The 112551-nt window shown below is 37.9% G+C and overlaps 1 protein-coding gene and 1 pseudogene across 2 annotated transcripts; both read left to right on the top strand.

The window, feature by feature from the left end:
- The first annotated feature begins 21463 nt into the window (after positions 1–21463).
- On the top strand, positions 21464–111292 carry LOC148163649 (ankyrin repeat domain-containing protein 26-like). Of its 2 annotated transcripts, XM_088025469.1 has the most exons (27): positions 21464–21711; positions 24406–24520; positions 24678–24851; positions 27072–27178; positions 28669–28806; positions 30922–30989; positions 40035–40071; positions 45100–45172; positions 50219–50312; positions 54827–54909; positions 56036–57103; positions 60083–60237; positions 67644–67814; positions 70112–70145; positions 70498–70636; positions 75201–75393; positions 77034–77217; positions 77961–78098; positions 79550–80485; positions 81877–82029; positions 86007–86077; positions 86414–86504; positions 90108–90383; positions 91242–91456; positions 92876–93113; positions 106655–106700; positions 107810–111292. In XM_088025469.1, exons 1-27 carry the CDS (start codon positions 21464–21466, stop codon positions 107947–107949), a joined length of 5385 nt encoding a protein of 1794 aa, XP_087881595.1. In that variant the 3' UTR covers positions 107950–111292. The 2 variants fall into 2 exon arrangements, with proteins under 2 accessions (XP_087881595.1, XP_087881594.1); XM_088025468.1 differs by lacking the exons at positions 86414–86504; positions 90108–90383; positions 91242–91456; ... (1 more) ...; positions 106655–106700; positions 107810–111292 and having other exon boundaries at positions 67647–67814; positions 86007–86239.
- Positions 93239–93344, top strand: LOC148163650 (small nucleolar RNA U3; annotated as a pseudogene).
- Positions 111293–112551: the final 1259 nt, after the last annotated feature.

The following is a 112551-nucleotide window of genomic DNA, read 5'->3' as shown; positions in this document are numbered from 1 at the left end:
CCTTCCCTTTCTATTTTTTTGAAATATTTGAGAGGAATAGGTATTAACTCTTTTTTACATGTTCGGTAGAATTTGCCTGTGAAGCTGTCTGGTCCTGGACTTTTATTTTTTGGGAGTTTTTTGATTATTGATTCAATTTCACTGCTGGTAATTGGTCTGTTCAAATTAACTATTTCTTCTTGTTTTACTTTTCATAATTTATATGTTTCTAGGAATTTATCTATTTCTTCTAGATTGTTGAATTTGTTGGCATATAGGTTTTCATAATACTCTGTTGAAAATATTTGTATTTCTGTGGTGTTGGTTGTAATTTCTCCTCTTTCATTAGTGATTTTGTTTATTTGGGTTCTGTCTCTTTCTTCTTTTCTTTCTTTCTTTCTTTTTTTTTTTTGATGAGTCTGGCTAGAGGTTTTTCAATTTTGTTGATCTTTTCAAAGAATCAGCTGCTGGTTTCATTGACCTGTTCTTTTGTTTTTTAGTTTCTATATCATTTATTTCTATTCTAATTTTTATTATTTCCTTCCTTTTGCTGTGTTTGAATGTTGTTTGGTCTTATTTTTCTAGCTCCTTTAGGTAAAAGTTAGATTGTTTATTTGAGATTTTTTTTCTTGTTCCTTGGGGCAGGCCTGTATTGCTATAACCTTGCCTCTTAGAACCACTTTTGCTGCATCCCAAAGATTTTGGACCATTGTGTTTTGATTTTCACTCGTTTCTATGAAATTTTTTATTTCTTCTTTCATTTCTTTGGTTGACCCATTCATTGTTTAGTAGCGTGTAATTTGACCTCCATGTATCTGTGCTCTTTCCAGACTTTTTCTTGTGGTTAGTTTCTAGTTTCATAATATTGTGGTCAGAAAAGATGCATGGTCTGACTTCGATTTTTTTGAATTTGTTGAGACGTGTTTTGTGGCCTAATATGTGATCTCTTCTGGAGAATGTTCCCTGTGCACTTGAAAAGAAGGTGGTATTCTTGCTGTTTTAGGATGGAATGTTCTGAATGTCTGTTAAATCCATGTGCTTCAGTGTGTCGTTCAGAGCCACTGTTTCCTTGTTGATGTTGTCCTTGGATTATCCGTCCATCGATGTATGTGGGGTGTTAAAGTCCCCTACTATTATTGTATTACTATCAGTTATTTCCTTTATGTTTTTTATTAACTGATTTATGGATCTGAGTGCAAAAATATTTACAATTGTTATATCCTCTTGTTGGACTGTCCCCTTTATTATACAGTGTCTTTCTTTGTCTCTTGTTACAATCTTTGTTTTAAAGTCTGTTTTGTCTGATTTAAGTATTACTACCCAGCTTTCTTTTGACTTCCATTTTCATGATAAATATTTCTCCATCCCCTCACTTTGAATCTGCAGTGTTTTTTGGTCTGAATTGAGTCTCTTGTAGGTAGCATACAGATGGGTCTCTGTCACCCTATGTGATTTCATTGGGGCCTTTCGTCCATTTACATTCAAAGTAAATATTGATAGATCTCCGTATCGATTGCCATTTTGTTACTTGTTTTGTGGTTGTTTCAATAGATTTTCTTTGATCTTTTCCTCTCTTGCTTGTTGGCTTGCTTTCGTGATATTCTTGGATTCCTTTCTCTTTATTCTTTGCGTATCTATTAGTGGTTTTTGATTTGTGGTTCTCGTTAGGTTTGTATATAACATCTCCTGTATATAGCAGTCTATATTAAGTTGATGGTCGCTTAAGTTAAAACCCATTCTTTTCTCCTCTCCTTCCACATTTTAGGTATGTGGTGTCATATTTTCCATCCTTTCATTTTATGAATCCCTTGACTGATTTGTACAGAAATATTTATTTTTACTGCTTTTGTGTTTTTTTGCTTTTCATATTCTCCCTTATGGTCTTTCCCTTCTACTCAAAAAGTCCCCTTTAATATTTCTTGCAGGGCTGGTTTAGTGGCCATGAACTCCTTTAGTTTTTATTTGTCTGGGAAACTCCGTTTGTTTGTTTGTTTGTTTTAAAGTAGGCTCCACACCCAGCATGGACTCCAATAAGGGGCTTGAACTCACACCCCTGAGATCAAGACCTGAGCTGAGATCAAGAGTTGGAGGCTTAACTGACCAAGGCAGCCAGGCACAACTGTCTGGGAAACTCTTTATCTGAATGATAGTCTTGCTGGACAGAGTATTCTTAACTGCATATTTTTCCCTCTGGGCTCTTTGAATATATCATGTCACTACCTCTGGCCTGCAAAGTTTCTGTTGAAAAGTCTGCTGATGGCCTTATGAGTTTTCCCTAGTAAGTGACTGTCTTCTTTTCTCTTGCTGCTTTTAAAATATTTTCTTTATCTCAACCTCTTGGGTTGAGTTTTGGGGGCACTCTCTGTGCCTCCTGGATCTGGATATCTGTTTCCCTCCCCAAATTAGGGACGTTTTCAGCTATTATTTCTTCAAATAGAATTTCTGCCATCTTTTCTGTTATTCTTCTGAGACCCCTACAATACAAATGTTACTATGCTTGATGGCGTCACTGAGTTCCTTAGGACTATTCTCAGTTTGCATAATTTTCTTTCTCTCTTTTGCTCACGTTGGTTACTTTCCACTCCTCTGTCTTCCAGGTCATTAATTCATTCCTCTGCTTCATCTAGCCTGCTATTTATTCCACCAAGTATATTTTTAATTTCATTCATTGTCTTGTTGATCTCTGGTTGGTTCTTTTTTATCTATGTGTTAAGGGGTCTCACTGATCTCCTCCACTCTTTTCTCAAGTCTGGTGAATATCTTTATGGTCGTTAAATCCTCTATCAGAATTATATCCAGTTCACTTAAGTCTCTTACTGTGGTTTTGCGCTGTCCTTTCATTTGGGAGATATTTCTCTGTCTCCTCATTTTGTCTATCCGTGTCTGTCTCTGTGTGTTAGGAGAATCAGCTGCTTCTCTTGCTCTTAACAATAGTAGCCTTATGAAGAAGAGGTCCTGTAGTGCCTTTCAGTGAAGTGTCCCCTGTTCCCTGGGGCTTCAAGGAGTGTCTCCTCTGTGTTGTGTGTGGTCTGCTGTTGAGGCTTGGCCTCTTTTTCCTTCCGTCCAGTTGTCTGCAGAGGGTGTCCTTGCCTATTGCGGGCAGTGTTTTGTCCCCAACAGTGGTGGGGGTGCATTTTAACAAGGTGTGCAGTGGTCTCCTTGAAAATGAGACCTCCCCCTGCTGCTGCCGGAACTGAGGTCCCGCAAAATGTGCTGGTCTGGAGATGAGGTGGACAGGTGGCCTGGTCTTCTCGGGGAGGGGCCCTCCAGCACTGGGAAGGGCGGATCTGCCCAGGCAAGGTTTGGGGTCTTGGTGCAAACAAGTTAGGTAGCAAGTATTGACACAGCGCTTGGTCCCACAGATGGCTATTGTTTTTTCTGGGGGGGAGGGGGAGGGAAATGGCACCTGCTGATTCCTTTGTCCGTGGAGGGGTCTTCCCATGATCCTTCTCTCTCTGGGCCACATTCTGATATGAGGAAATCACTCTCCCTCCTGTGTGCCCCATCTGTTTTTCAAACTCTTGGTTTCCCTCTCTTGCCGTGTCTGTCTCTGTCAAATGAATGAAATCTTAAAAAAAAAAGATTTATTTATTTTTATTTTAGAGAGAGAAAGAGAATGGGATGGGGAGAGGGAGAGGGAGAGGGAGAGAGAAAATCCTTAAGCAGGCTCCCTGCTGAACGTGGAGCCCGATCCCAGGACCCTGAGATCATGACCTGAGCCAAAATCAAGTGTTAGACGCTTAACCAACTGAGCCACCCAGGACCCCATAGTGTGGTTATTTTTCTCGCACTCAATACTTCCATTTAGTTTACCTCTGTTTTTCAAATGAATTTGCTCACCATTGAATTTCCTCCTTCATTCTTTGAATCAGTTTTATGGCTGATGCATACATATTCTTCAGCAGTTTCTTCACAAATGTCAGTGAGGAGTAAACTCTCATTTTTTCATACTTGAAAATATATTGAATTGTCTTCCTTCTTGAATAATTTATTCTATATAGAATTCTAGGTTCTGAGTTCTTTAGTATGTAAAAGATATTTTCCTGCTACCTTTTGGCATTTATTTTTGCTGATTAGAGCTCTGCTACCATCCTGATTGTTGTTTGGGGGGTTTTTTGGTAAGTAATCTGTCATTAAAAAAAAAAGAACAGGGCGCCTAGTTGGCTCAGTCGGGGGAGCATGGGACTCTTGATCTCGGGGTTGTGAATTCAAGCCCCACGTTGGGTGTAGAGATTACTTAAAAATAAAATCTTAGGGGTGCCTGGGTGGCTCAGTCAGTTAAGCATCTGACTCCTTATTCTGGCTTAGGTCATGATCTTGGGGTTGTGAGATCAAGCCCCATGTTGGGCTCCGTGCTGGACGTGCAGCCTGTTAAGATTCTATCTCTCTGGGACGCTTGGGTGGCTCAGTCAGTTAAGCATTGCCTTTGGCTCAGGTCATGATCCCAGGGTCCTGGGATCGAGTCCCGCATCGGGCTCCCTGCTCAGTGGGGAGCCTGCTTCTCCCTCTCCCTCTGCCTGCCCCTCCCCCTGCTTGTGCTCTCTCTCTCTCTCTCCCTTTCTCTCTCTGACAAATAAATAAAATCTTAAAAAAAATTCTCTCTCTCCCTCTTCCTTTCCCTCTCCCCAACCCTGCTCATGCATGCTATGCTCTCTTTTTCTAAAAACAGTCAAATGAGTGAAAATGAAAATAAAAATAAAAAATAAAATAAAATCTTAAAAAAAAGAATAGAATTTACTTTTTAGAGTCATTTTAGGTTCACGGAAAAATTAAACTGAAGGTACAATGCTTTCTCATCTTCCTCCTGTCCCTGGACGTGTGTGTCTCCCTCCTTATCAACATCCCCCACCAGAACTATAAGGAATAAGAAATGAATCTCCTCTTTGCCCTACACCACTCCCCCTTTTCAGTTTTTACTGTTTCATTGTTACCATTTGGTGTGCATCCTTCCTCAACTCTTTCTCCATACAAACATAGACACACACAGTCCCTTAGTGCATCTGTATCACAATACAAATGTGTATATACATTCATATACATGTGGTTGTGATGGTCAGTTTTATGTGTCAACTTGGCTAGACTATATAGTTCCCAGTTATCACATCAAACGCTAATCTAGGTGTTGCTTTGAAGGTGTTTTGTAGATGTGATTAAAGTGCATAACCAGTTGACTTATTAGGAAGGGAGATTGTCCTAGATAATCTGGGTGGAACTGATTGAGGTATCTGAAAGCTCTTAAGAGCAGTGCTTAGTCTTCCCTGAAGAGGAAATTCTGTCTGGGCCAGCAGTTTCAGTTTGTGCCTGACAGTTGTAGATAACTCCCTTCCTGAAGGCCCGCCTTGTGATTTTCCAACTTGCCTAGCCAGCCCTGATAATTGCATAAGCCAAGTCTTTGCAATAAATCTCCTATTATATATTTCTTACTGATTCTGTTTCCCCTGGTTGAACCATGACTGACATTTATATTTCTGTAACTTGCTTTTTCACTAACAATATGTCTTAGAGATGGCATTATATTTAACTGCCGAATCATAGCACGTCATATGAATATACTCTATCTTATCTAATCATCCTGTTACTGGTGGATATTTTAGTTGTTTAGATTCAAAGTTAAATTAGATTCAAATTATTTTCATTTGCTGCTTTCGAAATTTGCTTTATTGACTTCTTGTATCCAGCATTGCTGTAATAAAATTTAACGCCAGTTGGATTCTTGCTTCTTTGCAGATAATTATTTTTCTTCTTTGAAGGCTTTTAAGATTATTCTTCTCCTTTAATATTTCATAAGAAGAGATTATTGGGGTGGAAAAATATTTCCTTCTACTTTTCAAGCTTATTTGGATGTTTGGGAATTAGGTGTTTGCCCTGCCATACCGACCTGTCATTCAGGTAAAACAAATTATCTCTGGTAATAGTTCTTTCTGGGCCAGGCCCCTATCTAAATTTTTTCAGGTCATTAAGGGAGTAGTAAAAGTGTTTCCTGAGTTTGCTGGGTCTTGACTGTTTTCATTTTAAAATAGTCCACATGCCAAAGTGACACATTTTGGGGAGATTTGTTTTGAACCCCTTTAATATCTATGGTTGTTTCTCTTCCTGCTTCATTTTTATTAGTCCCTTTAAATCTGGAGACTCACTTCTTTTGATGGTCTCCTGTCATTGCTTTTATTATTATTTTTTGAGTCCTCTTTCTCTCTCTTTTTCCTTGGAACTCCTATTTGGTGGATTCAAGGTTTTCTGGGACTTTCTCTCAAGCCTCAACTTTTTTTTTTTTAAAGATTTATTTATATGAGAGAGAGAGAGAGGGAGCAGTGGGGAGGGCCAGAGGGAGAGGGAGAAAAGGAATCTTAAGCAGACTCTGCGTTGAACATGGAGCCTGATGCAGGGCTCGATCTCACGACCATGACCTGAGAGGAAACCAAGAGTCAGATGCTTAACCAACCTAGCCACCCAGGCGCCCCTCTCAACACTCAACCTTTATGTCACACTTCCCACCCAGTCATTCTGTTGTGCTGCATTTAGGGCTGGGTATTCAGCTTATTAACTTGCTCTTCCCTTGTGTCCATTCTATCATTCAGCCGATATATTGAATTTTATTGCAATAATAAAAACATTTTTTATTTTTAAGATCTAAAGTTGCATTTTTATAATACCTGTTCTTTTTTCATAGTTATGATGTTCTTCTGAAGATATTAATTTCACTTCTATTAAAGCCTCCTTTTGTTTGCTCTATTAAGCATTTTTCCCCTCCAGTATTAGTTGTGTGAATGAAGTTTGGTACCTCTCTTTTATGGGCACTGATTTTCCTCATATATTTGGCAGTTTTGGGTGTGGGTACAGTATTTGTCGAGGTCTGTCTCCCACGATGGGGAGAAGGTACAGGATGGGTTGGCGGATGTAGAACGCTAGGCATCCATACCCTCAGCGAGGACCACTTTGCTTGGCTGGCGTGACACCATTTGCAAGGGGCAGCTTAACTCTCCATAGTCACTTCTCCAGCCTGGAGTAGATGCCTCGGCGACTTGCTCCTTGACCACGGGGAAGAGGGTCTTTGCAGTAGGAGGAAGGCGGTCCATGCATCTAGCATCCATCTCGCATGCATCGCCTCTGAGTCTGGACACTTGCAGAGCATCCAGTTCGCAGCAGTTCTTTCCTCAGCCAGTCCTATCTCCTTTCTGTCTGTTAGAAATGGCTCAGGAGTTTTTCTTTTCCCTTGCTTTCCGGCACTGTTACAGATTTTAATTTTTCTATCCCTGTCATTTGTAGGGATTTGGGGTAAGAGGGAAGGTGGAAGAGTGTTTGTCTCTTCCGGCGCAGAGATAAAATAAAGCGATTTTATCTCTGCACCATATTGCCATGAAATATTTGGGAGGGTTTAAGTTAATTTGCCAATAACTTTGAAAAAAAACCTACCTTTGTCTTAAATAATAATAGTAATACTAATTTTAGAATTAAATGATTTGATTAATAATCTAGAAATTAAAAAAGAAACCAAAAATATAAATTTTACAATACCCTATTCCCCTGGGGCGCCTGGGTGGCTCAGTTGGTTAAGTGTCTGTCTTTGGCTCAGGTCATGATACCAGGGTCCTGGGATCGAGCCCCGTGTTGGGCTCCTTGTTCAGCAGGGAGCCTGCTTCTCCCTCTCCCTCTCCCTCCGCCCCTCCCCGTGCTTGTGCTCTCTCTCTCTCTCTCTCTCTGACAGATAAATAAATAAACTCTTAAAAAAAATACCCTATTCCCTTTCTGTCAACCAAGTTCACACATCGTGCCATTAAATTTGCTGAAAGTTACAAAGGAAAGAATATCAGGTGTCAAACAAAGAATCATACAAACAAGGCATTTTTACATTTGTCTCCTAGCAGTAGGGGAAGAGATGTCTTTGCATTGTGAAAACCTCAAGGCTGCCTATCTCCATTGGCTGTTGAAAAGTAAACAAACAAACAAAAAACCTAAATGATTCTCATATAAAACCTTGAATCAAGGCAAAGTTCAGCTGGTCAAGAACTGGAACCACGATAGCCTTCTGCATGAATCTCTTACAGATAGCTTGTCCAAAAACACCTCACCTCCTTTAAAGATGAATTATCAAAAGGATTTCAGCTAAACACTACTGCTACCACTCAAGAATCAAAAAGGAAGAAAGTAGCAGCAAAACAAAGGACAGATGAATGCTCAACAGAAAAATTACTTCTGTAAAGTAGATGAAAATCATGCCCAGCTGTTTCCCTATGAATTTAAAACCCTTTTTGGAAATATTTACCACTGAGAGCACAAAGCAGTGATAAAAGAGGTCAGGAAGAGATAGTGTGACTGCATGAGAAAATGCAACGTAAGCCAATTGAGCAGAAAGGAAAATGAGGTTAAGAAAATAAAACCATCACTGAAAGAAGGGCGAAATTAGAAGGATCACAAGGGACAGTAGAGAGTGTGGAAAACAAAATAAAGGACAATAGAAGCTAGAAAAGAAAAAAGTGGGTAGAATTTACCAAAATGAATAAAAATGTTTAAAACACATTAGAAAAAATGATGTGGAGGGGCGCCTGGGTGGCTCAGTCGTTCAGCATCTGCCTTTGGCTCAGGTCATGATCCCAGGGTCCTGGGATCGAGCCCCGCATCGGGATCCCTGCTCCGCGGGAAGCCTGCTTCTCCCTCTCCCGCTCTCCCTGCTCGTGTTCCCTCTCTCGCTGTCTCTCTCTGTCAAATAAATAAATAAAATCTTTAAAAAAAAGGTGGAAATCAGAAAAGGAGATTCAGCATATGTATATTTGAATCTCAGAATGAGACAACAAATATTTAATATTTCTGACATCAAAATAAATACACACACAAAATTTTAAGAATATTTTGACCGGGTTTTTTGTTTGTTTCCTGCGAGGGGGTGTTTGGAAAAACAAAAGGCGTCAGGTTTCTTTTTCTGCTCATGGCAAGGCCTTATGATGGTACTTAATCAGCTGCATAGATAGAACTGATTGAAATTTAAGCATGGAGATTAGATCCTTGTAGAAATTAGTTACACTGATTTTATATAATCTGATTAAACAGGCAAAATTTGCTTCATGTTAAAGTGTTTATTTTTTTAAAGTTTTTTATTTTTTAATTTACTTTGTTTTAGGTGACCTTTGAGAGTAAAGAGTGCTTTGAGTAAAAGTTTTTCAAATAAAAAATTAGAAAATTTATTTGTTTAAATTAAAATTGAAAACGATTTCTCTGCTTTTTTGTTTAAGATGTTATTTATTTATTCCAGAGAGAGAGAGAGCACGCATGTGCGAGTGGGGGGAGGAGCAGAGGGAGAGGGAGAGAATCTCAGGCAGGCTCCATGCTGAGTGCAGAGCCTGACACAGGGCTTTATCTCTCAACCCTGATACAATGACCTGAGTTGAAATCAAGAGTTGGACACTTCACCCACTGAGCCACTCTGGTATCCTGAGGAATCTATTTATTTAATTGTTTGAGAAATTGCTTCATTTTTTTCCTTCTCTCCTTCCTACTTTTCTTTTAGTGTATGTTGTTAGTTTTTTAAGAGTAGTATTAAGTTCCCTTCTTTTTAGTCCTTACTCCTTAATAAAGATGTCCTCTAAGAACAAGTTCGTTGTGCCCCATAGGTTTTGGTAGGGTGTGTTTCTTTTCCATTGCTCTCTGGATAGTTTGATTTTTCAGTTTTGCTGTCTTTGAACATTTGAAATTTTTGATTTAGGAATGTGTTTTTTAATTTCCAAGCTGTTTTGTTGTCATTTAATTTCTTATTTATTGATTAATGATACTGGTTTGGAATGAGACCATCCAACCCTCTGCCAGCCCCATGTCCATCAGCAGAAGCCAAGTTGGGAGTCTTGGAATTCAGCCCGCTTCTGACAAGACCTTTCTCCACAGCCCTCTTTCCTCTCCAAACATTTTTTATCTTGCTGTTACTTTCTGCCATAAAACCATCATACTGTTTGTCTCCTTTTAAGTAGTCATCACAACAAGCCCTGGCTTCCCAGGTTATTCTTCATCTCTGAGACTTTCATCTTCATAAGGTTTTGTACATCTTTTCTCACCCCCAGCTTCCCCTCCTTCTCATCTCTTAAGACATATTTACTCTATCCTCTGAGGTAGCAGAGGTAACATTTTATTGTTGATACTTTTAAAGTTTGCACACTCAGATTTGGGGATCTAGGTCCTCAGTTATTTCTCTATTGGATCCTTCAGGCTTTTAGAGTATCCCTCTTGATGTCCCCTTACCCCGATGTTCTCCACCCTCCCTCCCCCCAAAATAACGAGCGGGTAAAGCAGGAATTCTTATATTCCTTGATGAGAAGGGGGAGACTGACGTAAAGAGGTGAAGCTCCTGCCTAGCTAGACCTCAGTAAGAGAGCTGAGACTAAACCCAGCCTCCTAACTTCTAACTTGGTATTCTTTTAATCACAACATAGTAATACAGATATAAAAAGATTAAATCAAACACAGATTTGAACAGAATGTCAAAAATGTTAAACATAAGAAGGAAGTAACAATTAAAATATATCCGTTAATTAAATGTGAATAGGTCCAATTCTACTAACTCATACTGTCAGATGGATTTGAGGAGTACTTAAAAACACATAATGAAAGGTTGAAAATAAAGGGATGGGCCAGGCAAATGCAAACAGTATAAAAGCGGAGGTGGTAATTAATGTAATTTAAAGTAGAATTTAAGGTTAATGCACTGGATATAATGAAATAAGATAGTATGTAATAATGAAAGGCCCAATTAATTAACAAAGTAGCTGTAACAGTCATAACAAGTAGGCACCAAACATAGATGGTATATTTCAGAGCAAAACCTGTTCAAAACACAAGAGAATTTGATGAAGATACAGTTATATTAGGAGATTTGTTATATCTCTTTCATAATTAAATAGATCCAAAAATCACAAATGAGACCATAGGGAAATAGAATAACACAATCAACAAATTGTTTTTTTTTTTTTTTTTAATTTTAAATAATCCCTACACCCACGTTGGGGCTTGAACTTGCCATCCCAAGATCAGGAGTTGCACGTTCTACTGACAGAGCCAGCCAGGTGCCCCTCAATGAACAAGATTGATTTATTTCATTGAGAGAGATCCCGGGGGGTAGGGCGGGGTAGGGGGGTGGGAAGGGCAGAGGGAGAGGGAGAGAGAGTCTTAAGGGGACTCTGTGCTGAGTGCGGAGTCTAACGCAAGGCTCGAATCCCATGACTCTGAGATCATGACCTGAGCCGAAACCAAGAGTTGGTCGCTTAACCGACTGGGCCATTCGAGGCACCCAATCAATAAATCTTTTGAGGGAAGAACTCATTACTTCAAAAGCCCATGGAACAGTTTTACAAAATCGGTCTTGGACTTAGTAGCAAAGTAAATCGTAAATCAGAAAGAAGCAGAAATTTTATACTACATGTTCTCTGGTAATTTATTCTTTTAGAAAATATTTTTGATCTGTTATATTCCTAGCATATGAGTAGGTAGTGTGTTTTTTTTTTTAATAACTCTATAAATTGCCCTCATTTTGGTATACAGTTTTTTTAATTTTAACAGGTATTATACAAATGTATACAGTCATTTAATCATTACCACAGTAAGGATATTAAGCAGTTCCATCCTTCTAAAAAACTAGTGTCTTTTTAGTCATACTTTTCCCCTGCCTCTCGCCTCTGGCAGCCACTGGTCAGTCTTCATCACTATAATTTTATCTTTTTGAGAATGTCCTATAAATGGAATATATCCTGTAAAGTTTTCAGACTTTTTTTCACTTAGCATAATGCCTTTGAGCTGTATCCAAGCTCTTGCATGCCAGTAGTTTGTTTCTTGTTACTGCTGGGTTGTATTCCATTGTGTGTGGATGTTTCAGAGTTGATTTATCCATCCACTTATTACAGGACATTGGATTGTTTCCAGTTCTTGGTGGTTATGAATAGACCTGTATAAACAATTTAGGTACAGGATTTTATATGAATATTAATTTTTATTTCTTTAGAGTAAATACCCAGTAATAGGGTTGCTGGATCATATGGTAAATGCATGTTTAAGTTTGGAAACTATTCCATCCATGTTTTAATAAAGTGATCGTATCATTTTACATTTCCACTAGCAGTATATAAAAGTTCCTGTTTCCACATCCTCACCTGTTATACTTAGCACAATCAGACTTTAAAACATTAACCGTTCCAATAGGTATGTATGTGTTGGTAGTCTCATTGTGGTTTAATTTGCATTGTCTAATGACCAGTGATGTTGAGTGTCTTATTTGCTGTCCGTTGAGCTGTATTTTGAGTGTGTGTGAGTGAAGTGTATAAATCTTCTGTTTATTTTCTGTTTTTTCTTCTTGAATTTTGAGAGTTCTTTATATATTCTGCATATGAACCCCTTATTACGTGATATATGCTTTGCTGATATTTTCTTAGACTGTGGCTCCTCTTGTCATTCTCTTAACAGTTTATTTCTAAAAGCAGAAGTTTTTTATTTTGATGAAATCCGGTATATCAATTTTTTCGTATTAATGATGGTTTCAGTGTTATATCTTTTGCTTAACAGAGGGTTGCAGTGATTTTTCTTAATGTGTTCCTCTAGAAGTTGTATGGTTTCATGTGTTACATTAGGTCTGTGATTCATTTTGAATTAATTTTTGGATACAGTATGAAGCATATTTATCGAAGTTCTGTTCTTTTCCTTTCTTTTTTTTTCTCTTATATATTCTAAAAGTATTTGTTGAAAAGACTGTCCTTTCTGTAGTGCATAGCTTTTGCACCTTTGTAAAAACTTAGTTGTTTATATATGGTAAGTCTCTTTCGGGATTCTCTTCTAGCCCATTAATATATTGGTCTCTTATGTCAGGATGCTTCACTGTCTTGATTTCTATAGCTTTTTTTTTTAAGATTGTATTTATTTGAGAGAGAGAGAGAATGAGAGAGAGAGAGCACGTGAAACGGGGAGGGTCAGAGGGAGAAGCGGACTCCCTGCTGAGCAGGGAGCCTGATGCGGGATTCGATCCAACGACTCCAGGATCATGACCTGAGCTGAAGGCAGTCGCTTAACCAACTGAGCCACCCAGGCACCCTTGATTTCTATAGCTTTATAGTAGGCCTGGAAGTCATATACTGTTAGTCTACCAATTTTGTTACTTTTTTCAAAATTATTTTGGCTCTAATGTTTTTGTGTTTCCCAATGAATTTTAGAATCCGTTTGTTGATTTAAAAATAAAAGCCTGCTAGGATTTTTATAGGGGTTGCATTGACTCTATATAGATCAATTTGGGGAGAATTGACCTTTTAACAATATTGAGTCTTAACGATCACAGAACAAATTATGTGTCTCCATTCATTTAGGCCTTTCAAAATTTCTTTCAGAGTGGTTACATGTCTTTTACATCTTTTGTCAGATTTAGCCCTAAATAGTCAATAGATTTTTATTAAAAAATGTTATTTCAAGAGAAGAATCCTTTGTTTATTGCTGATATTTAGAAATACAATAGATCTTTTAAACGTTTAGTTTGTATCCGCCTACCTTGCTAAACTTGCTAAGTAGTTCTGCGAGGTTTTTTTTTTAAAATCTTGTAGATTCCATTGAATTTCTACATTTTTTCTTTCCAATCTGGGTTCTTTTTATTTCTTGTCTTATTGCCCTGGCTTAAAAAAAAAAAAGAAATCTTAAAAAAGGTGAAGAGCCTGATATCCATCTTTTGTTCCTGGCATGAAGAGGAAAAATACTCAGTTTTTTACCATTAAGTGTGTTGTTAGCTGTATGTTTTTCACAGATGCCCTTTATCAGGTTGAGGAATTTCCCTTCTCTTTCTGATTTGCCGAGAGGTTTTGTCAGGAATGCATGTTGGATTTTGTTAAGTGCACTTCCTGCATTTGTTGATGATTATATAATAAAGTCCCCATTGATTTTTTTTTGCTCTAAATTTTTTATTGTTATGTTAATCATCATTAGTCTCCCCATTGATTTTTTTCATTGTTTAGGATAACCCCACTTGGTTGTGATGTGTTGTTGTCTTATACATATTTTTATTAGTTACGCTAAAATTTTGTTTAGGATTTGCATATGTCATCATGAAGGATATTAGTCTGTAGCTTTTAATTATAATGTCTTTGGTTTTGGTATCAGGGTAATGTATAACACAGAGTGACTAAGAAAGTATTCACTCTTCTTCACGTTCCTGGAGGAGTTTGTTTAGAATGGATTATTATTTAAATGTTCAGTAGAATTGACTCTGGGCCTGGAATTCTTTTCATGGAAAGGTTTTTAACCGTAGATTCAATTTCTTTAATAGATGCAGGACTCTCCAGTTATCTATTTATTTTTAAATCATGGTAAAGTAAACATAAAATTGACCATGTTAACCATTTTTAAGTTTACAGCTCAGGGGCAATAAGTACGTTTGCATTGTTTTGCAGCCATCACCACTATCTGTTTTCAGAACTTTTTCATCACCTCAAAGAGGAACTCTGTACCAATTAAACAATAGCTTTCACTCCACTTTCCCCTCAGCCTGTGGTAACCTTTCTTCTGTCTTCTGTTTTTATGAATTTGCCTGTTTTAGATACCTCCTAGGTGGAATCATACAGTATTTGCCCTTTTGTGAGTAGCTTATTTCACTTAGCTTAATGTGATCAAGGTTCATACACGTTGTAGTATATCTCAGAATTTCATTCCATTTTATGACTGAATAATGTTCCATGATATGTATAAACCACATTTTGTTTATCTGTTCATCGAGCACTTGAGTTGCTTCAGCCTTCTGTTGTTATACTGCTATCAACATTGTTGTGCAAATATCTGTTTGAGTTTCTGCTGTCACTGCTTTTGGGTATATACTAAGAGTGGAATTGCTGCCTAATACGGTAATTGTATTTTCAGCTTTTTGAGGAAACATCAGATTTTCTTCTGTTCCTAGTTTGTTGAGCGTTTTTTATCATAAAAGGATGCTGAGATTTGTCAAATACTTTTTCTGCATGAATTGAGATGATCATGTGTTTTTCCCCCCATTCATTCTTTAATGGGATATATTATTTTGAGTGATTGCTCATATTCCACCAATCTCGTATTATGGAGGTAAAACTCACTTTATCATGGTGTATAATCCTTTTAAGAGGCTGCTGAATTACGTTTGCTAGTATTTTGCTGGGGATTTTTTGCATCAGTATTCCTCTGGGATATTGGTCTATAGTTTTCTTTATTTGTAGCATCTTTGTCTGGCTCTGGGATCAGAATAGTGCTAGCCTCCTAGAATGAGCTTGGAAGTGTTCCTTTCTCTTCCGTTTTTTGAAAAGTGAGGAGGGTTGGTGTTAACTCTTTAAATGTTTGGTGGAATTTACCAATGAAGCTATGTGGTCCTGGGCTTTTCTTTCTTGGGATGATTTTGATTACTTACGGTCTCTTCAGTTTTTTTTTAATTTTATTTATTTGAGAGAGAGGCAGAGTGAGAGAGAGTGAGCACAAGCAGGGTGAGGGGTCGAGAGAGAAGCAGACACCCTGCTGAGCGGGGAGCCCGATGTGGGGCTCGATCCCGGAACTCTGGGATCATGACCTGAGCCGAAGGCAGACGCTTAACCGACTGAGGCACCCAGGGGCCCCAGATTTTCTTTTTCTTGATAAGTCAATTTTGTCAGTTGTGTGTTTTCAGGAATTCGTTCATTTCATCTAGGTTATCCAGCTTTTTGGTGTATATAATCATTTTTTTGTCTGTAAAATTAGTGGTAATGTACCCACTTTCATATCTGTGTTTTGTAATTGGAATCTTCTCTTTTTCCTTAGTCTAGTTAAAAGCTTGTCAGTTTTGTCGATCTTTAAAAAGAAAGAAAGAAAGAGAGAAACCAGGCCTTGGGCATGGATTTTTCTCTATTGTGTATCAATTCGCTTTGTCCTTTATTTTGGTTCTGATCATCATTATTTCCTTCCTTTTATAGCCCTTAGTTTGCTCTTCTTTTCTAGTCCCCTAAGGTATAAAATTAGGTTATTGAGTTGAGATATTTCTTCTCTTATAATGTGTTTATAGCTGTAAATTTCCCTCAGCACTGCTTTTGCTACATCTCAAATTTCGGCGTCTTGTGTTTTCAATTGTCTCAAAGTATTCTCTAATTTTCTTGTGATTTCTTCTTTGGCCCATTAGTTGTTTAAAAGGGTGTGATTTAATTTGCACATGTTTGTGAATTCTCCAGTTTTCTTTCTGTCACCGATTTCTAGTTTCATTAGGTTATGACAAAAAATACTTCAGATGAGTTTAGTCTTTTAAAACTTATTCATACTTGTTTTGTAGACACCATAGAGTCTGTCCTGGAGAATGTTTCATAGGCGCTTGAGAGAACTGTGTTCTGAAGTCGTTGGGTAGCATGTTCTCCGGGGCCTCACTGGTCTGTGCTGTTGTTCCGCTGTCCTATTTCTCTGTTCTCTCTCTGGTTGTTTGATCCATTATTGAAAGTGGTGCATTAAGATCTCCAACTAATACTGTATTTGTCCCTTCGGTTATGTGAATGGTTGCTTCATAGATACTGGGATCTGTCCTTTGGTGTATGAGTCTCTTAAGAGACAGCATGTACACTTGGATCTTTTTTATAGATTTATTTATATACTTGGGTACTATTTTTATGTATAGTCCGCCAACACCGCCTTTCATATAATTACTGGTAAGGGAGGATTTACTACTGACATTTTGCTGTTTGTTTTCTGTCTTTCTGTGTGTCTCAGAGAGTTTTTGTCGCTTATTTCCTCCATTACTGCTGCCTTTGGGATTAGTTGATTTCTTACACTGACATGGTTTGATTTCCTTTTGTTTAAATTCTTTAGGTATTTTGTTTGTGGTCTGTTTCTTTTTGAGTCAATTCTGATAGTTTTTAGTCTTGGAAGGAAATTGACATTTCATCTGAATTGTCAAGTTTTTTGGCATGAACTTGTTTATAACATTTCCTCAGTAACTCTTTAACCTCTCTGTGTACAATCTGTAGTGATGTGATCTTTCTCATTGTTTATAATGGTAATTTTGTCTTTGTTTCTCTTGATCACTTTGGCTAGAATTTATCAGTTTCTTGATTTTTCCTTATAGAACCAATTTTTTTGTTTCATTGATTTTACTTATTTATTTTTATTTATTTACTGGCAGATCATCCTCAACACGCTTGAGCCCTCATATTCTTTTTTTTTTTTAAATCATGCTTTAATTACAATATAGTTTCAGTTTTCCTCAGTAGATCCAGTGAAATGCAAATGAAGACAGGTCCCAAAAAAAATGAATGAACCAGTTATGGAAAAGTGTTTGATGAATTTCTTGGTAACTCTTAAAAGGAGAAAACATTTGTGATAGCCCTGAAGTGGAATTGGAAAACCTGAGCTAAGGGATTTGTTAAAGCATTCATCTCTCAGCTGTTTTTCATCATTAAACAAATATTACTCTAACACATTATTAATTCCATTAGCATAACTGAAATGAGCATGTGGCAAAACTGAACCGGGGCATATTTGAGCTTTAGATGGGGATGGGAGTTCTAGTCAAGAACTTTCCAGAGATTGTTTGTTCTAGATCTGAAATTAGTTTCCGCAGAAGTCTGGGAATCAGAAACCTTAGGTTTCAGTTGATTGTGAGAAACTCTTTGGGGGATCCACATAGCATCTTACCAAGGAACATAGAAGCTCAGAATTGACCTATCATATACTCTTTGAGTATCTTTGATCTATAGAAAAACACTAGAGTCAACCCAATTCTACAGCTTACCTGGAGTCCTGGTGTGGGGTTCCTATCTCCTTATAGCCTGCTAATGTCTTTGACTCTCATTCCAGGTTGCATTAGGAAATGTCAGAGTCTTATGTTCAAATGTCACTACAGAGAGCCTTTACTGGTCTCATAAGTCACCCTGGGGAATTCTGAGGAGACAAGTAAGAGACAAAGATAATTTTCTAGCAGGAACCTGTAGGAGACAATTGCTTGTTGATCATAGTTGAAACCATTCACACACACCAAAACAATTTTGTCTAGCTAAGCTGGATAGGCCTGAGAAATTTTTTGTTGTTTTTGTTTCTTTGTTTTTGTTCATTGCTCTTTCACCAATGAAGACACCCATCCTGGAACTAGTCACCTCCTCAGCAGGGATCTTAGTCCTCTCCAGAGCTCTGTAGGTCATTCCAGCAGCAATTTGGCTGAAGATGCAGACCCTTGGTTTCTGAGTTGCTAGTTCCAAGCAACTTATTGTCAAATCTTTCAACCTACAGGCATAAAATGGCATTAAAGGGCTTCTGAAGAATAAGTACCTAAATTTATATCTATGTATTTCCCTTGTCGTATACATAGACACCAAACTTTTAGATTATGTGGTGCATCTTATGCAACAGTGGTTTCTGTCAGTTTTTGTTTTGGTTAATTTTTTTTTTTTTTAAGTAAGTTCCATGCCTAACGTGAGGCTTAAACTCATAACCCCAAGATCAAGAGTTGCATGCTCTACCAACTGAGCCAGCCAAGGGCTCTTACTTTGGTTAATTCTTAAAATCATTAACAAATGTAATAGGAATCTGGTGAGTTTTGGGTTAGCTGGTTTTGTCTTAGCTGTTGTCATGGGTCTGCTCCTGTTCCTTTCTGTCTGCTTCACCCACAATATCAGGTATAATCCAGTTGTAATTACTGCATCAAGTAACACGTTAAAAGGATTTTCTGTAGACACTCAGTATACAGCCTATATGTATATATAAGCCACACAGCCCACCTTGTTTGCATTTTACTTGGTTTTTTTCCAACCGCATCATACCATTCTTCAGTATTTTGATCTTTCTGGTGAAATCTTTACCATCCACTTTGTGCCTTCCCTAAGTACCGGCCAGAAACTGCCAACTTCTTTTTTTTTAATTTAATTTTATTATGTTATGTTAATCACCATACATTACATCATTAGTTTTTGATGTAGTGTTCCATGATTCATTGTTTGCGTATAACACCCAGTGCTCCATGCAGATCATGTCCTTAATACCCATCACCAGGCTAACCCATCCTCCCACCCCCCCTCCACCCTCCAGAACCCTCAGTTTGTTTCTCAGAGTCCATAGTCTGTCATGGTTTATCTCCCCCTCCTATTTCCCCCCGTTCATTTTTCCCTTCCTAATATCTTCTTCTTTTTTTCTTAACATATAATGTATTATTTGTTCCAGAGATACAGGTCTGTGATTCATCAGTCTTACACAATTCACAGCGCTCACCATAGCACATACCCTCCCCAGTGTCTTATCACCCAACCACCCCATCCCTCCCACCCCCCACTACTCCAGTAGTGGAGTAGTTTCAAACAAATCTCAGTTTGTTTCCTGAGATTAAGAATTCCTCATATCAGGGAGATCATATGATACATGTCTTTCTCTGCTTGACTTATTTCGCTTAGCGTAATACCGTCTAGTTCCATCCATGTCATTGCAAATGGCAAGATTTCGCTCCTTTTGAGGGCTGCATAATATTCCATTGTGTGTATATATTGACTCTTTCCATAGTTTGGCTATTGTGGACATTGCTGCTATAAATATTGGGGTGCACATACGACTTTGGATCCCTACATTTGTATCCTTGGGGTAAATACCCAGTAGTGCAATTGCTAGGTTGTACGGTAGCTCTATTTTCAACTTTTTGAGGAACCTCCATACCGTTTTCCAGAGTAGAAACTGCCAACTTCTGTTAACAAGACTGAAGCTTAAAAAGTTCTTCACTCTGTTGCCAAATAAATACACAGATATCAAAACAATAACCATTTACAAATTATAATGGAACAATATACCATAACAGTAGAAAAATGAAAAAGCCCAGATATAAATATATCAAGAAGTATGCAAGAAAAAGAAGTATGCAGGATTTATGTAAGGAAAAAGACTACCAGAAGCTTATGAAAGACATAACATGTATCTAGATACACTGAAATTGAAAGACATAACATGTATCTAGACACAACTATTTATGTTTGATTCTGTTAAAATTCTTTTACTGTAATTACAGACATTCTCACTGTGAATTCTTTTTAATTTAGCATAGTGATTAAAACTTCATCTCAAATAATGTAGAGGTAAATATTTCCAAGAGAATAGTGAAAGAGGAGATTAAGAAGGGGAACTACGGAGCTGTAATGGATTAAAACCTAGTTTATAAAGAAGTTAAACTAGTAGAGTACGGATACAAGAAGACTACTAGTCATTTGTAGAGAATGTAAAACCCAGAAACAGAAAAAAAAACATAACAGAATTTAACGATGAAGTGGCATTGGTGAGAAAAGATGGATTAGTTATGACAAGCAAATAACTATTTTTTAAAAAGTTCTTAGATGTTGGGGCACCTGTGTGGCTCAGTGGATTAAGCGTCCAATCTTAATTTCAGGTCCGGTTATTATGTCAGGGTCCTGAGATCAATCGCCACCCCTCCGCGCTCGGGGTGGAGCCTGCTTCAGAGTCTCCTCTCTCCCTCTCCCGCTGTCCCTCCCCCCATTATTGCCCCCCATTCTCTCTCAAAACCAAACCAAACCAAACCTTAAATGTTGCACCATGCTCCAAAATAAATCTTGGCTTGCTTAAAGATTTAACTGGGAAATAAGAGCAAAAAGAAGAAAAAAAAAGAAAAGAAAAGAAAATGTAAATGTAAGGCTGGGACAAATGGGAGGATCAAGAGGCATGCAGAAATACGTTTTCATTTCATCCGGAGAACGTGCATAGTTTTCCTCTCATAAGTTTGCACTTGATGATACACATTGCTGAAGTCTCTGACCACGAAAACATCTCTTTCTTTTCTTTCTTTCTTTCTTTTTTTACGATTTTATTTACTAGACAGAGAGAACAAGCAGGAGGAGCATCAGGCAGAAGCAGAGGGAGAAGTAGGCTTCCTGCTGAGCCTGGAACCCAAACTGGGGCTCGATTCCAGGACCCCGGGATCATGCCCCGGGGAAGGCAGATGCCCAACCACCTGAGTCACCCAGGAGCACCTGAAAACAGCTTTCTATTGCAGCATCTGCTCAATTGGCATGGAGACCGGCTGGGGCCCAGAGGGATATGGAAGAGGAATAAACTGAGGGAGAGCTTTTTTTAGGGAAGTTTTCTGGGGGACGAGGCATTCAGCATCCTGAAGTTTCATGCACTCTAGCCCCAGTAGGATACGAAGAGTGGTTTTCCACAGCGGCGAGTCTAACTTCTGCAGATGTTCGGGAAAGCTCAGCCAACTCCCGCCAACGTTTGAAGGGGAACCCACCCCGGCTCACAAGCAAACGCTGAGATTCGAGAGACTGGGACCTCGCACATGCGCTTTGGGCACCCTTGGCCGCCGGCCCTTTGTGCGCAGGCGCAGCGACGCGGCTCTGTGAGGTGCCCGAGCGCACTTGTGTTTGGCTTCGTTGCTTGGTTACGGTTGGCAAACCGCGGAGTTTCGCTAGTGTGATGTAGTGGCGAGGCGGGTTTGGCTTATCTCTGGCGCTAGTGTTGGGCTCTAGAGGTGGTGAAAAGCCGAGGGGAAGGTGAAGTGTTTGTGAAGCCTCCAGGCTTTGCGATGGAGAAGTTTTTTAGCTTCCAGGATAAGGGCGGGTCGTCCCTTCCAGTCACCAGCTCGCTGAGGGACGGCTCGGGCATCCCGTGTGGGAAGAGAATTGGAACCAGCAGCTCCGGGTGGGGGTACAACATCCGAGACAAAGATCTCAAAAAGATCCACAAAGTTGCCATCATGGGCAACGTAAGGAAACTGCAGAAGGTTCTCATTTTCGGGAAACACGGCGTGAACGAAAGAGACAAGATGAACAGGTAATAGGGACTTGGAGGCCGGCTGCCCGAGACGGCGGGGAGGAGGTGGGGCGGACCGGGAGAAGCGCGCACCTTCCCGGGCTCCGCCTGTGGAACCGAGCCCTCCTGTCACCTAGGGCGCTTTGCGGTCTTCCCTCCTGAGGCCCCGCAGCAGGGGTCCAGCGCCCAGGTCGGCTGAGCATCAAAACGAAATCTTCAGCTGCCTTTGGACCCACTCATAATTCCCCGTATAGACCACTGGAGACAGGTGGTTTTTTTTTTTTTTTTTTTTTTTAAGATTTTATGTATTTATTTGACAGAGAGAGACAGCTAGAGAGACAGGGGTAGAGGTAGAGGCAGGCTCCCGGCTGAGCAGGGAGCCCGATGCGGGGCTCGATCCCAGGACCCTAGGAACGTGACCTGAGCTGAAGGCAAGCACTTAAGTGAGCCACCCAGGTGCCCCTCTTACTTTCTATTTTAAAAAGAATTTGGGAGTGCAGGTGGGGATTGGTATCTTCTGACAACATTTAGCCTCTTCAGAAGTAAAGGGGTTATTTTTATGTGTACTTGTAGATTTTATTTATACATTAAATATATACCTGTTTTTTGTTGTGTGTAGCTTTATTACGTATAAATGATTATAGATTAATCATTTTATTTTAGTTACATCCTTATGAAAATAAATAATAAAAATGATAATATAAGGTTTATAAAATTTTAGTTGTGTCCTTATGAAAAAAATAAAAAATAGGAAATATAAATGATTGTTGCAATTTCAAATGTATTGCTTTACTTTATAAAAGTTTTCTTTAAAAATACTGAACTCTCTGGGATGCCTGGGTGGCATAATCGGTTGAGCATCAGAGTCTTGATTTCGGCGTGGATCGTGATCTCGGGGTTGTGGGGTTGAGCCCCATGTCCGGCTCCATGCTTGGTGGGGAGACTGCTTGAGATTCTCTCCCTCTCCCTCTGCCCTTCCCCCCGCTTGTGCATACTCTTTCTCTAAAATAAATAAATCTTTAAAAATAACTGAACTCTCCAACTGTATCTACTCTTTCAATCCATTTATTTATCAAATAGAATCTGAACACATGTTATGTAGGAGACATACTCTACCCAGAATCTCTTCATTCTTAAAGACTTCATGTTGTCCAGTATTAGTAAGATGAGAAATTCTATTTATTTTATTTTATTTTGTTTATTTAAAAGATTTTACTTTTAAGTAATCTGTATGCCCAACATGGGGCTCGAATTTATATCATTGAGACTAAGGTTGCATGTTCTACTGATTGAGCCAGCCAGATACTACTAAGATGAGAAATTTTATTTTATTTTTTTAATTTTAAGAAAAGATTGATTTATTTGAGAGAGAGAGGGAGAGAGAGGATCTCAAGCTGACTCCACGCTGAGCACGGAGCCCATGGGGCTCGATCTCAGGATCTTGAGATCATGACCTGAGCCAAAACCAAGAGTTGGACACTCAACCAACTAGCCACTGAGGTGCCCCTAAGATGAGCAATTTTAAGTTGAAGTATTAGAACTTAATCTCACTTAAAGCTTTTCCTCCTTCCTTTCAAACGAAAACATTTCTTGAAGATAGGAAATTGTAAATGTTAACCTTTACCTGCCCTTTTGAAATTTTAATAGTATTAAGTACTGATATTGATAATTGGTAGTACTTGATTTTCATGTGACTTATAAATCTAAATATTTAATAAAATGAGCTGTCCCTGTTTATTTAAATCCTGAGTTTCCTTTGGCTTAAAGTTTCTTGAAAATCAGGGTAAGAATTACTTAAAAAACATTCTCCGTTATTTTAGTCCTCTTTTCCCATAATGCTTTCAAGAACTAAAATTTATTTAAATGCCAGGTATATGACTGGAACTGCAATAGACCTGTTGTGTATATCATTATTTCATTTAATGTAAGGCACCATAGATTGTCTGATGCCCCAGTAGTTTCTGTACCGATAAGAAATTTTAAAAAATTCTGCCAATTATAGTTGTAAGACATTTTGAATTATAAATTGCATTCCAGTGTCAGAGATATTAAAAGGTGACAAAATGAGCATCTTAGAATCACTGAAATGTAGTATTTTTGAAAATCCTTAAAACATATCTACAAAGTAGGCATAATCGTATCACTTTACCTAATTGGATGTTGTCTTTGTAAAATAGTAATAGTAATAGTTATAATAATGTTATGTAACAAACTTTGCATAGATCCTCATTTAAGCATCAGGCCGAGGTCTTGTGAGATAACTACTCTTTATTTTATTTATTAGTATTATTTTTTAGTCGTCTCTGTACCCAACACGGGGCTCGAATTCATGACCCTCAAGATCAAGAGTCACATGATCTTCAAACTGAGCTGGGCAGGGGACCCGAGATAACTATTTCTATCCCCATTTTGTTGATGAGGAAATTGAGGATAAGGCTGAGTAAGTGATAACTGTTAAGTGACAGAGTTGAAGTAGGATTCAAACCCAAGTTAAGCTGAATCCTGAGGTCATGCTCTACCTAATCAGATAGGCTGCTCTTTATTAGTGTGGTGAATAATCACTAATAAATATTGTACTTTCTTCAAAAGAAAACTAAATCTTTGTTTTGGAGTCATAGGAATAAGGTGCTATTTAACGTTTACAATTACATGAATTCATTGCATGTTTTGAAATAGTGCACTATAATTTCCTAAAAAGTTCTTTCACTTTCATAGGACTGCTCTCCATTTGGCCTGTGCCAGTGGCCATCCAGATGTCGTTGCTCTCCTAGTGGAGAGGAAATGCCAGCTTAACTTCTTTGATGGAGATTACAGGACTGCTCTGATGAAGGTATGTGGTAGCAGCTGTGTCTGCCTGAGATGGATTTGATTTAATTACTTAGAATGAAAATTTATTGCATTTAAGCATAACTAATTGGTGAAACCTGTGGCACGTTTACTTTAAATTTCCAGAATTTACACTCTGTTTCTTGGTGTAATACTGACAGGCTGTACAATGCCAGAACGAGAGATGTGTGACTATTCTTCTAGAACATGGTGCTGATCCAAATCTTGTGGACATTGCTGGCAATACTGCTCTCCACTATGCCACCGTTGGTTCAAATACATCAATAGCAGAGAAGCTGCTTTTACACCATGCAAATATTGAAGCGAGAAACAAGGTACAGATCAGCTGTCTTTATGAAGTATTTGAAATAATATATAGGTATATATAAGTTTTTTTAGCCACAAAACATTTTATTTACATATTTACTTATATGTGTAATAAATACATATACTGAAGTCTATACATCAGGTCCTGTCGTCATGGAAACAACTCCAAAGCCAGGGCAGGGAGGGCTAGAGAAAGATGATGCCCATGGAGAGGGCAAAGTTCCGTCCCCCAGCCACCCTTCCGCCCCGGAAAGAGAATCTTCCCATTAGCGCTTGGGAGTGAATGGTGGGCTCAGAGCCCACAAAGGATTGAAGGCCTAGAGGGGAGTGGAGGTGATGGACGCTGGGTGCTGTGCAGGGGCTTAGGAAATGGGTGCTGCTGGGAATGGGTGGGAGACTCTGACCCAGTGGGGTAACTTGGGTGAGTGTAAGTGGGAGGAGAAAGCAGCAGGTTGCAGGCCCTGGGCACTCCAGGCCCCAAGGTTCTGAAAATGAGAGCAAGGGGATCAGGTCATGACATCCTACAGGGGTATCTACTTGTGCTTGTAGCCACTCTTCCCGCCATGTACCACATTGAGGTCTCCCATTTCAGAGAGTAGTTCCTGCTCAGCCTTGTGTAGTTCCTCAGTGGGGTGGTAGCTGTACGTGGGGAATAGCTGATGACCATGCTCACCAGTCCACCTTCTGTTTCTTTGACACGCATTACTTCTACCACTGCCCTTACAGAAACACTGTTGGTTGACATAGGTAGGGTCAGTTTTTCATATTTGGAAGCTCATGCATTCCCTGAATGAAAATATTTTGAAGTAACTGAATTGTCTAAGATTTCACTTTAATGATACTTTTTATTTTAAAGATTTTATTTATTTGAGAGAGACAGAGAACAAACATGAGTATGGAGGAAGGGCAGAGGGAGAGGGAGAAGCAGGGGAGCCTGATGCAGGGCTGGATTCCAGGACCCCGGGGGTCATGACCTGAGCCAAAGACAGACGCTTAACTGACTGAGCCACCCAGTTGCCCCAGAGCCACTCTTTTAATTCCGAGTCCCTCTCCTCAGTGACCCATTTGGATCAAGAGTGCCTTATGTTGACATCTGGGATCCTGATACCGTTGATAGAAGAGAGTCAAGCATGTTTGTGTAACCCGGAGAAAACCTTCATCTTTTTTTTTTTTTTTAAAGATTTTATTTATTTGTTTGACAGAGAGAGAGCAAGAGAGGGAACACTAGCAGGGGGAGCGGGAGAGGGAGAAGCAGGCTTCCCGCCAAGCAGGATGTGGGGCTCGATCCCAGGACCCTGGGATCATGACCTGAGCCGAAGGCAGACGCTTAACGACTGAGCCACCCAGGCACCCCGAAAACCTTCATCTTTATTGGAAAGCTCTCAAAACTATACCCCTGAAACTCTAATTTCTCAAATGTTAATGTTTGCCACATAAAAGTATTGTCAAATGGGGATAAGCAAATTTAAACGGATTTCTTTTGTGCTAGATATATAGTGCAGTTTTGTCATATTTCTCAATCATAGATGATCATTGAATCTTTCTATTGGCGCACAGTACTTATGTTCCAGCAAAGTATATGTTCTTTGGCATGTAATTTAAAAAACACTACTCCAGAGATAATCATTTAGGTTGTTAATAAAAATACTTAAAGCATTTACTGCTATGTTTTAGAGTTTGGAGATATAGAGAAAAAAAATAATCCCTTCCCTCAAGAAGCTCTTGGCTGAGATGGGTGCAATAAAATAACTAGAGCATACCATAATAAATACTGTGAAAGAAGCCAAGATTCTTGGAACCAGTCAATGAAGTGAGTTTTGGAGAATGACTGCAGTTTATCTGTTGAAGAGGTGGGAGAGGGCTATTTAATTTAGTTTTATTTATTTTTTTAAAAAGATTTTATTTATTTGAGAGAGAGAGAGTGGGCGAGAGAGCTCGAGCATAGGGGCGGGGCAGAGGGAGAGGGAGAGGCCAACTCCCCTCTGAGCAGGGAGCCTGGGATCACGACCTGAGCTGACCTGAGCCCAAGGCAGATGCTTAAGGGACTGAGCCACCCAGGCCCCCTGAGGAGGGCTATTGTAAAGAGAAGGAGCAGCTGGTGAAAGCACAGAAGGGCGAGAGTACTTTCTATATTATATATTTGAGTTTAGAGGATCCTTTATAAGTTTTAAAATTCAGTATGGAAATATGTAATTTTGTAAATTATAAATTGTTTTTGCACTTTACAGGATGAATTCACACCATTTTTACTCGCTGTAAGTAAGAACAAACAGCAAATGGTGGAATTTTTAATACAAAAAGAAGCAAATGTACATGCAGTTGATAAGTCGCAAAGGTACAGTAGTTTTGGTTGTTTTTTTTTAACCTTACATTGTTCTGGAGTGGTACAGTTACTCACGTCAGAAAGATTAACTTAATAAGAAGAGGATTAATTTATAATTATATAGTGAAAAATGTCAACATGTCATCAGTTAGGCAGAAAGCAATTATTCTGACAGGGCAACGTGGAAGAACAGTGTAGGGTAGAATTTATATTCCTTCATATTATTGACTGATGTCATTTGCAGTCTTTTTTTTTTTTGCCATATGATTTTATATTAGCTAAAGGGGTTTCATATTAGTTTTATTAGTTTTATAAAGTGTGGACTCCTAACTTTTATTTTACTTTATGATGCAATATTGGACTTCTTAACCCTTTTATAGTATTTTTGAAACTTCTACTTCATATATATTTTCTTTAAAAGATGAATATTAAACATAAATAGGAGTTGTTTTGTCTTTTGGATGACTCTTTGCTTTAAATTGCTTTTTGTTTTTGAAGAATACTGATGTTAGATGATCCCTAAGTGATTATTAATTACTATTACCAGATAATATGGGCTCATCATCCTTTTTCATGTTCAGTATTTTTTTTTTTCCATTGGTAAGGTAGAAGGATGAAAGATAACTTTAATTGAATAGACTTTTCCTTTAATGAGGACATATCATAGGTGGGTGATAAAGAGAAAAGAGATGGGCTTTAGATTGACACAAGACTAGGTTTAATTCCTAGCTTTCGTGCTTGCTGGGCGTGTGACTTTGGAAACATTACTAATTATAACCAGATACATCTCCTGATATGAAAAGGAGGATAATAATATATCCTTCAAGGGTGGTTGTGTGTAATGTTTTGTATATATATAGCATTTAATTGAGTGCCTACCACGTGCTTATCTTAGCATCATTACTGCAACTATGACTGTTTTATCACCGTTAGTATGAATACTGTTATTTTAAGCCTGCAAGTAAGCTTTTTTATTTTTTTATTTTTAAAGATTTTATTTATTTGAGAGAGGGAGCATGAGCAGGGGGAGGGTCTAGAGCAGGGAGCCAGACGTGGAGCTTGATCCCAGGACCCCGAGATCATGACTGAGCTGAAGGCAGACGCTTAACCGACTGAGCCACTCAGGCGCCCCTGCAAATAGCTTTTTATACGGACCTGTCCTCTAGATGGCTTGGAAGCACACTGTATCAGATTAAGGAAGAAATGGGGAAGTCTTTTTTAAAAATCTTTACCCATTCAGATGAGTGACCTCAGCATAGTTTCTTGTTCATCAAAGGACTTTAAAGCAGCAGCTTCTACTGTCATACCCCAGTAGGACAAGAGGCTTCTTGTTTGTCCTTTCCTTTTAGGCATGGAGGTAATTTACAAAGATGAGCGCGGGAACATGTTAATGGTCAGTTCTGTACTGACAGGCAAGATATTACCCTGATAAAGTATATCAAATGAGCTGTTTAAATAACTCTTAAGTTCCTAAGGGTGAAGTTATCTCTCTGTTATTTTAGAACAGCCCTCATGCTTGCTGTACATCATGATTCTGCAGATCTAGTCAGGGTTCTTCTTCAGCAAGGTATTGATATCTCTTCTGAAGATGCGAATGGATGGACTGCAGAAGAATATTCTATTTTTAGTGGTCTTAAAGTGTAAGTGTTTACATTAAAGTGTTAATTATTACTAAACTGAGGTATATAATAATTTAACTGTTTTTTTTTTTAAAGATTTTACTTATTTATTTGACAGAGAGAGACACAGCGAGAGAGGGAACACAAGCAGGAGGAGTGGGAGAGGGAGAAGCAGGCTTCCCGCGGAGCAGAGAGCCTGACGTGGGGCTCGATCTCAGGACCATGGGATCATGACCTGAGCCGAAGGCAGAACCTTAAGGACTGAGCCACCCAGGCGCCCCTAACTGTTAGTTCTTATGTAACAGATGAGAGTTCATTGTTTGATTCAGGCAGTTTTGGGATGGCAGTGAGTTAGCCCACATCATTTGCCAGAAATCAAGAAAAAGGCTAGACGACTAGTAAAAAGTAGTAATGCGTGCAGGATTCTTTATCTCAGGACTATTGAGACCTTTATCCTTAGGGATCCTAACTGTATCTGTTTCATTCCAAGTATAACTCTTATTATGCATGGGGTAGAAATAATGTTACATCTGTGTTTTTTCTTTTTCTTTCTTTTTTTTTTTTTTTGTAGATTTTAGTTACTTGAAGAGAGGTAGAGAGCACAGGCGGGGGAGGGATAGAGGGAGAAGTAGATTCCCTGCTGAGCAGGGAGCCTGACGTGGGGCTCCATCCCAGGACCCCAAGATCGTGACCTGAGCCGAAGGCAGATGCTTAACCGACTGAGCCACCGAGGCGCCCCAACATCTTTGTTTTTTCTAACTAGTTACTTGGGTCTTGAGATGTTCAGGTTAGTAGAAAACCCTATACTTTCCCTTGAGGGCTATCTCCTATACTTTCCCCCTTGAAGTTTCCAAGAACCTGAGGAGTTCCCTAAGACCAAAGAGACCATGTTTTTTCACAAGTCATTTCGAAGGAAAAGACATTCTTCTCATTCCCTTGTTTCCTCTGATTCTACTACTACAGCATTGCCATTGAAACTGGTTCTGCAGGGCGCCTGGGTGGCTCAGTTGGTTAAGCGACTGCCTTTGGCTCAGGTCATGATCCTGGAGTCCCAGGATTGAGTCCCGCATCAGGCTCCCTGCTCAGCGGGGAGTCTGCTTCTCCCTCTGACCCTCCCCCCTCTCACGTTCTCGCTCTCAAATAAATAAATAAATAAATAAATCTTAAAAAAAAAAAAGTAAGAAAGAAACTGGTTCTGTGGTGTGGTCATGATTGATCTTTGCTCCTAGGATGCCCTTGCTGATCCACATTCCTCAGTCTTCAGGGTGATCCAGAGTTAGACTTCGAAGTTACAACTTTTTTTTAGTTTACTACATATGCTTATATGCTCAGCTATTCCAAAGCACCAGCACCCTGTTCTGTCAGCTGGGCCTCCTGGCTTTCGCCACACACACCCTTGCGTTCACACTCAAAAGCCTTACGTGAAGCCCATATGTTAGCCCAGACCTTCATGATGAATTACCCTTTGAGGGTTTTGCTTGTCTTTTCTGCTAGCAGATAGTAGTTGGGACCATTCTAAGCTGTTAAAGAGGTTCAAATACTGCTGCAGGAAGAGACTGGACTTCTCTTTCTCCTTTGTTACTAGACCTATATCCCAAGCCTGCTTTAAATCCTGTGGAGCGGCTTTTCTTATTAGGTGATGAAAGGTCTCATATTGCCCTTCCCAGAGTAGTGGGCATCACCTTTCCTGAGAGGCCATGTTTTGGGTTTAATATTTCATTAAATCCTCTTAACAACCTTGTAAAATAAGGCAGTAAGATGCCTGTTTTATAGAGGAAGACTTTGAGCCCAAGAGAAGTGGCTTGTCCAAGAGCAAATAGCTGTGAGACTTAGGACTTCTGAGTTCTAGACACTTTCCATTATGGCAAGCTAACTCTAATTTACTAACTAATTACTAAATTACTAATTCATGACTGGTTCACCTTACTTTTTTTCTCCTTTCATTACATACTTAATAATTAAGTAATATTAATAAAAAGTGTATAAAACTTATAAATTTGAAGTATATGGGGTACTTTAAGTTTTGATATTAGTTCTGATATTTGAAATACTCTTTTAAGAATTTGGTATTTGGTAAGTGTTTTTCATATCAGTATTAAAAGAGTAACATTGTTTATCACCCTTTTTTATATGTAGCAGTCGCCAACTAATTGCTGAACATAGAGAAGAAAAACTTAACAATTATTTGCAAAATAAGAATCCAGGTAAGACTTTCCAGCATGAATTACTTTTGGTGGTCCTCACATAGATGGAGTCAGAGTAAGGAAGTTTTGATAATGAAAGAGCAATGAAAAAAAAAAAAACAATGTGTAAATTGCATATGTATTTTTTTCTCTCTTTTCTTTTCTTTCTTTCTTTTTTTTTTAAGATTTTATCTATTTATTTGACAGAGAGAGAGAGTGAGAGAGCACAAGCAGGGGGAGTGGCAGGCAGAGGGAGAGGGAGAAGCAGGTTTCCCGCCGAGCAGGGAGCCCGATGTGGGGCTTGATCCCGGGGTCTGGGGATCATGAACTAAGCTGAAGGCAGACGCTTAACCAACTGAGTCACCCAGATGCCCCTATTTTTTTTTTCTTTCTTAATTTCTTTCTTAATAGTCTAGTATTCAGGATTATTTAAGAAGTTAATTGTAGGTACTGCTGTCGTGAACAATGGGGAAGAAATCAGAGGGAGACAAACCGTGAGAGAGACTGGACTCCGGGAAACAAACTGAGGGTTACAGAAGGGAGGGGGGTGGGGGGATGGGGTAACCGGGTGATGAGTATTGAGGAGGACACGTGTTATGATGAGCAGTAGGTGTTACGTGCAATTAATGAATTGTTGAACACTACATCAAAAACTCACGGTGTACTGTATGCTGGCTAACAACATAATAAAGAAATTAAAGTACCTCAGTATGAACAACAACAAAAGAAGTTAATTGTAGGTAATTTAAAATATGAGGCGGTATTGTCTGAAAAGAAATTCATTATTTTAGTCATGACCCCTAAAATCCCATATGATATTTTTGTGTAAATAAGAAAAAGAGATTTTAAAGTTAGTATGTTTTGTTTTCTCTATAAGCATATTATAATAAATTGAACTTGTTATGAAAATGGATCTTTTAATTTTTACAAGTGGATTACATTTAGTAAATATTATTCTATGGTGACTTGTCTCATTAAAAAAGGAACTATCCTTAAAACTGGGGACTTTACAATACCTTCCTGGTATCGTAAACAAATGGCAAACAATAAGAACTGCAAAACTTAGCTAGTATGCAGCAATACCAATGAGACTTTTTTTTTTAAGGTAACTGTCTATTGTTTTTGCAATTTACTCATTTTCATTTGTTCACGTAACAAATAACTATCAAGTGTCTTTTAGCTCCTGAGTGTTATTCTGATGTTGTAGAATGCAAACATTCAAAAAACACAATCCCTGCCCTCCAGGAATTTGTTATTATCCTTGTCATTTTTATTATTTACTCTACTTTATTTAGTGCTTACTATGTGCCAGAGTCCCCTAGTGCTTATAATTACCATTGTTATTTTTTTATTGACATTTAATATGTTCCAGATACTGTAAGTCCATAGTGAGGAATTAGACTTTTAATATGTTCCAGATACTGTAAGTCCATAGTGAGGAATTAGACTTTGAGGAATTAGACTTTTAGTAGAATTTAGGGTAAGTATGCAGACTGAATAGTAAGTTTGCCAGGTAAAGTGGCAGAAGGACGATGTTTGGCAGGAGAAACATCCATCAAGATTACATGTTTTGTGGGGCACCTGGGTGGCTCAGTCGTTAAGTGTCTGCCTTCGGCTCAGGTCGTGATCCTAGGGTCCTGGGATCGAGCCCGATGTCGGGCTCCCTGCTCCGCGGGAAGCCTGCTTCTCCCTCTCCTGCTCCCCCTGCTTGTGTTCCCTCTCTCGCTGTGTCTCTCTCTGTCAAATAAATAAATAAAACCTTTAAAAATAAAAAAAAGATTACATGTTTTGCAGACGGAACAGCAGTGCAAAGGCTAAAATGTACGAGTGAACTTTGGAGGATTTATGAGCAGTTCAGTTTTGCCAGTACAAAAAGTGCGCTATGGGAATGGTTGGAATGAGGTGAATACTTAGCTAAGGCAAGCTTATGAAAGTTTTTCAGTCCTATGGAAAGGAGTAGATCTTACCCTGTAGACCTTGGGAACTTTATCAGGTAAAATGCTTTTAGCTGCAAATAATAGGTGACTTATAATAGTGACTAAAACAGGGGCACCTGGGTGGCTTAGTCAGTTAAGTGTTGACTCTTGGTTTTACACAGTCTCGGGTCATGAGATCAAGCCCCACATCACGTTGGGCTCCGTGCTCATCATGGAGTCAGCTTGAAGATTCTCTTCCTCTGCCCTTCCCCCCGTTCGTGCACTCTCTTGCACGCTTCCTCTCTCTCTCTCTCTCAAATAAAGAAATCTAAAAACCAAACCAAACCAAAACAAAACAGTGACTAAAACAATAGGAACTAGAATTGTTTTGATGGTTCAGTGATCTCATCAGAATCCCAGTTGTCTCTTTTTCAGCTTTGAGGTTGGCATTATTTTATGTCTCCCTTCCTGGTTGGCTAATTAGCAACAGCTCCAGGCATAGTCTCACATGACAATATCCAATGACTGGAAGGACTGTTTTTCTTTATATGTTTCTTTCATTAATTAACTAATTAATTAATTTAAGATTTTACCCATTTATTTGACAGAAGGAGAGAGAGACAGCAAGAGAGGGAACACAAGCAGGGGGAGTGGGAGAGGGAGAAGCAGGCTTCCTGCGGAGCAGGGAGCCCGATGTGGGGCTCAATCCCAGGACCTGGGATCATGACCTGAGCTGAAGGCAGACGCTTAACGACTGAGCCACCCAGGTGCCCCCTATATGTTTCTTTTAAATAAGAAGAAAACTCAGAGGCTAGCAGTAAATTTCCTCTAACATTTTATAGGCTAGGTTATATCGCATGCTTGTTCCTAAACCAGTCACTGGTAAATCAGGTACTGTGATTAGCTTAGCATAATCATTTCTCCTTTTGAAGCTTTTTCTTTAAAGGGTCAGATAGTGACTATTTTAGGCCATGTGGTTTCTCAACTACAATTACCAATGTAGTGTGAAGGCAGCCGTATCAATATATAGGTGAATAGATGTGACTGTGCTCCAATAAAACTTTATTTACAGAACCAGATGGCAGCTCGGACTTGGCCTGTGGCCGTAGTTTGCTGGCCCCGCATGTGGAGGATATATTGAAGGAAACCGTGTAGAGAGACTGGAAGACAAAGGAAGCTTATATTTCCTTAGCCTAGTATCAGTCCATTATGAAATTTTCACCCTTCTGTACTGAAAAAGTCAGGAGGCACAATTTATTCAATTTTTTTGAATATTTAAAATTTTTAAAAAAATTTTATTTATTTGAGAGACAGAGATAGCACAAGTGGGGCAGAGGGGCAGGGGCAGAGGGACAGGGGCAGAGGGAGAGGGAGAAGCAGATTCCCTGCTGAACAGGGAGCCCGATGCGGGGCTTGATCCCGGGGCCCTGAAACCATGACCTGAGCTGAAGGCAGATGCTTAACTGACTGAGCCACCCAGGTGCCCCCTTTCTTTCATTTTGCTCAAAATTTCTTTATTCATTTAAGAAATAACAATAATAGTTGGTGGCTTTTTTTTCCCCCTCTGGAAGTCATCAGTTAAGGGCTCATGTTTGAGTAGGGCAGTGGCGGGGGAAATAGAAAGAAGAGACAGAAAAGAAGTATAGTTAATATGATTTCATGATTATTGAATGTAAAAAGTTAGGGGAGAGAGGAAATCTAAGAAGATTCATGTTTCCAGGTTGTACACTAGCATTTAAATGGGACAGGAAGAATGAGTAGGACTTTATTGGATGAAGAGAGGAGAGCGGTGGGAATAGGGAAGACCAGGTTTTTTTCTGTATATGTTGAATTTGATGGAATGTCCACGTAGTATATTTTCAGTAATTGGGTAATTGAACACGAGGAGTTTCTAGCTGGAGATAGAGCTAGGTTGGAGGTGCAGATCTGAAATAATCTGAGTATAATTATTAAGCGAAGTCATAGCTTGGACAAAGATTGAGCTTGTCCATGGTGGAGAAACATATAGAATGAGAAGAAGGCCAGTGAACAAACCCTGGGAATACCAATATATAAGGGGTGGATGGAGGGGTAGGAGTTAGTAGAGAAGACTGAGGGGTGACTGGGGAAATGTAGGAGAGGAAGTAGAGGAAGTGATGTTGAAAAAATTTAAAAAAATATTTCAAGGAGGAGTAGTATGTGTATAAAATGAAATTACTGGAAAGAAAGTTGGATTTAACTTTTAAAAGCTCTTTGGTGGTAACCTTTTCAAAAGAATTTTTGAGTTGTAAGATCTATTATTTACATGTTTGGGACTTTCTGTGTCCAAATATGGAAAAATAACACATCAAGTAAGGTCCCACGTGACTTTTTTGTAACTGCTGTATCTACCCGGACAGGGTCAAGGGAAAATGGTCTAGCCTGGTGAGTAGACTTGCCAACATTTTTCCATAATTGTCAAAACCTAGGAGTCAAGTGCGAGGAAAAGTGTTGTCTTTCTTACCTGTCTCTTGTGGAGATACTTGAGTTTCTCCTCAAGTCCTTGATACACTCTCCTGGATGAATACGAAAACAAAACAGCAACAGGCAGGAAGCCACTGTCGGGCCCTATCTCTGATATGGAATCATGATGCAGCTGTATTTTGAGAGTTTTAAATTTTGATCAGAAATAGTTGACGGACCAGCAGTTTGGAGCCTTTTGACCTCTTTTAAATATTTTATTGCAGAAAACTAGTGTAATGCCAAGGAGAAAATATAAGGTGACACTGAATATACTAGTCTCACTAGTTTAGGAATTCGGTGTCAGTAAAAACAGTCAATACCTGACTATTTTTGTTAGTGCTGTCTCCCTTGATCCTCTTTTCATTTGCCTTCTTCTAATGTCTCCACTTTTACTGCTCCTTTCTGAATTTCATCTCTAAAGAAAGCGCTAAGGAAAATTGTCTTGGAATCCAACAGTATGAGAACACACTTCGACCATATGTATGTTTGACATATATGTATATTTCCTTCTAAGGTCATGGGCTACCTAATCTCAAGTGTATCTCATATTTTATTAGTTTCTTGTGCTAAATTTCTTTGTATCTGTATCACAGTGACAGAGTTACTGATGATGGTCTGCCAAGACTGAAAGCATTTTCTGGATTGTCAGAAATTTTTCTCTGATATAGTTATAATGTGACATGCTTTTATACAGTTTTAATGTGACATGCTTTTATATTTTTTTCAGAAATCGGTAAACTGTGACTTAACAAGAATATATGGCCAATTAGATTACCAAGTTTTTAACCATCTATGTATATAAGATAACTCACTCTATTTTCCCCCAAATGAGCCCTATTGATCTTTAATGATCAAATCCACTATTTTCAGGGTGGAGTGGATAATTCATCTTATATTTTGGATGGAGTATTTTTGGCTTTTTTTTTTTTTAAGATTTTATTTATCTACTTGACACACAGAGAGAGAGCAAGAGCAGGAACACAAGCAGGGGGAGTGGGAGAGGGAGAAGCAGGCTTCCCGCTGAGCAGGGAGCCCGATGTGGGGCTCGATCCCAGGACCCTGGGATCATGATCTGAGCCGAAGGCAGACGCTTAACGACTGAGCCACCCAGGTGCCCTGTTTTTGGCTTTTTGACTAATTTGTCAACAACTGCCTTTAATAGGTGAACTATGTTTTTAATTCTATAAGAAATTAAGGAAAACCCTGGAAACAAAACTCTATAATCCATAGTGTGTTGTTAAACTGTGTATGATAGTTACATATTTTTCTATAATTATCCCAGTTACCTTATTGATTCCTAACTACCATAAGAATGGTATTAATCCCTATTTATTCATGTATTTATTTTTTTTAAAGTTTTTTTTTTTTTAATTTATCTGACAGAGAAAGGCACAGCAAGAGAAAGAACACAACTAGGGGGAATGGGAGAGGGAGAAGCAGGCTTCCCGCTGAGCAGGGAGCCCGATATGGGGCTCTATCCCAGGACCCTAGGACCGTGACCTGAACTGAAGGCAAACGCTTAACAACTGAGCCACCCAGGTGCCCCAAATTAAGCCCTATTTAGTTGGAGAAAATTTGTGTGATCTTTTCATTTTTTATAGGAAATTTTATCGTGTAGAACATATTGATAATCAGGATTCTCTGTTTTTTCCTGATTAAAATAAGATTGTTGCTTGTTTGACATTATTTTCTGATCATTATGTCATCTATTCTTTTTATGCCTTTATTCAGATGGGTGTAGAAATACAGGAATCTCCAAGGCAAATATTAAGAAAAACAGATTCAAGGAAAGGTGTTCTGTGAAATAACCTTCTGACTGTAATCATGTAGAAAACATCAACCCAAATCATAAAAATTTCACATAATGCAGTTGTATTAGAGGCTCCCAGAACGACACCCAGGTTTGGTTATTCACTAGAAGAACTCACAGGTCTTAGCATGTTTGTACTCATGCCTTTGGTTTATTACGGTGAAAGGATACAAAGCAAAATCAGCAGAGAGGAAAGGTGCATGGAGTGAAGTCTAGAGGAAACCCAAGTGCAGGCTTCTAAGAATCCTCTGCCTGTGGATGTGCTTAATTCCTCCAGCATCAAGTGATGTGTTTAATTCCTCCGGCATCAAATTATGACAACACGTACGAAATGTTGTCTGCCAGTACAAGAATCTTATAGAGACTCGGTGCCTGAAGTTTTCTTGAAATGATAATCACGTAGGCATCTTCTCCCTAGCGTATACCAAAATTCCAGGTTCCCAGAAGGAAATCAAGTATACAGGATAAGTCACCTGGTTTGTACCAACACTTAGGCACAGCCACTCTTAGCAGCTATGGAATGGTGGGAACCCTCCCAAAATCCAAGTTCCCAGATACCAACCAAGGGCCAGCCATTCAAGTGGGATCTAATGGTGGCAGTCTTTGGCCTGCTGTATGGAATCTTTTTTGCACAGGAATTAGAGCCCTGACTTAATTTTTGTTGTTGTTTTAAGATTTTATTTTGACAGCAAGTAATGTGATGGTATAACATGGTACTGGTTTCAGCACATGATCTGTATTAAATTGAAGTGCTGGTTACTTTTTTGACTTTTGGTGAATATTTAACCCGTATTTGTACATAAATTACTGGGGCAATATTAGGTAATTATAATCTTTTTTTTATCTTACTAAACTTTCATTATGATTCTTAAACAATGATTTCTGATTTAAAATTAGAATAAAAACTCTTAATTATATAGATAATGCAGTTTTGTTTCATATGGTGGTGAATCCCTGTTTATAATTATAAAATAAGATTCGATTATATCATTGTCAATTATTTTCCTGCCTAAGTATGCAATTAAAATTATTTGCGGGCGCCTGGGTGGCTCAGTCGTTAGGCGTCTGCCTTCGGCTCAGGTCATGATCCCAGGGTCCTGGGATCCAGTCCCACATTGGGCTCCCTGCTCAGAGGGGAGCCTGCTTCTCCCTCTCCCACTCCCCCTGCTCGTGTTCCTGCTCTTGCTATCTCTCTCTCTGTCAAATAAATAAAATCTTTAAAAAAATAAAATTATTTGCTTTATGTATTTCCATATACTTCAATTTGGTGGATAACACGTGTATTCCGTTACTTCGGTCTTTATCTTAATTTTCATGGTGGCTGTATCTTTAATACGTGGTGATAGCAGGCTCAATGGATACCTTTTTTTTCTTCATGATAAATAGGCCTTACTTTTTTAGAACATTTTCAAGTTAACAGCAAAATATAGCAGAAAGTACAGAGAGTTTCCGTTTACCCCATGTTGCCATACATGCATAGCCTCCCCTGTTGTCAACATCCTGTACCACAGTGATAGACTGTTTTATTTACATTAACTCATCTTTACCATCCAAAGTCCATAATTGACGTTACGGTTCAGTCTTGGTGTTGTACATTCTGTTGGTTTTAACAAATGTATAATGACACGGAATAGTTTCACTGCCTTGAAAGTCCTCTGTGCTGTTTCTATTCATCCCTCCTTTTGCCACAACCCTTAACTCCTAACTTGAAAGGTTTTGCTTTTCCCAGAATGTCCTATAGTTGCACTCATATGGTGGATATGTTCTTGGATGTTTTTTTTTTATTTATTTTAATTTAATTTTATTTTTTTAAAGATTTTATTAGAGAGAGAGAACTCGACGAGGGGGAGGGGCAGAGGGAGAGGGAGTTGCAGACACCTGCGCTGAGGAGGGAGCCCGATGTGGGGCTCCATCCCAGGACCCTGAGGTCATGACCTGAGCTGAAGGCAGATGCTTAACCGATTAACCGACTGAACCACCCAGACGCCTCTCTTCTTGAATGTTTAAAAAATTAAAATTCCAAGGTAATGGAATGTAGTGATTCAAGATATTCTCTGTCCTTTGTTTTGTTTTGTTTGTGTTCATCAGTGTAGGATCTGATGACATATGCCTTACAGACTGAAAAAGTGTGATTTCTGTAGGCATTTGTCACATAGTGGGGAGGGTTGAGAACAATGACATCATGTACTGCTACCTAGCACTAACCATTGGTACCATCCTGGTCTAAGAGGTGGGTCCAGATAGACTCTCTAGCAATGAAAGTAGATAGTCTCAAGAGGTTATACTTTATAAAACCAGAATCACTAAAGTCACTAAAATCTTTCATACTTACGTGCAATTGGAAAGAAGGCCAGAGAGAGTCTGTTTGCTATGTTTTGCCATGCTGCAAAGTACACTGGCTATAGACCAAACTTTGTGATGAGATGTTTCATCCTAAACTTAACAGTCTGCTGAAGAGCTAGAGAAGTTCTATTGTGTTACAGCAAAATAAATACAGTCTCTTTTAACTACACCTAGTAGTGGAAGTCCAGAAGAATCATGTTATTTAAGTTTGACATTGTCAGTCTATGATAATGATTCTGCTAATGATACCAGTTTCGGTCAGTCTCATAGGGTTTGGTTACAAGGTATCAAATTCTGATAAATACCATTCTCTTCTTGCATTTGGTAAATGTAGAGGAGAAAGTAAGATTTCTTAATGCATTAACTGCCTACCAATAATATAATTAATAGTCTTTCCAGTGTGGTTTCCAGGTGTGGTCTTGAAGGAATACTTTTTAACAAATCATCAGTCTTATACTTTTAATATTCTGTATTTTTCTATTGTTGATTTAAAATGTATTTTGCTTTTTTCATTAGTGGCGGATAAGATTTCTGAAGAGGAGTCTTTAAGCAGGTAGGATTTTTATGGAGTCTTTAAAATTACGTGTTAACTAAGGGAATGCAGAGAAAAGCATTTGTTGAGTTCTACTCTGGGCTAGACACTATATTATGTGCTTGACCTTTATTACTCATATAGTCATTACAACAGCTTCACAAAGTAGCTCTGCTATTGTAGCCTATTTTTTATTAGTCAGCTGTGGTGCAGGGAGGTTGATTAATGGACCTGTGATTGCATAGTTAATGAGTAGCAGACCCATGATTTGACTGTCAGCCTGTGTGACTCCCACATCCATTCTTTTGTCCCTCAGCAGCACTGGGATTAAGATACAGATCCTAGTCAGATCAACGCATTCAAATTTAGTTATGTGTTACCCCTGCTTTAGAGTTTTCTTAAGAAACCAGGTTCGTTCAAGCATTTGTCCTAATATATTTGACAACTAGTGATAACTAGAGGTCATTATTGCAGTGGTAACTAGTCTCTTGTTTTTACTGTCAAAGATTTTAGGGTAGATCTCAGTTACCTATGGCCACAGTACATAGCTTTTACACAAGCAAGACCTAATCAGGCAAATTCTTAGATATAGTGATGTCTGCTCTCCTTGAGAGGAATGATGTTTCCAGAAGTGAAGGATATGTAATCTAGGTGTAGACCATGTTACGTTAATTAAGTTTATCATCTATTTAGAGGCTATTTCTAAAATGATTCTCTATTTACTGACTTCCCAGTCTAGTTTTCCCTTTAGGCTAGTACCCTTGACTAGTTCTTTGAAGCTTCTTTTTTTGTAGACCTTTTTCCTTTTCTCCATGACTTTTCTATAATCTTTTCTTGATTGTTTTTTTTTTACTTTGTTCTCTGCTTTTCTTGTTGTTTTAGTCCATTAATTTTTTCCATTTCTGCCAGCTAATTAGTCTCTGTTTTTCTCTAGACAAAATCAAAAGCACATAGAATTTCAGGATTTTAAGGAATCTCAGAGATGAATTAATCAAAATACCCTCTGGTACTGCAACCTATGTTTAACATCCTCACCAAGTGGTTGTTTAAATGGAGAATTTGAAACTCAAAAGAGATTAAAAGTGACTTACTTGGATATAAGTGACAGAAATGAGATTTAAATTCAGGTTTTTTCCTTTTTTTCATCTTGTAGGTGAATGTTTTAATAATTGAAAGATGGGGAGGGGGTCTTGTGAACACAGTGAAGGTGGATAAGGAAGGAATTAGCAGGAGAGGCCAAGTTTCAAGAAGAATAACACTGGGTTGGATAGTTTTAGAAAAGATGTCAGAATAGTGGGGTTTATAATAAGTTAGATAAAGATGAATTATAGGAATGAAGGATACACACACACACACACACACACACACACACAAGGAATGAAGTCACAGGATATTGGTAGGTTTTGGAAAGGCATATTAAAATAGAGGGTTGAAGAGAATCTTGAGCAGCTTTTTTGTTTTGTTGGTTTAATTGAACGAACTAGCATGCTTCAGGTTTTCTGTTGAGAGATATTAAAATCATTTGAGCCACTGGGAAGAATCTTTTTACAGCATATAAGAATGTGATATCATCTACTTGCACCCCAACTTACAGAGAGTGGCTTAGAGCCTCTTGAGTAATAGGCGGAATGGAGATTCTACACAACATAGATGTATGGCCCAAGGTAGCGGTCTCCTCACTCCACCTCTTTTCTTAATTCTCTGATGCCCTGCCCATGTGCATGTAGGGTTTGGTGGGGTGGGACTGGCTGTCAAATCAGTAAGAGAGTTTTATTTGGGTAGTTGGTAACATGTCTATGTTGAGATGACTACATGGAGGACTGAAACTCCATTTAGCTTGTTCTCCAGGAGCAGGAAATGGCTCCTACTCTTGGTCATTTGAGCCTATCCTTGTTTTGGGAGTCTGTGCTTTCATAGGCTAAAGACTTAAAGGTTGGAGAGTACCACTGAACCCTGCAGAAGAGTGATAATAGGAGTGGGAACTCACAGAAAGAAAATACTAGGCAGTGTATAGGGAAATGGAGGCACAGCTACCCGGACTCTATTTTTATCGCAGTCTCTCTTCTTGGGTATCTGAGTGCCTGTGAAGGTTTTTAAGGTCTTGCTAGTTTATGTAGACCTAAATAAGGCAGGACCTGTGAAGGAAAAACTTCGGATCTTATAATTTTTAATCTTTTAATCTGGGAATAGTATTCCCACTAATAGCATTAATTTGTTCTTTAACATTTATATATTTATTTATTTCTTTTAATTGAAGCATAGTTGACCCAAGATGGTAAGTTAGTTTCAGGTGTACAAGGTAGTGCTTGAACAACTCTATATGTTACACCATGCTCACCACAAGTGTAGCTACTATCTGTTACTGCATAATGCTATTACAGTACCATTGACTATATTCCCTATGCTGTACTTGTATCCCTGTGACTTACTATAACTGGAATCCTGAACCTCCCATTCCCCTTCACCCATTGTGTCCGTCCCCCACCCCCTTCCCTTCTGGCAATACAGAATTCTCCCTATTTCTGGGTCTGTTTCTGCTTTTTGTTTGTTCATTTGTTCTGCTTTCTAGATTCTACAGATAAGTGAAATCATACACTATTTGTCTTTCTCTGACTTATTTCACTTAGCATAATACCCTCTAGGTACATCTACATTGTTTCAAATGGCAAGATCATATTCTTTTTTATGGCTGAGTAACATTCCTGTGTGTGTGTGTGTGTGTGTGTGTGTGTGTGTGTATATGTGTGTGTAAGAGATACATCTGTTGATGGACACTTGGGTTGTTTCCATATATTGGCTGTTGTAAATAATGCAATAAACATGGGGGCGCATATATCTTTTCAAATTAGTGTTTTCATTTTCTTTGGGAAAGTAAATAACCAGTAGTGGAATTACTGCATCATATGGTATTTCTATTTTTAATATTTCAGGGAACCTCCATACTGTTTTTCACACCATTTTCTATCCCCATCACCAGTGCACAAGGGTTCCTTTTTCTCTACATCCTCACCAACACTTGTTTTTTTTGTTTTTGATTCTAGCCATTCTGACAGGTATAAGGTGATAATTCATTGTGGTTAACTTTTAAACAATTAACTTTCAAACATTTCAGAATTCCTTGCCTGTCACTCTTAGGTATGGTAACTGAGACTGGGTCTTTAGTAGGTATTTCACATCTTCGGAGAGGTGGAGGCAAAATAGATAATGAAAACCTTTTTAAAAACAGAGACCAAATTTTGAAAGACCTATACTCTAACAACTATAAAACATTGATGACAAATTGTGTCAAGACAGAAGAAGTGGAAAGACGTTGCATGCTCATGGATGGGAAAAACACATATTGTTAAAATGTCTATATTACCCAAGGCAATCTACAGATTTAATGCAATGCCTATTAAAATACCAACATTTTTCACACAACTGGAACAAACAATCCTAAACTTTGTATGGAACCACTGAAGACCTCGAATAGCCAAAGCAATATTGAAAAACAAATTGGAAGTATCACAATTCCAGATTTCCAGTTCTATTACAAAGCTGTAGTAATCAAAACAGTATGGTACTGGCAAAATACAAATATAGATCAGTGGAATAGAGAAAACCCCAGAAATAAACCCAAAACTATATGGTCAATTAATCTTTGACAAAGCAGGAAAGAATATCCAATGGAGAAAAAGCAGTCTCTTCAACAAATGGTGTTGGGAAAACTGGACCACTTTCTTTAAAAATAAACTCAAAAACGGGTTTAAGACCTAAATGTGACACCTGAAATCATAAAAATACATGAAGAGAGCACAAGCAGTAATCTCTCTGATATTGGCTATAGCAGTGTTTGTTTTTTTTTTTTTCTCTAATTATTTCTCCTGAGGCAAGAGAAACAAAAGCAAAAATAAACTGTTGGGACTACATCAAAATCAAAAGCTTTTGCACAGCGAAGGAATCAGTCCACAAAATGAAAAGGCAACCTATGAATAGGAGAAGATATTTGCAAATGACATATCTGATAAAGGGTTAGTATACAAATATAAAGAACTGATAGAACTCAACACCCAAAACACAACCCAGTTTAAAAATGATCAGAAGGCATGAACAGACATTTTTCCAAAGAAAACATACAGATGGTCAACAGGCACAGAAGAAGAGGCTCAACATCACTCATCATCGGGGATGATGCAAATCAAAACTACAATGAGACACCACTGCACACCTGTCAGAATGACTAGAATCAAAAACACAAGACACAAGTGTTGACGAGGATGCGGAGAAAAAGGAACCCTCTTGGATTGTTGGTGGGTATGCAAACTGGTGCAGCCACTGTGGGAAACAGTATGGAGTTTCCTCAAAAAGTTAAAAATAGAACCACCCTATAATCCAGTAATTGCACTACTGGGTATTTACCCAAAAAATACAGAAACACCAATTCAAGGGGCTACATGCACCCCTATGTTTACTACTGCATTATTTACCAGAGTCAGCCCAAGTGTCCATTGATAGATGAATGGATAAAGAAGTGATATATATACACAATGGAATATTATTCAGGCATAGAAAAGAATGAAATCTTGCCATTTGCAATGAAATGGACGGAACTAGAGAGTATTATGCTAAGTGAAGTCAGTCAGAGAAAGACAAATACCATATGATTTTACTCATGTGTAGAATTTCAGAAACAATAAAAATGAGCAAAGGGAAAAAAAAAAAAAAGACAAACCAAGAAACAGAGTGTTAATGATAGAGAACAAACTGATGGTTACCAGAGGGGAGATGGGTGGGGGAATGGGTGAAATAGGAGGTAGGGATTAAGAAATGCACTTGTCATGATGAGCACTGGGTGATGTTTGGAATTGCCGAATCATTATATTGTATACATGAAACTAATATAGTACTTGTATGTTAGTGATACAGGAATTAAAATACAAACTTAGTAACAAAAACAGAGGCCAAATTTTAATTATATCAAGAAACTTCATTCAGTAAATAGATAGCTGACCTTTCATTCGATTTTTCTTTCTAATAAACTTGCTTTTGTTGTATGTTTTTGCTCTTAAGTATTTCCATTAAACCTGGTACTGATGATTCATGGCTTACATCAGATGCTGAAGACTTAAATTTTGGTATCCAGGTAAAGTACTCTCTTGTGCAATTTGTTTTCCTGCTTTGAATTTAGTTTGTATGTTATTTACTCTTAAAATTTAGCAGTGGCCTACCTATTATCATTTTATGTTTGTGATGGAAAGTTGGTCATAACAAACCATTTTGTAGAAATATGATGAGTTGAAAATTGTTTTTTTTTTTTACTCTGGTAAATACTGAAGGTAGAGACTGAAAAAAGTGGGCTGGAAAATACATAATGACAGAAAATTATATTGGGAAAAACTTTTCCATAATGGAGGAAATAAGATACTTGGTCAAGGGTAACGATTCTTACTGTGAGTTTTAAATTATGTTAACATGACTTTTCTTTCTTTCTTTCTTTCTTTCTTTCTTTCTTTCTTTCTTTCTTTCTTTCTTTCTGTCTTTCTGTCTTTCTTTCTTTCTTTCTTTCTTTCTTAATATGACGTGTATACTCATGCCTAAATGAAATCTATAGTGGATTCAATTATTGCGGAGATTTTTTATCTTGGACATTTTTTACCTTGGTAACATATTGTTTCAAAAAAGACTTTTTTCTCTATTTTTATCCTTTGTTCTACATTTAGACTAAAATTATATTAGAAATTGTGGAAATTCAGAAATTTAAATTGTTTCTCAAAATTTATATTGCAAAGGTATTCCACTGTGTTTTCAAAATAATTCCATTAAGAGTATACTTAAAACTTTATCTAAGTGAAGAATACATGTTTTGCCTAAAATAATAATCAGCTCTAGAGGCAGAGGCTCTTCATAGCCATATGATAAAATGTCCAATTTGAGAAATCTTTTATAGTATAGTTTTTAAAAATATCTACTCAATCTTTGTATCAGATTCTAAAATTTAAAATTTCATTCTTATTTAAATATTCATTTTAAAGCCCCTGCATCATTATAAGCTACTGGATGTTAGGAAACGTAATTGTGCATCTCCTAGAACGCCTAGAATAAAGTCTTGCTTGGAAGAAGCCATTTCATATTTTCTGAATGTGAATAAATGAGCAGACAGATGGAATTCTATATAATGGAATGTTATAAGTAATGTGCATAATGTGTCATAAATATATGAATTTTTAACAATATGGCTCAGATTTATATTCCTTTTTTAGTTTCTATAAACATTTTATGTATTATTTATTTGAGAGAGAGAGGGAGAGAGAGAGAGAAACAACAGAGGGGAGAGGGCCAGAGGGAGAAGCAGGCTCCCCGCCGAGCCGGGAGCCGGCGGACTCAGTCCCAGGAACCCGGCATCATGACCTGAGCCGAAGGCAGTCGCTTAACCAACTGAGCCACCCTCGCGTCCCAATTCTGCTGTTTTTATTCAAACAGAAATGAAGCAGAATTTATAAAAATTGCAATTATTTATAATGATAAAGTTAAACACGAAATATTTTTAGCGATTAAAATTACGACAAACTAAGAGTCAAATGTTATAATTAATGAAAAAAAGTTCTGGGATGACTGGGTGGCTCAGTCGTTAAGCATCTGCCTTAGGCTCAGGTCGTGATCCCAGGGTCCTGGGATCGAGCCGCGCATTGGGCTCCCCGCTCGGCCGGAGGCCTGCTTCTCCCTCTCCCACTCCCCCTGCCTGTGTTCCTGCTGTCGCTGTCTCTCTCTCTGTCAAATACATAAATAAAATCTTAAAACAATATATATATATATAGCATTGAATGATGTTAAAGCATAAATGGGGATGCTTAGACTTTTCTCTGTCATCTCTGCATTTACGCATAAAAACTATTTCCTTATACTTTTTACGTGTAATTGATAAAATAATTATGTGCTAAATATAATAATACAGCATAATACAGTTCTGCTAATTTGCAAGCTTAACTTAATGAAAGCTGCGTAGTATTATTGCAGAAAACTGAGGCTTAGGAGTCATAAGGAAGTAGTTTGGGTTTTGAAATTAAGTTATTTAAAAAACTAAAGAATTACTCCAGGCCAAGCTATGGCCAGATGTGATTCTGTGGTGTATATGGATGTGCAAAATTCCTAATCAGATCTAGAAAGTTTGGGTTACAGTTTTTTACAACTTGGAACCTGAAAAGCTAATGCCTGGGACTCGAAAGCATTTTCTATGTGTTTGTGTATGTGTGTGTGTGTGTGTGTGTGTGTGTGTGTGTGTGTGTATATATATATATATATATTAAGATTTTATTTATTTGAGAGAGAGAGAGTGAGTGAGCAGGAGGGAGAGGGAGAATCTGCAGCAGACTCCACTCTGGGCGCAGAGCACTACTGATACCAAGAGTTGGACGCTCAACTGACTGAGCCATCCAGGGGCCCTGAAAGTATTATATTTGGATTGTCAAGTGGATTTACAAGGAGCTTTGGGATTATAATAACAATTTGGTTTAGCGGTGTTTTATTTATTTATTTTTAAAAAGATTTTCTTTATTTATTTGAGAGAGAGAGAGAGAAAGACAGCGTGAGCTGGGGGAGGCGCGGAGGGAGAGGGAGAAGCAGGCTCCCCACTGAGCACATGGGGCTAGATCCCAGAACCAACTGAGCCACCCAGGCATCCCTGGTTTAGTGGTGTTTTAATAGGTAAAAGCCTTTTTGGATAGTTAAAATAGTATGCATTAAGTATCTTTGTGGCAGCCATACTTGTAGTAACATAAGTATAAAGTGATGATGACCTATTCTAAGGTGACAGACCATGGAAGGAGGTAAAAAGGGCCTGACCTCTTAGCACAGGCAGGTGCTACACAATGGTGCAAGCACCATAGTCGAAGTCAAAAGATATGCTAGCATCCTGGTTCTGTCACTTGGTAGCTGTGGGATCCCAGAAAAACTTGTTTAACCTGTTTGAATGTCAGTGACCTCATTCATAAAAATGGTACTAATACCTACCTCTCAGGTATGTGTAATGAACAAATGTGGGAACAAATGTGAAAACACTTTGTATACTGTAAAGGCTGCTATAGAAATACAGGACAAAAATGATCACAGCAGTATTTAGTGATTTATTAAATATTGAGGACACTTTTTTTAAATGTGAAGATTTCTGAAGGACAATAAAATAAATGGCAGTAGTGTCAAGAAAAGAATGGCAAAGTTAGAACGGGCAGGTGGATTTCTAATTTGGGATATGTTAAGTTTCAGTGACATTGTATAGGTATACAGCTGACCCTTGAACGGGATGAGTTTGAATTGTGTGTCCACTTACACACAGACTTTTTTGATACAGTACAGTACTGTTAATCTGTTTTCCTTATGATTTTCTTAATAGCCTTTTCTTTATATTGTAAGAATCCAGTATATAATACCTATAACATGAAAATGGGTTAATTGACGTTACATTAATGGTAAGGTCAGCATTAGGTTATAATTTACTCTGACCTTCCATGCTCACTTTACAGAGTCCAGGGCCAAATGAGGATTAAGACGTAGATTAGATCTAGAGAGCAGATACTAGGTCTTCTCTTTGAATGTTTTGGTTTTTAATTTACATTTTTCCTATTTTAAGTCTAATTGCGTTTAAAGTAGGAAGTTCAATAGGAGATTAGTAGTTAAGTTTTTGGGGAATCAAAAGTTAGATGTGGATTTTTGACTGCACGGCTGTGAACGCCCTTAACCCTTGCATTGTGTAAGGGTCGACAGTATAGTGACTTGGTACTTGAGACCTTCTCAGTGAGATGATTTTATTTCTTTTTTAGAGAGAGAGAGAGAGAGAGAGCGCGTGTGAGAGGGGTGGGGAGGGGCAGAAGAAGAGGGAGAGAGAGAATCCCAAGTAGGCTTCATGCTCAGCACGGAGCCGGACATGGGGCTTGATCTCATGACCCTGAGATCGTGAACTGAGCTGAAATCAAGAGTTGGACACTTAACTGACTCTGCCACACAGGCACCCCCCTCAGTGAGATTTTATATGTTTTGACCTTAAATACATTTCTGTTATTGAATATCAGTTATGTACCAGGCTGTATAAGTTGAGGGGTTAGGCTGTAGTGGTAGGAGCAGAAAAAATAAGGAAACAGCAATCCATTGTAAGTTACTATAAGTGCTTTGTATAAAGAAAATGGAAATGTTAGGTTAGGGAATTTTGGGGGAGTTTGTCATTAGGATGGGGATGAGAATGGGAGTGGAATTTTGTTAGTCAGGAAAGATCTCTCTGAATGTGGCAAGAGCTGCCAAGTGGCGGATGAGAAGGACCAGTCGTGCCAGGGTCTTGGAGAAGGACGTTCTAGACAGAGAGAACCATGGATCACATCTATGCATCATTTCACTCTTATGTCTTGGAATGACCAGGAAGCGGGAAGATCCGCCCCATTGTCATAATCATTGTTGTTACTGTTGGGTGTAGAAAAGAAAATGTGCATACTAAAATAAGTGCCTGGTACATTTTAGGTAATTAATAAATAAATGTTCTTATTCTTCCCTTAGGAAAGCTTAGACTTTTTGAAGAGTTTCATACCTGTATCTAAACTGCTTTGCTATTATTTAAATATAATTTCAAGAAAAGTTTTTTTCTTTCTTTGCCATTTCATTCAACCATTTATCCTATCAATAAAAATTCCAAGCCTTTGTTTATCTAAATGAAGCAGCAGCTACCACAGTGTTCTATTTATACTCAAGATGATATACTCCAAGGTTTCTCATCATGTCCAGTATCTTCTTCTTTGAGCACTGAAAACGTTTCTGCCGTCAGGAAGAGTTTAAATTTGTAGCAAATATACTTATTAAAGAATTTGTTTAAATACATCTTTTTAATGTCCTTTTATTTTGGTGGGGAATGCAAAGGAGAGTTAGGTGTTTTGTTAGTTCCTGTTGAAAGGTACATACAAATCAGTCTTCTGTCTATGAAAGTATTTACTCTGGCCTTCCATGTTCGGTTTACAGAGTCAGTGGGCAAATGTAGATTAAAAGGTACCCTTAATCTAGAAAGCATATATGAGGTTTTGAGATGTTTTGGTTTTCAATACATGCTTTTCTTATTTGTAAGTCTGATTGCTGTTAACATCGGAAATTCAGATATTTTCTTAGAAAAGGATTCGGAAGTCTTTATGCAGCTCATTTTTGATGTTAATTTTAACAGAGTATTTCTGAGAGTCTTCCAAAGAAAGACGTTAAACGTTTATCTGGAGCTGCGGATCAGAAGGGACCACGTATATTAAATGAAGAAGTAGAAGGTAAGAATTGTATTTTATTAAAAAGTCACTTGATAGAATGTTAATTTAAAATGGGAATAGTGATTGATATGTTCTAATATCCAAAGAAAATCACCTATTAAACGCATAGAAAGGAGAAAGATGTGAAAAGGAGATAAATTGATATCAGGTGTCAGCAACAGATTAAATTGAGAGTGCCACTGCAGGAACTAAATTACTGGTTCCATTTCAAGATACTCTAAGACCTAAGGAACATCAGGAAATAAGAGGAAAAGAGCAAAAGAGGGAATGATGAGAAAGGCGGAGAGTACCGGGAGTAAATGAAGGGCAAAGGCAGCTCTTTATAGTGGAAGGTGGTAACATAAAATAATTCTTTAGAAGGAAGAGCAGAGTATTTGAAATGCAGGAAAAATATCAAGTGAGCTTCCAGTACCAAAGTTTGTCAGAGTAGTATGCCAAAATTTTTCCACTCTTCCTGATTTCCTCACTGTTGGGAAGACATTAAGGACCGGCGTAGCTGATTATGCAGAGCTATGTCCTAGTCGGCTATAAATGTATATATCTTAATGTCATACAAAATGGTGGCACTTCATAAGATAGTACCATTTAGTGCAAAATAAGAGAATTGAAAGGAAGAAGAGAGCAGGGTCAGTTAGGGGGAGATCAAGGAAGCTTTCGCCCTGATAAAAAGTCCATTAGAAAGTTTATGACTTTTTTTTTTAATTTTATTTATTTATTTGACACAGAGAGAGAGACAGCGAGAGAGGGAACACAGGCGGGGGGGTGGGAGAGGGAGAAGCAGGCTTCCCGCCAAGCAGGGAGCCCAATGTGGGGCTCAATCTCAGGACCCCGAGACGATGACCTGAGTTGAAGGCAGACGCTTAACAACTGAGCCACCCAGGCACCCTGAAAGTTTATGACTTTTAATACATTTTCAGTTTTGGAGAATCGATAGGAACTTGAGGCTTTTTCTAGAAGGTTAAGTTAAGGTAAAGGAATGTGGCAGCAGACTCCGTATGGACCAGAATTTCTCAAATTGTAGTGAATCATCCGAGACCTTGTTAAAAATGCAATTGTGAGCAGCAGGTCTGGGATTCTGCATTCTGACCTCTCAGGTGATGCCAGTGTTGGTGGTCCTTGGGTCATGTGCTCCGTACGTAGCAAGGATTTAGACTTCCCTATAGAGAAATCTGGAAGGGCCACTGGATAGTTTAAGACATAATAGGATCAAGGAAGAGCATGACTTTGTTTTTATTGCTGAGCATGTTTTTAGCTAGAGGGGAGCAAGGAGATGGAGAAAGAGAGGTTATAGATGTAAGATACTGCTGCCACACCAAGAGGAAAGAAGCGGTGGAGATAATCCATAATCAAAGGGATGTAAAAGCAGAACAGTCAAGACCATAGATCCAGAAATTACTTTTTTTAAAGACTTATTTATTTATCTTAGGGAGAGAGAGAGAGAGAGAGAGCGCGAGCAACCAGGGCGAGGGGCAACGGGAGAGGGAGAGAGTATCCTTAAGCAGACTCCCTGCTGAGCCTGGAGCCCGATGCGGGGCTCAGTCCCAGGACCCCGACATCATGACCGGAGCTGAAATCAAGAGCCAAGACACCCAACTGACTGTGCCACCCAGGCGCCCCCAGAAATTACTTTTGAAGAAGGTGGATAGTGAAGGGAAGGAGGGAAGAAAGAAAGTCGCGGTAGCTAGGAAATTTTGGAGTTGATGAGGAAACTTGAGAGAATTCACTTTAGATGGCTTGAGTGTATTTGCACTAAAGCAGATTAAATTACAGCTGCTCCACAAAGAATACTGAAAGCAGATGGAATGCTAAACTTGGGGTAAAACAGCCACTCATTCATCCTCCTGAGATCTATGGGACATCAAAGATCTATGTTGTATTGGTATTCATTATTCAAATGAGATTAATTTGAATATGGAAGCTTTGGCTGTTTTTCTTTTTTAAGATAGCTAATTTTTTGATATGATAGCTGTTTCAAAAAAACCTTTTAAAGACTAACATGATCTACCAAATCAAACTAATTTTGGAAACAAAAGAGATTATCGCGTTCATTCCCTAAATGCTAAAATTGTTATTATCAGTAAGTATGACACTGATTTTGAAATACAAAAGATTTTCAGTATCTAAAAATTCTGTGGCGATTAAATTGATTTTTTTTCCATTTTGGTAGTCCTATTTCCATACTGAAAGCGTATTATACATTATTTCCTTTTTTTCCCCAAGATTTTATTCTTTGAGAGAGAGAATGAGAGAGAGAGAGAGTATGAGAGGGGGGAGGGTCAGAGGAGAAGCAGACTCCCCGCTGAGTGGGGAGCCCGATGCGGAACTCGATCCCAGGACCCTGGGATCATGACCTGAGCCGAAGGCAGCCGTTTAACTGACTGAGCCACCCAGGCACCTCCCTTTATTATTTTTAATGAATAAATGGAATACTGGTTTTAAGGAGCACTATATTATTTAAAAATAATATGTGGAAAGTCAGTTTTCATTCTACTAAGATACTCAGTCTATTGATTAACCACATCTAATGTGTGCTCTACTTAATGTACCAGTTAATTCCATGCCTTTTATCAGTCATGTGATCAGGTCTGTACTCATAAATCGTACAATATTTTTTTCACCCCTGTAGTTTTAGGTTCTTTCTTTACTTGTAGAATTAACACTGTGTTTTCAAAAGATTTTCAATGATCTCCTAGAGTAGTGAGTACGGGCAAGAAATGCAAAGTTATTTACCTCTGCAAGTGACTTGTTTGCTGTTACTTCTTCCCGAGCTTGGTAGATTCAAGAAGGAGGACTTCTAAAATACCTACAGGTTCCTGTAACAAAGGAAGATCTGAAACAAAAATTAGAAATACAAGCAACTTAAAACAGTTCATGTGGATTGTTTCTCTTCTCTCTTGATGCCTTTTATAAAGTAGTGAGCAAAGTTAGTTCTCTAGGGACCCACGATTGTGTGCTTATTCATTTAATACAGATTTATTCTGTACTGTGCCCTGATAATTTTATATCCTCAATATTTCTGGACCCATTCTGTCAGTTCAGGTGTACTTCATCTTTATTTTGCAGTACTGCCTTGTAATTCATCTCCCATCTTGTGTGACAGTGCCCCTCAAATTCATCCCTCTCCACGGCATTTAGAGTGATCTGTCTCAAATGTCAATATGACTAGGAACCACTGTTGAAAATATATTTGTGTCCAGGTATCTTAAACTTACATATAAAGCTTTCATAATCTTGACTTCTGCCAAACTCTCTAGCCCTTTCTGCCGTCTGCCCTTTTCTCTGGCATTCTGAACTGCTGCTGATGTCTTCCTCTTAGATCCCTGTATTACCCTGTTGTGTGCTTCTCTCCCTTTTAGACAAATATTTACCCTGTCGTGTGTTCTCTCCCTTGTCTTCCTACAGCCTTGCATACTCTCCCTGTTTTCCTCCCTCTAATCCCTTTGAATCTGGCTGACCTCACTGTTTTCAGTTTCGGTTCAGGCATTATGTCCAGGAAAACCATTCCTGACACCTTTTATCTACGTGCTTCTTGAAACCTGGGTGCCTAGCACTTACTGGGAACTCAGTAAATAATTACTGAGTAAAATGAAGACAGTTTACATAGAGATGACTTAAGAGATTGCCCCATATAGGGGCACCTGTGTGGCTCAGTCGGTTGCGCGTCCAACTCTTGATTTCGGCTCAGGTCATGAGCTCAGAGTTGTGAGATCGAGCCCCTGTGTGGCTCAGTGCTGGGCTTGGAGCCCGGTCAAGATTCTCTCTCTCTCTCTCTCTCTCTCTCTGCTCCTCCCCCTCTCTAAAAAAAAGAGAGAGAGAGAGAGAGATTGTCCCATATAGTCCAGGAGCCAAAGAAATAGATATAGAAAGAAGTAATTTACAGTTCAGGTGGTGAAGATACACTAGAAAAATCTGTAAAGTACTAAGGTACCCCTGAAGAAAGAGACACCTATTAATCTGGGGAAGACTAGCCATAATCAAGGATGACTTTACATAGCAGTCTGTGTCCTAAAAGATGTGAAGAAATTTATCAAGTAGGAGAGGAAAACATTTCAGGAATGTTTACACTCAGCAGCGACATACACCCATAGGAAGCTTGTACACTAATAAAGGCATAAAAAATCCTAATAATTTTGGAAACCATGAATAATGTTGTAGCTGAGGCTTTGGGTGTTAAGAGGTGCTGTTACAAGGTAAAGAATAGTCTGTTGTGATTTTACATGTTTCTGCTGCATTTTAAAATTTTGTTTCTGAGTGTTTTGTTCATTGATGTGAGGTGGATGAACTTGTGAATGAATCGTTGAGATGTTTGTATGTCTTTAACCTGGTGACATTTAGTATTTCCCAAATGGTTTGTTGAAGTTTCCGGTAATTAAAAGTGTTTCTTAAAGTAAATATTCAGCTAAAGATTAAGTTTAATTTGAACTATCAATAGATGAAATGTTATTTTCTGTTTTTAAGAAGGATATAGCTTTTATCTAACCATTCTCAGTAGTCCATTTTAACTAAATATATAGATTTGCCAGGAGAACGAGACTTAGAAAGGACATCAGAGGAAGAGCAAAAAAGACTTGATGAAAGGGACAATAAGCACTTACAGGTATGTAAAAAGTTAAATTTAAATGTAAATTTCCGCTTTTATATTGTTTTTCCTGCTTTAATAACGTAACATAGTTCAAATGAAATTATCTTTTGAATGGACATATTGAAGTCAATAGATTATAATTTAATATTTAGTTTTTATAAAATTTTACAAGTTACAAACCTTAAACTATTGTTAGAATTTATAGTAACTTATAGCTAAACTTCATCCTTGGAATTGAGAGGAAAAAAAAATTCCTGAACAGTGTTTGCTTCTTCCATTTTTGTCACTTTTTATGTGATAAAGAAGGTAACACCAAATATTGAATCATATGTTTAAACAGTTGAAATTATGAGCAGCGTAATAATGATGACTACTGACTTAGATCCACGTAGAAGGAGTAATTATCCTCAGTGGTTCCAAATGTGCAGTTCTGTATTGCCCATCACTAATGCCAAGATTAAAGATTTATTTTGCCTTGTGATCTCTGTGTAGTTGACTTCAGAGAGTGGGGTCATAAAGTCAGCACAATTGCCAATTGCCTAGAATCCCACCTTCCAGGATGGGACCTTTGTAGTTGGGTAATAAACCATAACTCTTTCAGTTATTTCATTTCAGCGTAGGAAATCAGTATTATTAACATTTTTCTTATCCACTCTCAGTGGACATTATATTAGAGCTGGATAGAAGCAGATAATTATAGTGATGTATAACACTATCATAGTATATAATTTGAATTAAGATTTAGGAATTTTCTTTCTGATTGATGTTAATTGATTTTGGCTCCTAATAACTTAAAATTTGCCTATTCTCTAGTTATTAGTCTTTAAAGAAAATCCTCAAATGCACGGTAGGGGCTATGTAAGGTATGGTGAGGTAAAATGTTTTTAAGTTTGTCACATTAAAAATAATGTAATTCATTTTTTGGTAGATGGAACATGGAATGAATTGTTTATTTCCAAAAAACTGACAAAGTTAAGTTGATGGATTTATGTTTTTCTTCTGTCTTAAGCTAGGGCGAGTTATTTTTCGCTTCTTTGTTACAATCCAGTGACTTGGGAGCAGCTTAACATAGATTAAGAAATCTAACAGTTAAATTTTAATTATTTTCTAATTTTTCTTTGTCCATACTTGATTACTTAAGGATAAAGTTATTTTACAAACATGTATCCTGGCAGAAAAGACATCTGAAAATCAAACCAAGCAAATTAATGTTCCACTTTTGCATCTGCAAAAAAAGTCTCGAGAACCAGAGATGAATAAGAACTGTGATAGAGAGGCTCGTGTAGCTGTATATTCAGAACATCCTCCTGTGCAAAAGCATGAGGAACTCTGGATCAAACAAGGCAAATTAGAGTGGAAAAAGAATTTAAAACTCATCACCAGTGAGTTAAAGCGGAAGTTTGGTAAAACTTGTCAAAGACACAAAATTCCTCCTTATCCTAAGGAAGAGTCACTACATGGTAACTTTAAAGAAGGAGCAAACGTAATGGAAATACCTTCTAACTTGACAAATGACAGACTCGATTGTGAGAAAAGGGATACATTTGCAGTGCCTGTCCCTCTAGTATTTCAGGCATTTGCTGAACAAAAAACGTCTAGTCTCAAATATGCTTGGCAGTCATCTTCTGATTTTACTTTAAGTGAAAATAAATCGGACTGTGAAAATGGTCACAAACCAGACACTGAGCATGTTTTTAACAAAAATAAGAGTTTTAAAAGTGATACAGAAAATAAAAAAGTAAGGAACCCACTCGCTATGTTTGAAGTGAAAGAAGACCAAGAGCTTGACATGCCAATGGTAAAAAGTATGAACCAAAGTAGCACTAATTCTAAATTAGAGATGGGACATATACCTCAGTCTAGTCATTCGGAAAGCCTTTGTGACAAAAGGTTTTCCAGCTCCAATGAGGTGAGACAGATGGCTCAAATAAAAAGGCACAATAGTTCTGCTGTTACAGACACTTACAAGAAGACAAAAGACTTGTTCCGGAAGCCATTCTGTGCAGATAATGACAGTACTAATAACTATAGAAGTATGGAACCCGAAGTAGAAAATGAGAGTTCTTCTCCACCATGTAGTTACGGAACATCAGAAGTATATCTAAAAGAAGAAATACAGCAAGATGTTCAAAAGGTTAAGAACGAGATAGGCATGTTACAGATAGACTTCCTGGATTTGGAAAAAGAGAAAGTTCAACTTCAAAAAGAGGTAAGAGGTTCACTTTGCTGCTGCTCTTTTGTTTTTTTCTCTTTATCAGTTATCTGAGTCATTTTGATTTTCCACTTAGGAGAAGAGATCGTGTATAAAATGGGGTTGTCTAAATACGTGATTGTGTTCGGAAATAGCTTATTTCTGCTATCTAAATGATAGGAGTGCAGGAAAGCATTCTTATGATTTGTTTTCCTTAGGTTTCTCCGTCAGTCTCCCAAGTGGCATGTGAACTTGGGAACGAATTTAGCTATGCACCATGTGACCTCATGAACCCGAGTAACCGTAAAGAAAATTCCTTAAAAAATGCAATTATCGGGGCGCCTGGGTGACTCAGTCGTTAAGCATCTGCCTTCGGCTCAGGTCATGATCACGGGGTCCTGGGACGGAGCCCCGCATCGGGCTCCCTGCTCATTGGGAAGCCTGCTTCTCCCTCTCCCACTCCCCCTGCTTGTGTTCCATCTCTCTCTGTGTCTCTCTCTGTCAAATAAATAAATAAAATCTTTAAAAAAAAAAAAACTTTAAAAAAATGCAGTTATCTTGGCACGTCTGGGTAGCACAGTCGAGCATCCGACTCTTGGTTTTGGCTTGGGTTTTGATCTCAGGTTCGTGAGATTGAGCCCCACGTTTGGCTCTGTGCTCAGTGTGGAGTGTGCTTTAGTTTCTCTCTCCTTCTCCCTCTGCCCTTCCTGCTCATGCTCTCGCTCTCTGTCTCTCAAATAAATAAATCTTTAAAAAATATATAATAATCTCTAGTGTTTTGTTTTTTTTTTAAGTTTTCTTTATTTATTTGAGAGAGCGCGCACGTGTGTGCACGAGCATGAGCCGGGGGAGAGGCAGAGGGAGAGAGAGAGGGAGAAGCAGACTCTCTGCTGAGCAGGGAGCCTGACATGGGGCTCCATCCCAGGCCCCTGGGATCATGACCTGAGCTGAAGGCAGACGCTTAACCGCTGAGCCATCCAGGTGCCCCATCTCTAGGGTTTTTATTTTTATCTATTGGCTTAAATATAAACTGCGTTTCCATAAACAATAAAATGGGAAAGAAGCAATGACTAAGAGAAAAGATATAAACAAATATTTCAGCTAAACCTATTTATTGTTTCAGTATGTGCAATCTTTTCTGCTTTGTACTCTTGGAACTTAGAATTCCAACAGGACCACGTTGAGATATTTTTAATAACAAATATTTGGATTATCACTTTCTTCCTCCACATTTTTTAAAAACAGACTCTTTTTTTAAGATTTATTTATTTATTGAGAGAGCATAAGCCAAGGGGAGGGCTAAAGGGAGAGAGGGAGAGAGAGAGAGAGGTAGGTAGACTCCCCACTGAGCATGGAGCCTGATGCGGGGCTCAATCCCACAACCTCGAGATCATGAGCTGAGCCAAAATCAAGAGTCAGAGGCCCAACTGACTGAGCCACCCAGGCGCCCCCCTCCACTTTTTTTGGTCACCATTCTCACATGTTTCTGTTGAGTCAGACCTTCATATTATGTTTAATAAAGTATGGTACATTTTGACATGTATGATTTTTATAATGTAGGTAGCAGAAACCTTCAGAAACCTTCAGTATTTAACTCGAAGGGAGAAAATGGACTTTTGAGGTGAATTGAGTTTTAAAAATAGACAAAAATCTAGAGATATCCTCCTTTGAAAGAAGAAGTAGCTAAGCACCGTGTCCCCAATTAAGATATGAAATTACTGTGCCAGTGTCATACTTTTAATGTATCTGATTAATTTAATGAATGTGTTTGATAACTTACCTGATTCAGCATCAAAGAATTGTATCATCTCTTTCGGTGCCATAAGATGCTAGGTAATGCCACTTTAGGAACTTTGGACCAAATTAACCTTTTTTGGTTTTACTCCCATTTATCAGTGGAAAACAGGATTAAAGTTGATAATTACTTTTATATCCTCTAGCTATAAAATTTTATGGTTTTTGAATGTGGAATTTGGGGAGCATTACTCATTTCCCAAAATTCTACACTAACAGTTTCACTCTGTTCTTTTTGTGTTGTGGTGAACTTTGGTTCATATATTTTAATGAACACTGTCACTTTTTTGATAGCCCTAGGATCCAAATGAAAAAAAGAATTGTAAAAGGTAGTTGGGGAAAAAATAGCTCAGTGTAGAAAGAGGAAAACTTCTGTTTGTTCCTGGAGCACCACAATGTCACATCCTTTAAATCTGGCTGTTTTTGCAAAATCCAGGTGGTAAGGACAGAAGATGACACATTTTGTGTCTTTGTCTTTTTATTTCTTTGTATCTGCTGGTCAGATGGGGTGGGGTGGGGAATGGTAGGGAGCAAACCGTGGATATGAATACAAAATTAAGAAAGCCCTTTTTCAAATTTGGGAAAATTCTGTTTTAATTAATTAATTATTTTTTAAGATTTTATTTGTCAGAGAGAGAGAGAGAGAGAGAGCACAAGCAGGAGGAGCGGCAGGCAGAGGGAGAAGCAGGCTTCCCACTGAGCAAGGAGCCTGATGCGGGCCTCGATCCCAGGACCCTGGATCAGACCCGAGCCGAAGGCAGACGCTTACCCAGCTGAGTCACCCACGCGTCCCAATTCTGCTGTTTTTATTCAAACAGAAATGAAGCAGAATTTATAAAAATTGCAATTATTTATAATGATAAAGTTAAACACAAAATATTTTTATCGATTAAAATTATGACAAACTAAGAGTCAAATGTTATAATTAATGAAAAAAAGTTCTGGGATGCCTGGGTGGCTCAGTCGTTAAGCGTCTGCCTTCGGCTCAGGTCGTGATCCCAGGGTCCTGGGATCGTGTCCCGCATCGGGCTCCCTGCTCAGTGGGGAGCCTGCTTCTCTCTCTGTCTGCACCTCCCTCCTCCTGCTTGTGCTCTCTCTCTGATAAATATATAAAATCTTGAAAAAATGTATAATTAATGCAAAAAGTTCTTTTTAATGAATAAAGTAGTAACAATTATCCTTAGTATCAAATTTCCATTAAAGATTAATGAAAAGAAGAGACAGCAAAGTAATGGGATGGCAGTATTCGAAAACGTGTGTGTTGTCGCTGCTGCTGCTGCTGGACTAATTCCACAAAGAGAGAGTGGAAAAACTGAAAACCACCTCTTTCCTTTTGGGAAAAAGGAAGATTCTGATGGGTAAGCCTATAGCAATATTTAAATAGTAGGTAATTATTATGTTCCTATAAAACAAATTCTAGTTGGAGCTAACATTCATGATTAACAAATTTTATATTTTTAGTAGGGCTATTCCGTCCTGGGTGCTAATCAGAAAAATGCAAATAACGAGATATCATTTTTTGCGGTCATTGTGATAAATATTTTATTAAAAAAATAATACCCAAAGTTAGCAAATGTGAGGAAAAAGGCATTCCTATACACTGTTGTTAGATGAAATTGGTAAATCCTTTCTGAAGGGTGATTTTAGCAGTGTGTTTCAAAAATTTTAAATATGGTGTCCTTTTTTTAAATTTATTTTTTTTTAAGATTTTATTTCTTTATTTGACAGACAGAGAGAGACACAGCGAGAGAGGGAATACAAGCAGGGGGAGTGGGAGAGGGAGAAGCAGGCTTCCCGCGGAGCAGGGAGCCCGATGTGGGGCTCGATCCCAGCACCCTGGGATCATGACCTGAGCTGAAGGGAGACGCTTAACAACTGAGCCACCCAGGCGCCCCTCTTATAGAATTTTAATATGACTAATTATTTTGGGTATATCCTAGAGTTAGATGATTTTTATCAAGCATGAAATATTGCTCTTCAAACTTAATAGTGTTTCTGTGGTCTTTCTAAGCATGAGAAAAAATGATTATCAGGTTATATAGTGTTATATATATATATATATACACTACATCTAGAAAATTTTTAAGGAGTCTTTTGGTTGTATAATTTTGTGAATTATTTAATGCCTTGGTCTGCCTTTTTTTTTTAAAGATTTTATTTATATTAGAGAGAGAGAGTGCGTGGTGAGGGAGAGGGACAAGCGGACTTGGCACTGAGAGCAGAGCCCCAGGCGGGGCTCGATCGCACAACCGAGAGATCATGACCTGAGCCAAAATCAAGAGGTTTAACCGACTGAGCCACCCAGGTTCCCCCTTGGTCTGGCATTGTTTTAAAAAACATTTAATGCTACATGTATGTAATTTAAAAAACTATATTACAAAATATATTACAAAAATACTACGTCATCATTGTGTAAGGATTGAACCAAACAAGAAAATTAAATCATCTATGATCTTTCCTCTTAGCTATGAAATCCTTAAAAGAACCATGTACACTCACTGATCCGGATTTACCTCCCATTCACTCTTGAATTCTGTCTAGTAATTTTCACTCCCACTACTCCAGAATTGATTTTACAAAGGTTTCCACTGATTTTCATTTTAATAAATCTAGACATAATTTCTTAGATCTCATTTTATTTAACCTATCAACAATATTTGACCCAACGGAGAACTCTCTCCTCCAAAATTCTGTCTTCACTGAGCTTCCAGGATCTGACTCACTCCCCTGGTTTTCCCCCTGCCTTCCTAGTCTGTACATCTCAGCTTGATTTGCTGCTTTCTCCTCATCCCCCACCTCTTACTTACACATTGACATCTTCCAGGAATCAGTCCTTGATTTTCCTTCTCTTGACTTTTACTATCTTGTGTATTCTAATGATCTTCAAGTTTCTATCTCCAGCCCAAATCTCTCTGTGTAATTCCGGACCTACATATTAAACTGCCTATTTGATGTCTCTTTGGGATAGCTCTTGGGTCTTACGAACTTAACATGTCCAAAATCGAACTACTGATATTCTTTCTTATACCGGCCCTTCTTGTCTTTCCTAATTGAGTTAATGACAATTCTTCCAGTTGCTCTGCCAGAAAACTTGGTATCATCTTTGACTCATGTCTTTTTCTTTTTCATACATGTCACATCTAATCTGTCAGCAGATCTTGTCAGGTCTTCCTTCAACATATATCCAGAAGCCAAACACATCTTCCATGACCAAGCCACTATCATCTGTTGTGTGTATAAGTGTAATAATTAACTAATTGGTCTTCTTGTTTGTTCTTTTGTCTTTTCTCTGTTTCCATTAATTCTGAACACAGTGGATCTATTAAAATGTAAGTCAGATTATGTCTTCCTCTGCTCAAAACCCAATTGCCTCCTATTTCACTCAGAGTACATGCCAGAGTTCTTTGTAACACCTACAAGGCCTTGTATGATCTGTTCATCTTGGTCTCTCCCTATCCCTTACTGCCTCACTCCTATTTTCTGTCCCTTTCACGCTGTCCAGCCACACTGAATTTCTCACTTTTTTCCCCTCACTACAAACACTTCGAGCATCCCTCTGTCCTTGCTGTTGACTCTGGAGTGCTTTTCCCTCCAATACCCTCATGGCTTCCTTGCTCCTTGCTCCTTCCTTTCCCCCCTCCCCTTCAATTTTGTGCTTAAAAGTTACTTTCTTAGCAAGGCCTTTCTTGGTTATCCTGATTACCTCTTTCCCTATGGCACATCAAAATTTGATTTCTCTGCTTTAGTTTTCCTCCTCTAGTACTATCTTGCCTGTGTAGTTTATTGTATTGTGTTTACTTCACTCATGAGTAGGATTTTTATCTGTTCATCGCCACGTCCTCAGGGCCTAGAAAACGTCCTAGCGTATACAGTTCTGTTCAGCAAATGTTTATTGAGTGCATGGAGTTTCACCTGCATGTATTGTTTTTTAACATAATACTCTCACTTAAACAAAAAGAAAGTTTGATATGGGTCCATTCTGACAATTTAATCTGTCAGTTGTATGCATTTTTTTTTATTTTTGGGGGGCCCAATGTTGTGGTTACTTGCTATTTATTCTTTTACTGGTATTTATGCTAGTTTTAATTATGGTAAAGTGGATCAGAGGAATAGCAAACTTCATTTATATTTTATTAAGGAAAACGAAATATGGTGGCAAATTATAGGACTTTAAAAATTCTTGCCAAAAGATTATGAGCCCTCAATATCTGAAATAAAAAGATGAAGTTGGAATTTATTGGCTACTAGTAAGATAGACCTATGCTGGTCACTTAGAGTCTTTTCTGACAGAGCAGTCTGCTATTCTTATATAGGGTTTTGGGAAGAGTAGAGTTTAAGGTTTGGGGGACTTTCAGAGAATTAAGTGGTTTGTCATCATGTGAAACACCATGGTAATTTGGATGAGACTGTTGTTGATTGGTTGGCACGTGAGGCATGTGTATGGAATGGTTTTGTCTCCTACTGGCTTTCTTTGAGAAGGGAGGAGCTGACACTGGTTGGTTGGTGAGTGAGGCCAGTGGGCGTTGATCAGTCACACACATTTAAAACTGGTTGTGCTGGCTTCTTTTCCCATGGCTTCATATTTGGGTCCCCCCCCCCAGGTTTGAGGTGACTTTAACTAGATGTTTTCTATTTAAAAGTTGCTTCTATCAACTGTGTTCAAAATGAAAGCTATTTCATATTCTGTAATTATAGGTTTATTTTTGAGATTTGGGTTAAAAAGAATTGTTTAATAATTGCCTTCAGGAAGATCCTTCTTTTTTGGATGTTAAATTTTAACTAGAAGAGTTATCTGTGTAACAGTTTTAAAACAATAATTGCTAGCTCTGTTTTTGTTTCCAGTGCTCTTAGGGGCTCATGTTCAATTCCTAAATTAATAATCTCCTGTGGGAACTTTCATTCTTTTTGTAAATTTGGGTAGCTATATGCTGCTAATATTCTCTTGCATACATTTAGTCCATGAAAAAGTAATTATAATTTTCTGTTGGTAAATCTAGCTTTTTATATTAGGATTAAATACTTGGCTAAAAGTATACAAAAGTCACCAAATCATTTTCTTTAAAAAAATTAAAATTTTTTTAATGTATTTGTAAGAGAGAGAGAGAGCGAGAGTGAGCACACAAGCAGGAGGGAGGGGCAGAGGGAGAGGTAGAAGCTCAGTGGGGAGCCTCATGCAGGGCTAGATCCCAGGACCTGGAGATTATGACCTGAGCCAAGGCAGACACTTAACCGACTGAGCCACCCAGGCACCCCCAAATCCTTTTATTTTCAAACAAAATTAACCAGGTTATTGCTATTTTTGAGTGATATATATAATGACAGATGAGTATTTTTGAATTTTCTCCAGATTTATTGAGGTATAATTGACAGATAACTGTGTAAGTCTAAGGTATACGTATATTAATTTAATACACTTTTATATTGTAAAATGGTAAGAGTGTTAATAACTCCATCATCTCACATAATTATCATTTCTCTTTTAGCAACCCTCTTAGCAACTTTCAAATATATAATACAGTATTGTTAACTGTAATCACCATTCCGTACATTAGACCCTCAGAACTTACTAATCTTGTAACAGGAAGTTTGTATCCTTTGGCCAGTATCTACGCATTTCCCACAGCCTCCTACCCCTGGCAAGCAGCAGGGTGTAAATTTGTTGTTGTTTTTTTAAGATTCTACATGTAAGTCAGATCATACAGTATTTGTCTTTTTGTGTGACTTATTTCATTTAGCATAATTCCCTCAAGGTTCATTTCTGTTGTCGCAAATGGCAGGTTTCCCTCTTTTTTGTGGCTAAAATATTCCATTGTAAATATATACCACATTTTTTAAACCCATGGATCCACTGATGGACACTTAGGTTGCTTCCCTGTCTTGGCTATTGTAAATAATGCTGCAGCAAACAGGGGTGCAGATACCACTTCGAGATGATGATTTCGTTTCCATCAGATATGTTCCCAGAAATGGGATTACTGCAGCATATGATAGTTCTATTTTTAGTTTTTTGAGGAATCTCCGCAGTGTTTTGTATAGCGGCTGTACCAATTTACAGTCCCGTAATGGTGTACAAGGATTCCCTTTTCTGTACATCTTTGCCAGTGGTATCTCTTGTCTTTTTGATGAAAGCCCTTTAACAGGTGTGAGGTGATAGATATATGATTGTGGTTTTGATTTGCGTTTCCCTGATGAATAGTGATGTTGAGCCCCTTTTTCGGTACCGTTGGCCATTTGCATATCTTCTGAGGAAAGCTGTCTGTAAAGGTGCTTTGCAGTTTTTATTTGAATGATTTGGTTTTTGCTGTTGAATTGTATGAATTCCTCATATATTTTAGATATTAGCCTTTTTTCAGATATGTGGTTTGCAGATATTTTCTTCCATTCTGTAGGTTGCCTTTTCATTATGTTACTTGTTTCTTTTTTGTTTTTTTAGATTTTACTTAAGTTCAAGTTAGTTAACATATATTGTATTATTAGTTTCAGGGCTGGACTTTAGTGATTCATCCCTCGCATGTAATACCCAATGCTCATCACAAGTGCCCTCCCTAATGCCCATCACCCAGTTACACCGTCTTCCCACGCACCTCCCCTCCAGCAGCCCTCAGTTTGTTTCCTATAGTTAAGAGTCTCTTATGGTTTGCCACCCTCTCTGTTTTTATCTTATTTTTCCCTTCCTTCCCCTATACTTGACGTAAATGGAACTAGAGTGTTGCTTGTTTCTTTTGCTGTGGAGAAACATTGTTCCATTGTTTTTGCTTTGGTTGCTTGTACTTTGGATGTCATATCCAAAATCATTGCCAAGATCAATGTCAGGGAGTGTTTTCCCTGTTTTCTTGTAGGAGTTTTATGGCTCAAGGTTGTACATTTGAGTCTTTGATCCAGTTTGGGTTAATTTTTGTGAGTGATGTAAGTTAGGGGTCCAGTTTCATTCTTTTGTATGTGAATATGCAGTTTTCTCAGCATCATTTATTGAAGAGATTATCTTTTCTTCTTTGAGTGTTCTTGACTATATGCATGGGTTTATTTTTGGGTTCTTGATTCTGTCTCATTGGTCTTTGTGTTTGTTTTTATGCAGGTTCCATATTCTGTTTTGGTGACTGCAGCTTTGTAACAGTTTGAAAACAGGAAGTGTGATGCTTCCACCTTTGTTGTTCTCTCTCAGGGCTGCTTTGGCTGTTTGGGGTCCTTTTTGTTCCATACAAATTTAAGGATTGTTTTTCCTATTTCTGTGCAAAATGTCACTGGAATTTTGACAGAGATTGCATTGAATCTGTAGATGGCTTTGAATAATGTGGATGTTCAATATTAATTTTTCCAAACCATAAACAACGAGGTATCTTCCTATTTGTGTCTCTGCTCTCTCTTTTATCAAAGTCTTGTAGTTTTTAGTGTACATATCTTTCACCTCCTTGATTGGATAATTTGAAAGTTTTAAAATTTGAAAATTTTAAATTCACAGATTTTTTTGATCCATTTTCCTGTCAGTGATTTCTATTGCTTTTTTGCATTTCATTCACTATATTATTCAGCTCCAGAATTTTTGTTTAATTCTTTTTTACTATTTCCAGCTCTTTTCTAAAGAAAAGATTTTACATATTTATTTGAGGGAGAGAGAGAAAAGAGCAGGTCGGGGGAGGGACAGAGAGAGGGTGAGAGATTCTCAAGCCGACCCGGGGCTCGATCCCACGACCCTGAGATCATGACCTGAGCTGAAATCAAGAGTCAGACACTTAACTGACTGAGCCACCCAGGTTCCCTTCCAACGCTTTATTAAACTTCTCATTTTATTCATACAGTGTTTTTCTCATTTTATTGAATTGGCTTTTTTTTTTTTGGTGAAGATTTTATTTATTTATTTTAGAGAGAGCGTGTGTGTGAGTGGGGGGAATAGCAGAGGGAGAGGGACAAGAAGACTCTGCACTGAGTGGAAGCAGGATGCACAGCTGGATCTCATGACCCTGAGATCATGACCTGAGACAAAACCAAGAGTCAGACGCTCACCTGACTGAGCCACCCAGGCAGCCCTGAATTGGCTTTTTGTGTTTTCTTGTAGGTCATTAAGTTTCCTTAAAACTGCTATTTTGAATTCTTTTTTGGATAAATTACAGATCTCCATGTGTTTGAGATCAATTACTGGAAGATTTGGTGTCCTATATCCTTGACTTTTTATATTCTTTGAAGTTTTGCATTGCTGTCTTTGCATTTGAAGTAGCCTTTGATGACTACCTTTCCAGTGTGTCCAAACCTGATATTTTTTTTGCTCTGGTGGTGTGCTGGAACTTTTCTGCAGGAAATCTGGTGTTCCAAAAAGTCTCTCTCATCCATGGGTGATTATCTAAGACCGTATTTTCCAGGGGCTCCCAGATGTGGCTGAGAGGAAGGGGCTGGAACCGGTTTATGGGCTATTGCTGGGTCCACAGCTGGGAATGTAGTGAGTGTGCCCGTCACCTGATGCATGGGTAGGCACGACTTTTCCGAGGTCCCTTGCTGTATGGTCCTTGATTCCACAGCTCCTACAAAGAGATCCATAGCAGTTTTGTCCCCACAAATGACACTGTATTGTAGTTGTATATGTATCTGTCTTTGAAGCAAGGGATGTGTATTTCCTTGTATATGGTTGGATTTCATAACTGTTCTGTGAATTAATAAATGCCAATTGAGCTGGCTAACAGAATTTTACAAAAAAATTGTTTTTATTCTTTACCCGTAAAATTATTAGAAAACATTGGTTTTTTAATGGATATTTTAACTGGATTTTTAAAAGTAGTGATCCTGGTTTGCATATGAAGGAAGTAAGGAAAGATGAAAATGAAAAATGGACATCAAAAGTATCTGTGATTACGCCAGGGCTTGAGAAGGCCGATTCCCTAACTTCGTGTCCACTACAAGTGAATGATGAGAGCACTTCAGGTGAAATGGATCAGGATGAAGGAAGGTAAAAGCTATAAATTCTTCATTTCCCTCTGAAGGAAGTTTAGCAGTGATTACTTTTTCTGGAAATAAAACGCTGTAGTGTAGGTACAGGCTCGGGCAGGAAATAGTCAAGTATATCAGACACACGGCTTGAAAGGTTAAGATGAGGACAAGGGACTCTGACAAGGAGCAGTTTCAGTAGTCACCATGGAAGCTGGACTGTGATGGATAAGTCGAAACAACTCCTTAGAGAATTTTTATGGGGAAAGGTAATAGAGAAATGGATGATAACTGAAAAAGAATGTGGAATTCAAGGGAATTGTCTTTCTTTTTTTAAGATGGGAGCTTTTAGAGTACATTTGTATGCTGCTGGAGATGATCCAATAGAGATAGACATGGTTATTTAATTTTGTTTGCATTTCCAAATATTAGAAAGCTTATTGATTGTATTACATTATCTTTTTTTTTTTTTTTAAGAGTTTTTATTTTTTATTTGACAGAGAGAGAGAGTACAAGCCGGGGGAGCGGCAGGCAGAGGCAGAGGGAGAAGCAGGCTCCCTGCCCAGCAGGGAGCCCGTTGTGGGACTGGATCCCAGGATCCCGGGATCATGACCTGAGCCGAAGGCAGACGCCTAACGACTGAGCCACCCAGGCGCCCCTATTTTAAGATTTTTGTATTTGCTTGACAGAGAGAGAGAGAATGCACAAGCAGGGGGAGCGGCAGGCAGAGGGAGAGGGAGAAGCAGGCTCCCCGTCAAGCAGGGAGCCTGATGTGGGACTCGATCCCAGGACCCCGGGACCATGACCTGAGCCGAAGGCAGACACTTAATGACTGAGCCACCCAGGCGCCCCTGTATTACATTATCTTTTAAAGATTACAGTAATTGTCCTTAGTACTCCTATTCATGTAGTTTTGTGGCAAGAGGTGTTTTTTTTTGTTTGTTTGTTTGTTTTAAGATTTTATTTTTTGGACAGAGACATAGCGAGAGAGGAAACACAAGCAGGGAGAGTGGGAGAGGGAAAAGCACACTCCCGCTGAACAGGGAGCCCGATGTGGGGCTTGATCCCAGGACCCTGGGACCATGACCTGAGCCGAAGGCAGATGCTTAACGACTGAGCCACCCAGGTGCCCGTGGCAAGAAGTTGTTTATTCAGAATGGGTTCCACAGTGGAGTATTCTCATATAATTGAATGTGCAGATACTATCATTCATAGACTTAAAAATATATAGATAATAGTAAATATACAAACTCTTGGGCCATTCTGAGTGGTACTGATCATTCCTTGATGATTTTAGATATTCAGTGCCTTTGACAGTATCGTGAATAGCTATGGTTTTGTTAGGGACTTTGAAGTATCTGGTTGCATTAAGTTAATATTTGTTTAGATTCTGGGGAAGGGGGAAAGACTTTATTTATAGTTGAAAAATAAACTATTAATCTATCATAGATTATTACTTTTAGAGTATAAAAGTTCTAAATTATAAAAGCCATGGTTCCTGTACCAACAGTGTCATTGACACATACTGTGTGCTCCATAAGTATGTAGTTGTGAATAAACAGTTGAATGAATAAATGAATGCCATTGATGAACTTCTTTAGAAGAAGCAGATCTTTAGTTTATTGAGAGTGGATTTTCAATATTGCCTAGGTATGAAGTCTTTTTATTTTAAAAAATATGTGTAAGATTCATAGAGTATAATTATAGCTAGAAATGGAATAATAGTAGATTCATTTCCTATCATATTAGTTAGAAAGACTTAAATATTACTTTCACCACATATTGTAAAACACATGTTTTTGAAGGCACATATCCTGGATTTGAATTCTGGGTCTACTCCTGACCAGCTGTATGGGCTTGGGGAAGTTACTTATTTCTGTGCCTCATTTTCTTCCTGTGTAAAATACCTAATATGAGTACCTATGTTTATAAGATTGTTGTGAGGCTTAAAATACTTTTAAGATGTGTACAGCGTTCATAATGAGGCATAGTAGTTGCACAGTAAATCCTCAAAACACTAGTATCATGATTATTAAAAAAGGGTTTCTTTCATATAAGAACTCAACTTGCACTTTCCAAATAGTTTTTAGAGCCAATAAAAGCTTGTTTTTATTGAAAATGACAACAAAAAATGTGGTGTATTTCTTCGTATCAAATAATGCAAGTAACATTATGATTTTCCTTTGCTTTTTGTCCATTTTATCTAAATTTAATGCTTTGTTAATATTATTAATAATATTGTTTAGCTATGATTTAGATATTCTTTGTATTTTAAGTATTTAATACTTGCCTGATATGAATTGTTTTTTTTTTTCTTAGACCTGCAAAGAAAACATCTCATGAAAAGAAAGAGGTAAAAAATATATATATAATTTTATTTCATTTATGAATTTTTTAATTTTCACTTTCTTATATTACTTTGATAAATAATACTTATTAGAAATGTTATTCCATGGTAAGAAATTACTTTAGGAAAGGTATAGTGAAAAAATAGAAAATCTTCCTTTGTTGTATAGACATTTATTGTGAAAAAGTTATTCAGAAGTACTAATTATTGATAAAGGTCATTTTGATAAAAATCAGTTCTTTTAAAAAGTACCTGTGTTTTTGCTCTTATAAAAAGATGGGTATTGATCATCTCTCTACACTTGGTATATTTTATGAATATTTGGGGGACATTTTGAAATAGTATTTTTTATTTGTAGGTCAAAAAGCAAATGAATTTTATGGATGACCTTGACTTAACTGAGTCATCTGGAACAGCTTCAGAGGGTTCCAAGTTGCCTTGCTCTAATTATATGAGTTGCGTGTCGCTACCTGCACAAGTTGGCAAGGATTGTAAAGGTAGGACCATTGTATCAATATAAAGCCTTTGTACGTATATCACCGTAGTAATACGTGCACATCTTGTATAGTGCTGTACCACACAACACTCATGCGGTACTCATCTCAGAAATACGTTTTATATGAAAACAGAGAATTGTTGAATACTCTCAGCCAAAGGGCTATAATTTCCACTCTATGTTTTGTCATGGGAATGGCACACCTGATGTGTTGTTAACTCCGCTTCTCGTCTGTGCCTTCACCCAAGGTCGGGTTACCATTATTTTTCTCCTAGAATACTGAAATAACCTCAGGACTGTTTTCCCTGTCATTCCACCTCCCAGAATCTTGGTCTCCACTGCAACCGTAGTTATCATAATTTTTAAAAATTCATGTTTCATCACATTACCCCCTTGCTTAAAGCTTAGCTATTACTTCTCATTGCTCTAAGGTGAAAGACCGCAGTACTCTAGCTTCATCTTGTATTGTTTCATATCCTTCTTTTTTTTTTTAATTTTTTTTTAAAGATTTTATTTATTTGACAGAGAGAGACACAGCGAGAGAGGAAACACAAGCAGGGGCAGTGGGAGAGGGAGAAGCAGGCTCCCCGCGGAGCAGGGAGCCGGATGCGGGCCTCGATCCCAGGACTCTGGGATCATGACCTGAGCCGAAGGCAGACGCTTAACAACTGAGCCACCCAGGCACCCCTGTTTCAGATCCTTCTTTCCATCTGTGTCTCAGCCACTGTTTTCGATGTTTTTTCCTATAATAGAGCTTTTTTTTCCCCCAACAGCTTTAGTTAGGTAAACTGCACATATAGGAAGTGTATACTTTGATAGTTTTGACATATGTATATGCCTATGAAAACATAACCGTAATTCAGGCAGTTGACATATCTATCACCCGTAAGTCTCATGTCTCTTTATATTCCCTTATCATGAAACTGCCAAATTGTTTTCTAAAGTAGTTGTACCATTTTCCATTCCCACCAGCAGTGTATGAGAGTTCTAATTTCTCCCTGTATATTCATGAACACTTAGTATTGTCAGTTTTTTAAATCTCAGCCATTCTGATGGGTATGTAATATATATATCATTATGGTTTTAATATACATTTCCCTAATAACTGGTAATGTTGAGCATATTTTCATGTGCTTATTTGCCATCTGTATATCTGCTTTGAACTATCCAAATCCTTTGTCATTTTAAAAATTAGGTTGTTTTCTTATTTGTTGAGTTTTGAGAATTCTTTGTATATTCTAGATATAGTTCCTTTATCACCTATATATTTTTTAAAGATTTTATTTATTAATTTGACAGAGAGACAGCTAGAGAGGGAACACAGGCAGGGGGAGTGGGAGAGGGAGAAGCAGACTCTCCACTGAGCAGGAAGCCCGATGCGGGGCTCGATCCCAGGACCCCGGGATAATGACCTGAGCTGAATGCAGACATTTAATGACCGAGCCACCCAGGCGCCCCTCACCTCTATTTTCTCCCAATCTGTGACTTTTCATTCTTTCCACAGTGTCTTTTGAAGAGCAGTTTTTCTTTTTGATGAAATCCGGTTTATCCATTTGTTCTACGGATTTTTGCTTTCGGTGTTCCTATCTAAGAAATCTTTGCCTAGCACAAAGTCAGAGGTTTTCTCTCATGCTTTCTTTTAGAAGTTTCGTAGTTTAAAAACAAAGTTTTATAGTTTTAGGTCTTACATGTAGATCTGTGATCCATGTGATCCGTGTCATCATTTTGTATTCTTTTTTAATATTTTATTTATTTATTTGACAGAGAACATGAGCAGGGGGAATGGCAGCCTGAGGGAGAAAGAAAAGCAGGGTCCCCGCTGAGCAGAGAGCTGGACATGGGGCTCGATCCCAGGACCCTGGGAGCATGACCTGAGCCAAGGCAGACACTCAGCCAACTGAGACACCCAGGCGCCCCCATTCTCTATTCTTTTTTTTATTTATGATGCATAGTATGGATCCAGGTTCATTCTTTTTGCATATGAATATCCAGTTTTTCCAGCACCATTTGTTGAAAAGGCTATGTTTTCTCCACTTCCTGCCATTGTGTCTTTGTCAGGACCACTTGACCATATGTGTGTGGGCTTATTTATGGACTGTCCCATTGATCTCTTGGGCCTTCTTTATGTCAATATCATGCTGTTTTAATTACTACCAGTGTATGATGATTTTTGAATTCAGGTGGTTAGTGTTAGTCCTCCAGTTTTGTTCTTTTTCAGGGTTCTTTGGTATTCTATTCTAGATCCTTTGTGTTTCCAGAACATGAATTGTATTTATTTATTTATTTTTTCCACATGAATTTTAGAATCAGTTTGTCATTTTCTCAAAAAAAAAACGACTCGTAATCTTTTGTAGTTTTTAGTGTATAAGTCTTTCTATCTTTTATGTTATTACCTGTGGTTATTTTTTATTTTTCAATACAGTTTCAATTTTTTAATTAATAATTAAAATTAATTTTTAATTCTTAAATTTTAATTTTTGTCTATTGCTAATATGTAGAAATACAGTTGATTTTTGTATAATGATTCTGTATCCTCCAAACTTGATGAGTTCATTTATTAGTTCTAGTAGCTTTTTAAAAAATTCTGTCAGATTTTCTACATAACCAAAGGTTATCAAACTTTAACTACTAATTTACTGATTTCTTAAGGTGGAGGCAAAGGTCATCAATTTGAGACTTTTCTTCTTTTTTAATATATACATTCAGTGCTGTAAATGTTCATATGAGTGCTACTATAGCAGGATTTCAGAAATTCTAATATGTGTATTCAATTCAGAATACTTTCTAATTTCTTTTGTCATTACTTCTTTGACCCGGGGTTATTTAAAGATTTTATTTATGTGTGTGTGTGAGAGAGAGAGAGAAAGAGAGAGAGAGAGCATGAGCTGGAGGGGAAGCAGCCTCCCCTCTGAGCAGGGAGCCAAATGTAGGGCTTGATCCCAGGACCCTGAGATCATGACCTGAGCTGAAGGCAGATGCTTAATCAATTGAGCCACCCAGGTGCCCTGACCTAGGGGTTATTTAGATGTGTGTTAATTAGTTTGTGGTCACAGAGCACACTTTCATGACTTCAGTCCTTTTGACTTGCTCCTTTTATTACAATTTATTTTATGACCCAAAATATAGTCTCCTTTGGTAAGTGTTCCATGGATAGCTGAGAAGCATGGTGGTGTTCCAGTCTACTATATCCTTGCTGATTTTCTGCCTATTGAAATCTCAGACTATAATTGTGAATTTGCCTGTTTCTCTGTAATGCTATCGATTTTTGCTTTATGTATTTTGAACCTATTAATAGATGCATAAACATTTAGGTTTGTTATGCTTCTTTTAATTGACCCTTCTATCATTATAAAATGACCTTATTTATTGCTGCTAATGTGTTTTGCCATGAAATCTATTTTGTCTGGTATTAGTATAGCCACTCAGGCTCAGCCTTCTTTTGTCAAGTTGTTAGTGTGGTCTGTCATATTTCTGGCCTTTTAAAAAATTTGTGTCTTTACACTTAAGGTGTATTTTTTTAATGGGTGGCATATAGTTGGGTCTTCCTTTTTCATCCATTTTGACAGTCTGCCTTTTCCTTGAGGCTTTTGGACCATTTTCATTTAATGTGATTATTGATGTGGTGGATTTGAATCTGTCATCATATCGTTTGACTTCCATCTGTCCTTTCTGCTTTTTGCTCCTATTCTCTCCTTTTTCTGCTTTCTTTTAGATTAATCAAGTAATTTTTATGATTTAGTTTTATTTATGTGAGTATGCGTATGTGTGTATTTTGCTTACTCTAGCTATAACTCTTTAGTTGTGCTATTTTAGTGATTAGGGTTTAAAGTATATGACTTAAGCATCACAGTCCACCTTTGAGTAATGTTATACCACATCATAGTAGTTTAAGAAAAGTATGATAGCTTACTTCCATTTCTTCTCTCCTAGCCAGATCGTTCTGGATCTGTGGGATGATAGTTTTCATTATTTAGAAAGGTTTTGGTCATTTTTTCTTTCCTTTTTTAAAGATTGTATTCATTTATTTGAGAGAAGGAGAGTGAGAGGGCACGAGCGGGGGAAGGGGCAGGGCAGAGGGAGAAGCAGACTCCCCAGTAAGCAGGGAGTCTGACACGGGGCTTGATCCCAGGACCCTGAGATCATGACTTGAGCTGAAGGCAGACACTTAACTGACTGAGCCACCCAGGCACCTCTAAAATATCTTTTATATTGAAGTCATTCAATATATATTTGTTTAATGCGTGAGTGAGTGAATGGGAAAACACATAGTCCGTCATATGCAAAAAATACTCATATATTTTATTTCTTTTTTTTAAAGATTTAATTTATTTGAGAGAGAGAGAGAGAGAGAGAGTATGAGCGGGGGGGTGGGAGAGAAGAACAGAGGGGAAGGGGGGAAAGAATCTCAAGCAGACCCCATGCTGAGTGTGGAGCCCGATGCGGGGCTCGATCCCAGGATTCTGAGATTACGACCGGTGCCGAAACCAAGAGTTGGATGCTTAACCAACTGAGCCACCTAGGCGCCCTATATGTTTTATTTGTTCTTGTTTTTTTCTCTGATGTAGATTCTGCTACTTTACTAAAAATCCAGGATGTGATTCTTTCGTATAAAAGATTAGTAAAACAACTTAAAAGAAAAAATAAAAAAATGGAAAATAAGGTTAATGGACTACAAAAGGAGCTATCAGAAACAAAAGAATTGAAATCGCAGTTGGAGCATCAAAAAGTGAAGTGGGAACAAGAACTTGGCCGTTTGAGGTATGACATCTTGGTTTTAAGGAAATATTTGAACTATTTACCTTTTTTTTTTTTTAATAGGCTCCACACCCAGTGTGGGGCTTGAACTCACAGCTACGAGGTCAAGAGTTGCATGCTCTACCAAGTGAGCCAGCCAGGTGCCCCTTGAACTACTTACTTTTGTAATACAGATGTGTAGGAGAAGTGTTATAATTGCTACCTTACCCTATGGAATTTTTCTAGGGAAGACAACTTCTTTAGTAGTGTGAAGTATGAGATTCTTCAAAATAATTCAGCAAGTTCTTGACAGTGAATACTTCTACTGATAATTTAATGTATATTCCATATCATAATTTTAATGACCATATAGAAGTCCACCATATGGAATCCTCCTTGTTTAACAAATTGAATTTTGGTTATTTTCCATTTTTCTATACTTTAATTAATGCTGTAAGGAATATCCTTTATATAAATCTGTTTCTACAATTCTGGTTACTTGGAATAAATTCTTCAATATAGTATTGTTTGCTTAAAGTATAAAAATTTTTAAAGAAGGTCTTTGATCCTATTTTTAAACTGTTCTCAGGGAAGTTTATATTAATTTCTATGCCCATCAACAGAGTATGAAATGGCCATTTTTCTCAAGACAGGAAAACTTTTTAAAATTTATTCAGTTTTAAACATACGCAGCGATTAAAAAGTAAGATGGAAAATGATTACTGCTCAGTTTTTTCAATCTCTCTCTTATAAAATTAATCCAAAAGTCTATGCTGTAAGCACGTACGACTCTTTATTGTTTACTTAATGTGGATCCTGTGTTGTTCTAAAAGGGGTTTTCAAATGATTTATAAAATGGATAATAGGGGCGCCTGGGTGGCTCTGTTGGTTAAGGGTCTGCCTTTGGCTCAGGTCATGATCCCAGGGTCCTGGGATCGAGCCCCATCTCCAGATCTCTGCTCGGCAGGGAGCCTACTTCTCCCTCTGCCTGCTGCTCCCTCTGCTTGTGCTCTCTCTCTCTGTCAAATAAATAAATAAAATCTTAAAAAAAATGAATAATAATCAACAAGGTAAATTGAGAGTATTGCAGAAGAAACATAAAATGTATAGGGCAACAGATATTCGACTCCCCAGCCTAGTCCTGGATCACAGTAATCTGCAGGTGTATGTTGTGTAAATGACATCTGCAGATGCTGTCTTATACTGCAAATTATTTTTGGAGGTACCTGTGATGTTTTGGGAAATAGAAATGTACTTCTAGTGAATTTATAAACTTTTTTATAAAGAGCAACTTCTCTTTTTAATTAGTAACTCAATTATCTGTTCTAATGGAGGAGGAGTGATTATGACTATATGGGAAAAATGATAATTTTTAATTCTCACTTTCTTGAATAATTTCAAAATTCCTTTCTCTACAATATCTACCAGAGTTAGTACTAAAACTTATTACTAAGCTGCGTAATGCTTTCTCATTGCTTCTTTTCAACTGTATATATCTTTTGGAAGAGATTGAAGTGAGAAATTAAACATGAGCCCGAGAAAGGAAAAAAATTGAGAACATAGAAATTTCATTTGGCTAATAAACCAAGGTATGTGGAACCAGATCATAAAATGAACTTTTTATCGCTTACAAAACATTTTAAAATAAGCACATTTATTTGCAGATTTACCTTAAAACGTGAAAAAGAAAAAAGAAGAAATGCTGATATATTATATGAAAAAATGAGGGAGCAATTCAGAGAAAAAGAAGAGCAGTATAATAAAGAAATCGAAATGAAACAACAACTTGAACTTTCTCTTGGAACACTAGATGTGGAATTGAGGACTGTAAGAAATAATTTGGATCAGGTAAATCTTTGATAAAAATTGCCTATTTCGATCAATATTATTTATAATATCCCCTTGATTTAATGTATATTATTTAGGTATAAAATAGATAAAAACTTTAATTTTATCCTAATAGGAACTATAATATTTTTAGCTAAAATTATTAACTTATTGGGATTCTTGGCTTCTCCTATATGCTCTCTATATATTTCCTGAATGAAGGGATAGAAGGTAAATTGAGATAAATGTGAATGTTGGCTTTTCTTTTTTAAGATTTTATTTATTTTTAGAGAGAGAGCATGAGCAAGGGAAGGAGTAAAGGGGGAGGGAGAGGGAGGGAAAAGAATAAGAAGCTCAAGCAGACTGTGCGCTGAATGAAGAGCCCGACTCGGGGTTGGATCTTACAACCCTGAGACCATGACCTGAGCCAAAAGCAAAGGTAGGACACTTAACCAACTGAGCCACTCAGGCACCCCAGTTTTGGATTTTTAATGTTAAAATACAGGCTAAATCGCCTTGAGACTATGATGGAACTAGTTCAATGTTTTGTAAAGAAATTTTATTTCACATTCTATATCTTCTTGTACTTTTACTTTATGACAAATTTAGCTGTCATTCAAATTAAAATTTGAGTTATTCAGGCAGGATAAAAATCCTTGTATTTAAAAAGGCTACTACTTTTGAACATTTTTTTTAAGTTCTCTTAAGCTTTTGACTTTTTTTTAATGGTGTGATCCAAAATCCTAATGAAAACATGTCTCTAGGTTGTAGAAGAGCGAAATGATGCTAAGTTACAACTTTCTCAAGAACAGAATGCCAGAGTATTACAAGATGGAATCCTAAAGAATCACCTTTGCAAACAAACAGAGATGGAAGTGGCTAATAACAGAATGAATTCTGGGGTATTTTCTTTAGTTATTTTTAAGTACATATGTGTATGTATTTGTATATATATACATTTTATTTTCTAAAATTATTTTTTCTCCATGTATGCATATATATATTTTAAAAACCAACACCGTAGATCATGGAAAGCATAGAGGATTTTTAAAGCATATGTGTGTGTGTGTATGTATTTGGGGGGGCCAAGGGGGTGGTGACATTTTTGGTCCAGTGGATAAAGTAATATCCTTAATTTAAATGCGTTTGTCTGCAAGAGTCAAATAGTGACGTTCATAATGTCCTCATCCAAAGGAGAGGCTTTTATTATTTTCCATAAGAATTGATGAGCTTTCCATATGCTCAAAACTATTGCTACTAACAACATATGTTTCAATTTTTGGCAGTTACTTCATCACCTCTGTATTGAAAGAGAAGTTAGCTTAACACTGCCAGTGATGAACAGGAGGAAGAGTGTAGCCTGTTCAGAGACTTTATTTTGGATTTAGTCTCTACTTTTGAGAAAAGTAGCCATTTGCTCCAAGTAGTATCCAAAGCGCTTTTGAAACAATCCTATGCTAATGATAACGTATTGATGAGGGTTGTATTCCTCCTAAAATAGCTCAGTGTATTTTCCCCTATTTTAAACATTTTAAACATCATGAAGAGGAAATAAAATTTATTGCAGCAGCAAATAATCTCATGATTTTTCTAAGAGCTGTATAAATTTTACCTTATTTACCATCAGTATTTTGAAACATAAGGCTTCTTTTGTATTTATGATTTACACTAGAGAAGAGCTGCGGTTTGGTGTAAGAGCACTAGTAGTGAAGTAAGAAGACCCGGGGAAAGTCCTGCAGCTCACTTAATGTTTTTAAGCTCTCCATTCTAGAATTGTCATCACCAAAAAGTTCACTGATGTATGTAGAAGTGTTTATAGTATAGTGCTTAGATTTGTCAGTTATCAGTAGGTGTAATTCTTATAACTGACTATAGAAACGTTAGAAAAGTAGAATTTCTATGGAATATTGTCAGGAAAAAAGAATTTTAGGAAATTTAATCTGTCAAAATAAATGCAGAGCTAGGGATTTTATTGTGGGGGAGCTGTGTTAGATATCAGACTGTAAATTCAGTTTTTAGTGTAATCAGATTTATTAATCTTTTATTTCAGGCTTTCTGGGTTTGTTGTAAATCAGAGAAAGACCTTTCCAGTTCTGAGATTCTTAAAAATTTTGTCTTGGTTTCTTTTTTCCTTTCATGCATTCACTGTCTTCAATTAAATTTTTGAACCTGTGGGAATTTATGCTGGTCTAAAGTTTGAGGTTTGGACCCAACTTTATTTTTTTCCAGTTGGGATATCCACCAACTGCAACCTATTCATTGTATAAACATAGGTTATTCTTTAATTTCAGAGAAAATCATGATAATGTCATTTTATTGAATTCCAGCTAAAAGTCTCTTTTGTTTTACTTAGATTTCTAATAGTCATGAAAAAGAAGAAGATCTGTTGCCTAAAACCCACATGTGGCAGGATGAAATTGCCATGCTAAGACTGGATCGAGACACAATAAACAATAAGAACCAGGACATGGAAAAGAAATATTGTGAAGGCATTGAAATTATAAAAGAAAAGAATGTCAGTCTTCAAGAGATCATAAAACTGAAGGTGGAAACATTAACAAAAACAATATTAGAATATAGTGGACAGATTAATGCTCTGACCACTGAGAATACAATGCTAAAGTCTAAACTGGAGAATGAAAAGCAAAACAAAGACAGACTGGACAGAAAAGTTGAATCTTACCGAGCTAGACTAGCTGCTGCTATAGAGGATTATGATCAAAGTCAGGCATCAAAAAGAGACCTAGAACTTGCTTTCCAGAGAGCAGAAGATGAATGGTTTCGTCTGCAGGACAAACTGAAGTTTGATGTGTCTAACCTAAAAGAAAACAATGAGCTTCTTTCTCAAAACCTTTCTAAAGCTGAAAGTAAATTCAATACTCTAGAAATTGAGCTCCATCACACAAGAGATGCTCTCAGGGAAAAGACTTTGGCTTTAGAATGTGTACAAAGAGACCTAAGTCAAACACAGTGTCAGAAAAAGGAAATGAAACACATGTATCAAAATGAACACGGAAAGCAGGAATCCTTAGAGGAGAGATTATCTCAACTACAAAGTGAAAATATGTTGCTTCAACAGCAACTAGACGATGCTCACAACAAAGCTGCCAGTAAAGAAAATGTCGTAATTAATATCCAAGACCAGTTTCAGGATATCATAAAAAAACTTCAAGCTGAAAGTGAAAAACAAGGTCTTTGGCTGGAAGAAAGAAATAAAGAGTTAATCAATGAATGTAATCTTTTAAAAGAAAGAATGTATCAGTATGAAAAGGAGAAAGCAGAAAGAGAAGTAAGTATCCAGAAAGATAAATATTTTTCAAGCTTTCTAAGAGAAAATTCCAAGTAATATTTGATTATTATTATTTTTAGAGAGAAAGAGTGCACCTGCACATGAAAGGGAGTGGGGCAGAGGGAGAGGGAGAGAGAATCCCAAGAGGGCTCCACATCAGAGAACTCCACCTCATGACCCCGAGATCATGACCTGAATGATTATGGCTGAATTTTGAATCTAGTTGAATATAAAAAATATAGAGACACTAATTCAGCATAACTTGTATCCAGTAAATAAAAATTAAGATTTGAGAGGTGCTTTAATTTGAATAAAATTGTTGTGTCGTCTATGAAAGTTTAAGAGGTTAAGTTATCAATTGTTAATAGATAGTAGGCTGATATTAATAATTTAGTCTTATACTGCTAAAATAATAACTTTAATCTTTGTCACCACATTTTAATACCATGATGAATAGATAAATGGAAATGTTCATACCTGAAATGAGCATTTTGAAATTGAGATTCAATTAAGTGGATGGACTTGACGGTTTATTCCAGATTTCCCACATGAACTGAAGTGTAGATGCTCTATGTCAGTACTTTTCCTTTGGTAGCTTTTTATACATCTTAGGTTGGAATAATTTTATTTTTATTTATATAAATTTGAATTTTTAGTCTGAAATCATGTATCTTATGACCTTTTAACTCTTTGCAGGCACTTTTCATTAAATTATAATTTGGGACAACTGTGGTGAGCTTTAGCAAAACTGTTTGATTTAATCTTCCCACTGCTATTTATAATTTTTTAAGGCAATTTTACAAATAATTTGCTTCTTTCAAAGCTCAATTACTATCATTTGGGCATGAGTTTGTCCAATACAAAGAGAATTGTATCTGTAATATATTAATTTGGCATTGGATCTCCATTTTCAGATTAATGGGGGGCGGCAGGATTCTTGTGTAGCAGGAATGGAGGTCAGGGAGGGAGGTGAAAGCCAGGTTATCTAGGGCCTCGAAGCCCATTAGAATGACTTCACTTTTGTTCTGAGATAGTAATCTCTTGGAAGGATTTGAGCAGAGGATGGAATATGTGAGGAACTTTGACATTAATTTAAGCCTCTAATAAAAAAGAGGGAAAACATTTCATAATGTTGAATTTACCACTGCTAGGCTCACCTATATACCCATTTCTTTTTGAGACTTCAGTAGGCTGGGAAGCTTTGCAGATTCATCAACAAGGAATGGATAGTGGGGCTGAATTAATTATCTAAGTAACCTAATACTGACCAGGCAGGAGGATCACACCTGTATGTGGTGATATTTTTCAAAGTACATATGTTCGAGTTACGTATTATTAACATAACTTAATAGTAAGATAATTTATAAAATCAGTAACAAACGTCTTATTAGGTAGCCGTGAGACACCTTCAGCTAGAACTGGCTGATGCCCTAAAAAAACAGTCTATGTCAGAGGCTTCACTGGAGGTTACATCACGTTGCCGTATTAATTTAGAAGATGAGACACAGGATTTGAGGAAGAAATTAGGTGAAATCAGACGTCAGGTATGTTTTGAATGTAGCATGTGTCAACAGTTAATCTGTAGCAGGTTAATATAAAGTGTTTTAGGATGCTAATTTCCATGGACCACTTTCTTTTGTATTTTCATTATAATTTAGTGCAATTTTAGTATCTTCACAATGCACTTATTTCTTAAACTTTGACTTTCATTCTTCTATTTGTGTTATACGTTTTTTTTTTCTTACAGTATTTACCCTTAGGAAAGTTGAGACTTGTGCATCCCTCACAGAAATTGAGGGACTTGTTTTTTCCTACTAAACAATTTTTTTAAAGATTTATGTATTATTTGAGAGAGAGCGAGAGCACGTGCACATGCACACGCGTGAGTGCGGGGAGAGGCAGAGGGAGAGGGAGAGAATCTCGAGCAGACTCCTTGCCCAGCACAGAGCCCCACGCCAGCTCGATTCCATGATCCTGAGCTGAAATCATGAGTTGGATGCTTAAGCAACTGAGCCACTCAGTTGCAATGTTTTTTAATGGTATCTCTGTTACCATGATGAGTGAGCCATATAAAATCAGAAGATAATGTTTAATGGAATGTTTCAGAAAATTGTCTTATTTCTCATGTTCACTTTTATGAATGGATATAGAATCTGTACTGATTTTAGGATAACTTGTACAGAAAAGTCATTTTACAAACCAGTTGAACTTAGGCATTTCCTTCATTTTCTTTTCCTTTTAGATATATTGTAAATGCATAGAAATGTTCAGATCATATGTAGTATATACACCCAAAAGATAGAATTAAGAAATTAAGAATTAAGAAAATTATCTAGGTCCTGCCATTGGATTTTTTTTTTTTTTTTAAGATTTTATTTGTCTGAAAGAGACACAGCGAGACAGGGAACACAAGCAGGGGGAGTGGGAGAGGGAGAAGCAGGCTTCCCGCCGAGCAGGGAGCCTGATGTGGGGCTGGATCCCAGGACCCTGCCCCCATGACCTGAGCCAAAGGCAACCTCTTAATGACCGAGCCACCCCGGCGCCCCCAGTGGATTTTTTAAAAACTTTATTGAGATATAATGCACATACCATACAATTCGCCCATTTAACATGTATAGTTCAATGTTTCTGATGGTATTCATAGAGTTGTGCAACTATCACTGCCATCAAGTAGAACATTTTCATCACCCTGAAAAGAAACCCTTCGCCCTTGAGCCCCCAGCCTCAGGCAACCACCAGTCTACTTCCCGCCTCTATCGAGTTGCCTATTCTGAATATTTCATCTACAGGGAGTCACACGGTGTGTGGTCCTTTGTGACTAGCTTCTTTCACTTCCTCTTTTCAGGGTTCATCTGTGTTACAGCGTCTATCAGTGCTTCATTGTTTTTTTATTGTCAAACACTACTCCATTGTGGGCCAAAACCCTTGTTCGTTCATCATTTCATGCACCTTTGGGTTGTTTCCCACTTTATGGCCATTAATGCTGCTCTGAACGTTCATTTAATTATTGTCTGGGCATCTGTTTTGATTTCCCTGCCGTCAGATTTCATCCTCGGAGTGGATTGGGTTGATTTCACCCTCTCTCAGCCTTTTCCTCGTGGTGTCCTTTCTGTCCTTTTAATTTCCCTTCCTCTTGCCTAGTCCTACACTGTTCAGACCTGGCTCCTAGTCTCTCATTCTCCATGAAGCTCTCTCTGACTATTCTAATTCCCACGGCCTTTACTGTCTTCACACTCGTCTCATCTAGTCTGTGCAGAACGGTTTAGTCCTTTATTTTACGTTGGTTTTATTTTTTTCATGAGAGAGAATTTTGTCTTTCTACGTCCACGTTTATCTAAGGGGGAAGGTGTGGGATATGCATGGTACCTATCCTTGTATAAATTGAGAATATTTTAACTTAACAGTTTTTAGGATAAAATTAAGTACTTTATAGCATGTCAGTAATTTCTGATTGAAAACACTGACATAACAAAGCTTTTATTCTAAATGTATTTGAAGCAATTAAATGTAAAATTGAGAGCATTTAATCTGACAGAGGAGAGGTGTTCAATCAAATGCTTGTTTTTTCCCCCTCACTGTGGAAAAACAGTCTAAATTTGCCTTTCTTCATTTTGCAGCCAGTACTGAGATTACTTTACCAACTATAAAGCTCGAGGACAGCTTTTCTTTTTTCTTTTTTCTTTTTGTTTTTACCTCTTTTTTAAAGTTTGTTTGTGAATTTATTTATTTATGTAATTACTACACCCATTGTGGGGCTTGAACTCATGACCCCAAGGTCAAGAGTCGCATGTTCTTCCCACTGAGCCAGCCAGGCGCCCCTGGGGACAGTTTTTTCTGATATGCCATACCACGTAGCCTTAATGTATTCATCAGAGTACTTGCTAAAGTGGTGTAACACAAACAGTTGCTAAGATAATGTAAACGTGAAATGATTTGGGAATGTTGATTTAGCAAGAGTCCATTATTTCCACGTCAGTGGCTTTACCTTGCCTCTGATGGTCCTGTAAATATTTATTACTCAGTCTAGGAGGTACTGTTTTGCACTGTAGTCCATGAGATTGTCCACTGAGTAGTATAGAGAGGAAGTAAGTTAAAATTATAAGTGGAAAAAGTACTGTTAGCTAGTGGAATTGGTAAAAGTTTTTTGAAGTACTGAGGATGTATTCTTATTCTGGGCCTCATGCTCCTCATTTGCTGCCCCTTTCAGTGGTAGGAAGAACAATTTCAATATAACTTGTATAAGAGACCACTTTCATTGGCCTGCCATCTGCCTAAAATATCAAATATTTTTAGAACATAACATACAGCAACTATAATAATGCTAATTGCAGACAAAATTTGGTGTGTGCCACTTACCTTCTTTTATTTTTTTAAAGATTTTATTTATTTTTTTGAGAGAGAATGAGAGATAGAGAGCACGAGAGGGAAGAGGGTCAGAGGGAGAAGCAGACTCCCCGCTGAGCAGGGAGCCCGATGTGGGACTCGATCCCGGGACTCCAGGATCATGACCTGAGCCGAAGGCAGTCGCTTAACCAACTGAGCCACCCAGGCGCCCTGCCACATACCCTTCTAAATAGTTCATTTACAGGGGCGCCTGGGTGGTTCAGTTGTTAAGTGTCTGCCTTCGGCTCAGGTCATGATCCCAGGGTCCCGGGATCAAGTAAGTCCTGCATCGGGCTCTCTGCTCTGCGGGAAGCCTGCTTCTCCTTCTCCCACTCTCCCTGCTAGTGTTCCCTCTCTCGCTGTCTCTCTCTCTTCTCTCTGTCAAATAAATAGAATCTTTAAAAAATAAAAATAAAAAAAAGTAGGTCATGTATATATCCTAAATTAACTTCCCCACATCCCAGTGTGGTAGATACTTTTATTATCTTCATTTTACAGAGAAGAAACTGAGACACAGAAATTTTAAGTAATTTGTTCCAGGTCACACAGCTAATACCCAGTGAGTTGGGATTCAGACCCCAGGCATTGTGGTTCCTACGAAGATAATGCCTCTCATACTATTCCATGAAATATCTAGTTGTCACTGAAAGCAACATGTTAACTTTTATAATCCCTGGAATAGCCATGGTCATTCACATATGGGAATATTTAAAATTATAATTGATGTGGTGCTTAGAATACAAAAATGGAAATGTTTCCCATAAGGTAATTTCCTATCTTTCCCCCTTTGACCAATATATAAATTTGTAGGTTTAGCTGATAAAATATAATTTAAAAACATTAAACATGTTACATTTTAGTAACTGGAGAAATCAGCAAACTTTTTTGTAAGGGGATTGTAAATATTTTAAGATTTTATTTATTTGAGAGAGAGAGAAACAGATTCCCTGTAAATGTTTTAGGCTTCGTAGGCCCTATTAGGTCTCTGTTGCAGCAGTTCAACTCTGCTGTAGCCATAAATCAGTATGGAGAGAAGAGTGTAGCTGTACCCAATAAAATTTTATTTACAAAGACAGCTGATGATGGTTTTATACTAGATTCCCAGTAGTTAAAATTATTTCTTTTTTTTCTTTCTTAGTTGCAAGAAGCACAAGATCGACATGCAGAGGCTGTAAGATGTATTGAAACGTTGAAAGATCACGTGCAAAAGTACAATTTAAAGCAGCACAGAAAATAACTTGAGTATTTCTAAAGCAGATAAGCAGTGTAGTATGAGAAAGATATCAGTTACGATAATAAGTACATCATTGTGAAGCTGGATAAAAGTTTCAGCTTTGCGCTATTTTGAAATCCATAAATTTTGCATATTATCTTTAAATTTTGCACATTAACTACAAAACACAACCAGAAAAATGGCACAATTGCCAAATCTTCTACTTTTTAAATTTTTAAGAATTTATGTAAGACCTTCAGATGTTTGTTTAGAAATTATACGGTACTTTTAAAATTTGCGTGTGAGAGTAATTTTAAAAATATTCATTTTAGGCTTGGAGTTGAAAATGACAAGTTAAAAGTTACAGTCAAAAAACAGGGCAAAATTGAACAACTTCAGGAAAACCTGTTAAGTACAAGTTCGGTAAGTCAGTCTCTTAATTTCTGTCCTACTGAAAAGGACTTTCTATTTCTCTATAGTAGTATATAAGACTATTTTGTATAATATGAAAATTCTCACTGATAAAAATGTTTATTATATTCATATTGCTCCTTGCTACTGGTAGTATCATTCCTCTTCATAGATGAAGTTGACTGAATTCATAAAGTAATACTTTTTATAGTAAGACTGTAATAAAAAAGATTGTGGTAGTCTAAGATAAGCAATATTTTATACATACCACATTTTATTTATCTGTCAGTGGACGATTGAGTTTTTCCACCTTTTGGCTATTGTTTAGTAATGCTGCTGTGAATATTGGTATATAAACGTCTGAGTCCCTACTAATATTTTTCAGTATGTTTAAAAATTCCCAAACTTTGAGTAATAATTTGATGTTGAATTCTGACTTTCTCTTGTCATCTAAACCCTTCAGTGAGATTTGAGAATGGATTACTTTAATGACAGTTTGTTGTGATTTATAATTATAAATTTGTAATTTGTTGTCTTCATCAAGAATGACTACTAGGTCATTATGCAAACATTTTTCTCAAAGGAATATATTTTTCTCTTTGTTGGATTTTGAAAAGGAAAAGAGATGCCAGTGAAAAAGTGGAAACGACTGATCAATCAGGGCCTTACATAGTAACATAGTGCTCCTAGCATTCACTGCAAGTTCAGGAACTAATTTTTTTTCTCATTCATTTGAGTTAATCAGCCTTTCAGAGATTTAACAATCCAATCTCAGAAAAAATTAATGTGCAATCCAGGATTCCAACTTATTGATATGTAGTGAAAACTATATAACTATTTACCAAGCAGCACCGGATTATCATGCCATTTATACCCTCCTTCATAGGAGAGGCTACCAATGATTTAAGATGAGAAGACTGCATTGTGAGTCCTAAGTTGGAACAATGACGTAGATGTACCTACCACTAGTTTCTTTTAGTCACAAAAGCTGCATACTTGCAAATTTCATTATACAGCTCTACCTGTCAGGGGAACGAGCACATTCTGTTGACTGGTCCTTTTTGTGGCCAAAGAAACATCGAAAATTATTTTTTTTCTAGATGTCATATAAATTAGTCACATTGTATTACTGTACTTTTCATTGAGCAAGTAACATGACAATATGTGAATGAGAATGCCAGGAGTTGTCCCCCTACGGTGTCATATAGAAATCTATTAAGGAAGGTATCAAATCTTGTAAAGTTTGTAAGAATATCCGTAGATATTCTGTAGATGCCAATGGAAATGAATTAGGGTTATGACATAAAATTATTAGCCACTTTAAGGTCTACCCTGTGAAACAAAAACTTAGCTTTCAACCAACTCAGTCCATAGTCCTCACATCTCTAGAAGGATTTTATCTCATGAATCCCTAAGGCAGAGACTACCTGGGTTAAGATATTGGATGGACATAGTTTTGAGGTGAAGAATCTGGATTGGGAAGAAGAGATAGCTCTAGGCTGACTTAAGCTTCCAAACAATATCGTCAAGTATGTGTCTGAAAAGAACTTCAGAAGAAGACTTCCATAAGATCAAATCTCTATGGAATAGGAAATTATTCAGAAGAAAACAAAGGCAAACCATTGATAGCCTGACCCTTGTGAGAGACATTTGCATCAGAAAAGAAAAGCAAGACAGAGTATGGTGGTCAGCATCCTAAGGGTCAGGGTGCCCCCTGCGATTATAAAATAACAGTACACTCAAAGTAATACCAAAAAGAGTCAACAGAAAAGGTACAAGATTAGCTGTCTAGGGGTACCTGGGTGGCTCAGTCAGTTAAGCGTCTGCTTTCGGCTCAGACCATGATCTCAGGGTCCTGAGATGGAGCCCTGCTCAGCTGGGAGTCCGCTTCTCCCTCTCCCTCTGCTCCTTCCCCTATTCAGCACTCTCTACTTGAAAGAAAAAAATTTTAAAAACTTAAAAAAATTTAGCTGTCTATAAAGGTAATCCACATCAGGTAATGGTTTTTGAGTGTGTGGTTGAGAATATTGTCTGTGACGAACTAGAAGGAAGATCGGAAAGTAGAGATGACCTCAGTAAAGGGGCCAAGGCTGGAAATGTAGATTAGAGAATCTGGTTTTGAAGCCTTGAGACTGAACCAACTGTGAGAGGATTTGATATGAGGAATAGCAAGGGTCAGGGACTAACAGCGGTTGCTGTCATTTAGAAATAAAATGGGATTAGAAGAGCAGAGGGAGGGTATGGTCATTGTTTTCAGCTGTTGCTGAGAAGTACAGCAGGATAAAGACTTTAAAAAAAAGATCCTTGATGACCCTCAAAATTTTTTAGTGGAATTCCAGGATTGAAACTCAGATTTTAGTGTAAAAGAAGACAATAAGTGTTGGAAAGATGAATCTGTGGATGAGATGACACATTAAAGAATGTTCAAGTCCCGTGAAAGGGGAGGAGCAGGATGATAGAAAAAGCTGCCAGAGCTAAGCAAAAGTTTTTATGTAATATCGAGAAGACTTAAACTTTGTTTAAAGAGAAACGTAGTTAATAGAAAAGAAGAAATTGAAACCTTGCAGAGATGCTTGAAATGCTTGCAGAGAATGAGGGTATCTCATTCTAAAGTCAGACGATCACCAAAACTGTAATGGGGCCTGCATAGGAATTTTTCGGAGATGATCTTAAAAAGGTATGATCTCACAAAACCCAGGGTATCTTAAGCTATGGATGAAAATGTTTCTAGGGCATCTTTAGAAACTAAAATGTAAATATAACCACTTTTTAAAAATTTTCATTAACCCTTAGTATTAATATGGGTAAGAACCTCTGTATTTAACAAGTAAATTTTGGCCATTTAAATTCTAGAAAAAATAATGATGAAAAGGTAAAATCAGTTGAAGCTGTTTTTAGGAAAGGTCCTTATATTTGAAATTTGTATTTATTGGCATCAGGCTTATAAAACTGCATTATATAAAACTTAAAATTATAAATTTTAAACTACATTATATAAATTTAAAATTATAAATTTATAAAATTTATAAAATGTAGTTTATGAGCCTTTCTAAACACGTTATTCCTCATGAATTCATGAGAAATAATATTTTATGATAGAAGAATGAGTATCTAGATTTTTAAATATAATTTTCTTTAAACATTTTCTTCAAAGTCTGATGATGAACAGGGACAGTGTTAAGATGAGGGAAGGGTTAAGAGACGTTCTACTATGAGATGACTAACAGTTATTTTATGGAGGAAAGATCTGAAACAATCCTAGAAAAATAAAAGTATAAATGTGTGGCCAAGAGAACAATAGCAGAGATCTGTTTTAATAACTACTAGTGGTTTTAATTTTGTTCTTGATTTTCTGAGTTATTTGAGGTTCCACATTCCAAGACTCTACTTCGAGTATAGATAACATTTTGTTGAAAATGAATTTATTTTAAAATTTGGGCACCTGGCTGGCTCTGTCAGTAGAGCATGTGGCTCTTGATCTTGGGGGTTGTGAGTTCAAGCCCCGTGTTGGGTGTAGAGACTTAAAAATAAAATCTTTAAAAAAAAAATTTGGTCATAGTTTTGCATTAGACTATTTTCACTCTACTTCCAAACGGTATTATTTTATTCATGCAGGTTGGTGATCTTACAGCAAAACTGGAAAGTGCATCTTCAAAATGTCTATACCTGGATGCAAAAAACCAGCTTCTTACCCAGGACTTATCATCTATGAAGGAAATGCAGAAGAAATATGAAAAACTAGAGAAGAATAAAAAGAAGTTGAAACAACAAGTAGTACACCTCAGAAGTCATTTAGAACTCAGTATGGTAGAATACAGTAAAATAGAACAATATAAATGGGAGCTTGAAGACGTAACAGAAAAATTAAAAGAAGCCAGTCTGTTTTTACAGGTTAATTTACTGATCTGTAGTATGCTTTAATCATTTCACTGCAAGTTACATTTTGGTTATATGCATTGTATAATTTTCCTCTACTTCCTTGATAGCCATTTGGTAAATTTGAAGGAACATTTGTTCCTTCTCTTTAAAAATTTCACTTTTCATCATTATTCTCACTAAATTGATTTTTCAGAATGATTCACAGTAGAGAATCATTTTATTTTTTAAGACCAGTTGGTATAAAACAAGACTATTGACAAGAAAAGAAAAAATGGTCTTTTAAAAATTTTAACCATGGGGTGCCTGGGTGGCTCAGTTGGTTGAGCAGCTCAGGCTCCGTGAAATCAAGCCCAGCATGGAGCCTGCTGGGAAAAAAAAGATGGTACCATACTTGGATTATTTTTTTTAAAGATATTTATTTATTTATTTATTTATCTGGAAAGCACGGGTGAGAGGATGCACAGAGGGAGAGAGAGAATCCCAGGCAGACTCCGTGCTGAGTACGACACAGGGCTTTAATCTCAGGACCCTGAGATCACGATTGAGCAGAAACCCAGAGTCCGGCGCTCAACCGACTAAGCCAGCCAGGCACCCCCTGTTTTTGGATTATTCTTAAGTTGTATTGTTCACTTTTTAAAGTTTTTAAAGGATTCTCTTATTCTCTGAATTATCAGATTGCATGAGTTCTAATATAAGAATGATTGAACTTTATCATTCAGATTTAATTCAGTTGACATTGATGAGAAATATTTTACACTTCAGCTTTTTTTTCACATTTACAATTGCTCTCTGAATCATTGACTCAAAACTAAAGGAAAGAAATATACTGTATTTACCCAGTTTTAAAACTATGCTTTTAATTTGCTTTAGACACAAGTAGCATCTCAAGAAAGGTTAGGACAGTTAAGAGAAACTAATAATGCTTCAATAAGAAGTCAAATGGAACTCCGAATTAAAGAATTGGAATTTGAACTATCCAGAATGAAAAGTTCTCGAGATTTTTATAAAACAGAATTGGAAAAACACAAGCAACTCTACGTAGAAGAATTAAAAGTTCAAACGTCATTGACAAATGAACTGAGCAAGTAAGTTAAAACAGAATCATAGAAAATAGATTTAGCTTGTTAATTTGCCTCTAAAGCATAATTTTTATGGAGCCAAGTTCATGAGATGAGTAAGATAGTTTAATTTTGGAAAACGATGTTTGTAAAAGAATTTACCTTTGAAATGTTAGTCCAAGACAGTTTGCCTCTCTCCTCCTTTTTTCGGTTTTACATGATTTTATTTTTTTCCCCTTAATATTTTCAGTTAATCTGATCTCCTAGTCTTTAAGCTAATTGTTAGAAGCTTTATAATTTAGACAGCATGTTATTATAAAATTGTTTGTCAGAATTGCCCTGAATAGCAATGAGTTTCTTAATATTAGTGAGTTTATTTTTGGAAGAGTACATCTTTAACCCAAACTGCACATCCTGGCAGCTTGGTAAATTTACTTTTTTGATTGTGATTTTTGTTATTATTACCAAATAGAGGGTGCTTTGAAACAAACTGTTCTTTATATAGTTTTTCTACCTTACATAAAGGTATACATGTGAAATACAACAAGATTCACCTAGGGGTGAAAGGCAGCATAATTCCCAAAGTGGCTAAAAATAGCACCATGGTGGACATGAGGAGGGGCTGGGTGAAAGACAGAAAGGGTAGATTCCACCTCCAGTACCCTGGTAACTGTGTTATAACCTAATTGCCTCCGGAGCTGTTTTCTGTCTTTCTGATCACAACTCTGCCATCTAGCAGTTGTTGGTCTAAATTATTCCTCAGTGTCAAATGCTCAATTTCTCTGAGATAATGAGTGAAATGTACAAGAGTGGTGAAAGCCAATACTTGAAAATGTCTTTGAGGGATGGTTTATTTTTATTTTTATTTCAAAGATTGTATGTATTTATTTGACAGAGAGCAAGCGAGTGAGCTCAAGCAGGGGGAGCGGCAGGAAGAGGTTGAGGGAAAAGCAGGGGCTCGATTCCAGGACTCTGGGGTCATGACCTGAGCGGAAGGCAGATGGTTCACTGACCGAGCACCCAGCCCCCCGGGATGGTTTTATATTTTTGTATCTCTAAACTGGTTTACTAAATATAAGTATATGTAATGGCATGCTGCTTTACTAAATATAAGTATGTGTCGTGGCATCCTCAAGAACCTTGTAAGTACAGCCATTCCAGAAGGCAGCATGTATTACCTGTTAAGCATTGTGCATCACTAATAGCCATTTCTCTCCCTCCTTAATTTGAATTACTTGTTAGTTAGGAATCTCTAGAAATATATGTACTTCTTTAGAACAATTTTAAACCTATCATTATATATTGTAGGTCTGCTCTGTCACATTTTCAGTGTTAAAACACCGTTTAATGGCACATTCTGTTTACTATTATGGAAACTTTCAAAAAATGCAAGTCATTTAGGAATGATGTGGGGAGAAATGAAATACTAAGCGCTGTGTTTTGTAGTCTTAACAGGACTAATGAGAAGCTGGCAGAGAGCAGTACCAGACTTCCGGTGGAGAAACAGCAGAAACAGTCTTTGATTAATACTATTACTATGAGGCCTGTCCTAGACTTGCCTTCTGTTAGAAATATTAATAATAGTTCACTGCTCAATAGAAATGTTGCTCCAAGAGAAAACCTAGTGATTCTTACCCCACGCTCACGGCCTACAAATAATGGCATTGAGACTTTCTTGACCAAGGTTAGTTATGTTATCTTTTTTTCTTGGGTTTCAGATTTCTGATAGAATTTTTGTTTTTAATTTGGTGAAATTCTAAGACTACTTTCAGGGATCATTTCTGTAGTTTGTTAATTTGGTGAAATTCTAAGACTGTACTTTCAGGGATCATTTCTATAGTTTGTTAATTTGGTGAAATTCTGAGTTGTTTAACTGACTAATGCACACTAAGTGAAAGTCATAATTATATGTGCTAATAAAGAAATGAGACAGAAATTTTATGATATTTTTTAGTTCCTGGAGCTCTTACTTTCAAGAGATACCTATTATTAGCTTTATTTAATAAATATAACTAAACTGACATATTTTATTTTTTTTAAAGATTTATTTATTTAATTTTATTTTTTGAAGATTTTATTTATTTATTTGACAGAGAGAGACACAGCGAGAGAGGGAACACAAACAGGGGCAGTGGGAGAGGGAGAAGCAGGCTTCCCTCCAAGCAGGGAGTCCGATGCGGGGCTCGCTCCCAGCACCCTGGTGTCATGACCTGAGCCAAAGGCAGATGCTCAACGACTGAGCCACCCAGGCGCCCCTAAAGATTTTATCATTTTAAAGATTTTATTTATTTATTTGAGAGCAAGAGAGAGAGCATGAGAGGGAGGAGGGTCAGAGGGAGAAGCAGACTCCCTGCCAAACAGGGAGTCCGATGCGGGACTCGATCCTGGGACTCCAGGATCATGACTTGAGCTGAAGGCAGTGGCTTAACCGACTGAGCCACCCAGGCGCCCCAGATTTTATTATTTTAGAGAGAGAGAGTGCACAAGAGGGAGAGAGAGCATGAGACTTTCAAGCAGACTCCCCACTGAGCGTGAACCCTATGTAGGGCCCAGTCTCATGACCTATTTTCTTACATGAGAGTACATTCTTAATTGCTTTCTTACTTATAGCATTTTTTTTTTTTTTACTTATAACACTTCTGTTTCACGTTTTACAAAATGTCTTGTTGAGCAGTTGTAGAGCATTTTCTAAGTAGTTAAATCAAGCAAATATTTGTTTTTTTTTTTTTTTTTTTCAGAGAGGGAGTACAGGCAGGGGGTGAGGAGCAGAGGGTAAGCAGGCTCCATGCTCAGTGCGGAGCCCCATGTAGAGCTCAGTCTCACAACCCTGAGATCATGACCTGAGCCAAAATCAAGATCAGACACTTAACTGACTGAGCCACCCAGACGCCCCACAATTTGAATTTTTTAAAAAAAGTTCACGTATATCTACCTTGCCATCACTTGAATGATTGATGACTAATATGGGAATGATAGGGAGTCTTTAAATAGCAGCTAGTTTCCATTGTGTATCATTGTTATTAAAATATCCATTTCAATGAATGCACATAGGTTTAATGGTTTTGATGGTATATTCATGGTCTTATTAACGTAGACAAAAGGAGCATAGGCTCAGGGTAAATGAGGCCTCAGTCTTGTTCTTTCATTCGGCATCGTTATTGTCTTGCTCTCTTCCCTTCTAATTTGAGGACTTTCTTTAGTGTTATGCTTGGATGCCTTTCGATTTTTGGTTTGTGATCACCATGAAGTTCATATGTAACATCCTATGTATATAGCAGTTTATTTTAAGTTGATGGTTACTTAAGTTCAAACACATTTTAAAAACACTACATTTTTACACCCCACCTTGTTTTATTTATTTGATGGCTTAGTTTACATCTTTTTATTTTGTGTATCCCTTAACTAATTACTGTAGATATAATTGATATTACTACTTTTGTCTTAACCTTCTTACTGGCCTTATAAATGTGACTGATCTATTACCTTTACTGTATGTTTGCTTTTACCAATAAAACTTTCTTTCATAATTTTTTTACTTCTAGTTATGGCCTTTCCTTTTTTTTTTTTTTTTAAGATTTTATTTATTTATTTGACAGAGACAGCCAGAGAGAGAGCACAAGCAGGGTAAGTGGGAGAGAGAGAAGCAGGCTTCCTCCTGATCAGGGAGCCCGATGTGGGGCTCGATCCCAGGACCCTGGGATCATGACCTGAGCCGAAGGCGGACGCTTAACGACTGAGCCACCCAGGCACCCCTCCTTTTTTTTTTTTAATTTTTATTTATGAGAGAGAGAGAGAGCAGAGCAAGCGAGCGAGAACACCAGTGGGAGGGGAAGGCCCGAGGGAAAGGGAGAAGAAGCAAGCTCCCTGATCAGGGCGCCTGATGTGGGGCTCGATCCTAGGAGGTCCCTTAGCCTGTCCTCATTTTTAAAATTCTTTTTTTTCCTTTTGGCTTGGGGGATTTCTAGTACCCTGTCTTGCAGATCATGGATCTGTTCTGCAGCTTTTAATCTGCTGTCGATTCCCTCTGGTGTATTTTTCATTTCAGTTATTGTATTCTTTAGCTCTGATGGGTTCTTCTTTATATTTTCTCTTTGTTGAAGTTCTCACTGAATCCATCCATTCTTCTCCCAAGTTTGCTGAGCATCCTTATGTCCATTACTTTGAACTCTTTATCAGGTAGATTACTTATCTCGGTTTCATTTAGTTATTTTTCTGAAGTGTTGTATTGTTCTTTCATTTGGAACATACTCCTCTGTCTCCTCATTTTGTCTGACTTTGTATGTTTATTTCTGAAATTGTTCTTTTCCAGCTTTTTCCCTCTTCCAAGTATGTTGCTTTGAACAATGAATGTTAGTTATAAAGTCAAGGAAGGAGAAAACATTTTAAGTGTTGTCTGGTCATTTTTCTTGTTGGAACTGTGGTGGAGTAGGTGGCAGATGACATTGCTCTTCTCTTTCTGAGTTGAGAACACAGGAGTCAGGCAGATGGAGATAAGCTTAGTAACTTTATTACTAATACATACAAACAAATAGGAGGATATGGTTTAGGTATGTAGCTACAGCGAGCTTCCCAGTACTTTATCCCAAATTAGACGCTTCCACACACAGTTGTAATGGAAGGAACAAATGTTTGATGCCCATCCCACAAAGATGAGAGCAGACTTGAATTCATGTTACTGTGGCAGGCACATCTTTTCAAAGAAGAGATTTGGAACCACGTAGGCATTGCTTAGTGCCTTCTCCCAAATTCACCCTTTAGGTAAATCTCCCTTCCTGTCGTGAGGAAGGTAGAGAAAAGTCCTCGCATGGAAATGAAGGTTTACCTATAATTTCTGACTTGATTTAAATTATAATTAAAGTTAATCATGTCTTTTGTACATACCAACTAATGATGAGAGGTTGGTCAGAGCATACTAGATGGTAAAGAGAAATCTGTTTTGTGTTTTAAATTTTGTTATAAATAACCCACAACATAGGTAACTCATTTGTTGATTGATTTTGACAAACCAAGTTTTATTTGAAGGAAATGGATAATTCTTTCAAGGAAGAATTTCCTCAGTTTCAGGTTCTTTGGTTCAACTAAAGATGTTCTCCTTCAGGCTCCTTGTCCTTTGGTTAAAAAATTTTGTGCTTGTAAATCCTGCGTATGTTGACTGTTACTAATAGGAGTTAAGATAACTTCTGTTCCTCTATTTTTGTTCATGACTTTAAAATTTATAATTTAGTTAGAAAGCTATTTTGTGCCTAATGCCTGAACATTATTATAGAGCCACATGACAAAGTTTTATGTATTCATATTCTCTGAGTTATAGTTGAAAATGCATGCGTTGTTCCTGAATATGAGGAAGTAACTGGCATAAAACTCTAGGCTCAGTAAGACCTACACCACATTCCCGGCTGGCAACTAGGTGGTTTTTTGACCTCAGGCAAACTACAATCTCTCTGGGGCCTTTTTGTCTCGTATGTAAGATTAGGGACTTTGACGAAGTTAGTGACTTTTATACCTTTGGAAAAAAATTTTTTTTGCATTAAACTGTATTATATAAAACAGAGGCAGGTAGAGCTGTTCAGCTAAAGGAGAGATGGGACTACACCTGTAGACTTCCTTTTCCCTCAATCCTGCTGTGTCCCCAGTGGAACCTTAGATTTCTGTGGGCATAGTTTGAAAACGAACAGTTATGAGAAAATCCTTGTAGTTAATAATTCTTCAAATTAAAATTTGCTGATACATTGTACATTGTTTTTCTGTGTATAATTTTCTTACCCTCCTGTATCTTTGATAAGTGGAAAAGTATAAATAAAATTGCAAATGTGTTCTATTTATTAATGGACTTAAAGCTATTTCTGCTATCTAAGCACAATTCTCACCTGGAAATAAACAAAGGTCACAGAAGTAAATATTTAGGAAACGAGCTTTGGGGAAAAGATAATAACATTACGTTGGTAGTTCCTTAAGTCACGTCATATGAAAAAGTGGTTTATATTTTACATAGTATTTATTAATGGTATTATAAAATTGCTTCAATAAAAGTTTCTCCCATCAAGTGGTATTGAGTCATTAATTTTACAAGGCCTGCCTAGTAATGTTGTCAGATTATTCGTTGTCTAAATCCTGAATATAATGTTACTGTCAAAAAGTGTTATGGTTCCTCAAAAAATTAAAAATAGAAATACGATACAATTCAGTAATTCCACTCCTGAGATTTACCCAAAGAAAATGAAAACACTAATTCGAAAAGTTGTATGCACCCCTGTGTTTTTTGAAACGTTACTTACAATAACGAGAGTATGGAAGCAACCTCAGGGTCCATCAACAGACGAATGGATAAAGAAGATATGTTATATGTATACAATGAAATATTACTCAGCTATAAAAAAGAATGGGATCTTGCCATTTGTGACAACACTGGTAGACCCAGTGTTTTGCTAAGTAAAATAACTCAGAGAAAGGCAAATACCCGTATGATTTCACTTATGCATGGGATCTAAAAAACTAAACTACTAATAGCCTAGTTCGACTTGATTTCTCTTTCTTCTGGAAGCCTTACCCATAACATTAAATAATCCATTAACACATGTTTTGTACATTACATGTATTATGTACTGTATTCTCACAATAAAATAAGCTAGCGAAGAAAATGTTATTGAGAAAAACATAAGAGAAAATACACTATGATGCAGTATCAAAAAAAGTCCATGTGTAAGTAGAGTAGACCTGTACCATTCAAACACATGTTGGTCAAGGATCAACTGTATATTACAAGTATTCCCATCTAGAATGTTCTTACTTAGACCTTTCTTGTAAAAGGTATCCTTTCATTGAATGCCCAAAATGGGGTCTAAAGTAGGGTACTGAGGGGTGCCTTGGTGGTTCAGTCAGTTAAGTGTCTGTCTTCAGCTCAGGTCATGATTCCAGGGTTCTGGGATAAAGCCCCGCTTCAGGCTCTCTGCTCAGTGGGAGTCTGCTGCTCCCTCTCCGTCGGCCCCTCCCCCCACTCGTGCACTGTCTCTATCTCTCTTTCTCAAATACATAAAATTGCTATAAACATTGGGATATAGTTGCCCCTTCGGATCACTGCATTTCTATCTTTGGGGTAAATCCCTAGTATTGCAGTTGCTGGGTCGTTGGGTAGCTCTATATTCACTTTTTGGAGGAACCTCCGTACTGTTTTCCAGAGTGGCTACACCAGCTTGCATTCTCAGCAACAGAGTGGGAGGGAGGGTTCCCCATTCTCTGCATCCCCACCCGCATCTGCTTCCCGACTTGTGCATTTTAGCCGTTCCAACAGGTGTGAGGTGATACCTCATTGTGGTTTTGATTTGTCTTTATTTCCCTGATGCCGAGTGATATTGGGCATTTTTTCATGTATCTGTTGACCATTTGAATGTCTTCTTTGGAGAAATGTCTGGTCACATCTTCCACCCATTTTCTTTTTTATTTTTTTAAAGATTGTATTTATTTGAGAGAGAGAGCACATGAGAGGGCTCCCCCCTCTCATAGGAGGGAGAGCAGACTCAGAGGGAGAAGCAGACTCCCTGCTGAGCAGGGAGCCGGATGCAGGATCCTGGGACTCCGGGATCATGACCGGAGCCGAAGGCAGTCGTTTAACCGGCTGAGCCACCCAGGCGCCCCTTCCTCCCATTTCTTGACTGGATTATTTGTTCTTTGGGGGTTGAGTTTGATAAGTTCTTTATATATAGATTTTGCATACTAGCCCTTTATCTGATAGGTCATTTGCAAATATCTTCTCCCATTCTGTCAGTCGTCTTTTGCTTTTGTCGACTGCTTCCTTTGCTGTGCAAAAGCTTTTTATCTTGATGAAGTCTTTGTTTCCCTTGCCTTTGGAGACGTGTCTAGCAAGAAGTTGCTGCGACCCAGGTCACAGAAGTTGCTGCCTGTGTTCTCCTCTAGGATTTTGATGAGTTCCTGTCTCACATTTAGGTCTTACATCCATTTTGAGTCTATTTTTGTGTATGGTGTAAGAAAATGGTCCAGTTTCATTCTTCTGCGTGTGGCTGTCCAATTTTCCCAACACCATTTGGTGAAGAGACTGTCTTTTTTCCATTGGCTATTCTTTCCCACTCTGCCGAAGATTAGGTGACCATAGAGTTGAGGGTCCATTTCTGGGTTCGCTGTTCTGTTTCATTGGCCGATGTGTCTGTTTTTGTGCCAGTACCATACTGTCTTGATGATGACAGCTTTGTCATAGAGCTTGAGGACCGGAATTGTGATGCCACCAGCTTTGGTTTTCTTTCTCAACATTCCTTTGGCTCTTCGGGGTCTTTTCTGGTTCCGTACACATTTTAGGGTCATTTGTTCCAGCTCTGTGAAACAAGTTGATGGTATTTTGATAGAGATTGCCTTGAATGCACAGATTGCTCTGGGTCGTGGTAGCATAGAGATTTTAACAAATTTGTTCTTCCAGTCCATGAACATGGGGTGTTTTTCCATTTCTTTGTGTCTTCCTCAGTTTCTCTCGTGAGTGTTCTATAGTTTTCAGAGTACACATCCTTTGCCTCTTTGGTTAGGTCTATTCCTAGGTATCTTATGGTTTTGGGTGCAATTGTAAATGGGTTCGATTCCTTAATTTCTCTTTCTTCTGTCTCGTTGTTAGTGTATAGAAATGCAACTGATTTCTGTGCATTGATTTTATATCCTTCCACTTTGCTGAATTCCTGTATGAGTTCTAGCAATTTTGGGGTGGAGTCTTTTGGGTTTTCCACATAGAGTATTTCGTCATCTGCGAAGAGTGAGCGTTTGACTCCTTTGCCGATTCCGATGCCTTTTATTTCTTTTCGTTGTCTGATTGCTGAGGCTAGGACTTCTAGTGTCATGTTGGACAACAGTGGTGAGAGTGGACATCCCTGCCGTGTTCCTGACCTTAGGGGAGAAGCTCGCAGTTTTTCCCCATTGAGAATGATATTCACCGTGGGCTTTTCATAGATGGCTTTTATGGTATTGAGGTATGTGCCCTCTATCCCTGCACCGTGAAGAGTTTTAATCAAGAAAGCATGCTGTACTTTGTCAGATGCTTTTTCTGCATCTATTGAGCAGATCATATGGTTCTTGTCCTTCCTTTTATTAATGTAGCATATCACATTGATTGATTTGCGGATGTTGAACCACCTTTGCAGCCCAGGAATAAGTCCCACTTGGTCGTGGTGAATAATCCTCTTAATGTACTGTTGGCTCCTATTGGCGAGTATCTTGATGAGAACTTTTGCATCCGTGTTCATCAGGGATACTGGCCTGTAATTCTCCTTTTTGGTGGGGTCTTTGTCTGGTTTGGGGATCAAGGTAATGCTGGCCTCCTAGAAAGAGTTTGGAAGGCAGCTATGCTCACCACTATACCACCAATGCCTGCTATAGAAAGAGTTTGGAAGTTTTCCTTCCATTTCTATTTTTTGAAACCGCTTCAGAAGAATAGGCATTAATTCCTCCTTAAGTGTTTGTTAGAACTCCCCAGGGAAGCCATCCGGCCCTGGAGTTTTGTTTGTTGGGAGATTTTTGATTACTGCTTCAATTTCCTTGCTGGTTGTGGGTCTGTTCGGGTTTTTTTGTTTTTTCCTGTTTCAGTTTTGGTAGGTTGCACGTCTCTGGGAATGCATCCATTTCTTCCAGATTGCCTGATTTGTTGGCATATAGTCTTTCATAATATGTTCTTAAAATTGTTTGTACTTCCCTAGTGTTGGTTGTGATCTCTCCTCTTTCATTCATGACTTTATTGATTTGGATCCTTTCTCTTTTCTTTTTGCCAAATCTGGCGAGGGGTTTATCGATCCTATTAATTCATTCAAAGATCAAAGAATCAGCTCCTAGTTTCATGGCTGTGTTCTACTGTTCTTTTGGTTTCTATTTCATTGATTTCTGCTCTGGTCGTCATTAATTCTCGTCTCCTGCTGGGTTTAGGCTTTATTTGCTGTTCTTTCTCCAGCTCCTTTAAGTTTAAGGTTAGGTTGTATATTTAGGACCTTTCTTAGGCTGTTACTGCTCTATACTTCCCCCCGCCCCCAGGACTGCCTTTGCTGCATCGTGAAGGTTTTGAACAGTTGTGTTTTCATTTTCCTTTGTTTCCATGAATTCTTTTAATTCTTCTTTAGTTTCCTGGTTGACCCATTCATTAACTTTAACTTCCATGTGTTTGAGTTCTTTGCAAATTTCCTCTTGTGATTGAGTCCAAGTTTCAAGGCGTTGTGGTGTGAAAATATGCAGGGAATGATCCCATACTTTTGGTACCGGTTGAGACCTGATTTGCGACCCAGTATGTGATCTCTTCTGGAGAAAGTTCCACGTGCGTTCGAGAAGAATGTGTATTCTGTAGCTTTAGGTTGGAATGCTCTGAATATATCTGTGAAGTCCATCTGGTCCAGTGTCGACCTTGGAGAGTCGTGGACCTGGGGCGGCGAAGGAACTGAGGAAAAGAGACGACGGTAGAGCGAGGCACAGGGGACCCCGAGCAATCAGCCCGAGGTCCCGAGGTTTATTTTCCGTAATCGTACAGCGATATAGATCTAGAATGGTTTACAGCAGGGGCTTAGTAAGGCACATTCTTCCATGTACATAGGATTAGTCCAGCGTGTATGATAAGAATCTTTAAAGCAGGACAAGGGAACGAAGAGGGGAGTGCACAGCGTGCTGTTTACAGGGCAAGGGAACAAAGAGGGGAGTGCACAGCGTGCTGTTTACAGGTGGCTTCCTATCTGCAAAACATCTGCTGCTGCCTATTTTAGAACAGACCACACACGTCCCAAGGGCATTTCACTCTGATCCTTTCAGGTCATTTTTAACCCTGCAATCTCAAGTTTTCTCAGAGATCTCGGAGGCCGAACGAACCTGCACCGGTGGTGGTTGTGGCGTTCTGTTCCCACAGTCCAGTGTGTCATTCACTCTTGTTAATGTATCATCATCAATGTGTTTCTTTAATTTTGTTATTAATTGGTTTATGTAATCGGCTGCTCCCATGTTAGGGGCACAGATATTTACAATTGTTAGATCTTCTTGTTGGATAGACCCCTTTCATTATGATACTGTCCTTCCTCATCTCTTATTACAGTCTTTGGTTTAAAATCCAATTTGTCTGGTATAAGGATTGCTACCCCAGCTTTCTTTTGATGTCCATTAGCACGATAAGTGGTTTTCCACTCCCTCACTTTGAATCTGGAGGTGTCCTTGGGTCTAAAATGAGTCTCTTGCAGACAGCATATCGATGGGTCTTGCTTTTTTATCCAGTCTGATACCCTGCGTCTTTTGATTGGGGCATTTGGCCCATTCACATTCAGGGTAACTATTGAAAGCTATGAATTTAGTGCCTTTGTATTACCTGTAACGTCCCTGTTTCTGTATATTGTCTCCGTTCCTTTCTAGTCTGTGTTACTTTGGGGTTCTCTCTTTGCGTAAAGGATCTCCTTTAATATTTCTTGCAGGGCTGGTTTAGTGATCAGAAATGTTTTAGTTTCTCTTTGTCCTGGAAACTCTTTTATGTCTCCTTCAATTTTGAATGACAGCCTTGCTGGAGAAATAAAGTATTCTTGGCTGCATATTTTTCTCCTTTAGCACCCTGAATATATCCTGCCAGTCCTTACTGGCCCGCCAGGTCTCTGTGGTTAGGTCTGCTGCCAGTCTAACGTTTCTACCCTTGTCGGTTAAGGACCTCTTGTGCCGAGCTGCTTTCAGGATTTTCTCTTTGTCTCTGAAATGTGCAGGCTTCACTACTATATGTCGAGGTGTTGACCTGTTTTTATTGATGTTGAAGGGGGTTGGGTTCTCTGTGCCTCCTGGATCTGAATGCCTGTTTCCTTCCCCAGATTAGGGAGGTTCTCCGCTATCATTTCTCAAATATACCTTCTGCCAACCCCCCTTCCTCTTCTTCTGGGATCCCAATTATTCTAATATTGTTTCGCTTTACGGTATCACTTATCTCTTGAATTCTCGCCTCATGATCCAGTGGTTGTTTATCTCTCTTTTTTCTCAGCTTTCTTATTCTCCATCATTTCTTAATTTTTTAAAATTTTTTTAAAGATTTCATTTATTTTATTGACAGAGTAGACACAGCAAGAGAGGGAACATAAGCAGGGGTCATGGGTGAGGAAGAAGCAGGCTTTCTGCTGAACAGAGAGCCTGATGCGGGGCTCGATCCCAGGACCCTGGGATCATGACCTGAGCCAAAGGCAGATGCTTAACGACGGAGCCACCCAGGTGCCACATTTTATTTTGTCTTCTGTATCACTACTTCTCCTTTCTGCCTCATTTATCCTAGCAGAGCCTCCAAATTTTTTTTATTTTAAATACATAATTTTTATTAAGTATAGCTTAGTAAGTCTGGAAAAGATAAGTAAATAATGTTTTATTTCACCCTTACCCATATGTATGTGATAAATTCTTTAAAATTTCTTTTTATTTTAAGGATTTTATTTATTTATTTGACACAGAGAGATAGTGAGAGAGCACAGAGAGGGAGAAGCAGACTCCCTGCTGAGCAAGGAGCCCAACATGGGTTCGATCCCAAGACCCTGGGATTATGACCTGAGCTGAACACAGCCGCTTAACCAAGTGAGCCACCCAGGCACCCCTAAAATTTCTCTTCAGTTAGCTGACATATGTTATATCATTAGTTTCAGATGTAGTGTTCAGTGAATCATCAGTTGTATATAACAGCCAGGGCTCTACACATCACGTGCCCTCCTTCATGCCCATCACCCACTTACCCCATCCCCCCACCCACCTCCCCTCCAGCAAACCTCAAGTTGGTTTCCTATAGTTAAGAGTCTCTCATGGTTTGTTTCCCTCTCTGGTTTCTTCCCATTTTAGTTTTCTCTCCCTTCCCCTATGATTCTCTGCACTGTTTCTTATATTTCACATGTGTATGAAACCATATGCTAACTGTCTTTCCCCGATTGACTTTTCTCGCAGCATAATACCTTCCATTTCCATCCACGTCAATGTAAATTGTAAGATTTCATCCTTCTGATGGCGTAGTAATATTCCATTGTATTTATATATACCGCATCTTCTTTATCCATTCATCTGTTGATGGACATTTGGGCTGTTTCCACAGTTTGGCTATTGCGGATATTCCTGCTATAAAAATTGGTGTCCAGGTGCCCCTTCTGATCACTACATTTGCATCTTTGGGGTCAATACCTTGTAGTACAATTACTGGGTCATCGGGTAGCTCTATTTTTAACTTCTTGAGGAACCTCCATACTGTTTTCCAGAGGGAGAGCCTCCATTTTTTAGTGCAGCTTATTAATAGCCTTTTGATTTCGATTTGTTAAGATTTTAGTTCTTTTATTTCTCCAGAAAGGCATTCTGTAGTGTCTTCTATGCTTTTTCAAGCCCAGCTAGTATCTTTAGGATTGTTATTCCAAGCTCTAATTCCAGCATCTTACTTTTATCCATACTGATGAGGTCCCTGTCAGTCAGTACTGCCTCTTGTTCTCTTATTTGAGGTGAGTTTTTCCATCTAGTCATTCTGTCCAGAGAAGAATAGATGAATGAGAGAACAAAATACTAAAAGAGCAACAACGCCCCCAGAGAAATCTACTCTTAACAAATCAGAGGAGACCTGAAGCCACAAAAATAAGTAAACTAAGAATTAAAGTCGAAAGAGAATATAATCGGACAGCTGATGAGAACAGAGCAATACACTAGATTCTGGGTGTATTTTGGTCTGTTTGTTAGAAGAAACTACATCCCAAAATTGTAAAGAAAGAAAAACTTATATATATGCAAAAATAAAATTAAATACAATGAAAGTATAGAATGTAATTATAAAAATGAACGTTAAAAACATTTTTAAAAAACGAGTTGATAAAATAAGAAATTGGTTGTAAAGGAAGAAAAATTACAATTGAGAGATTAAGGAATCATGAGAAAAAGCCATGACTTCTATATAGTATTTTCGTCTAGTGCTGGAGTTTTGCAGTTCTGTGTGATCGGTAAACTTGGTCTTAGCCGGATGTTCTTGCTGATTTTCTGGAGGAGAGGCCTGTTGTGCTGATTCCCAGGGGTCTTTGCTCCGGCAGTATTGCACTGCCCTTGCCAGGGGCCAGCCTAAGTCAGGGCCTCGGGATTGCTCTATGTGGCTTCTGTTCCCTGAAGGCTTTCCGCACCACTTTATAGGATGAGAATGAAAATGTCAGCCTCCCAGCGTCCAGCCCTGGAGCTGAAAGCTGGCACCCTCCGCTCTTCAGTGTGCCCTCACGGAGAAGCTGTCAATCACTCTTATCTCCCTGGTTTCTGTCTGCCTTCTGTGTACACCCAGCCTGTGACTGAACATTTTTATCTCAGCCACACCAACTCCCTTTGGAGTTTCCAAACTTTGCAGTCTCCTGTGGCATGCATTCATGCCGCTCCTCCTGGGAGAGGGAGGGAGGTCTTGCCCTGGTTCTGCCACTTGTATGGCCCCTGCTCTGAGAGCGGTCGCCCAACTGGCTGCGGTTTGTGGTTTATGGCAACACTGAGCTGAACGCCCCCCTCCTCAACTCTCTGATTGCAGCCGGCTTCACTGCTCAAATGCCTGGGAACTCTCCCATACTCAGGCACCCCCATTCTTTCTGTGACCTTGGGGATCCTGAAATAAGGCTGTTCCACCTAGGGTTCCACCCTGCTTCTCCACCTGAGTGCCTTTCAAGCAGGGATGTCCCTCGCCGGAGCGGACTTCTAAAATATCCGATTTGCGCACCACTGCTTTATCACTTTCTGATAGCCGGCTTATGTAGGCTCCCTCGCCCCCACGGTTTATCTTCCCATATATCACCTCAGATTCGCTTCTCCACACCTCCTACCTTGCAGAAAGTGGTTGCTTTTCTATTTGTAGAATTGCAACAGTTCTTTTCTTAGATCTCAGGTTGAGTTCACAGGTCTTCAGAATGATTTGGGGAAAGCTACCCAGCTAAATTCTAGGGACCAACAAAACTATGGTCCTCTACTCCTCCGCCATCTTCCTCTTCTTCCAGAAAGTCTATATTCAATAGACCTATATTAATTGTACTTTTTATCAGATTCATCTAAATAGCATTACATATGTTTCTTCTCAGTTACCTAAGATTAAAATAAGTAGGGATTTATTTTATTTATGTGATTATCTTTCTATTGAAGCAATCCCTAACTTAGTTTTAGTCTCTAAAAGTGTTATTTAAAGACCGCATTTCATAAGCTATATATAATTCCTACAGTAATGTCTCTTTAACTTGAACATTATAAATAATATTTGACTTATTTCAGATGCAGCGGGAGATGGAAAGGAATATAACTAGAGAACTAGAAGAAGGTATGTTGCCAAATTTATGAATTAAGGTGGTCATTGATTTTGGAAATAAACTATGAATAGTAAATGGCATCCCTTTCCCTTGTTTGGATAATAGGTACTACATAAATTTTTTTATATCTATCTAATAAAAATGTAAAACATAAACATAATGAAGAACATACTTATTCCTCATTTAATCATCGTGTTTGTTCAGACTTTTTTTAAAAATCTCCAAACGTCTACGTATCTGTTATTATTTCTGGCTATAATCTTTCTTCACTTCTGCCTCTCCTATGGAACCGTCAACCTGAATAAGTGGGATTTCTCAAATTCTTGTTTCTGCTAGTGGTATAAGACCAAAAAAACCAGACTTGTCTTAGTAATAGTTAAGCAATTATAGTCCATATAGCTGTCACTTGACAGATGGTATTTAAATCTCCAGTCATTGATTTTGTCATTGGTTTACCTTTTGCCATTGAGTAAAATTCCAAGTTCCTTATATGGAATAAAAACACCCAAATCAATTTGGTTCTTGCCAGATTATTCAGCCTTCTCTGTCGCTACTTACCCTACTCTGTTGCTTTGCTCTAGCACCTCTTCAGCGTAGACTACTTGCAATTCCACAAGTGTTCTTCCTCACTCTTTGTATATGTTCTTTGTATATGTGTCTTCCCTCCACCTGGCACACTTTTTCCTTGTACTTCAGGTATCAGTTTACATATCACCTCCACCAAAAAGCAGACAATATTGATAGAAAAGTAGGATGTCCCTTTTGTGTGTTCTTATAGTGTCTTGTTTTATACCTGTCATGGTATATTCAACTCTAAAATTGCCTGTTTGCTTTTTCAGTTTATAGTATATGGTTGTTCAGGGGTGGGCTCTGTCATCATCATGTAATTTCATCTCATAATGAGAAACTAGAAGCTCTGATATTTATCCACAATAGCAATTAACTTGGTGGGCAACCATGAGCAAAATATATTTAAAAGTCATCTTGTATTTTGTAGTTCTATGCAGATATTTTTCATTCTTCTTAACACTCATAAGGCTTCAACTTTGTTTTTTACTAACTTGTAGTTAACTACAAAGTTAAAATTTTAGATAAAGAATGTAACTCTTTTTCTTTTCAGCTGCTGCTGAATTTGAATCAGACTCATTGTATAAGACCTCCTCTTTAGAATCTACTTGTGAACCACATGTAAAGTACGATCCACTAGAGAAATCGTCAAAAGAATTTTTACAGATTTTGAAGAAAAAGTACATGCTCTGAAAGATCAATAATAATTCATTTACTGGATGTTTGTATAACATCTTAATTGTGTCCTACTAAACGTATGATGTGTGAAAATCTTTATTAAAGGAAACGGGTTTGGATCATATGTGTAATGAAAGTTTATATAATATTTTAAGCTATGTTTCTTGGCACCTAATTAACTTTTAAGCAGGTTTTGTATGTGGAAACCAGCACTGTTGAGTTTTACATGCTTCAGGCTGCCCAAATACCAGCTTTTTAAACAGCACCCAACCAACCAAATTGTCGTTAGTACTTCAGTGGTGTTAATTGATAGCCTTTTTGTATTTTCCAGTTTTTATTACTACATATGGACCTAGAGATTTACACAGACATCATTTTGATATATTGCTGCTAAGGCTATTGTCAGTGTTTGTATATATTACAATTTTTGTAGTGCCATAAAACCTACGTATAATTTTAATTTTAATTTCAAGTACTGATTCGTAGCTCTTTCCTCATGGTGAAATAAGATTTGCCTAAGGCTTTTCACCTTTTCTGTTTATTTTTGATTTACTTTTTGAAAACAGTCTTAAAATTAGAGAAAAGAAAAATTGGAGAAAAAAGAACTTTTCCACCCCAGAACGATTTGCAGGTAAATTGTTAAATTATGCCTGATTCCCCTAGCATTTATATCCTACAAGTCAGTACATTCCACATAACTACTGTACAACCCTGACAATCAGACAATTAACTCTCATACAATTAACACTTGAATAATGTCGGGGTTAGGGGCACTGACCCTTTGCAGTCAGAAATATGTGAATAACTTTTGACTCCCCAACTTTTGACTTTACTAATAATCTGCTGTTGACCAGAAAACTTACTGGTACCAGAACAGTCAATTAACCTGTGTTTTGTATGTTATATGTATTCCATATTATATTCTTAGAATAAAGTAAGCTAGAGAAAAAATGTTATTGAAATCATAAAAGAAAATACATTTAGAGTACTATCATGTATTTATTGAAAACATCTGCCTATAAGTGCACCCATTCAAACCATGTCAACTATACATTCTATCATTTTTTTAAAAGATTGTATTTATTTATTTGACAGTGAGAGCACAAGTAGGCAGAGCGGCAAGCAGAGGGAGAGGGAGAAGCAGGCTCCCCACTGAGCAGAGAGCCCGACATGGGGCTCGATCCCAGGACCCCAGAATCATGAGCTGAGCCGAAGGCAGACGCTTAACCAACTGAGCCACCCAGGCACCCTGTACATTCTGTCATTTAATCATCATATTTTTAAGTTTTGTCACTTGTCTGTAATATCCTATACGCACGGAAGGTCCTGTTCAGAGCCATGTATTTAATTCAGATGTTGTGTCTCTTAGTTCTTTCAGTTTAGAATAGTTCCTTAGTCTTTCCTTAATTTTCATGACTTTTAATCTTTTATTAAAGAGTTAATTCCAGTAATGGAGAATGTCTTTCAATGTGGGTTTTTCTTATGTTTCCTGATGATAAAATTCAGATCAGGGATGCCTGGGTGGCTCAGTTGGTTAAGCAACTGCCTTCAGCTCAGGTCATGATCCTGGTGTCTTGGGATCAAGTCCTGCATCGGGCTCCCTGCTCAGTGGGGAGCCTGCTTCTCCCTCTGCCTGCCACTCCCCCTGCTTGTGTTTTCTCTCTCGCTGACAAATTAAAAAAAAAAAAAAAACTTAAAAAAAATTCAGATCATACATTTTTAGCAAGAGTATGACTGAAGTGGTCCTCTACTCTTCTCATTGCATCCTATCATGTGACCTACAATTTGGTTTGTCCCATTGTTGGTGATGTGAGCATTGATCCTGGAGGTAATATCTGCCAGGTTTCTCCTCTGGAATGTTAACTTTCCACTTTATAACTCATTAGTATTTTAGGGGAAGTACTTTGAGACATGTAAATATCTCCTTTCTCAGACACCCTGTGCCAGGCCACGTCTTCTGCAGATGATTTACTGCCCCCACAGGCTCTGAAAACCCCATGCTGGACTGTTCTTTCCCTTCAGTCCGTGATACCACATTCTCTGTTGTTGACCTTTCAGGGGTGTTCCAACACTGCAGGGTGGCTCTCCCACTTTTATGCCTTCCCCATTCTAGCCAGGCTCCAACACCACACTCTGGGCCACCACAGCTCCCTGTTTCTATGCTTTTGAACTGAAAATTTGGGAATAGAAAGAAGAGAGGGGGAAAAGGCTCCATAGGTCTTTTATAATCAACTTGTCAAGCTTTACAAAGCAAAGATTCTGATTAGAATTGCATTGAATCTATAAATACTTTATAGGGAAAACACATAATACTGAGTTTTCCTAACAGTATTTCAGTTGATTAACTCTCAATGTTAAAAAATTTCCTATAAAGGTCCTGCCGATGTTTTTTAGATTTATTCCCAGTAATTGAATACTTTTGACCCCATTATAGATATTATTTTCAAAAATCAATTTCATTTCCTGTTTGTTACTAGCTTATAGAAATAACAGTATTCTGTATATTGAGCTTAGATTCACCTATCTTGCTAAACTGTCTTATTATATTGTTTCTCCCAATTCTGGAGGCTTGAAGTCCAAAATCAAGGCACTGGCAGATTCAGTGTCCAGTGAGGGCCGGCTTCCTGGTTCATGGATGCTGGTCTTCCTCCTGTTTCCTCATAAGGCACAGGGCCAAGGGAGCTCTCTCAGGCATCCTTTATTTATAAGGGCACTAATCCCATTCATGAGGGCTCCACCTTCATGACTTCATCACTTCCCAAAGCCCCCACCTCCAAATACTATTACATGGAACATTAAGATTTAATACATGAATTTGGGAGTGGGGGGAACAAATAGTCTATAGCAAGGTTGTTCCTTGTTCTTGGCCAGGTAGGCTTCCCCAATATGGCTGCTTACCTCATGAGGCCAACAAGGAGAATTTCACTGCAGAGAGGGCTCAGTCCTCTTAAGGGTTTCACCTGCTTAAATCAGGCTTACATAGAATAATCCCCTTTTGGTCAACTCAAAATTAACCATTGTATCTGCAAAATTCCATTACATTTGCCATTTTCTAATGGCTAGAGTCAAGTCACAGAGCTTGGCTACACTTAAGGGCAAAGGATTATAAAAGGTGAGAACACCAAAGGGCATTTATTATGGGGTCACCTAGGGTCTTTCTGTTACGATTCTATTAACAAAGTTCCCTTCTACTACTCGTTTTCTAAGTTTTATCATGAATGTTGAAAGATAATAGATGTTTGTTTTGCATATATTGAGATAATTTTTTAAAAATTTGTCAATGTCGTGAATTACATTAAGTGCTCATGTCAAACCAACCTTGCATTTCTTAAGTAAACTGAATTTAGTTGTGATTTCATTCGTCTGTTTCATACATTGCTACTCTTGATATGATGAAATTTTGGTGAGGATTTTGTCCTCTCTGTTCATGGATAATGATAATGCAAGGAGTTTTGAATGCTTTTAACTCAATTTACATGGCTCCAAACTTATGTGTATTGTTGCTTTGTGTTTTAATTCTCTCTTGTATCTTTAAAAAATACTCAACATTTTTATAACTTTTATATGATACTGTCAGTGTTCATTTAAATTGAAGGACATATTTAATTATTTTTTTCCCCTCTCCTCTTGTATCTCAGAATTTCTACTTGGGATTATTTTTCTTCTGTTTGTTTATGTACATTCTTTAAAATTTCCATGAGCGAGAGCTGCCAGGTAATGAATCTCTGTTTAAGATGTCTTTATTGGGCGCCTGGGTGGCTCAGTTGATTAAGTGTCTGCCTTTGGCTCAGATCATGATCCCAGGGTCCTGGGATTGAGCCCCACTTCAGGCTCACTGCTCAGCGTGGAGTCTGACTCTCCCTCTCTCTCTGCCCCTCCCCTCACTTGTTCTTCCTCTCTCGCTCCTTCTCTCTCACTCTCTTCCAAATAAATAAAATCTTGAAAAAAGAATAAAAATGCCTTTATTTCCTCTTACTCTTGATACACATTTTCACAGCATAGAGAATCCTAGGTGAGTAGTTACTTTCTTTGATCATACAGAAAATGTCATTCCACTGCCCTTTGTCTCTCATAATTGCTCTTTAGAAATTAGCTGTCTGCCTATTTCTCCTTTGAACATAATCTGTTCCCCACTCTGCTCCTTTTCCCCACAATTTTTGGTTGCTCTAAAGATTTTACTCTTGCGGGCGGGGTGGGGGAGGAATTCTTTTTCTTTTTGTGTTTACTGCAGGTACGCTATTATGGGTCTAGATTTGATGTCTTGCTATTTATCTTAATAATGTTCCATAATTAGAATTCCATTTACAGCAGCTCCAAAAACCAAAATATACCTAGGAATAAACGTAACCTAGCAGGTAAAGGATCTGTATTCTAGAAGCTACAGAACACTTATGAAAGAAATTGAGGAAGACACAAAGAGATGGAAAAACATCCCATGCTCATGGATTGGAAGGATAAATATCGTTAAAATGTCTATGCTTCCCAGAGCAATTTACCCTTTCAATGCAATCTCTTTCAAAATACCATTGACATTTTTCACAGAGCTGGAACAAATAATGCTAAAATTGCTATGGAACAGAAAAGACCCTGAATTGCCAGGGGAATGTTCAAAAAGAA

This window comes from Eumetopias jubatus, unplaced genomic scaffold (genome assembly GCF_037043125.1).
Source record: "Eumetopias jubatus isolate StellerSeaLion01/CBP00866 unplaced genomic scaffold, mEumJub1_p1.0 scaffold_8, whole genome shotgun sequence".
NCBI classification, from domain to species: domain Eukaryota; kingdom Metazoa; phylum Chordata; class Mammalia; order Carnivora; family Otariidae; genus Eumetopias; species Eumetopias jubatus.
Note: the sequence above shows the minus strand (reverse complement) of the source record. Positions and strands in the feature narration are given on the sequence as shown.

Coding starts and splice junctions, on each gene's coding strand:
- LOC148163649 (XM_088025469.1), top strand. CDS start 21,464: ATGGAGAAGTTTTTTAGCTTCCAGGATAAGGGCGGGTCGTCCCTTCCA. Junction 27,179..28,668: donor GCAGTTGATAAGTCGCAAAG/GTACAGTAGTTT, acceptor CTGTTATTTTAG/AACAGCCCTCATGCTTGCTG. Junction 80,486..81,876: donor AGGAGAAAGCAGAAAGAGAA/GTAAGTATCCAG, acceptor ACGTCTTATTAG/GTAGCCGTGAGACACCTTCA.